The 127,067-nt window shown below is 40.1% G+C and overlaps 7 protein-coding genes and 2 pseudogenes across 8 annotated transcripts; 2 read left to right on the forward strand and 7 right to left on the reverse strand.

The window, feature by feature from the left end:
* Positions 1-2,667: 2,667 nt before the first annotated feature.
* LOC139471761 (plasminogen-like) lies at positions 2,668-6,905 on the reverse strand. The gene is made up of 2 exons (XM_071254247.1): positions 6,759-6,905; positions 2,668-3,020 (listed from the first exon to the last, which is right to left on the reverse strand). The coding sequence occupies exons 1-2, from the start codon at positions 6,817-6,819 to the stop codon at positions 2,740-2,742; spliced, it is 342 nt and encodes a 113-aa protein (XP_071110348.1). The 5' UTR covers positions 6,820-6,905; the 3' UTR covers positions 2,668-2,739.
* Positions 6,906-11,181: 4,276 nt separating this feature from the next.
* LOC139471821 (plasminogen-like) lies at positions 11,182-14,926 on the reverse strand. Its single transcript, XM_071254322.1, has 2 exons — positions 14,800-14,926; positions 11,182-11,543 (listed from the first exon to the last, which is right to left on the reverse strand). Exons 1-2 carry the CDS (start codon positions 14,858-14,860, stop codon positions 11,251-11,253), a joined length of 354 nt encoding a protein of 117 aa, XP_071110423.1. The 5' UTR covers positions 14,861-14,926; the 3' UTR covers positions 11,182-11,250.
* An 18,091-nt stretch (positions 14,927-33,017) lies between these two features.
* On the reverse strand, positions 33,018-67,711 carry LOC139471534 (OTU domain-containing protein 3-like). 2 transcript variants are annotated; one of them, XM_071253910.1, is made up of 9 exons: positions 67,679-67,711; positions 67,118-67,469; positions 47,223-47,371; positions 46,513-46,625; positions 45,234-45,356; positions 43,173-43,310; positions 41,634-41,733; positions 40,700-40,950; positions 33,018-39,447 (listed from the first exon to the last, which is right to left on the reverse strand). In XM_071253910.1, the coding sequence occupies exons 2-9, from the start codon at positions 67,351-67,353 to the stop codon at positions 39,268-39,270; spliced, it is 1,290 nt and encodes a 429-aa protein (XP_071110011.1). In that variant the 5' UTR covers positions 67,354-67,469; positions 67,679-67,711; the 3' UTR covers positions 33,018-39,267. The 2 variants fall into 2 exon arrangements, with proteins under 2 accessions (XP_071110011.1, XP_071110010.1); XM_071253909.1 differs by having other exon boundaries at positions 67,651-67,689.
* Positions 67,712-67,764: 53 nt separating this feature from the next.
* Positions 67,765-87,308, forward strand: LOC139471614 (transmembrane and coiled-coil domain-containing protein 4-like). Its single transcript, XM_071253992.1, has 14 exons — positions 67,765-67,864; positions 68,845-68,959; positions 70,028-70,085; positions 71,208-71,352; positions 72,887-73,019; positions 73,573-73,670; positions 74,330-74,473; positions 76,881-77,027; positions 78,072-78,233; positions 80,071-80,207; positions 81,007-81,091; positions 82,500-82,617; positions 83,515-83,632; positions 84,119-87,308. Exons 1-14 carry the CDS (start codon positions 67,765-67,767, stop codon positions 84,944-84,946), a joined length of 2,388 nt encoding a protein of 795 aa, XP_071110093.1. The 3' UTR covers positions 84,947-87,308.
* A 6,815-nt stretch (positions 87,309-94,123) lies between these two features.
* Positions 94,124-97,700, reverse strand: LOC139471755 (uncharacterized). Its single transcript, XM_071254236.1, has 2 exons — positions 97,650-97,700; positions 94,124-96,032 (listed from the first exon to the last, which is right to left on the reverse strand). The coding sequence occupies exon 2, from the start codon at positions 96,010-96,012 to the stop codon at positions 94,954-94,956; it is 1,059 nt and encodes a 352-aa protein (XP_071110337.1). The 5' UTR covers positions 96,013-96,032; positions 97,650-97,700; the 3' UTR covers positions 94,124-94,953.
* Positions 97,701-102,776: 5,076 nt separating this feature from the next.
* On the reverse strand, positions 102,777-105,778 carry LOC139471905 (uncharacterized; annotated as a pseudogene).
* Positions 105,779-108,134: 2,356 nt separating this feature from the next.
* Positions 108,135-111,862, reverse strand: LOC139471596 (uncharacterized). The gene is made up of 3 exons (XM_071253975.1): positions 111,840-111,862; positions 110,876-110,973; positions 108,135-108,889 (listed from the first exon to the last, which is right to left on the reverse strand). Exons 1-3 carry the CDS (start codon positions 111,860-111,862, stop codon positions 108,135-108,137), a joined length of 876 nt encoding a protein of 291 aa, XP_071110076.1.
* Positions 111,863-116,376: 4,514 nt separating this feature from the next.
* LOC139471906 (uncharacterized) lies at positions 116,377-118,784 on the reverse strand (annotated as a pseudogene).
* Positions 118,785-120,451: 1,667 nt separating this feature from the next.
* Positions 120,452-123,969, forward strand: LOC139471715 (uncharacterized). Its single transcript, XM_071254192.1, has 2 exons — positions 120,452-120,573; positions 122,462-123,969. Exon 2 carries the CDS (start codon positions 122,471-122,473, stop codon positions 123,467-123,469), a length of 999 nt encoding a protein of 332 aa, XP_071110293.1. The 5' UTR covers positions 120,452-120,573; positions 122,462-122,470; the 3' UTR covers positions 123,470-123,969.
* Positions 123,970-127,067: the final 3,098 nt, after the last annotated feature.

Consider the following 127,067-nt stretch of genomic DNA (forward strand, 5'->3'; position numbering starts at 1 on the left):
AAAAAGTATATTTCTTCGGTCATTTCATAAGTTTCTTCAACTCAACATTAGCAAATCATCCACAGCATCAAACAACATCCTTCAGTTTCCTGGTTGTTCCGATATGAGTGGATATCTGGTATCATAGTCAATCAGTTTGCGATAGTTGATCGTATCAATCCCTACTCCACTGTCTGACTGATGGGACATCTTACTTAGAGAGTCAACCAAAATAGGTACTAGTTTTCAGCTCAGGACAATCTTCATGTACATCACTGAACGCTTTCTATCCTGTCGATGTAAATATCTGATAAATACAGAGACAGCAGGAGCACGACTGCTTATATTGTGATGGTAGCCCATTTGAAGGACGTCCGAAGCGAGCCGGTCGCTTTGTTGTCGTTTTGCAATCAGTATCCATCCAAAGACCTACATGAAAGGTTCGTAGTTGTTCCCACTGATAAGGCCTCAAATGACATAACCATTATATGAAATCATCACTGTATTAATTGTTTAATCAAAGAACTTAATATAAGTATAAGTGTCACATCAAATAAAACTATATATAAGGCCAGTATGCTAACTGAGGAAGAGAGGGGGCGATCGGGTAGCCTAGTGGTTAAAGCGTTCGCTCGTCACGCCGAAGACCTGGGTTCGATTCCGACATGGGTACAATGTGTGAAGCCCATTTCTGGTGTCCCCCGCCGTGATATTGCTGGAATATTGCTAAAAGCGGCGTAAAACCATACTCACTCACTTACTGGGGAAGAAATCTGTCTAAACCATGCATCAGTACTAACGACTTTTGGCTTCACTCTAAAACTTGAAGACATGTCCATTCCTCGTTTGTACCTGATCCTAAAGCTCCATGAGAATTCGGTAAATTTAAATAGTTATATGGCTGGGTTCAACGAATGAACCACTAAATCAAATATTAACCAGTAATCCTTAACACAATCAAGGAAGGAATATCCTCATATCCAAAGAAAGTATTTGAGATTAGTGGAATTAACCCCATATGGATTTGCTTTACCTTTTACAATCTCAGAAAAGAACCAAGTTCAATTCTGTCAAAATATTTGAGTTTTTGTACACAACTATCCAACGTGACACACGTCAAGTAAAAACTTCATTCCTTGACCTTTGGGGCTTTTTTGGAACACGTAGTGACCATTGACACAGTTACATATCTATCTTCAGAGGTTTAGGACAATTTGTCAAAAATGAAAGCAAATGCCATCTGAAGTTTACTGAGAAAACAATATTTCAAATGCCGTACTTTTTCATTGATAACATCCATGTACAAATTGGGGCAAGACATTTCGTCAAGACGTAGGCATCCCAATGGGCATTACTTATGTTCCCCTTCTTGCTTATAGTTTACTTCATTCATATGAATCGGAATTTCTACTCGGATTTTTTCAGATGCACAATGGACTTGCCTATGCATGTGTTTGTGACGGGTGCCACCGGCGGGGCAGGATACGCTCAATTTTTCGCGAACACCTGGTATCATCACTATTTGTTAGTTATTCATGAGCACATTCTCATGATATAGTCGGAATCGTATTATGAGTTTGGAAAGAGTGTTATACCATTTTATTTTCTCTTTGGCCTGTACAAATAAGTATCGGGAGTGAGGCAGTGAGCTGGGTTTAACGCTGTTTTGAACATTATTGAAGTTATATCACGGAGTGTCGGCTCGATGTAAGAAGAAGGCTCGAAGCGCATTTAACACGAGCACGGGTATGGTGCTGACAAACCTAGATTGTCAGGGATTCGAACCTATGACCATTGGTTTGTGGCACACCAAATGGGAAGCTTGTGTATTTTCACTGGAATATCGACTACTACGACCATTATCAACCCGGTTAAAGAAGTAACTCTCTTTATAAGTTACATTTTGTGAGTGAGTTGGGTTTAAAGCCGCCAGTTACATCATGGCGTGAATGTGGAAAGAATGACCAGCTTGACGCACGTCGTTGGCCTCGAAATGTTACTGAACATAAAGGGAAAATTGACTTTTGGAAAGTTTCATTTTGCATAGACCTAAATATGAAACAGACGAAGCGGGCTCAATGTTTTTTGTTTTTGTTTTGAATCAAACTGATGTGCATTTCGAACCAAGAGGTTGTCTGTTAAATTCTTGGCATCAAAACCCAAATCACCAACTCACTTCTAGACAGGAGCGTTCCCGCATAGCTGATACGGATGTGACCCTGCTTGTTTTAAAAGAACGCCCTCCTCCATCACGGCATGACAGCTTGGTGCTGGAGAAAATAGCGTTATGTGAATCTCTACCAAAATGTCTGGTCTTTCTGGGCAACACGTTCCCTAATCACTCCTTCATTTACACATTGCTTTGCTCATAGTGATGTGAGCTCGTCGGTACTCTGACACAGAGTGTTTGTTCGAAAGGAATCCGCCCTACCTTTTCGCCGTGCCAGATTGATGCTGGAGAAACTCCAACAATAACGTAGACTAGCAAAAATAATTTGGCTCAGGCTCAAATCGAAAACATTTCGTATGTCCTAAAAATGTTACTGTTCGGCTCTACCCCGCCCCGAATATAGCAACAAATAAACAAAACAAAAAGAAAACAAAAAGAAACACAAATTAACACCAAATATGATACAGTCCATAATTAAGAAGATGGAAAACAATACCATTTTTTTCAATCAGAATTTATTATTGAAACAAGATTCACGATTCAAATCTTGTGTTGATATTCAAGATCCACTTATGTACACTTATGGACACTTATGGGCACTTATGGGCCGTGCATGTGTCCCACCCTTCACCATCGGCAGTGTAGCACCACAACGATCCCATTGGAGGGTTGGAGTCTGAAGATGGGTCACGGCAGTAGTTTTCAGGATAGCCGAGGTTTGGTGCACCGTTGGTGATGTCGAAGTTCTGGCTGAGAAAACCGTGATTGTTCGGGGTCTTGGCGGACCAGGACTGACATGTTTTTCCGCTACTGGTTTCAGATTTTGTACCACTGTAGACTGCTGTTCCATCGTGCTTGGTGTAACAGTCAGCTGTGAAGAAAATGTCAGTATCAACAATAAACACACATACATAAATTATCCTCACGCTATTTGGACACGGTTGTCTCATCGAACGAAATAGGGTGATTGAATTCGTTTTAACGGCTGAACAACTTAGCTAAATCACAGTGTGTCGGCTAATGTGGGGTGAGATGCAAAATTTATGCGGGTCTCAGACATTTGCAACTTTGGTAAAACGAGGATCATAATTAGGTTGAATATTGAATTCGTACCACGGTCATAGGATCCTGGCACGCCTAGCGGGCGGCAACTCTACGCTTCGAAGTGGTGCGCCTTCGACAACTTGTGGCACCCGTTAAATTAAATCATGATATAAACATGGCATTCGGCATGTACACTGGACTAGTTCACTTCTTAATGCACTGTCTTGATTGCAATATAATTAAGAACAAAATTTAATTTCGAGGAGCTTTCTTTAAATCCTTCCAAAATAACGATTTCACGCTTTTCGTTGTTGTTCGGCGTCAGGCACCAAGGAAACATTTACTTTTTAATGCAAATTGTATGAGTGTCGGGCGCTTCCTGTGGGGCAAGGCATCCTTCCCTTTAAGCAAACACCTGTGTTATCACTTTAAGCGAACACCTGTGTTATCACTGGTTTTCGTGAACCATTCGTATATATTTCACCCTTATTTTGCCTTTTCCGCGTAATGGAATCTGTTTCGGCGGATAACCGAGACTAGTTAGACCCAGCATTCGTCACCCACAATGAGAGAGATTTGAGTTACGTCGTTTCCATGCGGTTTTCCAGCTGTATCACGGCGGGGGATACCAGAAATGTCACCAAGGATTTATGTCACTGAAAGATGATGTTTTCTCGCTGCAACGGTTTTAAAACTACGTCTGTGATAATCTAGTTATTTTACTGTCCTTCGTCGACAGGTTTTATTTTCAGTTTTGTGTATTATTAATATATAACTTGATTCAGTCACGATATGGCTGAAATATTGCCGATGTGATTATAAACTCACTCACTCACTTACTCTCACTGCAACGTATGTAATAAGATAGAAAATATAGACAGTTTTATATTTACAATATTGTTGCCATGACCACATGTTATGCTGCCTTCTTCCAATGTTTCAGGTCTCTGGGCTCTCTGTTTTTAGAAATTTAGATTTGTACAATTTCAAATTTTCATTAAAATACCTCAAATTAACTGAACCAGATAATTTTGAGATTGAAAGAAGGGAAATGAAACTAGGAGTGATGGAATTACCGCTTCATCTATCAAAATTTAACATAAAAATAGAAGCACATGACAAGACAGATAGTCCAAGTCCTCATTTACGTGTGTGAATGCAAACATGAGTGAGTGAGTTGGGTTTAAACACCGCTTTTAACAGTATTCCAGTTATATCTGCCCCAACAGTAAACAGGCTTCCGCTTTACAAGATCTTTTGCGCGTTAACTGTTCATCTGCGTGAACGTCAGTTTCATGCGTGTTATGTAGTTTTAATGTATGATTGTCCTATCTATACTCGGCAACAAAAGTTCCGGTTGCATACAAAAATAAACTTTCTGGTGTTCAAATCGGATACGAAACTATGAAAACGTGTAGCACAAACGCAACCTCAGCAGAAAAGCATGATCTGATGGCAAAAAGTGTCTTCCATGCAGCAACCATGCACTTGATGATGTAAACCAGGGTATGAAAGCGCGCGTGTTGTGGGGATTCGGTGTCTGCTTGTCATGACAACTGCAACACGGAAAAACATCACATTTCAATCATTATTTGAAGTTTGGAGATGCCACGCCTATCTGAAAATGACCGCTTGCGAGCAATTGGTATGCTCCATTCAAGAACGTCGCAGCGTGAAGTTGGTCGGCGATTGAACGTGCACAGAAACACCATTTGACGTTATGGCAGCAAACAAACAGTCAGGGACCGACCAAGGAGCGGCAGGTCCCCCGTCATTCAAGATCGTTGGATTCGAATCACCCATCTGCGAAATCGGTTTCAGCCTGCAACAATCACTGCGAGAACCATCCCTGGTCTTTGTCGAATATCGCCGTCTATCCCCCGTTCACATGCGCCTCTATACATATGTGTCAATATGGGCACACGTGTGTCGAAACACATATGTCAGTATACTTTTCATGTGAACGCATTTACTCATGTGTGTATATTTACACCAGGAGCAAATTTGCATCATGCCTGGAGCAAGTGCAAATGTGAACGTAAATATGCACTGTGTGTATATGTTGCAATGTGAATTATGTTAACATGAGAGCATGATCTTATTTATAGCTGTTCTTTTGCCAACACCAAACAAATTGTCAACAGTTGTCAACTTTTATGGGTATATAGTTGGGCGGACAGTGTTTTCTTTTGGTTTCAAGGATTCAAAACTTTGTGTACAAATTAAATCAAACACATGTTTCTTCACGCGAAAATTTTCGGTGAAGTAACTCTCTTCTCATTCAACTTAGGTTGGAAAACAAGTTAAACAACCTGTTTTGTGTTGAAAGTTATTTGGTTGAATATGTGTGCCTCACACAAGTTGAAATTCACGTGAACGCATAGTAAATTTACATGTACACACGTATGTATAGTTACACATGTGGAAAATTCTGGTTTGCAAGTGACCAATGGCAATTTGAACGGACAGCGTTAGAGTGACGAGGTCATCCAGCCTATCGTTGTGACGTTTTTGAATCAACATGGACCTGGCATGATGTTTCAGCATGAAAACGCCCGAGCCTATGTAGCTTGGATTGTTCAACAAGCACGTGGACAGAACAACTTGAATGTGATTCCATGGCCTAATCGCTCTCCAATTCTTTTTTACCAATTGAACACATGTGGGATGAAATGGACCGACGTCGCCGACGTTTACCACGTGCTCCGACAACATTATAGGAACTGAGAGACAGGCTGGGGAGATATGGGATGCCATATACAAAACTGTAAGACGTTTGATCCGTTTAATGCGCAGGAGATTGCATGCATCCAAGTGAGAAGGGTGGACACACACGCAACTGTGTCAATGGACAATTCTGTTCTTGCATCTCTTATCATAACGTCATTTCCGTGCTCGACATGTGTCATTAATTGTGTAAACTTGTTTTATTGGTCCATTGTCTGTTTGAAAATATGAATTCGTTCTGATGTGTGCGTCTACTTTGATCCGGTTTCAGATGTGTGCGTTTACTTTGATCCGGTTCTTGTTTTATATCGTGTCACAGTGTTTTTTTCTTGCTGAGTATAGTTACTTATATAGAAGTTTTATCCTAACTGTACTGATTTTCAGGCGTGGGGATCCGGAGGCGGCGAGATTTGGGTTCAGCATTTTTTTGGTAATGTTTAGGAGCGGGTTGGTTTTTTTTCAACCAAAACAGGTGCCCGTTTATTATTTGTTTACCTGTTGGATGCAACAGAGACAGGGATAAACTTCAGTGCTAATTTGAAATTCGAAGAGCTTTTCGTAAATACATTCACGGGAATAAGATACCATTTAAAACATTTTGCAATGATACAGGTGAATCAAGTCAAAGGCTTTAGCGTCAAAGAAGCCACCTTTAAGATTTTAAAGAAACGTTTACCAAACATGTTTAACCAACAAGCACTGTTATTGTACGTGAAATGAATTTATTTATGTAGCTGCTGTCACCCACACGACGGAGCATGATTTGACAAATTCCTCAAACGTCAGTTAGAACTGAACTTGTAAACTTGTAGTCCATAGAATTGAGAGCATTACTTACTATTGCACGATGCCAGTGTGGACAGAATTGCCAAGGTCGCGAGGAGCAGGAGACGAGCCATGTTGCTGTGCGGCGGAGACCGACTGGTTGTTGCTACGGAGAAGGTACTACACACGTCGTGGTAGACAGTCAAATGTTGACGTGGATGGCGCGATTGCAATTTTAAATGAAATCCATATTGACCTTTCTGCCATGCGTGACAGATGTGAGGCCAACGTAATTGTCAAATTCTCCTGAAAGAGTCTTTGTTAGAGTAAATAGGGATTAGACGTAATCCATTTAGAATATTCTCCATGCATCTTTAGACAATGGGGCAGCTGTGACGAGGTGTTTGAGTGATTGGAATAAAATTACGTATGAACTGCAGAGCTACAGATAAGCAGCGTATTGGCCCCCCTCCCCCCAAATAAAAATAATAATAATCAAAACCCAATTACTCTCAATTAACTTGCGTGCAGAAACGCATGCATTAAATGAAAAACTCAAATGTATAAAAACAGCACGACGTCGCGTAAATACTCATTGAAGTTTTTTTCAGCACGTGTACAACGGAGCTAATTTCCGAATCACAATTACGAGCTAATTTACTTTCCGTGTCAAGCCTATATATTTAGAACAGTTATATACATGTAAAGGCGGGATATTTTGCCCAAGTTCCTTACAACAGTTACCAAAATATCCGGCCAATTTACTAATTTTAGAATAGGGTTTGGGGTTCACGGCACTGGTCTCAGGGGTCCCATAGCAACAGCTCTTAGCCAATAGCCTGGGACTATGGGGTCACATGACAGGGGCCAGTGCCCCCGTGTGACCTCAAAACTTTTTAACCGCCTCTTTCTGCCTGCACTGCCTGGACACCAACATCGCCAGCTAGCCCTGTTCATTTTGTTTTAGGTAAGAGCACCAGTTTCTCTGTACGGCATCTATAGGTCTATTGTAGGCAATTATTGTATGGTCCGGTGCATAGTTATAACATTTACAGGATTAGGAATCATGTGCTGCATTTATTTTCATAAAGTCAAGCAAAATTCAAAACAAGTGTTTGGCCATTGTCCAAGTAATTCTTGCTGTGCCAAACTGGCAAACATCGCTCATCTGTGACTGTCCAAAGGTGCACCCAATGGCAATAATGAATGACATTTATTTGTTGCACTATTTTCTCGTTTGAAAATAGCTGTAGTAAAATACCTTTTGTGTTTGGAAGTAATTTTGCTAATTGGATCGGCCAGTCAAAATTGAAACTAGCTCTTTGCTAAATTCAAAGTTCCATTTATTCCAAATTCTTTCGTCTGATAAATGCACTTGTTGCTGACAACAACAGAACTCTGTTGCAAGTTTATTTTAAAGTAACAAGTGGCTGACCCCTCACTGACAGCTCTTGACCTGTGCGCTGGGAGCACACATTATCTTCGGCTATCCTCGGCATTCTCCGGCTCTCTTCCGGTGGCATCACAAAATGGCCGCACCGGATGTAAACAAGGCATGGCTCCGTCGTCTGCTTCATGTTTACCTTAACACAGTTTGGCCTACCATACATTAATGTCATCCTATCCTAATGTCTGCGAAGTAATGGTAACACATACCAGTTCACATATATGGCATAATATTCAGGCAATTTAAGATTAGTGTACATTCCTGCAGATGATAATTTTCTTGTCCTCTTGGCGTCTGGCGTTACGCAATCCCATATGATGACAGCTGGCTTAGCAGTAACCAACTTCTAAATATGGAAATACCCTGTTTATTAAATACCAATCCTGTCCTATTAAATATGTAATATTTCTACATTGTCGGATTGGTGTTATAAAGTATATTTCACGGCGTTTTCCCACTTGATGTGATAGTGAAGTCACCTTGTATTCAATAATAATATAATGTATTATATTATATGGCCAACAATTTGCCTGCAATCTGAGAAATATGTATTATGTAATATCCATTTACTACATTCATTTTTAATACATTTGCTTTAATTCGGCATTCATTCTGGGTAGCCTCACGTGGCTTACCTACTGGGTGTATTGTCATACTGTTGGAGCTAGCCCCATATGGATTGGTATGATCATCCAACAGGCAGTCATACCCCACTCCTCTTAGCCACAATTCTAGTACAGGCCAGGTGTCCTTTCGTGGTTATTAGGCTTACGTGTTTAAACCGGTTATTTATACATGCATATCATATTCCAAATGCGCTGGGATAAATATTCCCTCACTTTGGGTTTAAATCCTATATCCTATATGGTAGAAAGGATGTGATGATTATATTGGGGGATTATTGGTTAATGTCATTTCCGTAAACAATCATTGTCGTTGTGTATTTATTTATGCACATATGCCTTTTTGTATCAATAATGCGTTTGCATAGTCCTTAACATTGTCATTTTCTCTTATAAGTATTATCATCACATCCTGAATATCGGTTGGATTATTGTTGATTCTTTTAAATATATTATATAAGCTCTTTCTGCCTGCACTGCCTGGACACCAACATCGCCAGCTGGATCAGCTCATTTTGTTTTAGGTGTCTTCCAGTCTGTGCAGTCAGGATTTGCACCCTGTAACTTTCTTACTTTATAATACACAATTATTACTGTCTTTTTGTGTTGTGTTATCTTTGACTGGAGTATTTCGCGCAGTAAGCACACTTGCCCATCCCTTTTCCGTGAGACGAAATCGTTACACAACTGTGGTGATTTCACAGGTCTTACATACATCTAAAAACATTATTTCATTTTTTTAGTCTTAAAATGTTCACCAACTTTGGGAAAAACCCAATAGAGTGATGAATAGATGAGTGAAAATAATATTGGTTTACCAATGAAAAATATAATAACCCAATTAAAATAGAAACCTTAGAGTAAAAACTCAATTGCTCTAAAAGTTATCTGGAGCTCTGATGAACGCAATAGATAACCAGAGAATGATTGGCATTGTTGTCAACACATTATATATTAACATTCCCCGTTTGAAATATATTTTGTGGATAGTAATATTTTGTTATTGAACACAACAGTCAGCACGATAGTGTCTACTGCTGATATTATTCCTATTCCGTCTTGAAGAAGGACAAAGTTAATTTGGGTTGAATTGGTTCATTTAGTAAACGTTTTATGAGACAAACTAGTATTGGTTGCATTGATACATACAGATCTGTGGCACTTTATAATCCAACGGACTCACAAACTCTACTCCTTGTCCTTTTTCTAGATACCAGGGGGCGCTGGAGGTCCAGCAGTCGTATCGTGTCGGGTTCATGTCAGTTTGTACACATTTGAGACTCGTTCCACACGTGATTTAATTTGGGAAAAATAATATATACAATATCAATTAATATTCCCGTAATATTAATTAGACTAAAATTATGCGTGGAACACATAGTCTAGAGTCTATACACAGTTTTATGAAATAATGAATTTCAGATTAGAAGGTAGACATAATTTTATGGATAACAACTTCTTTTGTACTGTAAAAAGCGAGGTTTCGGTGTAAATCCTTATACAGTTGTCAAGTATACTGTTTGACAGTCTTGCTTAACAACGGCATAAGGATCTATACCGAAACGTCGCTGTTTACAGTACAAAAGAAGTTGTTATCCATAAAATTGTGTCTACCTTGTCATCCGTCAACTTCAAAGTAATGCTTATCAAACAAAATTTCAGATTACTTTTGAAACAATGTCAGATTGCAACATGTTTTCAAATATCGAAAGGCCAATGTTGAAGCATTGTCGATACAATGTATTTTAACGAATCAACCCCAGATCAACCAAATGCCAACACTGAAACACATTGTTCTTTCTTCACGTATGTTCTTTTGTAAATAATGACATTTATTTGTAACATTCATTCTTTAATCGTAGACCCGTGAAGATTCCGGGGTTGAATAGGTCTTCAGCAACCCATGCTTGCCGTAAAAGGCGACTAACGGGATCGGGTGGTCAGGCTCGCTGACTTGGTTGAAGCATGTCATCGATCCCAATTGCCTGGATCGATGTACATGATGTCAATCACTGGATTGTCTGGTCCAGACTCGATTATTTACAGACCGCCGTCATATAGCTGGAGTATTGCTGAGTGCGGCGTTAAACAACAAACCAAACCAACTTTTATCGTGACATTTGACTATTTTTGAATTTTTGTCCTTTATTTCTACTCTGTTATTTTTTACCAAATGGCCATCCATATATCTGCCCGTAAGTATTGCATGAAAAGCCTCAATAATTCCGACGGTTACGTTCCTGATAACTCGTTAGAATTCGTTGATGCTGGGGTAACTTCCACAAGGGGCATGGACTGGTTTTTACCAAAAACACTCCACGAAATGAAACATTTGCTAAGAAATAAATTATCCGTTTTTTCCCAGTAAATGGTATGTCCCTTATAAAGATAGAAAAACAATATTTTCAATGTATATTTATTATTGAAACACGAATCACGATATTCTTTTGATGATCAAAATTCACGATCTAAATCTTGTTTTAATATTCAAGATTTTACACTTGTGGACACTTTCGAACACTGCAAAGCCCCCATCCTGGCGCATCGGCAGTGTAGCACCACAGATACCCGGATGGCTGGAGGGCGCCTCCAGAAGGGTCCCGACAGTAGTTGCCGGCGCCATGGGAGCCGAGGCCTGGTGTACCGTTGGTGATGTCGAAGCTCGCGCCGTCATAGCCATGATTGTTCGGGGACGTGCTTGACCAGGACTGACATGTTTGTCCGCTACTGGTTTCAGATTTTGTACCACTGTAGACTGCTGTTCCATCTTGCTTGGTGTAACAGTCAGCTGTGAAGAAAATGTCAGTAACAATATTAAACACATAAATAATATGCATACTAGTTTGGTTCAATGTTTGACTATTTTCATTTGTGTGTGTTTGTTTGTTGTTTAACGCCGCACTCAGCAATCTTATAGCTATATGACGGCGGTCTGTAAATAATCGAGTCCAGACCAGACAATCAAGTGATTGACATCATGAGCATCGATCCACGCAATTTCATAGGGCGAAAAGGCAAAATAGTGATGACATATATATGAATGAATCACTTAAGATCAGTGATGACACCAAGTGTTCACAAAAGTCAAAGCATGTCAGTGTCAATAGTGAGAGTTTGTTTGTTGTCTGACACCGCACTCATCAATACTCCCGCAATACGACGGCGGTCTGTAAACAATCGATCCTGACCAGACAATCCAGTGATCAGTATCATGAGCCATGGTCCAAGCCTGTTCCCCCGACCCACTACAGTAGTGTCAGTGAGTAATGAGGTGTGAAGACCCGTTAAGGTCATAATATTGGATAGCATCGGGCACCATATTGACATGCGACGTGTCATATTTGACAAATTCCTCTGCTTGTCTTCTATATAATGTTTGGTATGATTTCCGACATTTGATGGTGAATAAAGGCCATAAAAACACGAGCATGGCATCATAAGCATCGTTCCACGCAATTGAGATACGATGACATGCCAAGTCAACCAAGTCAACCAAGTCAGCGAGGCTGACCACCCGATGATACCGCACGACCCCGTTAGTCGCCTCTCACGACAAGCACAGTCGACTCTTACGACAAGCACAGTCACCTCTCACGGCAAGCACAGTCGCCTCTCTCGACAAGCACAGTCACCTCTCACGACAAGCACAGTCGACTCTTACGACAAGCACAGTCGCCTCTAACGACAAGCACAGTCGCCTCCTACGACAAGCACAGTCGCCTCCTACGACAAGCACAGTCACCTCTCAAGACAAGCACAGTCGCCTCTCACGACAAGCACAGTCGCCTCTCAAGACAAGCACAGTCGCCTCTCACGACAAGCATTCGCGGATCTTCACGGGTCTTCGTTTGTGTCAGGTTAAGGGAACAACAAATTGATTTTCGACAGGGGATTGGGTGTGGTGGTTGTGGTTGGTTTGAGATCAGCATTTTCTTCTTAATGCTTGGGAGGTCAATTATTTTTATCCAAGAAATAGGTGCTCAATTAATATTTAAATAAATAATAACAGCGAGTTGTATTCTGTGGACAGTTGAATATACACTTTTATACAGGATCGTCTGTGACCGGGGGTAAAACCCTCCCACATTTCGGCCTCCATGTGCAGCGCCATCTTTTTTAAGTTGGTTGGTCAAATACATTATCTGTCTGTCGAAGTTGTGACAGACAGACAGATAATGTATTTGAGTCTCACCTCGTTATTATATAATACATGGTGAATACACTCCTTAAAAATTTATTAGTATAAAAGCATATAGAGTAACGAGCCACTCCCGAGAGACTATTTAACATGGGTTTGTTTGTTTGTTGTTTAACGCCGCACTCAGCGATATTCCAGCTATATGAAGGCGGTCTGTAAAATAATCGAGTCTAGGCCAGACAATCCAGTGATTGACATCATGAGCATCGATCCACGCAACTGGGATCGATGACATGTATCAACCACGTCAGCGAGCCTAACCACCCGATCCCTTTAGTCGCCTCTTACGACAAGCATAGTCGCCTTTTACGGCAAGTTTGGGTTGCTGAAGACCTATCCTACCCCGGAATCTTCACGGGTCCTTTAACATTGGTAAAAACATGTATACATTTTCACACATGTTACACCTGATAGTATTGATTGTACCAGGCTATTCACAAAAGACAATAATCTATAGTACTACGTGGTGTAGAGCATCCGATCTGGTTGTTAAAATATTATTGCAGGTCTTGACAGTTGTAAAAATCAATTCTGGGCGGGACAGTATAAAACCTACTTTCTGTAAATCACTAAAACTATCAAAATCAGAACAAATTTAACGACATTTGGATATAAGACAAAATCTAAGATCTTCATAGTGTGGACAATATAATGTAACATGCCTTTTATCTTCTATTTCATCCGTAAAAAACGGGCAGATTCTCTCTGCAAGAGGTGTATTGGGGTAGCGTCCTGTCTCAACTCTCAGCGGTGCTGCACCACTTCTAAACCTTGACAGGGCGCTACGTAGTTCTAGGGAGGCTTTTGTGTACACATTCTTCAATACCGTAATTATCCTTCCATGAATCGACCCCTGAAGATCTGATGGTTACATTCAGCAACCCATGCTTGCTGTAAAAGGCGACTATGCTTGTACTCAGCAATATTCCAGCTATATGAAGGCGGTCTGTAAATAATCGAATCTGGACCAGACAATCCAGTGATTAATATCATGAGCATCGATCCACGCAATTGGGATCGATGACATGCATCAACCAAGTCAGCGAGTTAGTCGCCTAAGTTAGTACGGCAAGCATGGGTTGTTGAAGACCGATTCTACCCCGGATCTTCACGTCTCACCAATGCGGGGCATATGTAGATAAACATCAGCAAAACATAGGCTTGATTGTTTATAAAGAAGAAATCCAGGATAACCCACCCCACCGCCATCACCCTCCATTTGAAAATCAATCAAACGGCTGATACCTGAAGTGGGAGAAGGGTCCAAAATGAACTTCAAACGACAGCGCATGATTGGACGACTTTTGTTCTCAGGTTTCAGACCGACTCCGTGGGCTAGAGGTAGAGCGGAAGGTCCGGGGTTCATGATCAATCCCCGGCCGCGTCATACCAAAAGACGTTAAAAGATGGTACTTTTTTTGTTACCCGGCCTGGTGATCGGCATTAAGGGGCTAAAATAAGGACTGGTCGGCTCGAAGTCAGTGTCTGAGTGGGGTATTCATGTTAAACTGCGGCATGGTATCTCAGTGAGCTAGCACTTTTAATCGGCATCAGTCCGGACTTGTACAAGCGCACACACACACACACACACACACACACACACACACATACACACACGTACGTGCAGGCACGTCGCTATAAAAGTGCAATAATCTTGAACGCGACGTCAAACCCCATTTCACCTCACCTCACCTCTCAGGTTTCAAAAAACGAATTAAAACGAATGGTTCACTGGACATGTTGGTTGTTCTGAAAATTAATGTGATGTCTCACAAACTGTTTCCCTCATGCTTCAAGCGAAAAGGATTTGTAAGTCCATGCAATTATTAAACAGAACATTACTTACTACCGCAAGCTGCCAGTGTAAAGAGAACTGCCAAGGTCGTGAGGAGCAGGAGACGTGCCATGTTGGATGCTGTGCAGCGGAGATCGACTGGTTGTTGCTACGGAGTAGGTACTACACACGTCGTGGTAGACAGTCAAATGTTGACGTGGATGGCGCGATTCCCATTTTAAATGATGTACCAACCAATTAACCTCGCTGACATGTGCGACAGATGTGCGGCCAACGTATTGTCAAATGCTCATAATGTTTTTGTCCTAGTTAATCTGTTCAGTTGCATGCTATCACATGTATACATCTCCACACATGGATAAAAATTGCATCCAGATATTAGATAATGGGGACTGGCTGTCGGTTGTGTTGGGAATGGAATTTCAAATGAACCCCAGAGAGTGATTGGCAATGCGCTCGATGGCTAACTTTTGGAATCAGATAGAACAGAACCGGGTGGTATTTTATGAACCGATTGGTACCCATCACAGACATGAGTGTGTAATCATATCCTGGAAGTACGGTAAGGTAGCATAGTGGTTAAAGCGATCGCTCGTCACAATGAATATTCCGGTTCGATTCCCAATATGACATAGCTTGAATAATGTAAATCCCAGCTCAATAATCCCCCAGGTGACCGCCTATGTGGTCTAGTGGATAGAGCGTCTGCGTGGTTCGATTCCCGGCCGCGTCATACCAAAAGACGTTAAAAGATTGTACTTGTTGTTACACTGCCTGGCGCTCGGAATGCTTGCCGTAAAAGGCGACTGTGCTTGTCGTAAAAGGCGACTAACGGGATCGGGTGTTCAGGCTCGCTGACTTGGTTGATGCATGTCATCAATCCCAATTGCTTGGATGATATCAATCACTGGATTGTCTGGTACACAATCGATTATTGACCTACCGCCATCATATAGCTGGAATAAACAACAAAACAATCAAACAACCTGGCGCTCGGCATTATTGGGATTGAACAAGGAATGGTCAGTTCGGAGTATATTGTGTCTCAGTGGGGTATGCGTGTTAAACACCGGTATTAGTCCGGACTAGTACAATGCTCCCCCCCCCCCCCCCCCCCCCCTCTCTCTCTCTCTCTGGGGCGGTCGGGTAGCCTTGTGGTTAAAGCGTTCGCTCGTCACGCCGAAGACCATTTCTGGTGTCCTCCGCCGTGATATTGCTGGAATATTGCTTAAAGCGGAGTAAAACAATACTCACTCACTCACTCATTCACACATACACACATACAGGCACTCACGCACGCACACACACGCAAACGCTGACCTTGATAGCGACGTTAACCCAATTCGCCTCGCCTCACTCATACACAAGGCAGTGTCAGCAGGTCGTGATTACGCAAATCCATGGATTCAAATACATAGGGGTTGGTGAGTTGATGAGTTGGTGGGAATGACTAGCCTGACAGTAACGGGACATGACAGCTGCTGAACAGTATCAACTAACAATCGTCATGGATCTATTAATAAGCAGCTGTACCGGTCATTGGAAGGTTTATCGCCAGCTAACGTCCATCATACCAACATGGAATCTGACAATGCATTGTTCAAATTGTCGTTATGTAGATACTATAGATTCAACATATGTATAATTGGCTCGTGGTAAGTCTTTGATTGGTTTCATGGAAATTGTGTGGATTTGGTACTGACAAGTTGTCACATTGGCACACCTGGCCCTGAAAAGTGGTTTCTGTCTGCAGGCTTTCTACACATATACACAGAGTTTGAGAGAAAGAAGTGAAAGTTTGGGACCTGACGACGGGCTTGTTTTGTTTCGTCTTAGGCGCTGCGATTCGCTGTGCAGAGTTGCGTCCCTTGGGCACACCAGAAACCTATGATTGTGGGTTTGAATCCCGGTTCGTCCCGATTATGTTTCTAGAATTGTCAGCACCATACCCATGCTCGTGGGTTTCACCGAAGTGGTAAACGTCTGAGACCTGCATCACTTCGGGCTTTCCTCACACATTTCGCTGACATGCCGTGATATAACTGGAATACTGTTTAGGTCGCCGTTAAACCTCAAATGAGAGAGGTGAGGAAAATAAAATGTACAAGAAATTGTGAAACAAATTATATCATCAACTACATGTCATAATATGATAATGGTTTAATGTGAAGTTTCAACGATATACATGTTTTTCATTGGACGAGACGTTGGTCACATGACCGCCACAGGTTCAACAACTTATCGTGTCGGCCATTTTGACGTCTTGTATTTGACGTAAAAAATGTATTAAAATGCGCTGTCAAAGTGACTGACTCACGGAGGTAGTTCTTTGAGACCTCTTTTTATCTAATGATATTTAAATCTATTTGCTGTAACCAGACTACAAAAGATGTTCCTGTTGAGCAAGTTGAGCATACGCTCAGTTTGTTGTTTTATGGTTGCCACACGCTCAAAATGAAATTGTGTTATACATCCCTCGAGGTATGAAATAGTTATATCAAAACAAACATTGCTACAGATCCGACGTTCATACAGTTTGGTTTCAAACTCCAATGAACTCACACAAAGTGAATGTCAATTCTTAACGCTCAAAATAACAGAGATGGAAATGAGAGACATCCATTTTTATATTTCTGATATGACACACACACACACACACACACACACACACACACACACACACACACGTGCATGCACGTCGCTATATAAGTGCAATAATCTTGGACGTGGCGTTAAATTATGTACAGTTATTGTTTATACCAAAATGGTTAAAAAAACAACCTTCCACTGCAGACAACATAATTCATTTTACAATCATTAGTAGAGAAACACATAACCCGTCAAAAAGGCACATTTTACTGCGCTTTCGTAGACTTTAAGAAAGCATATGATATGGTGAATAGAAATAAATTGTTGTTACAGTAGCTTATCCCGGAGAACGGGGCTCCGCGTGGGTCGTATCTCAAGCTACCAACATTTGCATGGTTTGTCAGATCTAAAATCGATTACTAAATGTACATATTTACAGTACTGTACGTAATATTGATTGGGCGTACCTAATCCCACACGGTCACTCACATGTACGCATGCGTGATGTGTCACGCCCAACTAATCGATTTGCTTATTGGAAAATATAGCATTGTCTTGGATCCACCCCCTGCCTTGTATACACTAATGGCTTTCCAATGAATTAAATGTTATCGTGTAATGTTCAGTATGGTTATAAACATAGATTTTATAAACAAAACCTTATAAATTTCCTGACAATTGATTCAGTCAGTTGTACGGTATGTAATTAAATTTGGAGCTGACAGTCAATTGGCAGTATGAAATTGTTGATATATATTGTCTCCAGTATCATAAATAACGAAGCTGGACCGTATAATCGATTTTGAAGTCACAGGTGGCTGTGTAAAGACATTTGGGCTGCGTTTTATCAGTGACTAACAGTCATGGACCAACGGCAGAAATTTGCTGCAGTAAACAGTCGGAAACAGATGCTTCGATGATCGTCAGAAACACGATGTTACGTTTGTGTGGTTAATCCAGTACGAAGTACGAAGTAATAGGCAGTTTTAATGCAAGCTGGAAAAACAATCATTCGTTTTTGATAATCTTCCCTCGAAAATCTGACGTATAATAGACTTGCGCAACACATCATTTGACATCTGTCCAAATATTGCGACGCACGAGGGTACGGTTGATAATTACACGGAAGTAGTAATTATTATCCTCAGATCAATATTCTCACAATTGGTGAAATCGTCACCACGTGATCAGCAGAAATATCGCTATATGAAAACCAATTAACGGTTTCCAATTTCAACACAAAACGCATACGGCGACAATATTAACAAACAAGTTCAGCATTTCTTATACAACTTTTATCAGCACACATTTGGTTTACCTGTAAATAGAAAAAGAAACACAACTAAAACATTTGAATGGGATATTGTCATAATGATATTTTAGATAACACCTCATCTGCATGGCTGCCAAAGCAATCGCACTGTATCCAATGGTGAGTGAGTTTGGTTTTACGCCGCTTTTAGCAATATTCCAGCAATATCACGGCGGGGGGCACCAGAAATGGGCTTCACACATTGTACCCATGTCGGGAATCGAACCCGGGTCTTCGGCGTGACGAGCGAACGCTTTAACCACTAGGCTACCCGCCCGCCCCACTGTGTCCAATAGAGAAGTACTTAATATGAGGAACATGTTGCTATGGTGAGGGACACGTTGACCCATTGTACCACTGTGTAAATCCAACATAAAAATATTTATTGTTTGACGCCGCACTCAGCAATATTCCAGCTGTATGACGGCGGCCTGTAAATAATCAAATCTGGACCAGACAATCCAGTGACTGACATCGTGAGCATCAATCTTGGCAAATTGGGATATGATGGCATGCATCAACCAAGTCAGCGAGCCTGACCACCCGATGCCGTCATCGCCTCTTACGACAAGCATAGTCGTCTTTCACGCCAAGCATGGGTTGTTGAAGACCTATTCTATCCCGGGTCTTCCCGGGTCCATGAAATGTATATACATGATGCAGTTGGTGTACAGCGTATCGACAAGTTTGCCAATATCGGTGCCTCTAATCTTTTCCTACGCTACACCTTCAACTCCATATATGGCGAATAACACTCACTCTCTTTGAGATCTGACCAACCATACCAACAGAAAGGTCACTGGGGGTCACCTCTCTAAAACGACCAGCTTCAATTCTTCTCAACACCAGATAATAATTAGTCTCGATTCCATGCCGAAACAGATTCCAGATGGCGTAAACGGCAAAATAGTGATATCAATTATATGAATGAATCACTGAAAATAAGTTTAGACACCAGGTGTTCGCGAAAAGGGTTCGTCTGTCCTGTTCTACCGGTAGCCCTCGACACTCACACAGTTATCTTCAAAACATAAGTTTGTTGCCTAATACTCCTGCCATACGACCGCTGGCTGTAACAATCGCGTCTGGGCCAGACAATCTGGAGATCAGAATCACACGACGTCGTCATGATCCACGTTGTCGGGATACGATGCCACGCCGTCAACCAAGTCTGATCCTCCGACCCATTACAGTGACACACACACACAGACCACACCACATACCACACCACAAACACACACAGACCACACCACACCACATACACACACATACACACCACACATACACACACACACAGACCACACCACATACACACACACATACACACACACAGCCCACATCGCACACACACACATACCACACCACATACACACACATACCACACCACATACACACACAAACCACACCACACATACACACAGACCACACCACATACACACACACATACACACACAGCCCACATCACACACATACCACACCACACACACACACAGACCACACCACACCACATACACACACACAGACCACACACACGCAGACCACACCACACACACACACATACACACCAAATACACACACACACACACACACACACACACACAGCACAGAGGGATTACAACACGAGTGTCTGTCAGATACTATTTATGTAACAACAAAACGTCTCTAACGAGCAAAAGCTCGTAGTTAGTGCTACAACACTCTTCCCATGAATATACACTAAGCATGTGAGCCAATATATGTACCAATTAGTCGATAAATCTTTTAAAATAGGATAGAATGCTACCCAGTGGAAAATCTGAATTTTGCTTTGATTATATTTCAAACAAGAAGTTTTCCGAGCACAGCGTTCGTTTCCACAACTAATTTGATTCGCTTGATTTCATCTTGATAATTTGTATTGGTGACAAAGACCATTTGTCATTTGATTTTAAAATGTATGAGGAATTCGGAGATGTATGTATCGCAGCTGAGTTTGAAATATGTGCGATGTGATGGACGTTTCATAACCGACATACGTGAAATATGATTTTGTAAACGCTATTTCCAATATGGCGGAAAGTACATATCGGAGTTCGTGTTTGCGTATTTTCTAAAACGTTCTAAATGATTCTAGGCGATTATAATTGGTGGTTTGATGAAAAATAGAGAGAAGTCTACCCTTGATCACTAATCTGCTATTTTTGAAATTCAATTCTTCGATTAGATCTAAATATCCAATATTTAGATTTGTAAACAAACAACAAATAATTAACGCCGTGCATAATTTAGTAATGTTTCAAAATATATGATGTATCTTATAATCTTTCAGTAGTTTTGCTTTGCCTAAAATGACAGTGGATGATATGACAGAAAAGGGAATTTCCTACAGAATTCAAAACTGTGAAGTGTATAAGTGCGCGTGATGTATTTTGATTTTTGTTCGACTTCGGAGTGAGGGTTGATGAGGAGGGACTTCTATGTCACTGTGGCATCGAGGGGTGTAACACTCTAAAACCATAACGTTCAACACAGACGTAGGTGAACATTCGACAGAAGCACGAGTAACTTAATAAGCAATGACTTACGATTAGGAAAGTAGTCCGTCATAATCTGACCTCAGGTCATCACCATGGAGTAGCCAATCACGGGCGTGGGTGAGTGAGAATGGTTTTTACGCCGCTTTTAGCAATATTCAAGCAATGTCACGGCGGGGGGACCCCAGAAATGGGCTTCGCCCATTGTATCCTTGTCGGGAATCGAACCCGCGGATCTTCGGCGTGACGAGTGAACACTTTAACCACTAGGCTACACGGGCCTGGAATTCGATCCCCCACGTATGTTTGATAAAAGCTATCTCACATGGATTTCCCACCCACAGGTGTGTAAGAAAAGACACCCTGAGAAACGACAGGATGTCCATACCGCAACAACACAACAGCGCGGCGTCTCTTATTTCCATTCGGAACTGCCCATTTACGTCTCTTTAAAAGAGACAGTTATCTGAATAGTTCGCTCACACGAACCGAGTATTAAGAAGGATCGCCGCTGATTATCTGTTTCAAAACGTAAAATGACGCTACGCGAGGGTTTGTCAAATCTTCACGCAGTCAGGTGTCGATCGTATCGGAGTAATAGATATGAATTTAATGAGAGGGAAGAATACTACACGTCAAAGATGGTGTGTCATTCGATTACATATTAGCCGGAGATCATCTGTTTTATACAATATGCCATATTTAATATATCTGTAAAAGGTTAAAAAACACAAGTTTTAAAATTCGTATCTTGATGATATTTTCTGACGAAACATATATGTTTCGCAAAGTGACATATTGATACACAAAAAGATAAATAAAATAATCTTCAAACTGTTCCAATAGTTATTTGACTCCCGTTTAAGCTTTCTCTTTCAACGGACATTACAAAGAGTATCACACGACTCATGCTAAAAAAACACGCTTGATCAAGTTTACAACATTCAAGGCCTCAGCAAGGCTTTCAACAAGCGTTATGGTAGACATGTGGAGGACCTTTCCACAGTAAAAAGTTGGCAACTGTGCTGACAGCCATTTACCGCAAACGTATAAAACATAACGGTATATGTCTGCATTCGGAACCTGGGGTAATATCGAGGAGCCTCCGGACCCACATAAATTCTGCACTTTTAGCACGTGCACGTAAGGTCACATGATAGGAAGCACATGGCGCTTCAGGCTTCGTTCAAAAAGAAAGTCAGAACGTCCAGACAGGAACGTAGACGAGTATTTGTTTTATCTGCGATTTTGGAATCTGCTTACAGATCAAGAAAATGACGAAAGGTTGGAAATTTCTTGGGTTTTTTTGTATACCAAATATTGGGTTTTCTTATTTCTATCATTTTAAAGCTCGCCTTATAAACCTGTCATCGATTGAGTCTACAATTAATAGGTTTCTTTCCATGACAATGTATTCAAGTGTTCCTTGTATTCTGTATTGGTCTTTACTCCACACAATCTGTGGTTCATAAACCGCCAGGGGCGGGCGGGTAGCCTGGTGGTTAAAGCGTTCGCTCGTCACGCCGAAGACCCGGGTTCGATTCCCGACATGGGTACAATGTGTGAAGCCCATTTCTGGTGTCCCCCGCCGTGATATTGCTGGAATATTGCTAAAAGCGGCGTAAAACCATACTCACTCACTCACAAACCGCCGAGCTCGGTGAAGCTGGGCATGCTTCAAACTGTCGTGAGGGGGCACGGGCGGCCCAGTCGTCTAAGGCGGGCGATTCGCTGTCCAGAGTTGCGTCCCTTGGGCACGCCAGAAACCTGTGATTGTGGGTTCGAATCCCGGTTCGCCCCGATTATGTTTCTAGGTTTGTCAGCACCATACCTGTGCTCCTCGGTTTCACCGAAGTGGTAAACGTCTGAGACCTGCATCACTTCGGGCTTTCCTCCCACATTAAGCTGACATGTTGCGATATAACTGGAATACTGTTAAAAGTGGCGTTAAACCAAACTCACTCACTCACTCAAAATGTCGTCCCTTCAAAGAAAATGTTCAAAATGCTGGCCGCTTCTGGGATCTGTGCAATTCTGCATCCGGGAACTCTGCCTCATTTTCGTTTTGATCGTTTTCACTGTCTGAGTAATAAATTTGTATACGATCCATTGTAGTTGTTTGTGTTAAATCATCGTAAATATCATCGAGTCGTCATCTTTCTCAGAAAAGAAATCCTTGAAGACAATGTTGATGTTGTTAAACCGGTCCCACTCAGTACCCACCCGACCCCGACCCCGACCCCGACCCCGAGTTACCCGTCCCAGGCCTATTGGGACCTGTCCATTGTTAGCACTGCGTGGTACATTTCTGTTCACTGCTGGTACACGGCGCAAGTCCTCTAAGCTGGTTCCCGGCTCCCAATGCGCGTCGTCAACTTGCGCCGGTACAGGCTTTATTGATATCACAATATGGGAGCCGGTACAGGCCAATGAGACGATGGCTGTGAACGCCTTCTAATCACTCTCCTACACAGAGTTCCATACGACCAACATAGTACCTCGTGTTATGCTGAGTCATAATGAATTAGGTTTACAAAATTCCTAAAAATGTTATGAAGTAGATAATCCCTGGATAAACTTCAAACTGCACCACGCAGACAGATGCACTTAACAGTTTGGAATAGTGTGGGAAATTCCCTATTTGGTCATTTCATCCACTAGCATTTTAAGCCAAGTAATATTCCTGAAAATGACCTCTGAAAATTAGGTACATAGTAAATGTCGCCATTTTTTACACATTACTAAATCACCACTCACGGCGTTATTTACAGCATGTTTTGAAATATAAATTTCGGATATTTACTCGGTGAAATGAATTTCACAAATAGCATATCACGGGTATCTGTATTTTATCAAATCACCAATGATCATTCCAAAACGTCGCCGATAACACCAGAATCGTTCAGAATGTTTTGGAAAATACCAAACAAGAACGCCGAAGTGAACACTCCGCCATAATGGATAGTGCATGTTTTCACCAAAATCACGTTTCACGTATACGGGTTATGAGATGCCTGTAACATCACGTACATCAAACTTAGCTGCGATACATCCTTGAATTCCTCGTACAAAGAAGAAGCAAATGACATATATATGGTCTTTGTCACTAATACAAAGTGTCTGGATGAAATCAAGCGAAGTAAATTAGGTATGAAAACGAACGCTGTGCTCTAGAAAATGCAATTGTTTGAAATGTAAACAAAGCAAAATTCAGATTTTACACAGTGTAGCATTTTCTCCTATTTTGAACTATCCATTTGTCTATTCGTTGAATACATTGGCTCACCAATTTCAGAATAAGCACGGGCAGAGAATCGTATGAAGAATTAGGAAACTTAAAAATACATTGCAATGGTTGATATTTCAACAGAAATTTCCGTCATGTGTGACGCCATGGCTGACGCAAAATCACGCACAGCGGCAACGGAATTTATCGGATTTTTTAACTATTTACGTTAATGGTTTCAATGAAAAATATCACAGCAAATAACAGTACACAGATTGTCAGAATCAACGAAAGTAACCTCGTAAAATCCCGCGTACTGTTTTCAGTGAACACGAAATTGTGTACACGTCGGTCACCGGTAGTGTTGTCATACGCCAACATAGTTGTACATATTTGGTAATTTCTTTGAGGTATAGGTCTTTGAATGAAAGCATACCTATCCTGCTGTTTAATTACAGTTTCAATTATGATGCAGAATTTCCATATCTTTTTTGCATTTTTTCCCACGTTTAATTTCACTTCGGATGTTCAATTAGGAGATAAACATATTGTGTTTTCAATGTAGAGCTAGGTTACCTGTAGATTTAACCCCGCTAAATTTAACATTTGAAACCTCACGCTGCGCGTTCGGTTCCAAATTCAATTTAGCGGGGTTAAATCTACAGGTAACCTAGCTCTACATTGAAAACACAATATGTTTATCTCCATTCTACCATGACTAAATAAAACGCGAACTCTTTGGTGTTAGCAAATATACTGAGTGAAGCGGCATGGGTTGAGTTCAGTGTTTTGAGTAAGTTATCGATCTGAATTACGGAAACACCGAACAAAATATGGTGATGTATATACTCAAGCAGTTTGTTTACACCGTAATATTTCACTCGAACATATGACAGGCATTGAAAGCATATAATCACGGCAACTTGATAAGCTAACATGAGACGGGCATCCCTAAAGAAAACAAAGCAAGCTTTGCAAGGCTTTCGCTCTACATCACGCGTCACCATTATGACGTCATATCGCTCATTGTGACGCAAAAGATATGACGTCACAGTCGTATATAGAAAAGCGTCAAAATGTCAAGGGTTGCGTTGCAAAGCGCCAATCGCTTGCAAGCGATGTACAGCGATTCGCCTAACAACAGTGCGCTAACTTGACGCCGCTTGCAAGCGAAACAATCGCTGGCTGAGGTCGCTTCGCACTCTCCTACCCAGAGTTCCATGCGGCCGGCAGCCAGCTAGCATAGTACTAAGCTGGTTCCCGGCTCCCTGTGCGCGTCGTCAACTTGCGCCAAGCTAGGAGCCGGTACAGGCCAAAATAAAAAACACTCAGCGTGTTTATTTGACGTCACATCCGGTGATTTTCAAAAATGGCTACGCGAATGCCATATACAGGGGAGGGACACACCTGTGAGAAGCGTGTCATCTTGCGTTTGCTGTAGTTAACCAAAATCTGATGGCGGGCAATTTTATAGGGTGGAAACTGGACAAACAAAATCAACTGACAGTATCGCTAATCTTTTGGAGCGCTACGGCGGACAAAAATTGGTTCATGGGTTGAATTTAAAGTGAAGACAGAAAATATATAAAAAAATGCATTTCTGATATTCGATAATTTTGTTTGCGTTTCTATATTCCCATAAACGTAAAACAATTAGATCATGCCCTCTAAATGGTTAAAAGAGCTGCAAAGTTATTATTGTTGACATATTTATTTACAAGAATTCACGTCTATATTTTTTGCGGATTTACACAAAGTGTGCACTCCCCAACTTTTTCGTTTGCAAATACCTCTATAAACTAAATTATCGAAGTCAACTCTGAAATAATCTATGTTCCATTGACATAATATATAAAGCTACCACGTTTCATGATAGTTGCCAAACAATTGGTACCCATATGTTTAATGTTGTATTTGCTTGAAAATGTAAAGGGCCTAAGAACAGTTAACGTAAATATTATATAAATAGTATACTGCAATCGTTTGATTCATTATTGATGGTTGATCTTTGAAGATTTTATAGATTTTCGGCAACGAGGTCCATTTACACCTTGTCCATAAAGAAGGCTTACACAATTCCTAAAAATGTTATGAAGTAGAGAACCTGCCAGACAGTCATATATGTCCCTCCTCTTCAACCCTCACTTTGAAGTCGAATACAATATTCAAACTGCACCACGCACATAGATACACTTCACAGTTTTGAATACTGTGGGAAATTCCCTGTTTGGTCATATCATCCACTGGCATTTTGGGCCAAGCAAAACTACGGAAGATGACCTCTGAAAATTAGGTCTTATAAATAGCCCTAGAATCGTTTAGAATGTCTTTGAAAATACACGAACGACGAAGTGAACTTTCCGAACAATATTGGATAGTGTTTACAAAATCACGTTTCACATATACCGGTTATGAGATGCCTGTAACATCACGTTAATTTCAAACTCAGCTGCCATTCATACATCCTTGAATTCCTCATACAGAGTAGAATCAAATGACACATGGTCTTTGTCACCAATACAAAGTGTTTAGATGAAATCAAACAAAATAAATCAGGTGTCAACACGTGCTCGAAAAACTCCAGTTGTTTAAAATGTAAACAAAGCAAAATTCAGATTTTACGCAGTGTAGCATTTTCTCCTTTTTTGAACTAACCATTCGTCTATTCATTGAATAATTGGCTCAATAATTTCAGAATATGCAAGGGAAGAGAATCGTATGAAGAATTAGGGAACTAAAAATAGATACCTGGCAATGGTTGGTATTTTCAACAGATATTGTCAAAGTTTCCGTCCTGTACGTGTGACGCCATGACTGACGCAAAATCACGCACAACGACAACGGTATTTATCGGAATCTCTGACTATTTCTGTTGGTTTAAATGAAAAATATCACAACAAATAACAGCAGACTGATTGTCAGAATGTTTCTGATTACTTACATGTCACATTTATGTATATACGATCCCTGAGTCCCATCTTAAAATCCCGCGTACTGTTGACAGTGAACACGCCATTTTGTAAAAGTCGGTCACAGGTAGTGATGTCATACGCCAACATTGTTGTACATATTTGGTAATTTCCTTGAGGTGAAGGTCCTTGAACATGTTGAATGAGAGTGAACACGATCATTGTATCATGCTGTTTACAGTTGTAATTATTATGTAGATTTTGCATATCTTTTATACATCTTTTCACACCTTTATTTCATGGTTTTTGCTATTCTATTCCAATTTCAATGTTTTCAACAGAAGTTTCATCATTTTAACGTAATCATCCAATAAATATATTGCAACCCAACACGAGTCGTACAACACATTTCTATTTTGTCGGAAGAGTCACATCATATATATGTTGCGAGTTATTCCTTATTCCTTAAATTGAACAACAACCCACGTAAACATTAACATTTTTGACGTCATGGAATGGAAAGGCAAAGTTAGGAATATTTTCAATGCGACATTTATAGTGTATGCGTGGCTCTACATATTATGTCGACATATATATATTTATACATATATATATTTCCAACATGCGTATCTCGTTTTCTGACAAGTGTATTAAAAATATTTTTCTCGCATAGCACAATTTCGGGGTGTATTCGAAAACCTGCGAAATGTTCATGCAATGAATACGCTAGACAATATTCACTATTATTTCTCTTACATATTGATATCATGTACGCAAAATAGATGAAGAAAATAATTTTGGAAATTTAATTTCCTACAATTAATTACAATTTAAAGTTTGAACGTCTTTCCCGCACCAGATGGTGGCACATCTAACAAAGTAGTTTGTGACGTTTGTCAGTGGAGGCTTTTGTAGAAGGGTAGCGCTTCGTCTAAAAATAGCGACCAATGAAAAATTACATAACATAGTGTATGTTTAATATTTCGAAGGCGCTCACAGCCATTGTCTCATTGGCCTGTACCGGCTCCTATATTGTGATATTGGAGACGGGGCCCAGCTTAGCATAGTACCTCTGCCACAGGCCAGCGCCATGTGACAATTCGTCACATCTTTCACAGTCCATTCAAGATATTGCATATGCTTTTCATCCGTTTCATGTTTGACAAGTCTACACATTTTCATAAACAAATGTCAAAGAATGGTTTACTTTCATTGAGAAAGTATGCAAATACGTAAAAATCTACTTGTTTTTGCGTAGTTATCCTATGTTTACATTGGTTGTACGGCTCCACGTGCTGTCATCGAAGCCCAACGGAGAGCTAGCGACACGGTCACTTTGATGCATAAATATATATTGTCATGCAACTCACTGTCGCATATCTATATAATTATGCAAAACAATATGTAAAGCGCCCCCAAATACTTGCATTAATCCGTTCTATACAGATTTCTGAAAAAGCGCGTTTGTTTACAAACAAGAGAAAAGTCCGGTCACGTGATATGCAAATTAGCCTTTGGCAGTGGTGTTATTCTGAGTCACCCCTGCGATGGAGTGTGGTCGCTTCGTTGTCAAACCAAAATGGCGGCTGACTTTGACAGCGGAAGAAGGAATTCTTTACTGGAGCAACGAGGAAATGAGCAAAGGCAGCTGACACCCCATCATCCTCAGTCTGCTCCACATTTTCAAAGTAGTCATAAACTTGATCAGCTCGTCATCGAGCCTCTTCTCTTACGTTCTTCATTACGTCAAGGCAACCAAGCGGTGGTTGCGCCGCCATTTTGGAAGAGTGCGCAAGCGCTTCGAACTGTTGCAGACCCCGGGGTGAGCGAGTAAGTTGCTTTCTCTAAGCGATTGGTGGCTTGCAACGCGCCCAAGCTCTCTGTTGTCTCCAAAACGTAAATACATTCCCTTTGTTGATTTCTGACGTGTTTTTCTGCACGAAATGTATTGCCACACATCCTTTGTATATTGTAGTAACCGCATCTGTGCATTTTGTAACCTGTAATTGTATATATAGTTATTTAAATATGCCTACCGACAATAACTGAAATTATAGCTAAAATGGATAGAATTATCATAAAAACGCCCGCATGTTATCAGAAATGAGCGGGCCACTGTAACTTGATAATGCCCTCATATTACTTGACGACGGGCCATTATCACGCCCGTTATTAGGTGACGTCATATGATATGGATAGGTGACGTAACGTTCAATGGAGACGTCATCTGGTTTGTTCTATGACGTTTCCCTATTTGTAAAAGTGGGTCAGTGACATTCGTGTTGATTGCAGTAAATGTTTCAAAATCGACATTGTTGTTTCTTTTTATTTGATAACAAATTCCATCCATTTTAGCTATAATAACGGTAACGCTATTTTTCAGGGCATTATCGTTTGCAGAAGCCCTCGGTCTTTTCATCTGCCCTCCTTCGTCGGGCAGTTAATGGAAGACCTCGGGCTTCTGCAAATGATAATGCCCTGAAAATAGCGTTACCCTTATAATAGTACAATTCTATGAATATTAGCTTCCGCGGTGGTGCGGCCGTCAAACCAACTGTTTCAATCAGAGGGTGTTTATTGTGATTTAATAGCCTCTGATTGACCAATCGGAATCGAGTAAATTCCAAATTCATGGTAGAATTAGGAGAATGTTAAATTTAGCGCGGTAAATCTACAGGTAACCTAGCTCTACATACAGTATGTTTATCTCCATTCTACCATGACTAAATAAAACGCGAACTCTTTGGTGTTAGCAAATATACTGAGTGAAGTGGCATGGGTTGAGTTCAGTGTTTTGAGTGCGTTAACGTCTTAGCGGTACAACTATTGTAAGCCTATGTTAAAGTATGGGAGTTACGATCATCTTAGCGCTAAGATCGCTTTGTGGAAGTGGGCCCTGAATGACGGAATCACCGAACAAAATATGGTGATGTATATACTCAAGCAGTTGGTTTACACCGTAATACTTCACTCGAACATATGACAGACATTGAAAGCATATATAACCACAGCAACTTGGTAAGAAAAAAAGCAAGCTTTGAAAGGCTTTCGCTCCACATCGCACGTCACAATAATGACGTCATATCGCTCATTGTAACGCAAAGATATGACATCACAGTCGTACATAGAAAAGCGCCAAAATTCCAAGCCCTCTGTTGTCTCCGAAATGTAAATACATTCCCTTTGTTGATTTCTGTCGTGTTTTTTTGCACGAAATGTACTGCCACACATCCTTTGAATATTGTAGTAATCGCATCTGTGCATTTTGTAACCTGTAATTGTATATATTATTGTGATTTAATAACCTCTGATTGACCAATTAGAATCGAGTAAATTCCAAATTCATGGTAGAATGAACGGTACCATGTGCAGAATTGTCTTTTTTAATGCTATTGATCGAGATATGCAGCAAGACAACAATATCCGAACGTAATCATCCAATAAACATATTGCAACCACATGCGAGTCGTAAAACACAGGGCAGATTCACATCATATGTCTTACGAGTTATTCCTTGTTTTGTGCCAATGTTGCTGCACCAATCAACTTCTTTAACATAAACATGTTTGACGTCATGGAATGAAAAGACAAAGTTTGGAATATTTTCAATGCGACTTTTATATTGTATGCGTGGCTCGGTACATGCCTCGATCGACATTTTCAAACTTCCTACATGCGTATCTCGTTCAAATACCTGAGAATATATCATTCGCTCAGAGATTTCTGGCAAGTGTATAATAAATATTTTTCTCCCATTGCACAATTGTGGGGTGTCTTCGAAAACCTGCGAAATGTTTATGCAAAGAATATGCTAGACTATGTTTACTATTGTTTCTCTTATATATTGATAGCATGGACGTAATGGTGGCACATCTAACAAAGTGACTTCAAGCATTTTGTGACGTTTCTTAGAAGAGGCTTTTGTGGAAGGGAAGTGCTTCGTTTAAAAATAGCGACCAATGAAAAATGACATAACATAGTGTATGTATAATATTTCGAAGGCGTTCACAGCCATCGTCTCATTTGCCTGTTCCGGCTCCTCTATTGTGATATTAGAGACGGGGCCCAGCTTAACAAGTCTTCTTGTTCGGTTAATGGTCAAAGGGGGACAATTCAAAAGTTTCATGCATTCATCTGTGTTTTGTTGTTGGTGTGATATATGATGAGTGGAAACGGGTGTGTTTTCATGGGCCTCGCACTGACGATTGAGTTTCATTCGGGCCCACCCGGCCTTTTCCGTTACATACCTACGACTCATTGCGGAGCCGTTCCGTTGACGGTCAAATGGACAAGGGACACAACTCTTTATTTGTTGTACGCTATTCGCTCCCTTTGATTGAGAGCATACACGTTCCTTCCCAGCGCGTGACACCTTCGTTACACTCTCGGTAACATCGCGATAGAGAGCTCCGCGAACGAGCTATCGCTGTGAGGAGCTTGGAGAGCATACGCCCAAGCTCCTTCCCTGCGCGTGACACCTTCTGCGAACAGGCTATCGCTGTGAGGAACTTGAACAAACGCCGTACGTAGTTAAGCTAGAAACAATTAAAGCTCCTCACAGTGATAGCACGTTCGCGGAGCTTTCTAGCTCCTCACAGCGATATCGAGAGCGTAACGAAGGTGTCACGCGCTGGGAAGGAGCTTGCGAGAATCTAATCGAAGGGAGTTAACTCTTGTAGAAACATAATTACTTCCCAATGATCATAAACAAAACCAAAACAGGTTCAACGTGGTCATTTGCGATTTTTTTCTATGCCAAATCCATTTTTAGAAAACACCAGAACACCTCAACACCAGATAAAACACCCCTCAACACCAGATAAAGTTGTGAAGATCCGGGGTAGAATAGGTCTTCAGCAACCCATGCTTGTCGTAAAAGGCGAATATGCTTGTCGTAAAAGGCGACTAACGGGATCGGGTGGTCACGTTCACTGACTTGGTTGAAACATGTCATCGTATTCCAAATGCGTGGATGGATGCTCATGATGTCAATCGCTAGATTGTCTGGTCCAGGCTCGATTATTTACAGACTGCTGTCATATAACTTGAATATTGCTGAGTGCGGCATTAAACAACAAACAAACGAACAAAAGCATTGAGTAAAGAGGTGGACACACTTGGTACTATTTGGGAGATGTTTGATATCAGAATTTTGAAAATGTTGTAAAGGATACATTGGACTACTTTCGCTTGTTTTGATGTTCAGCATATTGAAGTGTGTTAATATATACTTCAGCCTTGTGAACTATTAACCCGTGAAGATCTGGGGTTAGAATTCCTCTTCAGCAACCCATGCTACTCAGTGGTCAGGCTCGCTGACTTGGTTGATGCATGTCATGGATCGATGCTCACGTCAATCACTGGACTGTCTGGTCAAGACTCGATTATTTACAAACCGCCGTCATTTAGCTGGAATATTGCTGAGTGCGGCGTTTAACAACAACAACAACAAAAATGTTATCTTTTATTGCCTGCTAGAGGCACTAAGTTTAGAATCTTATATAAATCCCTGCACATAAGCGGATAGATATCCATAAGCTCACAATGAGTCTTTTTTATGATGATAATGTCATGGTGAGTAAACACAGGTATCAGTCAAGCTCATGCCCTGGCACCTCCCTGGTACCTTGATAAAATACCCTGTGTGTAGAGGTTGGAAAATATCCAGCCTCACCAAAAAACAAGTCTTGAGAAAGATGGGTAATCTTTTAATTTTTAATTTATTCATATTTGGTAATGATACATAAATATTCTTACTGTGTTAACATGTTCTATACCTGCATAACAGCAATTTAGGATAACATATCTAAAGCCAATGTCAATACAAAACATTTTTTCAAAGTAGGCAAGAAAATATCACAATCAGTTACTTCTTGAAAAGTAAGCTTCTTATTTACATTAAAAAAATATATATCTCACCAAACATTTTGTTTCATTCAACATATTTTCCTTTTACTCTGAAACCATATTCAACTTGGGTGAAGATATTTTCTAACCCTAAAGCAAATTTCATTTCACAGAATACCCTATTGATATTATGTATCATGTTATATCGGAATACATTGACACATTTACTGTTAGTGTTGTCTTGTGCATTTTAATATGTTTAAAAATAGTTTTAAAAGATGTGTTCCAGTTGAGGATCAAAGACCCCAATTTATACAATTTAAATAAAGGAATGGACTAACTAAATATACTTCTGAATTAATAACACTTAATTTCTAATCAAAAATATATATTTTTAAAGACTGTATGCTTCAAATTTACTCCTTATGGCAAACAATTAAAAAATACACCTAACATGGGGACTATTGGTGCACATACACAACTTCTCAAAGAAGATAGGATGAAATCAAGGGGCCAAAAAATAATAAAATAGAAAAAATGAAACAACTAATAATCATAAATTAGTCACTATTTTTGGGAAGTCGGAAATGCTAACAGTCCTTCAGCCAATCAGATCTAGCGATACCGTACATGGACATGTCTCAAATATTGCAGCCAAACAAAACTGGTGATATCAGAATGTGCATGCACTCTCAAGAGACATCTCAGCCAATCACAGGGAGTGTTACATCAGCAGCAAGTGAGTTCTTAAAGCAATGTCAGCAATATTTAGTGCTACATCAACAGTGGGCACATCTCCTTTAATATCAGCAGCAGGTAAGGAAGTCTGGGTAAGCCCCAAACTTCTAATATTCCAGGCTATTTCACAATGTGGGATGTTAATCTTGTCATATAGACCAAACATTGGAACTTTCAACAGATGTAACAACCTGCTAATTCCAAATTTAGATGTACTTAGTGAAACCCTTTTAATCTGGCCAGAATTCCAGTTTAATTGCAAACACACAGAGTAGTGTCCCTTTGCAGGTGTATGAATCAAGCTCCTCACAGCGATATCCTGTTCGCGGAGCTCTTTATACTATCACTGCCACCAGTAAAAACTCCCCACAGTGATGATCACAACCATGCTCGCAGCCAATTGACCATTATGTTTACAAACAAGTGACGACTGTCCTGACGCCAAATACAATAACCCCTGCTAAATAACTTTCCTATTCGTCAATTTGAATTTCTATTTCATTAAAACTATCATGTTATTGATATAGTAAGAATGTAAGGGAGAAGTTGGTTGATTTTCCGTTAGTCTGCACTCTCGAACCAATCTGATTATACAAACAACAAAGTAAATTCATCTGGAAAACATGGTCAGTCGTAAACCTTTTCAAAATGAATTATGATGGCATTCCCAAACACATGAACAAAAGTATGAATGTTACTACATTTGGGGTTAGAGGGCAGATTTCAAGATTCTTGTAGCAGCGACGTTACAGAGTGTAACGAAGGTGTCACGCGCTGGGAAGGAGCTTGCCTCCAACGGGCTATCGCTGTGAGGAGCTTGGTGTATGAATGTTCTCAAAGGAAATGACCACCAAGATGGCGTTTTGGGATTAAGGTAGTCCTGACTATCAGAGTTTCACTGAATAAACACACAGCCTGTTAAACACCACAATAATCATACACAATTCATAATAATGATATATGTGTTTAACAATGTATTTGTAAGTACTATGTGTCCGGTTATAGGTGATGATTGCTTTTTCAATATGATCAAACATGGCAAAATAATACTACCTTAACTGCAGACCTTGGATTTCAAAAACATTTCTTTGGCTTGAACTAATAACTCATGTTTATATAAATAAATCAACACATTGCCTGAAACAAAAAACTTGAAACAATTCATATATCAACAGCAAAACCTGAATCACACTGTCTGAAACATTTGATCGGAGGGATCATGAATTGCAATTCCATTCAAATCAGATATTTTACTCCATTTTAATGCCCCTTCTCATCAATGTCTGAAAAAATTTGAGTCTTGCTTGACAACAGTATAAGGATCTATACTGAAACGTTGCTTTTTACAGTATTAAAGAAGTTGTTATCCATAAAATTGTCTACCTTGTGAAAAAATTCCATCAGAGATTGTGTCAGGTGAAGCACATCTGACTTATGTATCTCATAAATGAATATAAACAGGCAGTTCCGCATGTTGAATAATAATGTCTGTGCTTTGTCATGGATATTTTACACCTTGTCCTTACAGTTAGGTTGACTCACAATAACAAAATTATGACATTTAGTTGCTGTTTTTTCATTTTCTTCCAAAAACAAAATATTATCAAAACTGCCTGTAAAGTGCTTTCCATGGCTGCCAGTTTGACAATGAAGGCAAATTGTCTTAGAAAGCTGACATCTCAAAACCAATGCTTCTTCATTTCCATTCCAAGGTCTCTGAAAATTCACCTGAAGCAACCGTTGAGGGTTTGTCACATCTTGACATCAGGATAACAAATGGAGTAAAAGACCAAACAGTAACACTGACACAAACTACCCCAAGAAAACCCCAGCAGATTTGCCATTCAAGTTTAACAAATATACACACTTCAAATAGGTCTTGGCATGATTTGCCAATATGCAGGAAAGAGTATCCATTTGGCCAAAGGAAAAAATAAACATTGAAATGGTTTTAGCATACTTTTGCGAAACAAATTAAAAGTATGCATAAAATTGTATAACAGCATAAAAAGAGGTACGATAAAGCTTGGCCCACTAGCTTCAAATTAGTTTTACACTCGGTACCCTGTCATAGAAGCAGATTTGCAGAACACATTACAAACAAGTTCATGGTTCTGGTTCAACTTTTGGAAATGTAACAGGCTTATACCGGAGACAATCAGAAAATTATTTTACAATATTCAAATGAGATCTTTATCTGTTGACACCTCATCATAAAATAATAATATATATTCATATCGTGTTCATATGCTCTTCAAGTTAAGGCCAGGCAAATTTATATTCTTGTTTTTCAGGTTTCATTTTAAAGTGAAAAGAATATTTTTTCTAAAACATTTATTTCACAATATATTTGTAGGAAATTAATCTCAAATTACCCTGAAATCCATTTCTTGGTTTCTGTTTTTGCTCCAAACTCTTTGAAATACTGACCAAGAAAATCTGTGAAACAAATATTTGTCTCACCTAAATGACTAAATTCAGAGCAGTATGTTGTGAATATATTCAGTCTCCATGGAAACATTTTTACATTAAGTGTTAGTGGATCCTTGTAAAATAATCCATGAAAACATGTAGGCCATACAATAAAAAATATTAAAAGTTGAAATGAAAATGAGCAGTGTGAAATGTGAGTTAATGAGATTCTAGACATATTATACACGGACATGGAACAGAGCTTGAGCTTGTTAAATTAACACAAAATAAGAAAAAGAAGAACATGTCATGTCATTGTATCCAGTAAGTAATGTTTCACACACACACATGGGAAATGACATCAAATCTGGGATGAGGTAGGACAAGAACCAATTTTAGCCAACTGGAAACATTTGAAATATGTAGGCCCAAAAGTTATCAGACATGTTCTTCGTAGCCTTTTTAGCATTCTTACACTGTCAAGGTCAGGACTTCTCACATGATATAAAGTTCATATTGATAGTGTTTGTAGTTACATTTTGAGTGATTATTTGTTGAGTGAGACTAATTTGTTGGTTTGTTAAATGGATGAAGTGAAAAATCCCTAAAGCCTTTTCAAAGAAAATAAGCTTAATTTTTGTTAAAGGAAATGTTTTACAGGAAACTAACCTGATATCAACACTGACAAAAAATATTATTATTTTGCCTCCTTCCCGTTGACATATTTCATAAGACAATTGTGAAATAAGAAATAAACAATGAAACTAGTTCTGACCTCATTTATACAAAAGTATTCGATGTTGGCCCAAGAAAAGTAAATGTGTAAAGTTGAAATGGTGTGATGAATATGGCTGATAGGTCGTTGTCAGCACAGGTACGATAGATATCTACCCCAAATACGTTTCTGTATACAGCAATGTTCCCTAGCTAAATTAAGAATACGGAAAGGTATCCTAGGTCCATTCTGCTGAATGTATATGTTCCTTGGCCGCTTACGTATACGGTATATCCTGGACGCCAAACCACTGTAAAATTTAACATGGCAGTACACGTATATTTTTCTCTTGGTATTTCCTTGCCCTAAATGTATCGGAACTGTGAAACTGTTGTATGAAGTGCATAACAGTCTGCTACATAACAAACGAGCAAACACAGTGACATACGTATAATACTCTGATATTCCAGGATGCACAGCCTTCTAGCATGCATTCGTCTTCAGCATGAATCTGTTTCGATTTTGGGTTGAGGACTTGTCCCCTGTTTTGGGTACCGGATATCTTTCTGTATTCTAATTTTGGCTAGAGTACATTTCTGAAATTAGAAACGTACCTGGGGATCGTATCTGTAGCACCTGACAACCCGTTCAGCATTTATATGTTCATATGTCTCATAGTCTACTCATGAGTGAGGAGAGTAGTTGAAAAGAATCTTAACATCAATCAATGAATATTTAACATTTTCAGTCAGTTCTACAACACAACAGATTTAAGATATTCCTCAATACTGAGAAGAGCTAGAATGTCAGTGGTATACATACACTCTTAAGAGGACGAGGAGTATGGTGTGAGTTGTGTCCCCTTGACTGCAATATTGAGTAAAAACTGAACTGGGTATAAATTTGGAAAGTGATTCATGTTACACAATAGACAGGATGGTGAAGGAGATAGATATGACATAGTTACACATTTTAAGGTTCCTAAGAACTAAACTGGCCTTCATTCTAAAAAAACATACCAGTTCTTGCTTATTGTGAAATAAGCTTCATCACATTCAGTTGTATAAGTTTCATATTTGTCATCCAAATACAGCAAAATAAATAACAAATGTCTAATTTTGGAGCAATAAATGTAATAATTTCTGCATTTGACATCCTTTAGAAGAGACAGACAGTCAGCATATTATGAAGTCTATTTCACGGTATGGCTGTACAACATCAATATCACACGTAGGACATATTATGTACAATAAATATATTCCGTCATCGGGGTCATGGTATATTATGATATAATAAAGAGTAGTATATACTGAACAAGATATGTCAGGGATTATGAGTATTTTTGTGGACACTCTTTTGTGTGGTGAAGACTGAGCTCACAATTTCCAAATAACCTCCCGGAAAATATTCTTGATCCCTAACCCTTGATCCTTGAGACCATATGATAGATTATAATATCATATGGTCTCTGCCCTAACGTATCTAGTTACCCTTTTCGAAGCAACATTGTACATAATATATTACACAATTCAAAATATATTGGATATATGATGATTCCATATGTAAGAAAATATGTTAAATATGTATACTAATCAGAGCATGGCCTCAATATGTCATACTGAATAAGTCACTGCATATGTATATGCTGCAACCTGATTGGTTGGAAAGTAGTAGAATTAAATGGGCCTTGATGTCCAGATATCAAAGATCAGAATTCCAATATTTTTCAAGTTACATATTTTTTTCTTTTCTAAGTGGCAATATGTGTTTGTTGTATTTGTTGTATGCCAACAAGTATTGATTTTTGAAAACATTTTCTCAGCTTGTCACATGGAAGCGGATGAAGTTTTTATTTCCTATTACAAAAATATTAAAAAAGCAACAGTAAGATTTCTTGATTCAAATTTTACAGATATGCCAGTCCAATTATAACTGAAATAATAACAGCAATGTTTCTTCACTTAGTCTGACTAATTTAGGTAATGAAAAATGTATGTTCAAAGTTGGCCATTGGAAACGTAGACGTAGTAATTATAACAAAAGGCCTGAGGATTCAACAATATCTGGAAGTGTGCCCCACTGTGACCATAACAGTACTGTTAGCATTGGTTAGTTTATCTAATTTATAGGTTAGTTTACATTTACAAATATACACAACACAAAATATATATATTTTTTCCATATAAGTAACATTTGCATGTAGAAGTTCCCATCGTGTTGTGCGTGCTTCGGTCTTGCTATCAACATGACCTTGACCTCTATATCCTGGTGATGGAGGCTGTATGGGACACAACTGTGAAAGCGTTGGGGTCGGCCGGTACAATCTGCGGCTGCAATGTCCTCGTTCCTAAAACACGCTGACGATGTCTGTCTTCCGCTCTCATCTTCTTTTCCAACTTTTTCGCTTCTTTTAGTTTCCGTGACGACAACCGAACGGGCTGCAACAGACAATAGTGATGAATTTGATCAATTCATGTCAGGAATATATATACTCAAGGCATTAGTTACTCAAATAACAGGAATAGACACTCATATATTCTGTGGGGGGCAGGTGGTGTTCATATGTTGTTTAATGCCGCATTCATCAATATTCCAACAACATGCCAACACAAGCAAAGGGGTTGAAACATCGCTATTATTTCCAGCCTCACCCACCCTACCCTCGGTCCTGATGCTGACCGCCTGAGTGGTCTTGAGGTAGAGCATCAGCCCAGAGAGTGTCATACCAAAGTATGTAAAAAGACGGTACTTGTTGTTGCCCTGTCTGGTGCTCGGCATTAAGGGGCTAAAACAAGGACTGGTCGGCTCAGAGTCAGCATACTGTGTCTGAGTGGGGTATTAATGTTAAACTGTGGCATGGTATCTCAGTGGGCTAGCAATATAAATCGGCATCATTCCAGACTAGTACAAGCATGCGATAATCTTGGATGCGACATTAAACCCAATTTCACCTCACCCCACCTTATCATGCTAATCCATACAGAAAGAGTGTTGAATGTGGTCGTAGCTGATACAGGTAAATGAAACAATCTAGAGTGGACGACAAGGGTATCCGGTACCCTAATTTACAAGACAAGCTTGCCGTGATCAATTACTGCAGTGTATGTCAGACAGACAATTCTTATATCATTAAACAACACACCCACCCACCCCTCTCCCATATGATGTTTCAGATATGCAAACTGTAACCAACCCACACACTTATTTTTAGAACTGCAGAAGGAAATTTACATTCAAACAGCTTTGTAAAATCTTTACAAAGTCTATGGGGACATTCAGCCCAAATTAAACCCATTTTACTTTGATTTGCCCATTAAAACAGGTTGCTGACTTTTTAATAATTTGATAAGCAATAAGGAATAAGAAATCTTTACTTCTGTCTTTACGCATCATGGGAAATTTGATTGTGATCAAATGTTGTGTTCAGATGCAACGCCACTGTATTGTAAATGTACACCTCAGTGACAGCTGCATTCGAATCATCCCTTACTGATGTAGGAAGAATTTTCAGTTCTGTGTTTTAGTACTATGCTGGTGTCTGAACCTCAGTTGGACACTGGTCAATATCACCAAACAGAGCTGCGTTGGGCTTCCAACCAACAACAATCTGTCACATTCTATAACTGATATATATATATATATATTGTTCAAAGAGATGTTTTATCCAATTCACTCATTTCTGAATCCTACCTGTGTTGGTATGGCAATCAGCTTTGGCCGAGCACCGCCACGATCGCTGTTGAGGGATCCGTATCCAGAGCTGCCGCCAAGACTGTCGTCCCGAAAGTGGACACGTTGACCCTTCCTGCTGGATGTGGAGTTGGAGATGCTGGTGGCGCCGAACACTCGCAATCCGGTGCCACTGTCTGACCAGATCCCACTGTCTGTTGATGTGCGCTGAGATGACATGGAATCGGTGTCTTCTGCCGATGAGGTTGAATCTGTGTCGAAGTATTTGTCATACAATGGATGGTGTTATCAAGATCTAGCAGAACTACTTTAAATATGCTTCATACGTGAAGCAATGACTACTTGCTCAAACACGAGTCATCAGAAGATGACAAGAGCAAAAGGGACCACTACCGCCCCTGGAAAATACATGTACCAAGTTCAGATGAAAAATCGTTCACGGTTTTCAAGTCATGCTCAGGAAACGAAAACGGACAGACCAGATGACAATATCCCCCCGCATCTTTTGTCAGGAGGAAGAAAATGAGTTTCCAACATTAAATATTCCCCAAAATGTGAGTGTTTATGATTACAAACAGGGCAGTACTCATTTGTCACTATTTTGAGAATTTGGGAATTTCACTTGGACTTTATAAATGTGGTTTCTCAAGTTACCGGTACTTTATTGAATGAAAATATGACTTTATGTCAATTACGTGATGGAGAAATCACACAAATCTGTTATTCTGGGAGTTGCTTCTAGTGAGTTGCTTCTCTCTGACTTAAACCATATCATGGTCAAAAAATACTTTTCTGTAATTTTGCATAATGACCTACAGTTGAGTCAGTTTTACTTGTTTATAATGCATGTTCAGAACGGCCAGTGAATTCTTGGCTCGGAATCACTGCAAGAACAATAGCATGACGTCATCATAATGGGTTACTATTCACTTACGGTCTTTGTCTGTGAGCTCCATCACCTGCATAAGGTGAGCTATGGCTGCGTCTGCATCGTAGCTGCAGTCTACCAGCGTCTCGCGAATCATGGTCAGGTCCTGAAGCCAACATCAGTAAGTCATGAACAGTTTTTGTTTGATTGTTTGTTTGTTGTTTAACGCCACACTCAGCAATATTCCAGCTATATAACGGGGATCTGGACCAGACAATCCAGTGATTGACATCATGAGCATCAATCCCCTCAATTGGGATCGATAACATGCATCAACCAAGACAGCGAGCCTGACCATCCGATCCCGTTAGTCGCCTTTTACGACAAGCATAGTCGCCTTTTACAGCAAGCATGGGTTGCTATTCTACCCCGGAGCTTCACAGGTCTCATGAACAGTAACACACTGCATGTGAAAGTCCATAGGCTATAGGTGTGTTACCTGTGAAGATCCGGGTTAGAATTGGTCTTCAGCAACCCATGCCTGTCATAAAATGCGACTAACAGCATTGGGTGGTGAGGCTCGCTGACTTTGTTGATGCATGTCATTGATCCCAATTGTGTGTAATGATCGATGCTCATGATATCAATTACTGGATTGTCAGGTCCAGACATTATTTCCAGACTGCCGTCATACAGCTGGAATATTGCTGAGAGTGGCGTTAAGCAACAAACAAATGTTTGTCACAATACAGATCTTGATGACTGATCATATCATCTTGTCTGGGCGCGGCTATTTAGTTTGAAGCAAATGCAAGTGATATGAGATGTGGAATCTGATTGGTCAATAGGATGGACATGGTAATAGCCACTGGTGGCGCTACGATCAAGCCCATATATTCCATCCCAGTTCAGGAAAGGGTGGAAACTAGACATTTATAATCAGATAATCCCTGGCCTTGAGAAGATGTGCAATCTCGTAAAAATGAAATCCTCTACTTTTCTGCGTTAGTACACATAATGACATCATGGTGGAAAATTGGTGACGGGTATTTATCATTTTAGATTGGAGACATGCTAGGCTGAATAAAGGTTAGGCCAGTCCAAATTCAAGATTGAGAATATGGTTACTACTGGCACAGACATTGATAGACCTGAGGGGTAAATATCAGCTTCTGACAATACATTGTACCAAGATGTGTGTGAGGGGTAAATATCAGCTTCTGACAATACATTGTACCTAGATGTGTGTGAGGGGTAAATATCAGCTTCTGACAATACATTGTACCAAGATGTGTGTGAGGGGTAATTATCAGCTTCTGACAATACATTGTACCAAGATGTGTGTGAGGGGTAATTATCAGCTTCTGACAATACATTGTACCAAGATGTGTGTGAGGGGTAATTATCAGCTTCTGACAATACATTGTACGTAGATGTGTGTGAGGGGTAAATATCAGCTTCTGACAATACATTGTACCTAGATGTGTGTGAGGGGTAAATATCAGCTTCTGACAATACATTGTACCAAGATGTGTGTGAGGGGTAAATATCAGCTTCTGACAATACATTGTACCTAGATGTGTGTGTAGAATGTCCTCTACGTACCTGACACTTTGTGGCTGCTACAACCTCATCTTCGATGGCCTGACACCCACGGATGGCTCGCACGTATCCTTCACTATCTTTGTGGGTCTCTGTGTAGCCGTTCATCCAGCTGGGAGGGCTCACCTTGTCGGACTCGTCCTGGACACAAACCAATAGTTACTCATCAGAAGTCAGTTACCATGGTTACTGTATCTTATTGGATTGTTTATTTATTGTTTAATGATACACTCAGAAACAAGGCAAAAAGTAAGCAGGACTCACTAATACCCCGACGTCGGCTGAAGAACAATTTTGATATTTGAGATACAGACAAACCTCGTTATCTCAAACTCTGTTATCTCAAATGTACCGACATCTCAAACCTACTGTTAGGTCCTCACCGCCTCACTATATTAATACTGCAGATATAAATTTCCCTGCTTATCTCGAATTCAAGATGAAAATACCTAACCCTATCTCGAACTTTGGACTCGGTCGCATCTTTGAAGTTGGCAGTTTTGAAAAGCGCAAGTGTATCTGAAACCTTTCCTCACAGAGTACATCGCAGTAAAAGAACAGTCCAATTTAAACCAATTACTCAACCAACAATGTACTTATCTTTTAATTCAATATAATGGTAATCGTTATTAAAAAACAAAACATCGAAAGTAGACATGAATAAAAACATGGCACCTGGTTACAGAAAAAAGTGCTCATCAAAGTCAGATTAAAGGAATCGAAGCCGTGTCGCACTTCTCACTCTAGGAGATAGGAGAATTGAGGTTGAGCTTGAGGCGAGAGTGGCACTTTTTTGTTTTTTTAATCAAGTGGACAGACTAAAAAGAGACTGCTGCTATGCCTAAGGTACATGCACAATGTACATAATTTGTCACAGTCACTTTGCCTGCGAAAAACATTTTATTTTGTCACCGCATGCATTTGATGTGTCCTTAATTTCTTGTGTATGCAAAGTATTCCTATGAATCTATAATACTGTTCTTACTTGATCTGTCTGTCTGTCTGGATATTTATGACTTGTTATTTTGAATCTCTGAATATCTCAAAGCTAAAAGACTGCCCCTATTCTAACATAGGTCCGGGGTGCAGGCAGGCAATAGAGTGATGGCGACTTTGCTAACCCAGGTCCCAATGGGGGCAGGCAATAGAGTGATGGGGACCTATTCTAACCCAGGTCCCAATGGGGGCAGGCAATAGAGTGATGGGGACTATTCTAACCCAGGTTCCAATGGGGGCAGGCAATAGAGTGATGGGGACCTATTCTAACCCAGGTTCCAATGGGGGCAGGCAATAGAGTGATGGGGACCTATTCTAACCCAGGTCCCAATGGGGGCAGGCAATAGAGTGATGGGGACTATTCTAACCCAGGTCCCAATGGGGGCAGGCAATAGAGTGATGGGGACCTATTCTAACCCAGGTTCCAATGGGGGCAGGCAATAGAGTGATGGGGACCTATTCTAACCCAGGTCCCAACAGGGTTCACCGTACTGCAAGAGGGACATCATACCTGTGTGACAGCTGAGAGGATTTTCTGCATCAAGATTTAATGACCAAAAAAATGACTTCATTTTATTCTTTCAACATGCTCAAATTTACAAGAAATTCCATCAGTGGCCTTTGTGTTGCTATTCTGGAATATCAAGATACATTTCAAATCGTGACCAGTGTGTTAAGATTGGGATGGTATTGTGTCGCAATGTCTATCATATCTTGTCAAGTGTGTTGAGATGTATCGTATCGTGACAAGTCTGTAAGATATGGATTGTATCATGAGCAGTGTGTCGAGAAATAGATCGTATCATGAGCAGTGTGTCGAGAAATAGATCATATCATGAGCAGTGTGTCGAGAAATAGATCGTATCATGAGCAGTGTGGCGAGAAGCGAGAAATAGATCGTATCATGGCCAGTGAGTCGAGAAATAGATTGTATCGTGGCTAGTGTATCAAGGTATGTATCATCCAGTTTCGCTTCCAATGTGCAGTGGATGCTGTCATGGTTGGGGGAGCAGCACAGGAAGATATGGCGTCTTGGACAGCAAGGATTGGACTGTTGAGGAGGAGTACCTGTATTCTGATGTTGGCAGGTGACTCCGTATTGTCGTGGAGCTTCCTGACACTGGAGTAGTGGTCGCCGTTGTGGTAAGAGATGTGGAGCTGCCTGGCATTGCTGTTGGCAGAGCCGGTGATCTGTAGGACAAGCATATAGTGCCATTCACTCAACATGCACAGTAGCTAGGATTTGACGTAAATGAGCATCCTCTGTATCTCCAGGACTCGCATTCCCCTAAACGTACACTCACCCCTGGACCCATTCTGGATCGCATATGAACAGTATGACCTAATTAACATCAATTCATTTTCGGATGCAACACCATGAATAGTGCTACAAAACATGATACATGTCTGAAATAGTTTCTGCTAAAGTATTCCTAACCCGAAGTCATAAATAAAACTCATACACATACATAGATTATTTTGACACAGAAGCATACTATAATCTGAACTAGGTATTTTATTCTTCGATGAGGAGAAGAATAGGTCTTATTTTGACACAGAAGCATACTATAATCTGAACTAGGTATTTTATTCTTCGATGAGGAGAAGAATACGTCTTCAGCAACCCATGCTTGTCGTAAAAGGCGACTACGCTTGTCCTAAGAGGCGACGAACAGGATGGGGTGGTCAGGCTTGCGGACTTGGTTGAAGCATCTCATCAATCCCAATTGCGTGGATCGATGCTCATGTTATCAATTACTGGACTGTCTGGTCCAAACTCGATTATTTATAGACCGCCGCTGTATAGCTGGAATATTGCTGAGTGCGGCATTAAACAACAAACCAACCTTAAATTGTCCACAGTGTTCATCCAAATTATTATTACTTTTCCTACCATGCCTACACCACTGTACACAAGATATAATTTTCCAGAGGTGTTTTAAATATTTTGAACACTTGTGACCAACCTATTTGGCTGTAACTCACATTCTGTCCAACTTCTATTTCTATTCTCATACTCCTGTACCAAACTCATGTTCGACACCTCGTGTACGACACCTCACTTACATCTTGACATTGTTTTCTGTAGATTAGCATGTAGATTTAACAAGGGAAACTTATTAGTCTCAGGCTTTGAACCAAGTGGTTTAATTAGGAAAGTGGCTGACAAAGAAAGATTGGTTACAATGACTGATTTCACTGTGAAACACTGTTTAGCTTGTCTAAAGATTTTCTATTATTTAAATTTATTGATGAAATATTGCGGACGGTGGCACAAAACAACATTACTTGTTACTTTAACTAGTTAACTGTATATTCATGACATTATCTGACAACAAACACTCACCATGAGGTGCTTGGCATCCAGCTGGTGTATCACGATGTTCACTTGATGCAGTCTGGCAAAGGAGACAATTGCATCATTTCCGGCATAGACTCCAAGTTTCTTGAGGTTTTGTACTGAAAACACACAAGTCAAAATAGTCACTGCATGTTACAAAGAAAAGCTGAAACACATTATACTAGCTGGTGTCAAAACATCATGATGTGGGCAACATGGTCAAAGGGAGGTAACTCTGTCTGGCCAAGCTCACATATCAAATGACCAGTGCCCCTTTAAGCAAGATGAAACTGAAACCAATGTACCTCTGCAATCGAATAAGATATATAGATAATGTTTGATAACATGCGCTCTAACATGAAATCCATAAGAAAGTAAACATGTTAAAATGTGAAAACAATGAATTATGTCAGAATCAAGCGATATTGATACAAGCGATACAATAGGAATTGCAAATTACAGTTTTCTTCCTGGCTATGCATATCAGTCCAGTATTATTATCAATCTGCTAATGATGACATACCCAGACACACCGTACTTGCCACTGAAAAAACAGTTAAGTCTCGCCATTTATTGCAGAATTAAAGTGTGTTTCCAGACAAATGATGTTGGTTAATAAATAAAATTTCCACTGGCTGAATCTGGGATTCCAGTCAAAATCAGCAGATCCTTGCTTGGCCAAGGGACACAACTCAGCACAGCAACAGAAAACTTACTGTGAGTATCAAATGGAATGTCATCCTCCATGAAGGGTTCAAAGTCGTCTCGGTGTTCAGCCATGTAGCGGACGACATCCTGACGATGACGGAAGTGGTTGCGACAATGACCTTCCAACTGATCCCCAAGGGCACGAAACAAACAGTTTCTGAAAACAAATAGATATTTTTTATAAACATGCAGCTTGTTCCCTATGTGTTGTTATGCACAGCTATAAATAGAGCACCCATTTTACTGTGGAGGACATGAAAGAGTGAGTGAGGTTTTATGCCGTTTTAGCAATATTCCAGCAATATCACGGCGGGGTACACCAGAAATTGGCTTCACACATTGCACCAAAGTCGGGAATCAAACCCGGGTCTTCGGCGTGATGAGCGAACGCTTTAACCACTAGGCTACCCGACCACCCCGTGGAGGACATGAAGTGGGATGACCAATCATGCTGATTCTGCTTTATTTGTGTGTGTGGCTGCTTGCTCTAGTCTGCACTAATCCCGGTTTTGTAGTACTAGTCCACTGCTAGTCCACAGTTTGACAATGATGCACCACTCAGACACATTACACTAACTCTAAGCCAACCAGTCCTTGCAGTCCTTGCTTTCAGCCCTAATGCCCAGGCGAGGTTACATGTTACAAATACCATCTGATAAATATCCTTTGGTAGGACACATTTACCGCCCAGTCTAAATTAGAGGGAGGTTTCTTAATGTTTCCACTTCATTTCTTTACCACCTTGATTCGGAAATTTGTATCTTAAACATGAGAAACGATAACCGCCACAGAATACAAATAAACCCTTGTTAGTACATCCTTTGGAGTATAGATGCTGCAACGCTAAACGATCATGTGTAAAATATCCACAATAATATAACAGTATGGCTTAATGTTTTTGCATTTGGAACTACCCAACAATATTCGTATAAAGTGGATATCTGGCAACACAGGGCAAAGAATTGTGCACAGTACCCATTTTGTAGTTGTATTAAAAAGCTTAATAATTAATTGTGCAAAAGAGAAAATGTAAAAATATATTAACCATGTTAACTGTGGTAATAATCGTCATAGAAGTTGCCTTTCTAAGACATGTCCAAATATTGTTTTATTTGTGTTAGGATTATAGTAAACAATTAAACATATCAAGGTTGTCTTTTTAGGAAAATGACCCAAATTCACCCAATGACTTATCGGCATCCTGCTTCCTGGCATAAAGTGGAAACCATTGAGCAACATGAGAAATGTTAAATTGGTCTGGTCAAATATATGAATTGCAAAGTGGAATGTCACCATTATCACATGACACGTATCCTCAGTACCATGAGTACCTTCTCCTCCATCTCTTACCTTGTCACAGCCATTACTTCAACATGACACCCCTCAGTACCTTCCCCTCCATCCCTGACCTTGTCACAGCCATTACTTCAACATGACACCCCTCCATACCTTAACCTCCATCCCTGACTTTGTCACAGCCATTACTTCAACAAGACATCCCTCAGTACCCTCCATCCCTGACCTTGTCACAGCCATTACTTCAACATGACACCCCTCCATACCCTCCCCTCCATCCCTGACCTTGTCACAGCCATTACTTCAACATGACACCCCTCAGTACCTTCCCCTCCATGCCTGACCTTGTCACAGCCATTACATCAACATGACACCCCTCAGTACCTTCCCCACCATCCCTGACCTTGTCACAGCCATTACTTCAACATGACACCCCTCAGTACCTTCCCCTCCATGCCTGACCTTGTCACAGCCATTACATCAACATGACACCCCTCAGTACCTTCCCCACCATCCCTGACCTTGTCACAGCCATTACATCAACATGACACCCCTCAGTACCTTCCCCTCCATCCCTGACCTTGTCACAGCCATTACTTCAACATGACACCCCTCAGTACCTTCCCCTCCATGCCTGATCTTGTCACAGCCATTACTTCAACAGCAGAAACTTTCCACAAGATGCTACCCACAAAGTAGTTGTCATGGTACATCACAATCACACAAAAGACTCCAGCCATCCCTCTGAACTTGTGTACACACGCCTCTTACCATGCTTACCCTATCTTGGCAACATTGTAAAGCCACTAGGTCAGCTATTGATGACATTCCCACCAAGACTTGTTCCTCTCATCTTTAGGCATATGGCTTCCTTACAAAGATATTAATGTATTTTTTCCTACCCAAACACTGCCGTGAAATAGGCCATACAAACATCTTTAAGTGAAGCCTTATGCCAGTTATGTTCCACGGTTGCAATTTCCAAACTGAAACGGCATCAGTCCGGACTAGTACAAGAAGCCACACACACACACATGCATGCACGTTGCTATATAAACGGACGCTATATTGGATGCGACATTAAAACCCATTTCACCTCACCTCCAAACTGAAACAGATGTCAACCCAGAAATCGGTGCACACAGAACTACATTGTGAAGTCAGTACATGACCACATATGATCAATGAATAATGAATAAATAATATTGAAATACAGTAAAAGGATGACAATCAAATACAATACAAAAGGTCAAATAAGTGGCAGCAGCCGTATTCAAGCTATCATGGTAACAGGCTTATCATTAATATCCCTCAAATGTCCAGAATTTTGTCCGTCTAATATCTTGAAACAGACCTGAATGAATCCAAACAGTGTTTGAAGTTGACAGGAAGTTGTGTTAAATTGAATTTTAAGGCTTTTTCACGGCAGATTCAAATCAACGTCCCATGCTATCGGGGTACAATGACCACTCAATCCCCATTTTAGTTGGCTCTGACAACAAACATGAAGTACTGGTGACCTATTGTGGAAACCTCACAAAGGCTCAAAACATTTAAATTTAAAAAGCTGTGTAGCAGCGTGTTCAGACAAACACTTAGTCCTAGGAATAAAGTTATCTTATTTAAAAATATATATCTTCAAAATAAACAATAATCATATTTCCATATAATCCTAATGGCGCCAAGAACAAGGTTTAATTTCTGGAGCTGAGGCAATCTAGACTTCCTTTCTTAATTTATCATCTCAGGTCTGGGAAACAGAATAAAGCATGCTTTCTTTTGGCATGATTGGTAAACTAAAACATTTTACTCTATATGAACGTAACAAGGACTTACATGTAAAGGATCAAAATTCAAATGAAGTTTGCGACCCTGAATCGACTTCAACTTCAAATTTCTTCATCAATGCAAAACCAAAAGAAAACTAAATCTAATTTTGCTGGGCTAACTGTAAACACTCTACACTGGTCTTTCTTGTCACATTGCTGTTGTCTCTCCAACCATTGAAGCATTCACCATATTATCAATGCATATGAATTACGTATATGCATGTATATATTACTGATCCATTGAACAGGGTTTAATCATGGTAACATGAAAGTAGCACTATGAAAATTTAAGGAGACCCAAAGGGGAAAACATTATTATGATTATTTTGTCCAAAATTGGGATTTATTTAAAGTACATATTTTCATAAATTGAGTTGTCTAATGAGATTGCAATAATATAAAACAAACATTAAGACCTGTTCCTATTTATTAATCTTGTTATAAGTGAACACAGGTTGCATCTTCAAAGCCATAAAATTAGTTTATATATATCATTCTATATCATGTATCTAAATTAATACATTGTAACATGGGAAATATTTAGTTCTCAATCGGGAACTTTTTATTGACATTTTCTGCAAACATGGGGCTGAATATCGGCCTCTGAGGAGATTTAGATAAATCCCTGGAAATGTAATATTAATAATATTAAGTGACAAGGGGCTGTTCAGTGAACCTGTTTATGAATTCCATGCCGTCTGTGGTATGCAAAACTACAAGGAGCACAACATCGCCATTCTAAAACACGGAAGCATACTGGACCGTGCTCTATGCTTGTACTAAGAACACATATATGATATTGTCCTGCACATTGCTGAATTGGGTGCTGGCAGTTTGACTTTCAATGTTGGCAGGGTAATATATACATGTCATACATGTATATATATTTGACATGATGCCAAATGTCAGCTCAATGACCTTCAACAAGGTCAAGGCCATCACAACACGCTGACAGTGTAAAAAAATCATTAATGTCATGTGTTTGGCCTATTTGTGAATAGTTAATCCAATGTCAGAATTCCAAAGTTAATAATAATAATTTCAACTTGAGATAATATTTTCATACTTTAATAAAATACCGTAGAATAGATTCCCAGAGCCATTTTCCAAACAATGATTAAAAATCACCAACATGTCCCTATGTAAGTGCAATAATCACAGACGTGACATTAAACCCCATTTTACCTCACCTCACTCCTTTATGAACAAGAAATCATTGCATATAATTTATAATGTTATAAACCCATGTACTGACCATGCTGACTGGAAAATCCAATGACTGAAAATATGAGCGAAGACCTGAGATTCATAATATCACTTTCCTTGATACAATCTGTACAACATGTACAATATGTACAATTTGGTGAAAATATATGCAATCTGTGCCAAATACTTTTGTATTGACCAGCCTAAACTTGTATTTTGTCTTTACTTTCAGTAGACTATTTAACTTTTTACTAGACACGGGGTCTAGACTAATGGCTAAAATCAGACAGAATTTGTGAATACAACTCGAACTTGTGAAAACAACTCAAACTTGAACAGAAAGAAAAGATTTCTCTTTATGATCCAACAACGTTCATATGCATGTTGACTTCAAAATATGTTTGAATACCTGACGACATTTTGCTACACAGATAATATACAAACATGAACACGTGATGTTTGAAACAAATCACATCAATACTTAATGCAGTTAAAACCTTTCTAAATTTAGGATAACATTCTGATCTACTCAACCATAATTCCCATGTGCAACCATGTTCAGATCTGACATCATGTCAACCAGTGTAAGATTTGTTTCCAAACTTTACTGGCCGAGGAGGGCTTGTTAACAAAAAATGTTGCAAACCCCCATCATATTTTAATAGCCCCAAAACTCCATATAAACTACGACCCATGAAGATCTGAGGTAGAATAGGTCTTCAGCAACCCTCGTAAGAGATAAATTATAAACGGGATCGGGTGGTCAGACTCGTTGAAGCATGTCATCTATCTCAATTGCATGGATTGATGCTCATGATATCAATCACTGGATTGCCTGGTCCAGACTCGATTATTTACAGACCGCTGTCATATGGCTGGAATATTGCTGAGTGCAGCGTAAAACTACAAACCAACGGAATAAACTACAAAATGAAAATAGAATTAAATGACACCTTAACTGACTTGATGATTAGTACAAATAAATATGTATTGACTCTAGTTTTCAACTAGACTGTTGGGCAGCTTTAGGGAAATGTTACAAGCTCAAGTTAAGGCAGGCAGTTAACAGTGACGTCAACAATGGTTAAGATATTATTTTCTTGTTGTTCAGCTCTGTATGGAAGATAGTTACATAATTTAGCTGAAATATTGAATGTATTTAAAACCTAAAGTTTGCTCAAGCAAAACATGAACTTTATCACAGGATAAAGCACATTTGGCGTCTTTGTTCATCTCGCGAAGCATCTTTGTTCATCTAGCGAAGCATCTTTGTTCATCTAGTGAAGCATCTTTGTTCATCAAGCGAAGCATCTTTGTTCATCTAGCGAAGCACCTTAGAATGAAAAGACGGCAAGTAACTGCGTCAAGTTAGAGCCTGACATTGAAAACACCTGCCTTCCACGTTCCAATTCCATGGAGCTCAACCAACTGTTTCAAAATTACAAAGCCGTGAATATCTAATCGGTAGTCATCAGTCTTCCCTATAGATGGGATGATGCTCTCAGTCAACCTGAACGACATACACAGACAGCATGGCTCACAGCTCCAACAACGATGTTATGTGATAAATGGGGGCTGAGCAAACCCGTCTTCAATGACCTATGTGTCTGAATGGCAAAGTGGTCACAATTTCTGTCACCTTTCCCTAAACAAATGCTCAAAGGTTAACATCATGTTGGTCTAGGCCTTTAACCCTGGACATGCTCAGAAGCTGAGGCAAATCTTGCATGTCTAGAAAATTTTGAATTTAAAAGTTCAGCATCGTGACTATCAAATTTAGATTAAATTAAGCTACTTTGGACATGATGGACATTGTTGTGTGACTGAGAATAAACATGATAAAGAGCATACTGAGCAAAAAGATTTCAGTGGTTGATGCATGTTATCATATCCCAATTGCGTGGATCGATGCTCATGATGTCAATCACTGGATTGATACTGGTCCAGACTTGTTTATTTACACACCGCCGTCACATAGCTGTAATATTGCTGAGTGTGGCGTTAAACAACAAACAAACAAACAAACAAACAAACAACATATAAAATGTTGTCTTGAATCAGTAACCAAAAAACCATTCTGCAACTAATGAAAATAACAGCACCAAGCTCCTCCCCCTCCATTATTCAAGGTTGGTACTCATGGTACTTGGGCTAGGAGGACCGGTGACCCAGGTCCTTGGGTCGGGGGGATCCTCAGTAGGACCCGGATACCCACTGGACTACTTGCACCCGTGATAAATTGTTTAATGACTGTAACTTAAAACTCAATGGTTGCCCAACAAGTCGCAAATTTTCTCATTTCTTTTTGACTATGCAAACATTCCTTCTGACATTTATATGTTGAGTAAATGTACAGATGTACAGCTTCGCCAACTTCAGTTACAATTGAGCTTCACACAATGTGGGCCTGTAGGGGTTGGACCAGTTCTTTAAAGAAGCATGCGAGAAAATGCCTTAATCACCAGCTTTCCATACCATCCAGATGTTTTGAATGAAATATTTTCTTAAATATCACAGTAACCATGGTAACAAATCTGATGTCTTTGTCTACTTCTACAATTTCTCCCAGTAGGTTATTTGTAACAGTCCTGTGACTACGACATGGTTGTTATCTGTGTTTGGATACATGTGTCAGTCCCCTGATCATAAACGCTGTAGTGCTCGTCTCCGTCAGGACAGACTTATAATGTGGACGCTCCTCTCCTATATATAAACTTCCATTGTGCTACAGCACACAGCTAATTCTTTACCTTCACACTCTTCAGTTGCTAATGGCATACAAGGGTTTGTCCGTGTGTACATTTCTATTGACCATGTTGACAATTATAGACTTGCATGTTTCCACCTGAGGATTTACAATGACAAGCTATCATCTTGTGTCATGTTTATTCTGTCTAGTCAATACTCATCATGCTAAAACAGACAGGCTCTTTTTTGTGGATGAGTGTACTACCCTGAGCTTGGCTCTTTGCATTATTTTCAGTGTGCTTTACTGTTACTGTGGCATGCTTATTGGACTGTTACCCTGCTGCAAATTCTGGGGGAAAACATGAATTAGAGGATGAAAGGGTTTCTTTCTGTCATAGTAAAGAGTGAGTTATGTGTAAGCTACAACACTGTTTAAGTTACCGACCATTTCATAGTCTGGGATTTTTTATTGAGACCAGATATTTTTTTCAGCTTCAGCAGCAAAACCAGATATTTTATTAATTAAGCACTGAGTTAAAATATTTCTTTCTAAAGAACACATTGCAACAATATGTACTTTTTATGGCAGTTTCTTTTTTTCCAACAAAATAAAACATAATTATTTTTTCAACCCTGAGCTTTGGGTGGAAGTAATTTTCCATATTTACTGGAATATCAAAACAAAAGCCATGTTGCAACTTTAATATTCTAACTCCATACTTCCTTATCAATGATTAAGTGTATAGTAGTCCAAAGAAGTTAAACAACACTCAATTCTTTCATATGACTACAGTTAATCTGTCATGCATGACATATTAATTTCAGTAATGTGAAAGAATCAAAAGCTCTTTAACTTCTTTGGAGTATGAATACACAATAAGTTCTTCTTTTGAGAAGTTCAGACTCCAACCTAAGCCACTTGTCTGAAGCCAGAGTCTCCTAAAATTCTTTTTGGTCTAGTAAGCTCAGCTAATAATATCCATATAATAAATAACAGTAATATGTGCAAAACAAGATGCTAAGAGCCAAGTTCAGTCAAGTGAGACTCAAAAAGTCTTGGTCCACTGACCAGTTACAGCATCAATTCAGAGTGTATCGCAGTTACCTTTGTTCCCCAAAACACAGAACCAATGTCTCAACATCACTCATGACAGTCACAAAAGCATCTTCATGATCAAGAAATTTGGCTGAATAGTCTCTCTCATACCATTCCTGACTTAATTACTGACAGTAAACTACGTTTATAACGAACACGCTTATAATGAACTTACCGATATAACGAACTTATTTTTTAGTCCCGGCCATTTGTTGCATATATGCCAGATATATGCATATAACGAACTCGGTTATTACGAACTAAAATTAGTGATACCTTAGAGCATGTTGAGTTCTTTATAACCATAGTTTACTGTATTCATGGTATTAGTAACAGTTTCACTTCAACAGATGAAGTAGAGGCATCATGCACTGCCCCCTGAAACCTTGTTATAAGTTAACAAAAACACAAAGATAAGAAGATATGAAAAACACTTTGTGATTTTGAGTGAGTGAGTATTTTACACTGCTTTTAGCAATATTCCAGCAATTTCAAGGCGGGACATCTAATAGTAATACCGGTACTCTCTGATTCCAATGTTACAAACCTGTTTTAACATATCAGCAGGCTTACACAATTGTCTTGGGAGGATACTCAATTAAACATGTTAAATACTAATCATGCTAATAGACACTGTTATCATTGTCTCAGAAACACGCAATGTTCCTGAAAGAAATCAATAATTGAGTCTCATTGTACTACATATAGATTGATATACCACTACAAGTACATGTGACAGGCAATCTTAGGAAACAAAACAAAAGTAATATTTTGTTAACATCTTGTTTTATTTCAAGATGTTTTTTAGCGTGTTGACTTCACGTCTAAAACAAAGTTTTTTTATGGAAAATCCCTGTGCCATGACCAAAGATTTCATAAAGTTTTTTATTTACGTTTACATGCCCAAACTGGAAAAGGTCACCAGACCATGAAGATGAGGTGAAATGGGACATAACATAGCATTCAAGATTACTGCACTTATTTAGTGACATGGATGCACACTGCTAAATGCTGCAGTTTAACCTGGATACTCTCATCTAACTCACAGTAAACTGACTCCAAGCCAACCAGTCCTTGTTTTACCCCCTTAACCCCAAGCGCCAGGCAGGGTAACAACAATTACCATCTTTAAGCGTGTTTGTTTTGTTTCACGCAGCTGGGTATCAAACCCTCTGCTACAGGCAGACTCTATGCACAAAGACCATGGAGGCAGTCCCTAGACCACTGAGCTTTATAAAAGCAGAAGCAGGCTTTTTAAAAGGGTGCATTTTGTGATCCCACTTGCTAAACAAAGCTAAAGGCCCCAATTCATTCTCCCTCTGCATCTGTGATTCCACAGATCCTCTTTCAGAAATGTGGAACTGGGAATTATTCAAAGACCAAAAACAGGACATAATGATCATCAGGACGATAGACAATAGAGTAGCCTGTTGCATGAACCATTCGCTTGTCCCAACAAAGCCCTTGGTTTGATTCCCCACATGTGAAAAATGCCCACATCTTGTGTCCATCACTGTATTACTGCCGGAATATTGCTAAAAGCGTTAAAACCATACTCACACACTCTTTAAAAGAGTCAACACGGTCCAAATTCAAACGCACACTACTGGCCGTATTCAGCAAACTTAAAAATGAACGCTGTGGGACATATTCACCATGCAAGTGATACAGTTGTCCTCATGTACATGGCAACTACTGACTTGATGCTGACATTAATGAGGCAGTTAATCTCATGAACATGTTCAATGTGTGCCTGTGACATGTGTAACCACAAAGTCCCTCGCAGCGAGCTCAAAAAGTAACCACAAGGCCCATCCTTTATGCCAGGCTTGACATTTGGCTAGAGTTGTTAAAAACAGGGACATGTGTCTCTTACAATTCTCAAACCATCAAAAGGCACAAGTTCACGATTAGTTTCCTGAAGAAATACTGTACGGTTTTCAAGATCTGTTCTGGAAATGGCCAGATAGGGCACAAGTCAAAGTTATTCCATGGAAACTAGATTATATATCTAAGTCCAAAGCTATCTAAGGCACAATTTCATCACTAGACCTATCTACATGATCTATGTGCAAAGTTTGATGAAGAAATATTGGACAGTTTTCAACATCTTGGACGGACGGACGTTGTCCATTTTAGTAACCTCCGTGTTGAGGGGAATATCTATGATAAGACTACCATTCAAAATATATGCATTTCCAGAAAATGGGGAAGGAGTATTTTCAGGCTTTTGACCTGAACACAAATCTCTGTGACAAGCAAACGCTTCAACCACTGGGCTACCAGACTCTCCCGTGACTGTACAGGGATGCCATTTTCCATGGTACAAATCTGACAGAAAATACCAGGACTGAGATTTCTCCTGTGAAAAGTACAACTGTATTTATAGCATGTAACAAAGAAATGTGCCCAGGGACATTCAAAAAACTTATTTTACTTTCGCAACCTTCAGTTCAAAACATTGAAGTTCACAGAGTCTACACACACAGTAAACATGGTAAACAGGTACATAAACACCTCTGAAATAACCAAAATTGTTTTCATACAAATAAGATAAACATGGAACAAATTCATAAGTTTCTTCCAGCAAAGCACTTTCCAGTTCTTCTGCCTCGTCAAAACAACACATTGAACCATAAAACCATAAAAATATGATGAGTAAGAATGGGAGTGACCAAAACGATAGAACCCAGATCAATTCAATACAACACTTTATAAGAAACAGTGATATATTTCTATAAATGTTTTCCCAACACAAAGCCTCCAACTATCCCTAAGATGAAGCCACCCTCCTTAGAGGGTGTGTCTGGTCTGTTTGCTAATGTTCAGCTTGAGTAAATATAAAGATCTGCTCACAATAACCAGGCAGCCCTGCCTTACAATCTGAAATTTCTATAGCCCCGCGCACCTCCTCAACCTTCAGGTATTTAGGCTGCTGCTGTACAATTGTGTTATTTGCAGTCAGGTGAGGAGAAATGGAATTTAACGTTGTGATCAAGATTATTTCACCTACGTTGCGATGTCCACGCGTGGTCCATTAGCTTGTACTTGTAGATTTCACAGTTCCCGGCAAACAGACATATATTAATGAATGAGTGTTGGTGTTGAGTTCAATTCATCATACACAATACACCCATGTATCGATTCTATTTTAATTCTGTATGGATTTTCAAAACGTAATATTTACTATGTTTTCCAACAAGCTGCCAGATAACTACTCAGGGATATCATTCCTTTCCACCTGTCATCGAAACAAACTGCTGATCTGATTGCACACTTCTTTCAAAATAAACCTAAATTTACCAGTCACTGAAGGTGCACAAAAACCCATGATCATGTTGATAAAGAATTTCACACAAAAAGAGCGCACATTACGAACATGAAGTATGACCATGATGATATGTATTGTGTCTCGGTTATCGCGATATGGCTAAAAAGGTGAGGTAGGCATTCCAGACAACCCTAGTATTAGTAATAAGTTGGTACAGGGTGTATGTTATACCATATGCTTTGCTTTACTAAATGAGTGAGTGAATGTTGTTTAATGCTGCAGTCAGTCATATTCCAGCAATATCACAACATCCTGTAAATAACTGAGGCAAACCAGTGGTGAAAAGCATGATGAATGAGTCATGCTTCCCGGGTCACGATGACATACAGTTTGTAGCTATGCCCCATTGAAACTGAAAAGTTATCATAAAAGAACAGTGTTTTCCATATTGCTTGTAGAATATATTAGAAAATTGATGACACAATTAGTGGTTAGAACATGTGTTTCATCTCGAACGTGTTTTCAGGCTAAAATCTGTGTCACTACATCACCATCATTTACTTAAATTGTAATTTTGCATTTTGCCATGTTTTGCAAGAAGTCAAATAACTTTTTCCACCTGCACCTCCACAGTATAACAAAACATTTGCCTCATAACTACATGCGGACACGGGTGGCCCAGTTGTCTAAGGCGCCACGAATCGCTGTGCAGAGTTGCGACCCCTGGGCACACCAGAAACCTATGAATGTGGGTTCGAAACCTGGTTCGCCCGAATAAGTTTCTAGGTTTGACAGCACCATACCTGTGCTCATGGGTTTCACCGAAGTAGTAAACGTCTGAGACCTGCATCATTTCCGGCTTTCCTCCCACATTAAGCTGATATGCCATGATATAACTGGAATACTGTTAAAATTGCTGTAAAACCCAACTCACTCATAACTACATATGGATATTGGAATCAATCCAAACATTACCATGATTACAGTACAACAATGTAGACGTCGTTAACATGTGCAATAACAGCAACATGTTCAATAGAAATACACAGAAAACCTGAAACACATCTCTATCATGTCAGGCAAAAGTAATTACGATGGCATTGATTATGTCAGTCCATTACTGGTAATCCCTGGCACATGGCACATGGCACATGGCACATCTCATACTAAAGTATGGATCAGATATCCAGTGACATGTGTGTTGGGGTAGTCTCGTGGTTCCAAAAAATAAAGTGTTTGCTTGTCGTGCCAAAGACCCAGCTTCTATTCCCCACATGGGTGCAATGCGTGAAGCCCCTTTCTGGTGTCCCTTACCATGTTATTGCTGGAATAGTTCAAAGCCACGAAAAACACTCACTCACTTAAATTCACTATAAATTCAGAAGGAATGAGCGCTTTGTCAGAAATAAAAGTGAACATTAGCAATTTGTAACCATGGAATTTTATTATTATTGTCATTAAACAATATATCACATGACTTACAAGTCATGTGGGTAACCGGGTCCTACTCAGGACCCACCCGACCCAAGTTCCCAAGCTACCCGTCCCAGCCCTACCAGCCACCCCAGCAGGCTAACATCATCCCCATCAGTTTCTCTGTACAAAACCTGTGCTGTATGTTATACCCACATTGACTGGTGGAGAGCTCTTGAAAGATGACACCAATGCCTGACAATAAGAAATATTGGCCTTGACATTGTAAGAGCCATTATTGCCATGATTATACTATGTGGTATTTTTAACAAGCATTATGGCAATCTGTCACCCGATATGACAAGCTTTTCACCAAGCTCTGACAAGGCAGAATCATGGTTGGCCATAATGGCACTGCTTTCCAGAGATTTTGCTTTTAAGTACCTGACACTGCCGCTGGCTATATGTTAACAACATATCTCAAGCATGACATCCGACACGATAAGGCAGTGGTATAGAGATGATGTAAAGCTCTGACCCACTCTAATGTACTTGATGAAGACCCACTTTCATGGATGCTATGAAGACCCACTCTCATGAACGCTATGAAGACCCACTTTCATGGACACTATGAAGACCCACTTTCATGGACGCTATGAAGACCCACTCTCATGGACGCTATGAAGACTCACTTTCATGGACGCTATGAAGACCCACTTTCACGGACGCTATGAAGACCCACTTTCATGGACGCTATGAAGACCCACTTTCATGGACGCTATGAAGACCCACTTTCATGGATGCTATGAAGACCCACTCTCAGGCACACAATGAAGACCCACTCTCAGGCACACTATGAAGACCCACTCTCATGCACACTATGAAGACCCACTCTCATGCACACTATGAAGACCCACTCTCAGGGACGCTATGAAGACCCACTCTCATGCACACTATGAAGACTCACTCTCAGGCACACTGTGAACATGATGAAGACCTGGCATGTCTTCTCTCCTGACCCGTGTCCCATATCAATTCAAGCATTACATGTGATGGACTTTATATACACTGATCTCAGCTAGATGGGCAGGAAGACATTTAGTACGCCTGAATGGTTATAAGATTGTATATACAGAATTAAACACAGGGCATGTGGCAAGGGACAATGCTTTAAAGTGGTGTGGCTTAGTGTTTATTCAACTCAGGCTCAGCAGGGATCTTCTCACTCAAAATTGTTCTGGCCAAGTTCTTTTACCCTAAGTACCTTATTCCCAAATCTCAGTATTGTCTTTAAAAAAAGTAGTATTTATAAAAATCATAACAAATATAAGCGTTTGTACTATAATTTAACGAAACATTACTATCAGACCCTTACCTAGCCTGTCTCACTGTCCCTGAACCATTATTATTTTCCCTTCCGTCCAGCCCCAACTGTATGATATAGCCTTAAATGAAGCAAGTCTAGATTTTTTACACTTTTAGTTGGGATCCTTTTCCTAAAACAAAGCTGCTTGTTCCTAGCAAATTAAATATTTTCAGAGACTAAGTGTCAGTCTAACACATAGACTTACACAATCAATAAGTGTCTATTTATAACATGCATAAATCTCCATGCATCATGTATCATGCACTTTAATATGCTTAGTGGTGCACACTGGGAAATTTCTAGAGATTGGCTTTGTGAACACTGAGAGATGAGTCTTAAATGCTCTGAGCATAGAACAGACAGGACAGAGTTCAAATGGTAGCTGGTTCCATGCAACAGAGCTCCAGATAAGCTGTGTATCTGCGTAAAATATGCATCAAAAATGCAGAAATATGCAGTAAAACAAAATCAAAGCGTATAAAATATGCAACGAACATTACAGATTCGCTACAAAAATAATCATCAAAATATTGTGAATATCGATTAGCAAATCAGCAACTTATTTTGAAATTATAAACGGACATTCCGTCGACCTTGCCAAAATCCACGATGACAGTTACATCATGATCATTTGCCATCAGATGGTATTTTTGAGTCCTATAAAGCTCTCTCGAACCCACATGACACCAGTTTGCAGGGACTAGCTGAATAGTGTTTTTAAATATTTAACTTAAATACCCACATGTGTAAAAACTAGTGGATAGAATTACTGATACCCAATGATTTTAAAATGCATGGGTAAAATACCCACAACACCAAAAGCTTATCTGGAGCTCTCATGCAATCGCAGCTGCAAATGAGAAGGACTTTTCTCCATAGCATTATCATGATCATGTCATGTTTAAACTATCATGGTACAACCAGTGTGAGACTGAGTGATTGTTTTATGCTACACTCGGATTAATTGTAAATGTACCACTGGTCAGGTAAACCAATGACTGAAAGCATGACAACACACCACGCTTTGAAAAACATCCAATCCTCAAGCAGCCCACAATGGCAAATATGTCTTTCAAAAAACTCTCATATAAACAGATTAACATACATCATGTACATAGGGCTGAAGCCCACATCCCTGACGTGATCTGCAGACAATGTGATTACAATGATCCACCAACCATGACCAGATTGATGGCCGATTACATTCTCAGGTATCTAGTTCCTCACAATGCATACACTGTAATACCCTCGTAAAAGTCTTACTTTACATCGGGAGAAAAAATCTTCATGAGCATCAATCTACGCAACTGGGATACGATGACATACATCAACCAAGTCAACGAGTCTGACCACCCGATTCCTGTTAGTTGCCTCTTGCGACAAACATAGTCGCCTTTTACGACAAGCATGGGTTGCTGAAGATCTATTCTGACCAGGATCTTCACGGGTACTGATATATGATACCAAGGTGTTGTGGGCTAAAGGGAGGGGAGTTTTCTGGTCTGGGGGAGAGGTGATGCTCGTGCACAACAGATAGTCTGTCTCAGTCCCTGAACCATATTATTTTCCCTTCCGTCCAGCCCTTTCTGTAATGCAAAAGCACGAAATGAAGCGAGTCTAGATTTTCCTTAGGTTCTGAATCTCTCATCTCACTGGCACTCCATTTCAATTTTGATGGAGCTATTTAATTCTGTCAAGATTCTATATTTTCAGAGACCCAGATGCATGTCAAAGCATTCATTGGGTTTTTTCGGAATTTCTTTTTGCCATTGGGTTTTGTCTGCAGCTGGCCTAGCATCTGTATTAACTTCCCATTGAAACATGTTGAAACTGTATCATTGCGACACAATTAGAAATTCATTCTGAAGTTGCTTTAGTTACTTTTGTAAAATACTGTTAATCACTGCTTAATGCGTCACCAAATTAATGCAAGTGTTGACCTATGGCCTAAAATATGTCTTGAAACTAATGTGAGTTACCATGGTTACCCTAAAATCTAATCAGTAAGCGATCATCACCAAACTGCTGCTTTAGAATACCACGATGTAGTATAGGGTGGTGGCAGTACAACTGAACAACATTTGCAATCTTCACTGAATAAACTTAACTTCAACTGCTTGACAAGTGATCTAACGTCAATGAAATCTAAGCAGGAGATTCTAAATAAGACATAATGAAATGAGATCAGGTCAGGTCACTGAAGAAGACTGTACAGGTTTCAAGTGTTGTAACACGAGTTGGCACAATCCTTTGAATGTAGATGAGCAGTGTTTTGTATTCACCACAACTACTCTTACTGTTCTGGCCATGCTCACTACGTGTGTGAGAAGTGTTTTGCTTGTAATTATGAGATTATTTGACAAGGTTACTTTCACAACAGGGATGCTGTCATTTACGGCTGACACCTCGAACTTGAATAAACAAACTGACTACACTTGACACTGAACTTGGTGAGAAGCACTAAATCTAGCACTCAGTTACATTGTTTTCTGTGAGCTTTGCTATGTATGTCATTGTTCCGCCCATACAGAATGAACCTGACATGGCAGGCAATAAACACCAATATGTCCATCTGTCACTATATTAACATGATTAATGAGAGGAAGATTCACACTCACATATTTCACATTCATTTCATGATTTACAGAATGTACATGAATGAATGAACATTTGTAGTTTAATAAATGTAAGTTTGAAATCAAGTGAAGGAATGAGTGAGTTGGTGAACAGTATTCCAGTTATATCACTGTAGGGAAGCTTTAATGTGGGGGAACGCACACAGTGATTTAGGCCTCAGATGTTTGCCACTTAGGCGAAACTCACGAGGATAAGTGGGGAAAACCATAATCATAGGTTTCTGGCATGCCCAAGGGGTGCAACTCTCTCTGTTCAGCCAATTGCAGCGCCTGAGACAACTGGGCCACCCCCACCACTTTAAATTAGGAATGTGTGTTTAAAATGTGATGTAAATATGCTAGATTCTTAATGGAATAGAACTTGTTTTATCACAATCAGATTATTGATAAGTTTGAGTGAATTAGGGGGAATTGTTTAACATAAAGACAATGCTGATGTTTTGTGTGAAGTGTTGAACAATATTTGAAATTGAAATTATGTTTCTGCCTTATCATAATTTTTCTTTATCATACATATCAGGTATTATCTGTCAATGGTTTAGAGGCTCTGAAGTTGACCTCAACTAAACATCATGGGTTATGCACAGTGTCAAGTAATTACCACATGCTATTAACACCTAATCAGTACCTTGATTGACAGCTGTCAGTTAATCCTGCACATTTGACTAAGGGCATCAACACCTTGATGATCACCACACACCTTACTGCTACTTGTGAAATAGGTGACGACGTGATTGTGAAATGACTGCTATCACAATCTCAGGTGTAAATACAGTGGTCAGAGGTCATTCACAATTAAACGATAAAAAAGAATGTCATTCTGACCCCCTGTTAACCTGGTTTAGCTAAACAGATAATTGTTGTATAAATATTTCAGTGACAGATCACTAACTCTCTGGCCCGCGAATGATCAGCTTGTCAACACACACACACGTCACAGCCACAGACTGCTAATTGCTTCCGCACACATCACAGTATCGACACATCAATGAATAAATTACTGTGTTTATTATTGTTTATCAGCATGTAAAACTATTAAACATTATTACTTTGCATACAGTACTTATTTCACATTGATCAAGAGTAGGCATCAAGGGAACATCCAGCATTTGTAAAGGGAAGGGTCCAAAATATCAAAATCCTCTCAGATAATTTTACTGCCTTACAACACACTATACCATATTTGGATTTCAAAAGAGGGTAGGGTAGGGGGGTTCGGGATCCGCCTATGTGCATCTAAATGCAATCACACAACATGTTGGCAATGAAAATATTTGAGTCACAAGATGGACCATTCAAATTCTGGATAACGAGATACTTTTGAGTTGACCCCTCTGAACGAGACTTGAATACTGTGCCCAAAACCTTTGAATTAACCACGTCTACCCAACCTTACATGTAAGTGTTCAAATGGTTTTTGTATGGACTTTCAAAAGCAAAGATTATTTGCCCCAATGAAAATGTACAAGACTCAGGCTTCAGATTTGTGGCGATAATCATTTATCTTAATTCCAGTCGTCTAACATTCAAAGTTCATACTGAGACAACCAATTTCAAAAAGGGTGATAGTTCTATGGATATACGACTTCCATATAGTTGTTTATCCATAGAACTTCCAAGTAGATGAATATCCATAGAATTATCTCCCTTGTTCATCATCCCAACTTCTAAATGCAACTTAAAAAAGTTTAATTTGTAAATAATCTGTCAGAAGCTTAGAGCATGTAGAATGATTGCTATTTTAGTTATTTTACAGAGCTTTTAACATGTTTGGTAATATTTCAGCAACATCACAAGAAATCTGCTTCACACATTGTATCCATGTTGGGAATCGAACCCAGGCCTTCAGCATGACGAGCCAATGCTTTAGCATGAAGCAACCCAACAGACAGATGATCAAACATTGGATGACAAGTCGGAGCAACCCAAGCATTATGGTGTCACTCTGAGCAGTTAAACCCATCATTGTGCTGTATCGTGGGCATGAGACCTTAACTAATGAAGATGCTTTCCACTTGTGAACACTTTTTTCAGAAATATATGGTGACTAACCCAAATCCTTCTCTGTATACATGTGAACATGCCATGAGGATTAATCACTGCCTTTCATTCCCCAGGTCTCCGACTTCAAACAGTGATCATAAAGGAATGATAATCTCACCTATGGCTGCCATGTTGTCAACAGATGACTGAGTATGTAGGTTAGAATTAATTTGATCTAACACCATGAACCTTTGATACATTTGTCTACACTTTTGAAATAATTTAATATAATTTAATGCATGTTTAACAGAGATATGCATGACATGAGACTGTTCACCTGTAACATTCTACAATGTGGCACTCTGAATGTTTATATATTCAAATTCAATCCTTGAAATAAAATAAAAAATACATGACACATGATCATGATGAAACCTAAGTTGACACCATAAAAGAGAATGATTAAAGACCAAAACAAAAACATATTTAAGAAACCTCAGCATGTTTACTGAATTCAAAAACCTTGACAACTCTTAAACATGTTTAATTTAACTAATCCTCATGTTGCTAACCATGAAAACATATACACTTTTGTGTCTTCTGTTTATTTTAATACCATGTGCATATTATCATATATCGTATATTAATTCAAAATCAAGAAACAAGGGGTGCAAGAAGCACATGCTCTAAGGTGTAATGGAAAAATAATAGACTTAAGGGTTCCTAAAATTATATAGTAGCACATTATATCAACATGTTCATGGACCTCATAATTTCTAACACTGTACATGTATTTTGTGATGGTACACAGATATCATCACAGGTGCAAAGATATTTCCATGCTCATTATTCAAAGTATTGGGTTACATAAATACCTCACAGACTTGTTACACTGCTATTACACAGAGCCAGTATCTATCACATGATCTTAAAAATGTGTAGAGTGACCAGGTGACAGCATGTCATTTAGTATCAAAAATCATCTTTTGGATTCTTAACCCCGTCAGCCACTATGCAAAAGTGAGACAAACTGTTTTCATATGAAAACCCTTAACGCAAAAACCTCTTGCTGTTTATGCATGGTGATATTAACAAAGTTATTAAAAGTGCTTTACTTACCCATCACCTGGAATGTCGCGAAGTTGTAATCCCATTTTAGCCAACTCTGTGGCAAAACTTGGAAAATTTTCATCATCAGCAAGATATGATTCTATTTTTCTCTCCTTCTTATACGCTTCTCGCACAGCCCTCTCTTCCCTCTTTTTGGCTGTGATAACATCGTGTTCCGTGGTTTGTTTTTGTTTTTTCGTCATGCTGTAGTTGTACGTGTGTCCTCCTCTAATACGACCGGGCATGTTAGGGCAACCTGTATGATGGTGGATGGCCCTAGATCTGAATCACTCTTAAGTTGACACTCTATTCATATACAAATGATATGTCAGCGACTTCCATAAATACTCCATCGCCAAACCTGGAAAAACAAGTTATAGCGAAAATGAGGACAAATGACAGCGGACGCCGGTCATCTAAATAAGAAAACTTGAATTGACGACCTGTTAAGTGTGTACTGCATGTCAAACTAAGCATAAATCATTTCGAAAGATGTCACCGCGTGCTTCGGAGAAGCTTGTCAATAAACAAACAGAACACACCTGAGTGATTGCATTTTGTTGATCTTACCTGGGAGATTGACGGAAGTAAGAGTGACGCAGGTCGGAAGCGGAAGCTGTGGTGACTGACATGCGCTGTCGTCATTAGCAGACGACATGGCGGATGGGGATGATGTTGATGACATATTGTCATCAAGACAAAAAGTTCTGACAGATGGGAGTGATGTCCAAAGAAAGCATGAACCACCATGTGCCAGTTTGTATATCCACATTGCGGTTTTACTATTCCACAGAAAAGCATGATTCGTTAAAACCCATTTCATGCGTGTTTCAGATCGAATGGAGTTTTTTTTGGGGGGAAGACCCTCCAACCAAGTCACTTGTTGCTTGAGTTAGAACTTCACTAAGTTAGTGAAGTTGACTGATGCTTTAGGACTGGTTTAGGTTAGACTTAAGCAGCAGAAACCATGTACAGAAGTAACTTTTAGCATGTGTTAGGGCTCGATGGTAGTATTTAGCCTTCTTCAGCTGATATTTCCTCTATTGTATGGGCCCCTACTGCACTGCCAGGGTTGTTTTTAATCCAACGTCAGAGTTCACCACATTGACAATGACAGACCCATCGTTTTTTATACACTTGTACTGTACTGTAATGTGTGTTTTTGAGGTAACTAGACTGTTATGCTTTCTTACTATTATATATAGTTTTATGCTCATCAATACAGATCCAACATATCTGATTAGGGTATATAACAGGACTACCTGGACTTGTGGTTTGTGATGTGATATATTGTTTAATAATAATTGCAATAAAACTCCCTGGTTACACTACAACATTCTGACTATGCTCGCATTCCTTCTGACTTTTTTTTACGTTTGACTAGATATTAAGCTTCAGTTGACTTCAGCATATGCATGATCAGATCGTTTTGTACGTGTATCTAAGTAGTTTTTGCTGAGGCTCCAATGAAAGAATTCCCAGTTGGACATTTTGTAACCAACTTGAGACCTACAGTGGGTTCCTGGGTAGGGTCAGGAAAGAGGGGATCAGGTACCTGGGTAGTTCATTTGGAATCTTACCAGCCCTATAGTCAGTCTATCATTCACTAAATTAAAGTACTTTGACATCCAAGTCAGCAGAAAAGACAGTAATGTTGTTTTGTGAAATTGCTTTCACCAACATCAATGAGACAATGAGGATCTTTTTGTAAGTAATAAATTAAGCTTGTTTTTCAGATTCCTTCACACCAAGCAAACCTATCCATAAACTCCTATCTGATGTTGGACAGTACTCTTATGCAGCATTGTGCGCTGTTTCACTTCGTCTTTTGTTTGGTGACAGTTGGCACAGGTAATATATCACTTCCTGTACATTCAATACAATTGCTGTGTCATATTTTAACTCTTCACATTTGCATTACAATCAGTGTTCCTGCTGGCTTTTTAAACCGCCAGTTCCAGTGGACTGACAACTAAAACAATTATCAGTCCCACCCAATTGTGTCAGTCCCAACTTTGTACAAATAAACATTGTATGAAAATTCAATGCAGTTTACTTTCATAGCTGACAAATTCAGTCATATCTGAAGTAAATCATTTTGATCTACAAGTCATTCCAGCGTTAGAAACTAACAGTTTTAGTCCACTAGTCCTCATAATGATAACATATAGAAAAAACATTAAAAATGGCAATTTTCTACTAGTCCTTATGATACCTTTACACCATTGGGCAGTTTGGCAAGGACTATAGGACAAGTGCCAATTTCTAACCCTGCATACACAGAAGGTTCAATCACAATTTCTCTTTTTCCCCCTGAATATTTCACTTTGATTCAAGACTAAGTCACCTCAAATAGATGTTTAGGATATTTCCTCGCACTAAAAATAGACAACAGGAAACCCTGATGATAAAAGACAAGCTGACTTCTTTCGGAAGTATACTTTTTTGACAATGTTTTGTTCAACAACAAAGATTTACAAGATACCTTATTTGCCGGTCCACAGGGACTGACAGTCACAAGAATTACTGGTCCAAGCCTAATTTTTACGGTAAAAAACTGGTACCGGTAATTACCGGTAAACGAGAACACTGACAACATTCATTACATTTACCATTCTACCTTGACATGTTAGAATTCTGCATTCAGATTAATCCACCAGCAGTAATGATTTACATAAGGCCAATAATTTGTAGACAAAGGCAAGACTGGAAGAAAATATTTACTTGAAAGCACTTTTCTCTCAAACTCCAATGGTGGTTACATTCAAATGTTGAATTTTACTTAATAAATAATCAGTCACTTCCACTATCATCAATTAGTTTGCATATATTTTGCCTTGGTAGATTTGAGGTAGTCCTACAATGTTAAGTTGTTCAAAAACAAGATTGTATGATCTGTTTGCATGTTGTATTTTTCAGGAATTTCAAAGAAGACACTTTAAATGCTATTCTCAAACACTTGGAACAACCAAGTCAGGTAAATAAATTGCATTCTTTGAGGCACCATGGGTTAATTAATGTGTCCTTACTAGCCCATACTCTTTTCCACTTGCAAACAAGGAATAACACTGAAAATAATGAAATCTGATACAAGTAAATCAGGGGATATCGGAAATCTATGACAAACCTCGAAGCATATGAGAGAGAGAGGGAGGGAGAGAGAGTATTGAAGGCCTCATGGCCAAGAGTACAATTTCTTTCATATAACATGAGTACAATAGTGGCATGGCATGTGGATGTATTACATAATTTATAATTATGAAAGTATATATCTATAAATAAAACTATATCTTTAATACAGATTAACGCTTCTGCTTAACGGTAAACTGGCAAATTTCTCTTTAGATAAAGAGTAAAACCTCTTCTAACATTAACATTTTGGGGGGACATCAGGGAGGCAAATTTCTGTACTCTGGAGAGCGGAAGTTCAAGGTTCGATCTCCGACCTAATCATTCTAAAAGACGTTAAAAGATGGTACTTGTTGTGACCCTTCTTGGCGCTCAGATTTAAGGGGATAGAACAAGGATTGACAGGCTTGGATTCAGTATACTGTGTCTGAATGGGGTATCCATGTAACACTGTGGCATGGTTTCTCAGAGGCATAATAGTAGTACAAGCAACCACATATACCCACACACACGCATGCACATTGCTATGGAAATGCTATAATGTTTAACTCAACATAAAACCCTATTTCACCTTGACCGCCTCTGTGGTCTTGTGTAAGAGCATCCGCCCAGAGAGCGGAAGGTCAAGGGTTTGATCCCCGGCCGCGTCATACCAAAAGACGTTAAAAGATGGTACTTGTTGTTACCCTGCCTGGCACTTGCACTAAGGGGCTTAAACAAGGACTGGTCGGCTCGGAGTCAGTATACTGTGTCTGAGTGGGCTATTCATGTTAAAATGTGGCATGACATGTCAGTGAGCTATCACTATAAATCAGCATTAGTCCGGACTAGTACAAGCAGCCACACTCACACGTGCATGCACGTCACTTTATAAGTGCAATAATCTTGGACACGACGTTAAACCCAATTTCATCTCACCTCACCTATTTCACCTCACCTTTTGAAGAAATGCTGAACTCCTCTTCTACAGGTATGTGAATCCATCCAGGCCCTTCTCGCCGGCCAGGGAGTCGAGGAGACCAACCCATACGTGGACCTGCTTTTTGAAGAAGAAGTGCTCAACAATAACGGGGATCCTATTGTCACTGACCTCGTCACTATGGCAATCACCAAAGGTATTTGCAGTACCATTTATCACTACTTCTTAAAGAATTTTATCTTTCTGGTCCACACTAGTCGGTTAGCTGGTTCGGTACGGATGTCATGACGACTTAATTTTTCATCCGATGCCACTTGGTTGTCATGCCATGATTGATCCTTCACATACTTTGAATTACCATACTGAATGTTTAATCGAGGACACAAGATAGAACTATTGTCACAGAATTTTTTTCGACAAACTTAAATCTTTGTCATTTATGTCTCGTAATGATTGCATTTGTCACTTGCAGGGTTAAACAGATTCTACAAATAGAAGGTTCATGTTCATAGTGTGGTCTCATGGTGTACAAGCCCATTCTGCTCATGAAATCCTGTACACATGTAACTCATTATCTTTGTTCCAAAATAATTACATAATTGTGTTGCAGGTTACATAAACCAAATCTTTCAAAGCCAGATTGATTTTTTTCCACCTATACAGGGGCACCGCTGGCCCAGTTGTCTAAGGCGCCACAATACACTGTGCACAGTTGCGTTCTTTGGGCACGCCAGAAACCTATGAATCCCGGTTCGCCTCGATTATGTTTCTAGGTTTGTCAGCACCATACCCGTGCTCGTGGGTTTCACCGAAGTGGTAAACGTCTTAGTCCTGCATCACACGGGCCTTCCTCCCACATTAACCTGACACGCCGTGATATGACTGGAATAATGTTAAAAGCGGCGTTAAACACAACTCACTTACTCACCCACTCACTCACTCTCCCCCTATACAATATTTTGAGGTGAAACTAAATATTGGACGCCTGATCTCAGTGTTCAGCATTTTGTGCTCAATCTGTATTCATTCAATGTAATGTTCAAAATTGAGGATTTGAATTTTAGAGTTTGTCTTGAAAAGGCGTTAAATCAAATTGGCATTGTCCTTGAAAAGGCCTCGAAATAAATACCACGACTTAAGGAGACCATAAATTATATCCTAAATACAGATCAATTTTCTTTTGACTATTTATATATGAAACACAACTATGCTTCTGAATGTCCGCAAACGTATGCATGCATAATGCATCATAATAACAAGTAATTTAAACTTCTTAGCTGATTTTGCATACCTCATTTGCATGATCATTTCATGAATTATCAGTGTTCTACCAAATGAATACGATTGCGATCTGGGATATTTGCCTTGAATTTGACCATATGTGCCTTGAAAAGTCCTTGATTTGTTAAGGACTGATCTGTATCAACCCTGTTGAAGTTTGTTCCAATAATTTTGGCATCTAGGGACCCCTTGAACTTTAGCATGAGCGTTGTGACACGGACCCATCATGCTTCACTTCAAAGAGTGAGTGAGTGAGTGAGTATGGTTTTACGCTGCTTTTAGCAATATTCCAGCAATATCACTGCGGGGGACACCAGAAATGGGCTTCACACATTGTACCCATGTCGGGAATCAAACCCGAGTCTTCGGCGTGACGAGCAAATGCTTTAACCACTAGGCTACTGGACCGCCACTTGATTCAAAGACCTGTAAACTGGTGTGTGTTTCAGGGTGCTATGATTCCCGTATGCGTGTGTTTGTGAAGCACGCTGCCTGGCAGCTCCGCGTCAGCTGGGACATCCTGGAGGACATCGAGTGCCAGCTGGCGGAGACGCTCGGAAGCAACCAATACGTCAGGACAGAGTGTGTAACTGCCATTTGTTACATGATAGACATATAATTACTTGCCTCCTACAAAGTAGTGTATAGCTTGAGTATACTGCAAAGCAGGACAGAGAGCATAGAGAGTTCTTGTACACCTGACGGACGGCAAATTACTTGCCTCTAGTCCAACAAAGTAGTCTATAGCTTGTGTATTGGTGAACAGTAAAGCGAGAATTGACAGAATGCATAGCTCAGCAGTAGAAACTAACCCTTTTAGTCCACTAGTCCTTATAATGATAACATATAGCAAGACCCTGAAAAAAGGCAAGGATGACGGGACTAGTGCAAATTTCTAAAGCTGTAGCTGAGCTCTTGTATACCCCCATCCCTCCGGATTCACCACTGTGGACCACTTGACTCTTTAGTATTCCAGTCAAATTGAAATTAGATTTGAAGTAAGCACCTTTCAAAAAAGAAACTTGAGTAAGTTTTTAGAATGGAATTGTTTGCAAGTTATGTAAGAAAAGAAGCTGTGTAATTTGTATGGTTTCTTTTTCCTAAGCTTGATACATGGTTTCATGTGGTTTTACAGTGAAGAGATCAAAGAAAAGAAGAGAGAAGCTACAAAAAGTAAAGTGAAAAGGATAGCCCTCATCAGTCTCGCCACAATAGGAGGCGGAACACTCATAGGTATGTACAGATCATTAGTGAACTTGGTTTTCAGGAATGTCATAAAAATATATGTTGAATCCCTAAGATTGTACAATTAAACACCATCTGCGGGGGAATGGATGACAAATCATGGTGCCTGCCTGGTCCAGGTGCTTCCAACCCACATGAAACTCGCACTCAGAACATATAGAGAAGTATCGATGTTAAGAAGAGATGTTTCCAATGTGTACCACTTAATGACAAAACTAACAACCGGTCATGTGTTACCACAGAGTGTCTTTATTCTTTTCACAATTTCCAAACTCTTCATTCTAATCCTGCACCAGACGAACGGTGCATCTCGAGTCATGGATCTATGACGTCACATGTGATGTGTTCATGAGCGTTGGTTCACACAACATAATAGAATGCTCGTTTGTGCATCAAACCAATCTAATATCTTGAATATGAGTAAGATATTCTTCATTTATTAACCAACATGTATGTTATTCGTTTTTCTTTTGGTGGTGAGTATATCATGTATAGATAAATCTGGCTGCTAATAAAACCAGTTGGCTCCAAAGGTTTTTCACTTTAAAAGGAGCCAAATGGCTCCCAGAGGAAAAGGGCTGGATATGTAAGGTATGATGACTGTGTCGTCCAGCCAAATGAGTACACATGATATGTGGTATTCCCAGGTCTGACTGGAGGCCTGGCAGCTCCCCTGGTGGCCGCCGGCGCTGGAGCCCTGATTGGTGGAGCCGGGGCAGCGGCTCTGGGGACTACAGCGGGTGTGGCCATCATCGGGTCCCTGTTTGGTGTAGCAGGGGCTGGACTTACAGGTAATCAGAGGCTTGTGTGCTGTATTGTACATTTGTTATAGGATCATCATGTCTGTGACACTGCAACTGGTGGTGTGCACATTCAGGGGTGTTGATTTAGTGAGTATTATCTCACATTTTACTTATCCTGCATTACTCCTTAATGCATATTACTGCGTGATAGGGTTGGCCTCTCAGCTAGTTGGAACAAGCAAAGACCTTCACACAGCTCTTTTCTCTGTCAAGAACAAGCAGTAATATGCATTAAGGAGTAATGCAGGATAAGTATACAAATATAAAAGATATCTAGGATTTTACTAGAATTCTACTGTATGGTTATTAAACTTATCATCCCATCCTGGCTTTCACTGGAGATGTCACAGATTTATTTAAAAATACATTAAAGATAAGAATCGATACTTTTTGCTTCGTGTGCGATTGTGATCAATACTTGTTTCGAGAAGTAAAAAATCGCAATCCACCGATGCATTGTTGTATCATCCCACAGCTAGTATTTCATGAATTTTTGTTTCCTGGATTTGAAAAGATTTGCAGCCAGCTCTAAAAGAATTCAGTTTTCCACTTTTATCAACTATAACTGCTGTGGTGGGAAATATTACCTGCCCTGGGTGCATCCTGGCAATAACAGTTACCTGCACAAGCAATGTTTCACCTGCACTGGTGCAGCTTGGCTATAACGAAATCGATCCCTGATCACGAATATCTCTGCCACTGCAGATGGTTAGTTCAGGAGCTGTACTTTTTACACTCAAGACACTGGTTATAACTGTTTACAGAAAACGTTGGAAGTATGATTTTGGATGATAAATAGAATGTCACGCCTGTGTCGTTTGAGAGCATATGCATCAACGCTTTTTGAAAAAAGTTTTATGTCGACTCATGGGAATAGATTTGATGTCAGCGGACTCTTGGGTGAGATTCTCTATTTATTGAACAAAGCCCATATGTAAAATATTTCTCTCATCGAAATATGTAAGAAATATAGACCATTGAAAAACTGCAAATATCACCTTGAATCTTCAATGAGCAAACAGGTTTAACTCTAGGGACCATCGGAGGCACTGGTAACCCAGTCGTCTTAGGCAATGACAGAAACGTATGATTGTGGGTTCAAATCCCACTTTCGCCCAAATTGTGTTTTTAGGTTTGTCAAATCCATACTCGTGCTTGTTGGTTTCACAAAAGTTGTAAACATCTGACACCTGCATCTCTTGAAACTTTTCTCCCACATTAAGCTGACGTGCTGGAATATTGTTAAAAACGGCATTTGCCCTAGTGTAATCACTCATTCACTCAGGACCATATCTTCTTGAGGCAAGGGAGGTAACTGACTATAAAAGCCGAACTAGGCTGGTATTATGGAATTACATTTTGGCTGGACTAACGAGTCTATGCATAATCCAATCAAAATTGTGCATCACAATCTGGTTCGTAAACTGTTGTGCAGATTTCGGTCGATTGCTGGATTTGCAAAGCATGTGCACCGCCAACTCGCAGCAAATATTTTCCAGATCTTTTCATGTTTTTAATCAAGGTGCTCGCGTGATTTGATGCATTTCGCGATGTAAGACCCGTTCTATCACAATATAGATCTTGATTATCGATCAGATCATCTTCACTGGGCGCCGCCATTTTGTTTGAACCAAATGCAATTGATATGAGAGGTGGAATCCGATTGGTCCATGGGAGAGGCTTAGAAGGAACACAACTCGTAATATCCACTTGTGGCGCTACGATCAAGCCCAGGAATTCCAGCCAAGTTTGGCAAGGGTGGAAACTGAACTATTAAAGTTAGTTAACTCTCTTGCCTCGGGAAGATGTCAGGACCATTGCTGCAGTTGTTAAAAAATTTTGGCACTTTTTTACATAATTATTACTTAGGTATTTAGCATATTGAGTATGACAAATGTACTCTTGCACAAGTCAAATGCAAATTGGGAACACTTATTTTTAAGCCCAGGTGATCCTACTAGCTATTGGGAAATGTTTCAGTGCCAGTCAATTTATTTAGTTTAACCTGCACAGAATGAATGGACAGAAATAGTTGGAAATATGTTTGTTTAAGAGGTGTTATACATTGAAATTCTTTATTATTTCTTATCCTGACTGGCATGTTGCAATTTCCATTTTCTCTTTGATCATGTAACACAGAACCCAAAAGAAGCCTCTTCTGAAGAGATACTAGTATGTTGTGTCAGGATAAGAATAATAATATCATGAATTTCCAAATTAGTGTAAAACTGATCTTGCATATTTTCTATCTTTATTCTTGTGGGACTGATATTTATAACTGGTGCTGGTTCTCTTGTCTACTGTTGTCTGACATTGAAAATTGTGAAACTTTGTTTTAAAGTTCCAACAAAAATGGTGTGATAGAGCTGATTTTGTATTGATTATTTTAATTCAGGCTACAAGATGAAGAGAAGAGTTGGTGCAATTGAAGAGTTTGAGTTTGAACCGTTGATCCCTGGTGGGCAGCTTCACATGGAATCGGTCACTAAGCAGCTGCACATCACAGTGGCGGTGACCGGCTGGCTCTCCAGCACCATGCAAGGTGTAAACTCTTCCTCTATGTAGACAACAGTGTTCTTGTAACTTGTACCACTGACATAGACTCAGTGACTGTGTTATGAGCCATATCCTGAATTATTATGGTGTATCATACCACACTTACATTTTGTGAAATACAGTGATCCCTCGCTACAACGCTACCGTCGGGCTCCAAATAATTGATGAGCGTTATAGATGATCAGCGGTTTAACGAAGGTCGAGTCGTAGGTGGTAGATGACCAACAAAACAGTATACATGCTTTGCCTACCTAACACGATCTATGTTGCACATTTCAGAGTTTCGAAAAAAGATTAGAATAGAAGTTATTTATGATTCATAGTGTAAAAAAAAGATTTATCGAGTATTAATATGCGCTTTCAAAAAATAACTCATCGTATCCCTTCAGGTGAATAAACAGGTATAACAAACTTGGTCTAATAATATAAAAGTATGAAATTTGATATACCTTTTGATAACTCTCTGCCACAGCTTCTCTTGATAAGTATCAACAGTCCTTTATCTAGATCTTCTCAGAGCCTGACATTCCTGATATGTGAGGCTGCTGATTCAATTCATGTCATGGAAGTTTCATGTGACAAAATCAACATGAGTTGCATGTGAAAAGGATGTTTATTAGTCTTTGATGATGAAACTCTCTTCAGTAAGTTAGAAAGTCAAGGGCATTCTCTCGAAATAGATGCTAGCAACTGACTTTTGCAATGAAGAACAATAGGATGACATGACAATAGGTTTATAAATCTTCAGGTAACCTAGCCCTACATTTGAAACTCAGTACGTCTATTGCCTAATTAACTCACTGTGCAAGATAAATGGACACACTAACCAATAGCCTTCCTCCAAACTAATAAAACACTTTTTGTGCACATATTGAAACACATTGAATCATCTTCTGATATTCTCTAGGAATTACTCAAATTCATCCAAATCCCTGGAAGGGTTTTCTTAACTGAATAATCCCCAAACATTTAGTTTCAAGAATCCAGGACCTCCCTTGATTTCTAACACTGTGTGTTGATATGTTTTCAGATTTTCGTCAGCCATGGAAATCTTTAGCAGAATCACGAGAGCAGTATTGTTTGAGATGGGAGTCTAGGTATCTCATTGAGCTGGGAAAGGCTTTTGATTATATCTTAAGTGGTGCTGTAACCATGGCAACTCAGGAAGCACTGAAATATACAATACTCTCAGGTACTGTCACACATCAATGATTTTTTAAATCCACTGATTAGCTTGCTCGAACCCCCTGCTTGGCATAACAGCTGACTTAATGTGGATCGGTTTGTTACAGTTTGTGATCTGACTGTTTTTGTAACAGTATGCCTTGTCAAGATTTCAGTCATTTAGAGTGAGTGTCAGCTCTCTCGTCAGTATTATCATTATTCCAGCAATATCACAACTTTAGACACCAGAAATGGGCTTCACACATTGTACCCATATGGGGAATCAAACCTGAGCCTTCAGTAGGCTCCCCCACCACCACCCATAAATTAGTTTGAGGTCTCTATGATGTATCTGACTCTTTGCTGACACACCCTCTTTTGCTTAAGAACAAGAACTCAAGACTCTGATAGAGAATTTGAGATCAGGGTTTACACCTTGCAAATGGGAAACGTGTTTCAAATCAATCCCCATCCCAAGTAAATGAGCTCAAACTTTCTTTTTATAATTTGAAAAAAACCCAGTTGAAACCTGTTAAAAAGTCATTTTGTATGTGATCTACATGTATTATGCTCAGTAACCAAAGACATTTCTCATGGCATCCAAATGCCCAGTTGGAAACTAATTAAACAGAAAATAGAGATTTGATTTCTATGGCTTTGAAGTTTTGAGAGGGACATTGAAAAAGAAATGTTATATTCTGACATTTATTTTGAACCACTGATCTTTTGTCCAACAAATGCAAATATGACAAACCTTTAAAACTACATGCAGATCCCCTTATTATCATCATGATTATTTGAAAGTAAAATACAGTCAATAAGAAACAACAGAATTATTAGAAATCACTATTGTTACCTTGGTCTCCAGCCAGTATAAAACTTCAACAAATACTGATGGATGTTTATGAGCAGATCCATGAAAGATAACCTGCCAAACTTGTCGGTATAAAATGGTTCAAAGGTCAGATAATCCAGCAAAAATGAGATTGGTTCCATAGCTTATAAGAATATGTTTTCTTATGACATCCTGCCCCCAAACATGCCAAACTACCTCAGCCCTGTTTCACATGACCTGCCTGCACATAAAATACCTCAGCCCTTAAAGGGCAAGGAAAGTCAACTTGGCAACTTTGAGCATTTTATTACTTCAGAGCATACATAATACATAATCATTAATGCTTGGCCCAAATTTAAATTGAAAATTGGAATTTGCGTAAAACAGTCAATCATAAATGCCAGGCAAAATCGTCCCCTGAACATAAAAAGATGCCACTGAGGGGATTCCTCTTGCTGTGGTTCAAATGGATTCCTGGTGTTTAGGGCTGCGCAATTGCAACGATTGTGACGAACGGACTGAGGACCACTCTATCTTCTTTCGCCTCAGATTTTTTAGACATTATGTCCTTTTTCTGCTCATCCATTTGATTACCGCGTCCACAACTTATGTCACCTACTGCCTTATTAGTAATAACACGGAAGATGCCTTCAGTTATTTACTCAGGGGACTAATCCCCAACAGTCATTCATTGTGTGGAATAGGACTGAGAGCAGCAGTAGTTTTGAGTTTCCATAGCAACAACTTTGACTTAGACTGAAAATGGGGTAGTGCTTGTTGCCAGAGCAGTTCCAGAAAAATGCACAGTATTTCTTCACTAAACTTGGCATATATATAGGTCAAGTGGTGAACTGGTGCCTTTGATTCTTTGTTGGGATTTTTTATAAAAAAAGAAATTCGGGTTGCATGGCAAAATAACTGGTTGACATATTCATGACAAATATTTACCATTGCAAGGGATATTGATATATATATTATTTTTTAACTGGCATGTAAAGGTATTAATGCTTTTAACTGTTTTCCTGTGTAGGTCTGCTGGCTGCTATAGCCTGGCCGAGTGCCTTGTTGTCTGCAGCCAGCATGATTGACAACCCCTGGAGCGTGGCTGTGCAGAGAGCCAACTCATCTGGAAAACAGCTGGCTGAAGTGCTGCTGGCCAGAGAGCAAGTAATGGGCACCGTTAATCACGGAATAATGTGTCACTAATTTACCACATGTCTCAGTGCCAGTTGCCCAACCTTTGAAATTGCAATGAGCAGTGTATTCACCATGTCTGCTGTTACTGTTACAATTTTACTGTGGTTTGCTTGAAAATATAAGATTATTTGACAAGGCCAAGCACAATGTCACTGTCACACACAGTTGGTGATGGTTATTATCTCCCCCCCCCCCCCCCCCTCCCCTAAAAAACAAAAAAGTAAAGGGAGGGAGACACATTGTTTTTATTGTTTTTCCTGTTTTTCCTGTTCGTGTTGGCATTGCTGTCAGCGTCAGTGTCACTGTTGGCGTTTTTATCCTTTTCCTGAACAATAACTTGAAAACCATTCGACGACACTTGTCATTTGCATTGCTCATCAGCATAACTGATGCCTTTTACTGTTTTAATTTTTTTCTTAATATTATTTCCTTATGTTTCCATGGAAACACTTTGGAAATTCTTAAGTCTTTCTACTAAGCATAAATCTACTGATAAATCACAATATGACCTACCGGGGGTAGTATCCAAACTGCTGTTACAAGTTCAATAGTCTTAGCTGCCATAAAGAGTCAGAATGGCATCAACTGTAATGTTTCTTCATTAATTCATTAATGAGTACTAGTATTTTTTGGCTATTACTGTTTTATCGGATTTGCAAACAGTTTTATAGTAACAACTTGAACTAATGTATCAAAAAAGGAGGGGGCAGACAGGTTTTATGAGTGAAAACACATTCTAGTTTCATATCATTTCACATTCTCTTTCCAGGGGAAGAGGCCAGTGACACTAATTGGTTTCAGTTTGGGAGCCAGGGTTATCTTTACTTGCCTGGAAGAACTTTGCAAGAGAAAAGGTGAGTTTGTTTTCAAGTGAAATCAAGAAATATTCCAGCTATTGTTGTTCAGTGGTTCTATCACAGCATACCTATAGACTTGAGAGATGGTACTTGTTGTTACCATGCCTGGCATTAAGGGAATAAAACAAGGAATGTGCAACAAAATATGTCAGTGGGCCAGCACTATAAAACCGGCATTAGTCTGAACAAATAGAAGCAGTCACACACACACACACACACACACACACACACACACACACACACACACACACACACATGTGCATGCACGTGACTACATCAGTGCAATAACCTAAAACACAACATTAAACCATTTTACCTCTCCTCACCAGTGATTGATAATATTTAGTGATTTATAGTTTACCCTGTGGCAATGCAAATGATGACAAGACTTTGCATCCTTGATTGCCAAGTGTAATTTCCACTCGTATACTGATCAATACCCAAGACCCATTCACCACCACGGTTACGTTTTGGAAATGACACCACCATCTCCGATTCTCCTATCATTGGCTAAAAATACAGAATTTCTCTCGCTCATCAGCTTGAAATCAACAACCAATCAGAATACCTCTTCTGACTGCGAGTTCATCATCGTCCTCGGGGCGGTCGGGTTGCCTAGTGGTTAAAGCGTTTGCTCGTCACGCCGAAGACCCGGGTTCGATTCCCGACATGGGTACAATGTGTGAAGCCCATTTCTGGTGTCCCCCGCCGTGATATTGCTGGAATATTGCTAAAAGCGGCGTAAAACCATACTCACTCACTCATCATCGTCCTCAACCTTGTGAGCCCTGTATGTATGTTATGACAGTATTTGTAGCTGGGAAGAAATGTTTTCCTGAGTACTAGGACAGTGGTGAGAAGTCCTTACAAAACAAGACATGCCGAATGTATTTGCGATGGCATGCATATGTTTACTTGTGATGTGGCTGCGTGTTTAAATCATGAAGAATAGTGTAATATGATGGGACATCTTCAAATAGTGTCATGTAATTCAAACCGGCCTGAAAAGGAAGCTATGGTTGTGAATATGTCTGGGGTATATGGAGAATGGCGATGTTATGAACTGGATAATTAAGAATGGGGAAAATATTTTTAATTATATATCAAGTCTTTTTTCAAAATATTCAAGCATTTCCTTGACCTTTAAACAATTACACATAAACACAAAAAATTGTATATTAAATATAAATATTCAACCCTTCATGTGTATTCATTTATGGAATAAAATGAAGAAAACATTTGAATCACGGTTAAAAAAATGTTCTTTTACATCCAATTTCTGGAAAATGTGGGGTAAATTAACCCATTGACTGATTGATACATGCTCTGTGGGAAGTGATCCAATCTGATTCCCAACACCAGTTAATGTTTTCACTATGTGTTGTCACTGTTGTGTGGCTTGCAGGGTGTGAAGGTATTGTGGAGGATGTGATCCTCCTGGGAGCTCCTGTATCTGGAGACTCCAAATACTGGAAGCCGTTGGAGCGTGTCATAGCGGGCAAGATCATCAACGGATATTGCCGGTAGGACATTCTGTCATTGTCTCTCTGCCCTCAAGACTTGAATATTTGGACCAGACAGTCATTTCTTAAATAGAGGCACAGGTGGCCTTTTTGAATTGTTTGATAGGCAATTCTTAGAAGTTGACGGATGACAAAGTAGATTTTATGGGTAACCACTTCTTAATTATACTGTCCCTTTCATTTTAATCTTATGCTTACACCGATGATCATGGGTTCGAATCCCGTATTCACCCTGATTATGTTTGTAAGTTTGTCAGCATCGTACCAGCGGTAAAGTCTAAGACCTCCATCACTTCAGGCTTTCCTCCCACATTGATCAAGTTAACACATTGTGATTAAACCAAACTCACTCATGGACACACTTCTTATACTGTAAAACATTTGTGTAAGATTGTCACCAACACAAGCTGTTCCATTAAACCAGTCCCAGTGTTATATGGGGAGGCAAACCTTCTAAAACTCTATTACTTCTACATGCCGTATGCAGTCTTTAACTATGGTTCTGCAAGACAGATTCAAGTTGGTGGTTTCATGGGGATTTTGAGTCCAAATAGGCCCCACGTACCCCATACCTTTAATTAGAGATGACTAAAATAGGGATTGGATGTCACATTCTGGGACCCAATAATAGAGGAACTGACAGCAAGACACATGAGATGTCTGAAAATGGGGGAGTACATATTCCTTCCCCCTGTATCTACAGCTTGCACAAAGTTTCTAAACACTTGACTACAGGATATAATGTGAATAGGAAACTGTATAATGACACCTAAGTTTTTCATTTTGAGTTGTAGAATTAAAACCAGTTTTTAGAGTGTTATGATAATAGATAGATGGGTGAGTTATGTATTTTGAAAACAGTGTTGCTTACCGGTATTTGCTGCTTGTTGCCAACAGAGGAGACTGGTTGTTGAAGTTCCTGTACCGCACAGCCTCAGTTCAGATGAAGATAGCAGGACTCGGACCCATCAAGTGGAACAATCGCAGGATGCACAACATTGATCTCAGTGATGTGGTATGTTTCAGTCATCACCTTGTGTAACCTCATTCAGAGTACATGCAGTGGCTGATTTTGCTAGAGGCAAATGGCAGTAGGGCTTTTTCATTATCTTGTGACTTTTGATAGGACATTCTTCTTTATTGTTACCAAATTTGAAAAAATCTCAAGAGTCTCTAAGAAATGGGAACCAAACGTCCATTGCCAGCATCATTTGTGGCTTTTCTCACACATGAAGCTGACACGCTGTGGCGTAAGTGAAATACTGTTCTGTGTTAAATCTAACCACTTAAACACCTCCGTTTACATGAATATTATGTGCAAAGATATGTTGAATCCTAAACGACTTCAGTTTTGCATGAATAGAACAAAATAGTAGTTTTTACCTTTCTAGTGTTAGAAGTGGGTTGATGGACAATATAATGCTAAATGTCTGATTGTGTTATATGGAATGGACTGTACATTTATTTGACTATGTACCTGCGTGTTTCTGTGTCCCTGTAGGTCAATGGGCACAGTGACTACATGAAGCAGCTGGATGTCATTATGAAAGTGGTGGGTGTCCGCACCAAGGATGAACTGAAGAAATCAAGTACTAAGAGCAGCTTCAATGGCAGCCTGTCTCCTGGTGACACACCAATGTCAGATCAAACATCTCAGTCAACATCATTATCAACATCTCCATCACTTACAGCATCACCATCTTGTGCAGGGTCAGTCGAGATGCAAGAGATTTCTAGTCCTCATGCTGAAGGAGAGATGTCTGATCAGACAGCGGATGACAACACCTCAGACAGTCCGAGTCAGCTGGACACACTGGGAAACTCAGGGAACCCTTCCCAGCAGTCACATGACATTGATAAGGAGGAGACACTACACAATAACGGGGCCAAGCCTTCCTACAATCAGAATCAGCTTGACACACTTGGAAATGCAGGAATGCCTTCACAATCATGTCGCAGTGATTGGCAAGAGATGCTACAAGATTGTAGGCACAGCCCTTCCTTTGAAACTACGTCAAGCAGTTTTCTAGAAAGCAAAGAAAGTATCACAGAAAATGAAGAGCCTGGAACAGCCTCCTCCGATGCTAAACCAGGAAGTAGGGAGGACATGAATGGTGTACAGGAAGGTGGTGATGATCAAAGGGAGACTGATGAGGAGGGGAGCTTGAGGAGTGTGACGGACAGATACGAAACAGGAAGGAGTCAGTTCCTGGTAGATTGTTCGGAATCACAAGTCATGAAAAGTAGCCTTGAGACTGATGGCGTAGAGAGGGTGACGGCAGGTTTGGGAGATGTGCATGTCGCTCCCCACACAGCCAATGATGTGTAGCATGGAGGGATGGAAGGTGTTATCATGACCAAATTGTTCTGCCATATTCACTTGATGCCTGTAGTAGGAAGATCAACAAAATGGGTATTTTCTTGGACGTTCCCTTGACAGACATCCATTTTGAATATTACTGTCTATTCATGCTAGTCATGCTATAATGTTGGAAGTTTATAACAACAATTTTGGAGTTTTAAGTACTTATGATAAGGACTTATTGCAAAGTATTGACCACTGGGGAATCCGGTATATGTCTCTGTACAACCCTCTTGGAAGTCAGAAGGAGAAAATGAAGAGGCTACACGTATGATAAAGCTGATGATCTGTTGGTTGGTTGAGGAAGTATCACTTTGTTGTACATATCACACTGTTGACAGTCATTCAACATTGTCAAGGGGTGCAAAATTCACCCACTTTGGGTTCAGCCATTGCTCATTATGGTCAAAAGCCACAAAAGTTGGACCTAATGGAACGTGCAGTCATTACTCAAATTGGTCAAGAGGCACAAGTTTAACCTCTTGGGGTTTGCAATCATTGCTCAGCATGGTCAAAAGCAATAAAGTTTTCAGTCATTATTCAATATGGTCAAGAGGCACAAGTTGAACCTTCTGAGGTTTCGCAATCATTGCTCAGCATGGTCAAAAGCCACAAAACTTGATCTGTCTAGAGCTTGCAGTCATTATTCAATTTGGTCAAGAGACACCAAAGTTTAACTGCCTTGGGCGTGTTTGGCGCTGACCTTATGTATTGGAGCATTCCTTGCAAAATGCACAGGAGTAAATGTCAGGGGTACATTTTGTTGGGAGTCTCACAGTGCTACAGCAGGAAATACTCTCCCTTGTCACAAGTTACAAGACATACATGCATAAAAAAAAATGATGATGCTCAGATGCTTTTTATTGTTTTAGTCTTTCCAGAACCATGGGGTTGATCGTCAAAATGAAAAAAATTGAACAAACTATGACATAATTTTATTCATTTTTAAAGATGGAAAGGATGAAATTAAATAAAAACATCAGGAAAGATTACAGATATTCAAAGGGAAAGCAAAAAACAACTTCTCAAAAGTGAAATTTGGGACTGGAGATCCACAAATGTTTCAATTAAAAATAAAATGCCTTACATTAAGGTGCAGTGCTAATGATGTTCATTGTTTGTTAAGGCAATGTTTTCAGCCAGTTCTGAAATTATTATTTCCTTTCAAGTCCCAGTGTTTCACTGGAAATACCAATACTGTACATAAGCATGGGAAGTTAGTCACATGACAACCATTGTTCCTGTAAAGCTCTCACTATCGGATATAATTGGATCATTCTGTTATGGTATCCTCTGAATGAGGATTTTTTCACTAATACAGTCTGATGTCACTGGTTTAATTCCACATAAAGATGCCTAGAGCTATGTCACTGTTATGCCTTTTGCTGTTCAAAGTGCCTGAATTGCAGCTTTGAATTGAACACTTGTGTTTAATCATTGATGTCATGTTGAGTTTGATATATGATTTTTGTGCTTTTACATTTAACATATTTTGGGACCAGTATAAGTATTTTGATGTTATTGTAACCTGTTATCTCAGACTTGTTGTCTTGTTTCCTTACTGATGATGATACCAAGATTGCTAATGCAGCTCCACTTATATGAAATATGTTTGCTGTTTAATGCTGCACTTAGCACTATTCCAGCTACATCACGGTGGTCTGTAAAATAGTGAAGTCTGGACCAGACAATCCAGTGCTTGACATCATGTGCATCCATCTATGCAATTAGGATATAGCGACAGGCATGTGCACATTCTCAGATCCAGAGGGGGATGTGGGGAGATGGGTGGGTGCGCTTTCCCCTTTTGGAATCATGCTTAACATGTAAACCTATAAAATTAAGTCATTGGTTGTATGTTTTCAACAAAATAACAAACACAATTTGTTTTGTGAAATATTTGCTCTCACCCAGCTAGTTGTATACTACTCAAAAACATGAAGGATCACCCGATTCTTTCGTATGTACAGTCATGTGCTACATGTACAGTCAATTTGTCATGGAGTTCCTGAACTTGTTTTAGTTGTACAAATAAAGTGCACACCCATTTCCAGAAGTCTGTATCCATGCCTGGTGCATCAACAGAGTTAACCCTATGAGAGTTCTGTAGCAGAGTAGGTCACAAGTACACCATGGTTGAAGAACTGACTTCTGGAGATGAGGGATTACAGTATGTGACCTGATTGTTTGGCAACATATTCTGATTGTACAGACAGTTGCCTATACCTATGATGACTTTATGGAAATATTTTCACATTAAACATGTTAAATGATTGAAAAACATTTTGATTGCCAGAATGCTTATTTCCCACCTGAATTAAATGCATGCATTTATCACTGATATCCAATAAACTCAGGTCTCGCACATCACATAGAGATGGGTAGTTTGTAGAGGATTTGTTGATTTGAGTGTTGTTATTTGTATATTATCTTTAATATAATCCCATCTGTTTAGTTAATGTTGGCAGTAATGCTTTTAGTCAGCTTGTGCAGTAATTTGTGTTTGCAACTTTTTGTGACTTGTCATTTGTAGTACCTTGATGTGGTATCTTGTATAGTCAGCTGGAGGAGATGAGGATGGTCATGTGGCTCCTGTGCCTTCCACTAGGACAGGAAGACCCATCTGACCTGATCCCCGCTACACAGGTCACTTGAAGCTTCATATGGACCAAATCACCTGCAAGGTTGTGGACAGGTGCAGTTATCCATAAATGACATCCGTAGCGTGTACGCTTGGTGACTGGTGACTTTAGACATGACATCTGACATCAAATCAGATTTACGTGGCTCAAATTGAAATTGGGGAACTGGGATTTTTTTAAAAATACATAAATTTATTCCTGAAAATGATGGAAATATAATGTTGCCTCAGGTGTTGCAATAAAAATAACTGGAAGGTTAAACTGTTTTTGTTTTGCTCTGTGAGAGAAACTTTTCTTTCTCCAACAAAAATCCCAATCCCCAAAATTGTTAATGGTCATCACATAGTTTGTCATCACATAGTTTGTCATCACATAGTTTGTCATCACATTTTTGTCATAGCATTTGCTTTTTAACTTGATCCTCCTCGTGATACCATTTCAGTTTGAGGGAGTTACCTGCAGAAGCCACAGTATTGTGAAGCATTTATATTGATTCTTGCTCAAGTTATCACAGCAATGCAGAATGAGCATGGTAGTTTTGTCATTCCATCATATGTGTTCTTTTTTAAACACATTGTACATGGATGTGTACAATGTTTTATGTAAGTAATGGTAGTATGCATAATACAGTGCAAGAAAATATGCAGTGACTTGAGTCGATAGAATTAAAATCAGACCATTATTTTTGCTTCCACCAAACAAAGATTTGAGGACATCACATTGCAGGTCATGTCAGAACAACCATTCGCAAACTTTGACTGACCAATGAAAAAACTAGCAAGAAGTGGACATTAGCCAAACAGAAAGCAGCTTTCTCAAGCTCTAACGTTCTAGTTTCAAACAGGCAACTTGCATTCAAGACTACGCTTTTAAAAATATTGATTAAAAATTTGAAAACGAAATGAGAGGAAACTCTAGAATGTGTAGTAGATGGCCGAGATGTTGTGGCAGTTCTTCCCACGAGCTATGCAAAGTCTCTTCAGTTATTCCCATTGAAGCGAGGTATAGACAATGATATTGATGTGATCAGTGGTGCAGCCTGTAACTGCCATTCGGAATACCCAGTGTTTACCTTTTAGAAGTTGCATTGTTAGAAAACACATTCCAACTGTCACTTTCCTGATCTGGTAAGCACAGTTCTGATTGGTTGAATGAATGGTCGTTCTGATGTGACCCATAATGGAATGTCCTTAGATCTTTGTTCAGCACTAGCGAGAACTACGGTTCTGATTTTATTGAGATTGTGTATGGAGTTTTGTGTGTTCAGTGTTGAAATGAACACAATGGAGGTAATAGTGCTCACGAGCATTAATTGTGAATATTGTATTGGCCATATCCTTCCTATCTATGACTGACCTTGCAGACTTAGTTCTTCTTTCCTGGAACATGTGATGATAGTTGATAATAACTAGGAAGTGTAAGCAGTGTGAGACTGGCTGGCTTAATCATGAACTATGTTTGAAGGGTGATCCATTTTTGTTTCAAATGTTAGATATGGTTGTTTTGCCATCTGATTCCTGATTATGCAATGTAGATCATCAGATATCCCCTGTTTTGTAGAGAATTGAAACCTGAGTGTTGATCATGTGGGATGTAAAGCCACTTTTAACAGTATTTCAGTTATGTCATGAGGTTGTTCTACTTCCTTGAGGAAAGCATATGAATGAGACATCGTAACTTTACCACACGCGAAACAAAGAATACTTATCAGGGTGAATCTTGGATTCAGACACTCAACCCTATGTCCCTTAGACATGCCAGGATCAGATAATCCAACATTTGCTCTGATTATAATCCTTGATTTGTACTGTGCTTATGGATTTCACCAAAGTGGTAAAAAACCTGCATCAATTTGGGCTATCTTCCCACATCAAACTGACATGCTGTGTCATAACGGAAATACTGTTCAAATTGACCTTACACTAATCTCATTTCGTTAATTGGGCCACATGTTCTCATGGATCAAAGACATTTATTGAATTTTGATGAGTGCAAGTCTGTCTCTTTTTAAAAAAATGTCCTCTTACGTGTAGATCCCGAACACTGCAAAGCGCTTCATAACTCCCCGAAATTTATAGTGTTGTGCTGGAAATGCCATGAATGTTGTGTTTGTGATTTGTTCGTCTGAATCATAGAAATGTTTAGTGGATGGAAAAGATATTCCATTAGTCTTAGAATTAGATAGTAGGTGTTATGAAAATTACCAATGAAGATCTAACCAATGATTTTGTATTTTGTGTCATGAAAGTCATTGATGTTTTCAAATTGATATGTAAATATGTTTACTGGAGGTATGCAGAATGATGTCTCATGGGGTTTTCAAATGGTGTTATAAATCTTTTCCAGATAATGAATGTTGAAATTTTGACAGATGTATAGATAGTTCATCAACCCTGAGGGTGTTTTAGAATGTTGACCTCAGGCCATGAATCTTAAAATTTAACATCATCAGATTGGTGTACCATATTTACCATATTAAGAGCCCTAATCCAAAAAGTGCCTTCTGACCAATATGTCAGAAATCCTAAAATGCACCCCCAGCTAATTTACGTGACAGTCCATGTTTCCTTATGTGTATTACAATTATTTTAAGAAAACAGCAGCGCGTAAAGGCATATGATTGCCAAATAACGATTTATGAATTTTATTTTAGTTTGATTGATATTTGAACAAAGTTTGTTCATTACTGTTTGATCTCTAAAACAAATTTACTTGTGTATGGTATAAATAAGCACCTTCCCTTTGTCATTCTTTTAAGCGCCTGGGTAACTTATTATGACAAATATGGTACATGTAATTATTTAGCTAAAGAAATTAATAGGTAATATAAAATATTGTATTGGCTTTGCTCTATAAAGAACTAATATGCGTAAATGTGATTCTTCCCAAAGAAACTTTCAATTGTTGCTATTTTTATACAGTGTGCCTTACAATTCAAAAGCATTTGCAAACTGTTTGATAGAAAAATATTTTCGGATATCTTAGAATGTTTTAGTTTTGTTTAATCAGATATATTTTGCCTGACAATTGTCAATCATGATATTTGTTTAGAGAGATGATGTTTTTTAAAATATTGACGTGTTCTGAATATAATCTATCTTGATATTGCTGAGTTGACATTATTGTAAAAGTTTGTACATAGATATGTCACAGGGGACATGGAAACTCAGTCATCTTAGTAGCTGTAATTCACTCTGCAAAGTTGTGTTCTTAACTTGTGGTACAGGCACATGCTTGTCGTACAAGGCGACTAACGGGATCGGGTGGTCAGGCTTTCTGACTTGGTTGATACATGTCATCGATCCCAATTGCGTGGATCGATGCTCATGATGTCAATCACTGGATTGTCTGGTCCAGACTCGATTATTTACAGACCGCTGTCATATAGCTTGAATATTGCTGAGTGCGGCGTTAAACAACAAACCAACCAACCAACATGTTTTTCCAAATTTATCTGAAATATTGTTCAAAGTGGTATAAAACTGAACTCTTTCAGGTAATGGTTTCCAAGATATAAGGATACTCAAAAGGACAAAGTGAGTTGGGTTTCATGCCTCTTTGAATAGTATTGCAGTTTATTACCTGCTATGTGGGAGGAAAGCCAACATGATGTTGGTCTCAGATGTTTACCGCTTCAATGAAACCCATGGGCACGGACAGTGAGAGGGGTTGGGGAACTCCAGGAGTAAATCTTGTCATTCATGTCTTGCTGGTGGATAGTTTTGAGGTAAACAATCCATTTTAATTCAATGGATCGGTGCTTAGCTGTGGTCTGATCTGACTCAGGGTCTGATTCAGCTGCTGTATTATCTGGTATTGCTGGTCTCTCTGACATGGGGGAAAGCCTTACGTGATGCAGGTCGCAAACGTTTAACGCTTTGAAACCCACGGGCATGTGTATGGTACTTACAAACCAAGAAAGATAAATCCCTTGTTGCCTTGCAGCAGTTTATACAAACAAGCTGTGTGATAATCATTAATGAGCTGGGTTTAACGCTGCTTTGAACAATGTACCAGTTATATCAATATCATATGGGAGAAAAGTCTGATGTGATGCAAGTCTCAGACGTCCACCACTGCGGTATGGTGCTGACAAACCTAGAAACATAATGGTGTGAACCAGGATTCAAACCCACAATCATAATTTTCTGCCGTGCCCAAGGGATACAACTCTGCACAGTAAATAGCAGCACCTCAGACGACGGGGCCACCCATGTTCCACAAAATGAAATTCTTTGGCTTTTGTAAAGGTTCTATCTCTTTTGTCTCGCAGACCTGAGGGTTTCTGTTCTATTACTGCATACAGTAGATAAAAAGCCTGACACAATGCACTGATGCACAATAACATCAGATCTAACGATACTATAGCCTTTACCCCATTGTCAACACAATGCAGGCTTGTATAATGTCATGTAAATTCCTCCATCACCCTTGGAATGCTCGGTGCACCTTTGCAGTGTAGAGGTTTCTTTCAATATGAGTTGTGTCCAGTAGGGCTGGAACGAGTCCAAATTTACTACCCAGGTACCCCCCCCCCCACCCCCCCTATTACCGGACCCTACCTAGGTAACTGCTATAGGTCTCAAGAGATGTCCGATTAGGAATTTGTTTTACCATAGCCCTGGCAAAATGTATTTAGATACATGTATAAAACGATCTGGTCATGCATACACTGAAGTTGACTGTTTTGTCTTTATTCCAACATATAAAAGTCAGAAGGAATACATGCAAAGACATGCGAAAATTAGTGACTTGTCGTGTAACTGTAGAGTTTTCGATAATTGTTGTCACTAAACAATATATCACGTGACTAACCACGGGTCCGGGTATTCCTGTTGGTAACCGGGTTCTGCTCAGTACCCACCTGACCCGAGTAGCCGAGTTACCCGTCCCGAGCACCCGAGTTACCGTCCCAGCCCAAGTGTCGAGCGATATGTGTACTGATTGGGTCTCCTCATTTTGCCACAAGGCCCACAACGTATTGTTTGCTGCTGTGACCAATGAACATTTGAATTACATCTATCAAGACACAGATTATGACCCCCTTAGTAAATGGACCAGCAGAAAAGTTTCTTTACAAAATCTGACAGAAATTTGACCTGATGACCTGAAGTAGAGTTTTTGAATGTCATTTTGAAGTTGGGTGCACATGAAGACATGACAAATTTTATTGGTAACAACTTTTATTGTTTGCCATGACATTCCAGAGCTGCTTCTAATGAGGGATCAATAACTAGTCCTGAAACACCATAAAATGTTTCATGTCTTCGAAATGAAATTACTATCTGAAAAGAAAGATAAATCCCTTGTTGCCTTGCAGAAGTTTAAACAAACAAGTAGTACGATAATCATTCAGCTGGATACTTTTGGTTTCAGGGAATGGTTGTTTCCTGAAATGTTCATGCATGGAGAAAGGATGGTTCGGCTTCCATGAGTTGCACACATCCTCATTTTATAAGCTGAAACAGAATAGACACAGGTCACCTCTACACTGCTTGTGGGTCAGATGTATTCACAGGGGATGAAGGGATATAGTGTAGACAGGCCCTTGAAGTAGTGATGCCTTTTTTCTGATGCAGTGCTTATCATGTCACAAATCATCTTGATGTGCTGCTCATTAAATGATCTCCAAACTGGTTCTGATCACATTTGGGCTTTGATCATTAAGAAGTCTGTACTTGGATTTTTGTCATTGGCAATAACCAGTACAATTGATATCAAAAAGTAATGTCGGGAAAACCCTCAGCTATTTTTGGGTGGTTTTGTATAAGTTTGGGAATACAATCCAGCATTTTCCCCCCCTAAGATGACATTGTGACTTGAGAGCATGGCCTCAGCCTCAGTAGATGTATTGTTGTTGTATATCTCATCATCAGCATCTTGTTCAAGTTGTTCTCAATCATTAAATTCTATATTTGCTTTGTTTGTTTGTTTGTTTTGTTTGTTGCTTTACACCATGGTCAGCATTACACCAGCAATATAAGGTAAGTAATTAAGTCCGGACCAAACAAACCAGTGGTCAGTTTGTCCCAAGCCTTTGGTGTATGATATGATTGCCAATGATCCATGTCTGACAACCCAATCAAATTATGTTGCAAATAACAACAAAATCTCAAGAGTCTGAGAAAATCACCTTTATCATGAATATTCACAATTTTCTGGAATAAATATATATTATTAATTCATGTGTGTGTGTGGGCGTGCGTGCGTGTGTGTGACACCAGCTATATCAAGATGGTAAGTGATCGACTCCAACCAACCAGTGGTTGATATGATATTTACCACGTCCCATGCCTTTGGAATATGTCATGATAACCAAGTGACTACCCAATCCAATTTAGTGATTGTTTAAAATGAAAACAAAATCTTGCAAGTCTGAGAAAATAAACTTTAATCATGAATACTCACAATCTACAAATATAAATTCATGTATATATATGTGTGTGTGTGTGTGTGAATGAATAATGTATATATATATATATATATATATATATATATATATATATATATATATATATATATGTAATATTTATAGGGGGCTAGTCTCCAACCAATAACTAGACTCAGCAAATTAGATTCTAGTAATTCAAAACTGTTAAGATCAGATCTAGCAGTTATTGATCACAAGCAGCACTTGAGATAATGCCCCAGTTTCAGAATGACAACATATGTAGCCTAAATATCAGTTCATGGAGCATAGTCCCCTAAAGATATTCCCCCAAACAATGTCGCAAACAATAAGTATGTGATGATTTACAGCTGTGTTGAAAGAGTTTGGTGACAACCGTGGCTCATAAAGTGTAATCCAGGCCCCATCACAAGCAGGCTATGACTTCACCACACAACATGGTTTAATGTCTTAGGTTCTCTTTTCATACAACGAGGTTATGGCTTATGCAAATGATATGAGATTAGATGTTCTGAATGAACACCCAACTGAATCTGTTTGGTCCAGTATTGTCAGGAATTGCAATTCAGGACGAAGCTTCTCAGTCTTATCTAAAATATGTCATTGGCTGCAAGAGCTGATTTCTCTCCCCAATAACATCATGCCTTCTAAATTTGAACTCGCAGTACGGGGGAAAATAGGCAGTAATTCGCCAAACGTTTTTTTAGTTTGTTTCAATTGGCAAAGACCATGATGGTATGTGGTCTGAAATATCTTAAAAAATGTAACCAGTTGATGGACCTTCATTTAAGGAAGTGGAATTGTATGTGCAAGTGATGGTTACATGGTCATGTGGCTGAAACAATGCTGATGCGACCTTGATAATAATTATATTAATAATAATACTGTTTCAGATTTCATTGAAGTGAACAGTGTCAGACAGTTTATCCCATGAAACTTTTCTTCACCAAAAGAGCAGTGACAATGGATATCGCTGCAACTCCTAATACCACCCACAGCGGGGTAGACCCTTTTGTCATCTCACGTCCCTCCCTGCTGCCCTCTGCCCATTCAGGCCTCCATGACGGTCCCTTCTTCTGACCAAGATAGGGCAGAACCCCTGCCAAACGTTTAGCATCATCTGTGCAGGCTATGTCTGGAAGTTTCTCTGTGGCCATGATTCCACCTACCTCCATATCCGAGAACAATGCAAGACCATTACAGGGCCAATGGGATGTCATCCTCAGACCTTGGTACGCCTGCTTCTTCTGTCTGAGATATTCCTTACTGGCCCATACGGCCGGGCCCATGGAAACAAACACAGCGTATCTCCATCTCCCAGGGTGGCGCCTGTTTTCCATCGGTCGAACATTAGCATGGATGAGTCTTGAATCCCATATGATCATCCCTCCTTTAGGGGCGGGGACCCTTCGTCGCGTAACTCCATCATGGGAACTGTACCACTCCACGTCTCCGTCTGTAAGGCCGTAGAACTTGTTGGTGATGCTTCTAATCTTTGCCCGTGGAAAAGTTTCAAAGAATTCTTTGTGCAACAAATGCGAACCTTCCAGAACCTCAAACGTCCAGTCATCCTCATCAGCAGCCTCTAAATACACGGCTCCTTGGTAGGCGTGGAGTCCAACTCGCTCGACGCCCTGGTCACAATGGAGCCAATGCTTCCCCGGGACGGCAAATGTCTCCTCGCCATGTTCAGGTGGCCGCCCAATTGCAACTGCGTCAAAGCTTGTCAGGAGTTGGTCAGTACCCCATATTTGCTCGAAGACCTTCTTGGACTTTTGGCGGGTTCCCCAGGATGGCTCCATGTGACCAATCCGGTATCGTTGGATCAGAGAGTTGCTTGAGATTGGCCACGAATCCTTGAACTGTGCAAGCCAGTTGCGGTAGATATTGATGTACTTGTCACAGTCCTCTGGTGACATTACGTCTTTCACCACAGTGTAGCCTTTGCTCTTCAGCTCGGACATGTCTACAGTGACTGACATTTTGCACTTGCTGGTAATGCCTGGAACAGAATGGTGGACTTATATTTCTACCATCCTTCCATTTCTATCATTTCTGTATAAAATGACCTTGCTTGTCATAAGAGCCAACTAAAATGAGGATATGTTTTTAGTGTTCATTGTGTGTCATCATGCGTGTAAATCATGTCATATCATGTCCTGCTTCCTCTGTCTGACCCAGGTTCGATTATATGCACAATGTCGTGATACAGCTTGGGGTGGGGGTGGGGGTGGGGGTGTGGGGGTGGGGTGTGTGTTTGGGGGCAGTTGTGAAAGTGAATAAGAAGTGAATAATCTTATTTGCTCCTTTAAACGTAATATGTTAAGCCTTTTCACACAAATAACGTGCTTATGAATACATCTGTAGCCTCCATATCGGTTCTTAAAAACTCGCTCGGTTCGAGATTAAAGGGGGCACGGGTGGCCCAGTCGTCTAAAGCGCCGCGATTCGCCGTGCAGAGTTGCGTCCCTTGGGGACACCAGATACACGAATCCCGGTTCGCCCCGATTATGTTTCTAGGTTTGTCAGCACCATACCCGTGCTCGTGGGTTTCACCGAACTGGTAAACGTCTAAGATCTGCATCACTTCGGGTTTTCCTCCCACTGGAATACTGTTAAAAGCGGTCTTAAACCCAACTCACTCACTCACTCGAAATTAAAATAGCTAGGTATCTACTCTACAGTGGGACTACATCAAATTTTAAAACACAGGTTTTTCTCCTAAATCTAGACCAGTTTTATAAATAGGCGCGTTAAATATGGCACCCCTTCAAACTAACTAACATTAAAGTTTACTACTGTCAATCCACCTGCGAGCAGAAACATTCGTCTTTATCTTTTTCATAACAATACGAATTATAATTATGTGTTTCTCCATCTGAATATCTCACTTATCGACAAAATTAAACCATCACATATGAACTGGTCCATCTGTGTAGTACAGAGCTTCTCACGAATAAAGCTTTTTGCCATGATCCGTTTGTTCACACCTGTAACGGTGTCACAATTCACCCCAATAATATAACGCTATCGGTTTGCCGTGGACTGGGTAGTTTTTGTACACGACATATTATATATTTTTTTTATGTATCATATTTTATGCAGCGATAGACATTTTTTATCCACTACAAATATATTCAGAACATCCATCATGTCCAGTGAACGACTGATTTTAGTTGTAAAGAATTGTAATTGTTATTTATTCAGCAAAGGAGGCTACGATCACGTTTTAAAAGAGTTTACAGGTATCCAGTCGGAGTAAAAGGTCTATTTCAATAGGTGGAAATTATTCACTCCTCACTGGCAAACTTGTCATTGTCATGGTATCACACATGTATAACAGCAGATACGGGTCCCCTCAATATTTCAGCCAAACACATAACATTTACCATGGATAGTAACCTCAGACGGCAAATTACAAATTACTATTTTATACAAACGTCTTAGTGGGTGTTAATATACATTTATGGACCCCCATGATGATTTTTGGTAAATCACCAAATCAACATACCCTTTGACAGTGAGGTAGGTTAATGATTTCAATTTAAGCCGACCAATTATCAGCGTTATAATGAACATTAAAACTGCAACATTATTCATTATTCATATCTCAGCTTACCTTGTAGCAGGAAATTATATCACAACACTGTCAAACCAGCGACCAAACGAATGCTAAGCGATAACGTTCATGCACAAGTACTGTGAAGTTATATATAAATAGTTAACGCTCATGTGATGGTCACGTGACTTCCACATAGCTTCATACAACCTGTCAACAATGACGATTGACTCAGCTCCGCACAGTGTCGGATATAGGTAGCGATCAATAGGCTTTGCTGAGAGTAATGCTCCAACAATTTCCAACAATGATCATGATGATTGCTATGCGACGTGACACAGTTACAAATCTTACATGGCAGTGTACAATGGCGTGACACCAACATCGATGTGTTGATTCCGCTACCCTTTTCAAACAGTACGAAAAGCAAGACTGTAGGCTAATTAAAAGGTGTGTTGTGACTGATATAACTGCATGACACATGTCATGAAAATGCCAACATAGCAGTTATTTCACACTCAAAACTGAAATCTCGCCAAATTGTCACACATAACTTAAACAATGACCGCGGCCTGGGCGCGGCCTGGGCGTCATGGTGTATCATCATACTCAAAGTATGTCCAGGCTGCCCCGTTGTAGCACCATACCCCAACCAAGGTCCTGGTGTATGATAAAACGCGTTAAGGTGTTTTCCAACTGAAAACGTTTCCAAACGTTTAAATATCGGTGTTATGTCCTTGGTTGGTCATCATCATATTCGTGCTAGTGGGTTTCTACAACGTGAAAACCGGCATCACTTCAGGCTTTCAGCGTCCACCCCCCCCCCCCCCCCCCCCCCCCCCCCCCCCACCCACCCCCACCCCACCCAACACACACACATTAAGCTGACATGTCATTTCATACCCGACTTGTGGAAAGCTCCTTTAATCCCAATTCAACCACGCGTAAAAGTAAACATAACAAAGAAATGTAAGTAAAAGAAACACTCCAGTTCAGCTTTTACGGGCGCATTTTATTCACATTCCACTCATACATGGTGCCCTCCTCTTTGATGAAGATACATCTGAAGCGTGAGGCGGCTACCTCTCTTCACCTGTGGACAGAGGGAACATGAAAGGTATATTTGTTTGTTGTTTAACGCCGCACTCAGCAATATCGCAGCTATATGACGGCGGTCTGTAAATAACCGAGTCTGGACCAGACAATCCAGTGATTGACATCATGAGCATCGATCCACGCAATTGGGATACGATGACATACATCAACCAAGTCAACCAGCCTGACCACCCGATCCCGTTAGTCGTCTCTTAAGGGATTCATAACTTCTTCAGCTAGAAAACTCCATTTGTTCAGACCAACCACAATGTGAATATGATTATTGCAAAAACTAAAGTTAAACTGCTTTTTCTGACATACTTCAACAAAACTAAATGAGAACAATACTCACGCTTGATTCAGTAAGTTCTCCGTCCCTGATGCTTCCAGGGTAGAAACGGCCAACCTGTGCTTGTCGTGTGCATCGACTAAATTCATCGGTGACTTGTACCCCGGCACAATGAGACGTTCATGATATCAATATTGACAACTGGGACATAAGTGTATTCTATTCTATCACTCCACTTTCTTTGCAATTTATCTGGTTTGTTGACAATGTGGAAACGAGGTGGTTTTCTTGGATGTGACTAGTTGTTGATAGAAGTCAGGCCCTGGATTTGAATGTCATGCAACCTATGGCTTGATATGTCAATATCTTACTCTGATCTTCCAGGCAGTGCCTCAGTATTTCAAATTTATTTTGTTTTCTTTATCATCTAAGTAACAACTGAAATGTTTACCTTGACAGTTATATTGGAAATCATCAGCCTGCCACGATAACAAAATGCACAATAGACATACAATCGTATGTACCACCTTGATATTGTGTAACTTAATATTATATCCATTAGAACACATTATACTCTTAATCAATCAAGTATTATTATTCCATAAAATTACCTGAGGAAATTAAGAAACTTATCACCATATTCGTTATTCTGTCTGCATCGAAGACAGGTTATGTTTATAAAAACTTTAGTCCTTTATTTGTATTCTTTCGTATATATCATGGTTTGTTATAATAGAATTAGGGGTGTCTAACAACGGTGCCTTGACATTGTATAATTTTGTATCACATAGCAGAATCGACATACGTTTGAGAGAGTAAAGATAGCCCAGTCGTCTAAGTGAGTGAGTGAGTTCACTCGTCATGCCGAAGACTCGGGTTCGATTCCCGACACGGGTGCAATGTGTGAAGCCCATTTCTGGCCCCCGCCGTGATATTGTCCGTAATATTGCTAAAAGCGGCGTAAAAACCACACTCACCCACTCACTACTGCAAACAACACAAATATCCGGAAAGGTAAAAACAATGTCAAAGAAAAAAACTATTTTGTATTTAAAACGTATTCGAAAGATTCATAATATCACACACGTCCAAGACATCTTGACACTGAAAACACTCCTCAAGAATCCAGACACACATGATGGGAAGACTCGTACTGGGGCCTGGGTCGGGGGTGTCGTCATCGAGGTTGATATCGACGAATTGAGGGGGCATCACGGAGGACGGAGGAAGAGAGAGGGGCAGGGATAGAGGTGGGTGGGACAGGCAGCTCTGACAGGGGTTAATGAATGGTCATGTATCTCCCCGTAGGACGCATCTTCCCGAGGCAAGAGCGTTAAGTGACTTTAAAAGTCCAGTTTCCACCCTTGCCAAACTAGGCTGGAATTCCTGGGCTCGATCGTAGCGCCACCAGTGGTTCTTACGACTTATGTCCCTTCTAAGCCTCTCCTATGGACCAATCAGATTCCACCTCTCGTATCACTTGCATTAGGTTCAAACAAAATTGGTGCGCCCGGTGAAGATGATCTGATCGAAAATCAAGATCTATATTGCGATAAAACGGGTCTTACATCGCGAAGTGTATCAAATCACGCAAGCACCTTGATTAAAAAACATGAAAAGATCTGGAATATATCTGTTGACAACGAGTTGGCGGTGCACAATCTTTGTAAATCTTGCAATCGACCGAAATCTGCACGACAGTTTACGAACCTGATTTGATTTCGTTGCACGATTTTGATTGGACTATGCTGAGACACGTCAGTCTAGCCAGAATGTAACTACATAATACGAGCCAAGTTCGGCAAGAGTGGAAACTGGACTTTAAAGTCAGTTAACTCTCTGGCCTCGGGAACATGCGTAGGACGCTGACAGGGAGAGAGAGAGAGAGAGAGAGAGAGAGAGAGAGAGAGAGAGAGAGAGAGAGAGTGAGTTGGGTTTAACGCCGCTTTTAACAGTATTCCAGTTATATCACGGCGTATCAGCTTAATGTGGGAGGAAAGCCCGAAGTGATGCAGGTCTCAGACGTTTACCACTTCGGTGAAACCCACGAGCACGGGTATGGTGCTGACAAACCTAGAAACATAATCGGGGCGAATCGGGATTCGAACCCACAATCATAGGTTTCTGGTGTGCCCAAGGGACGCAACTCTGCACAGCGAATCGCGGCGCCTTAGACGACTGGGCCACCCGTGCCCCCTGAGAGAGAGAGAGAGAGAGAGAGAGAGAGAGAGAGAGAGAGAGAGAGAGAGAGAGAGAGAGAGAGGGGAGAGAGAGAGAGAGAGAGAGAGAGAGAGAGAGAGAGAGATTATGTACGTTAGAGATGTGCATAATGTGCCCTTGTATCTTATCCAAGGGAACCTGATCACGGGGTTAGCTGTCAGGAAAAAGAGAATGGAAATCTTAAATAAGGCTAAATGAGACAGGATCAGCTGGACAGTACATAAACAAGTTTACAGTGGAAGATACAATAATAATTGGCATCATGAGGTAATTGTTGGAGAACTTATATTAGCTGTGAAATTATGAAGATATGCGATAACATAGCAATACATTATCCTATATGAAGAAATTACTAACTTTAAAGCGGAAAATTAAAGTATATAACATTTTGGTGTGCAATGGACATGCAGTACAAGCTTGTTGACACACCAGTGTCAGAAGGCTCTAGTTGTCTCTAGTTGAGGAAACAACTGTATATTGTGTGATGTGCCATGTTTACAGGAATTGGGAACACTTCTCTGATGAAGTGAAGTAACTATCAAATATTACATTTTGTGTTGGAACCAAAAGTAGAAAGAACAGTTGAAGTAACCAGAAGGTTTCAGCACTGATAAGCTGTTCACATACGTACAATATGCAAAAACAAATCACCATTGCCAAATTAACGTTGAGCTTCTGCTACAAATAAGCATGAAAAATGTGAAAACCTCAAGAATTTATTAACATTCTGTGTGCCCAATGAAACCTTGTCCGCAGGTGCAGCAAGTACACCAAACATAACCAGGGCAGAAATCCAAGCAATCACACATAATTTGCAAAATGAAGTGACGCCTTACTATTTCCTTAGTTCAAAATATATAACTTATTTAAAAAAATAAAAATTCTATCAATTGATCGGGACTATTCAAAGTAAATTGACACACCCATTGAGAATGATTACATGTGAGTAAATACTCAAATTAAATACTAATTCATTTGGAGCACTGTGTTTTATACGGTTAATATATATTTTTGATGATATTGTCTTAATCTGATCCTATGTTAATTCACTTATTAAACGCCAACATTAAAGTGGTGAGTGGCAGATATATGTTTCTCTCAGGTTATAAACGTATACAACGTTGTCATGGTGTTATACATTTCTTGGAGTTGGAGTGAGACACAGTTACTAGAGTGATCTCCCTTTACTAAAAACTACCCAAGCTCATTCGCTTCACTCTCGGTAACATCGCTGCTACCAGTGTGGGGGCGCGGCCATTTAAAGAATCTTGAATTGTGCTCTCTGAATTTTTGTACTTTTGTATATGTCTTTGTGAATGCCATCATAGTGAATGTTGAAAAGGTTTACAACTGACCATATTTTCCGGATGAAAATACCTATTTGTTTGTTTGATCAGATCGGTTAGAGATTGCAGACAAACGGAAAATATTCCCACCTTAATATTGTTCTGTTAACCTTATATGAAACCGTATGCGGCAACTATAGACACCATAACTAACAGTATTCCCCCTCGTAATAAGCCAAGAACTTATTTGATTTCCCTTAACTATGCACAGTATTGGCGTCCACACCCAATTGTTTATCACAGAGAACTTCTGATACTTTTGATGTTGTAAAACTCAAGTAAACACTGATAAACACTTTCACCATTTCTCAACATATCTACACAAAAGGTACCCGGTTTTGTCTGGTGTTCCCAAAACTCAAGTTCAAGGTCATCACCATAGTAACATTGTTTCCTGTACCATGCGAAAGCAGATTTGAGTTGAACTGATTGTAGGGGAAATCGTGTACGATCATTTCTTAGATACCCGCTGATAAAACCATCATAGCAAAAATCTCAAATAGTTTGAAAAGTTCAGATGGCGGTTAGCGTTGGTATCGCTATAAGACACACGCCCAGCCGAAACCTTGCTTACACATGATTGGTCAGTTGGCCTCTCGAGAGTACGGAATCTCATTGGCTCGCCTGTTTGGCACAAGTGTCCGTATGTACTCTTCCATTGCTGGGGAATCTCGACGGGATTTCCATGGGTTCTATCCATTATTATTGAGCTACTTTGATACTTGGCCAGTGGAATTTGACCCGATGTCATCACTGTGTCCATGACGACGGCGCTCCTTCCGACGTTGCTGACGCTGGTGTCCATACACAGAGGGGCCTTTACGACACCTTCATCATAGAGCCTGTCGTAAAAGAGCACCTTTTTCACAACCACAAATATGGTGTTTTTACCAAAGAGAGGGTGAAGACCCAGAATTGAGTCTCCGTCCTCTGGCGCGTTTGTGGCGTCAATCTGGGAGGAATGTATGATACTGACGACGCTCCATGGTTGAGGAGAAGCTGAAAATAAGTGATGGATCGGTGATGGTGTGCATGGATTACCACAGCGTACATGTGAGCTTGTTGTGGGAGTAAAGACCGAAGTGATGTTGTTGTTAGATGTTTCTGACCAAAGAACACGAGTATAGTACTGTCAAACCATGTAGTGCTGGTACGCTTACAAAGCCGACCCGTGAAGATCCGGGGTCGGTCTTCAGCAACCCATTCTTGCCGTAAAAGGTGACTATGCTTGTCGTAAGAGGCGACTAACGGGATCTAGTGGTCAGGCTCGCTGACTTGGTTGAAACATGTCATCGATTCCAATTGCGTGGATACATGCTCATGATATCAAACACAGGACTGTCTGGTCCAGACTCGATTATTTACAGACCGCCGTTATATAGCTGGAATATTGCTCTGGGTGCGGCGTTAAACAACAAACCAAACCAAATTAAGCTTATAAAAAACTTTGATACAAAACCCGATCGTATTGCTCATCACATTTTGATGTAATTTAGGCAATCGGAATGCAAGAAACATTTACGTTTTCGAGAAGAAAGCTTGACGTTTCCCTGGTCATCCAATGCCATCATCCATTGATAGTTGACATAGGCACTGGAATCCTGTCTATTCAGCTCTTGGAGAACAGAATTATAGGCACTAAGCTGGTGCCTCTGCTGCAGCCAATCAACGGACCATATATTCCTTTGCCAACGCCACCTTCTCCACATGACAAAACAACATAACACATAACAACAACAAAACATTTTTCGTGTGTAGTTTCCATCTTGGCAAGATAATTCCTGCCATTTGATGAGTGTAAACAGCTCAACATTGACCAAGACAGCTTTTGATTGTATAAAGGGCTTTGAGGACACCAGAGTATTTTTCAGTCGCAATTATTTTAGTTGGCTGATGAGTTCACACAACCGAAGCTGGTGCTTTCGCCCAGGTATACTAAACGTGTGTAATCATTTACATTCCTTGAGCTCATGAAAAATCTTTGTGGATTATTAATCTGCAAAATTACAGGTTCAGTTCTATGCTTGTTACAATTCTAGGAGGAATCTAAAAAAAAGTTATTCCTGTTCAAAATGCCCACTCACCATGGCCATCAAAGGAGGTATAGGTCAGCCCAGGATCGGTAACTCTTGCACAGTTAGGCGCCGGGAATTGTTTTTCGTACCCAAGCTGTTGAATAATTCTGAAAAACGGAAATTTTGACAATTCGCTTTCAAGAAATATTCAATTATCAAGTGATCTTGGTTAATATAAAAACGTTCTCATAATTTGCACCAAGCTATAAATATGCTAATAAATTGATTGCTTCTGATAATGTGGACCTTTTGTGTTTTAGAACGATACTGGCCAGAAAAAAAAAACAACATTGACCATTTGGATATTGGTCAAAACTACTTTGGATGATTCTGCGTACCACGCGTGTAGGTCATTTTGCAGATTTAGCAAAACTGAGATGACGCACACTTTTTCTTCAAGAACTGAGTCCCGTGAAGATTCCAGGTTATAACAGATCATCCGCAACCCATACTTGTCGTAAGAGTCAGGCTCGCTGACTTGGTTGATGCATGTCATCGTATCCCAATTGCGTGGATTGATGCTTATGATGGCAATCACTGGATTGTCTGGTCCAAACTCCTTTACAGACCGCCGTCATATAGCTGGAATATTGCTGAGTGCGGCGTTAAACAACTTACAAAGATTACCGACATAATTCAGAATGAATTTTATTTCTGTTAACTCATCCCTTTTCCGCAACTGTCATCTAAAATGTTTGCCAGAAAAAAGTATGTGGTGATTATCACCATGCGCGTTTGTTATGGTTGGAACGCGGACCAATCAGAGCGCTCGACGCCATTGAACGCGGAGAATTTGTTTACTTCAGTGACCGATAGCCGTGATTGAGCCAAGTTTGCGATAAAATGAACTGATATAGGAAATAAATTGCGAAAAATGAAGGTTTGTGGCATGCAGGGCGTATGTGGAGGGAGTTGGGGAGGTATTGTGAACATGACATGCGTAAATTTCCATATAATTTAAACAATACAGTAGATTTCGACTTCGGCGAAGATGGCGAGTGACGGACCTTGTTTTTTATATATGGGTCCGGTATTTCAGTGATATCATTAATCTGCTTCAGGAGCCTGTGCATTCTTGATATCACATGAACACTATAAACGCACTTACAGGAGGATCGTTTCAGCGAATTAATCTGTCAATTACCTTTTAAATTCGCAACTCATCTTTGAGCCGCGATCGTGATGTTTGGAGTCAAAAGGTCAGCCCAGAGTTTAAAGGTCAGGGGTTATGTCAAATGTTCGGACGTCATTTTTAAATGAAATAGTGTATAATAAATCGTTTTTAAACTTATTTCCACTCCAGAATGACATCTGCTTTGCTTTCACGGCTCACTCATTTGTCCTTGTGGGGCCACTCTAAATGTAAACAAAACCCGAGCACTTTGATAAGGATACGTACTGTATTGCTACAATCTGCTAAATCTCTTGTTAGATACGTATTTTGGCACATTATTGTCTGACATTGTAAGCGTGGTGAGAGATATTATGGTGTTGAAGTCATTATTTGCTGAAATGTAAAAGAAAAAATCGTTTTCATCAATTTTCCTGTATTTTTTACAATCTTTCTGAAGCGCTTCATTTAGAAGAAATCGTTGATGGTTATGTTTGGTACAGTGTAATCTGTGGTGTTTCCATCTTCAATAATGGCACAACATTAGAACAAAGCCGTTGATTTCAAGGTGCTGGAGACCTGGAGCGTATTCCTAATTCTTGGTTTAGTTTGTGGTCACTTTGGCGTAGCTTAAACACGTGTACAGTGCAGAGAATTGCACATAGTACATGTAACTATTCTAGAAACTGACATGGTTATAAGGAACATTGTTTCGTGATTAATGTATACATTGTATTTGATAAGGAGATGCCCTTTGACTTGATAAATTCTTTGTATGCAGTTTCATTATTATAAATTTTGTAGCCCACAGACCTGGTTGTCCTGCCTTAGCTGCCACATGTAAAATCACACATGCAGCAATAACTCAGCCACTATTTGCTAATGTTTGCCACTAATGAACTCCAATCACTGGATTGTCTGGTCCAGACTCGATTATGAACATCATACAACTGGAATATTGCTGAGTGTGGCGTTAAACAAGCAAACAAACCACCAACCCAAAAGTAATCAGAGTTAGCAGGGAACACGTAAATGAATTGAAGCGTCAACTTGGAAAGGATGTTTAGTCACTATACTAGTATACAGGCATATATATATAGCCACATATATATGGTTAAAGGGGCGTGATATCATGTCAGGGTCAAATATCAATATAAGTTAAATAGTACAATGTGTTTTGAAGCCAGCTACTCATGATATCAATCACTGGATTGTCTGGCTCAGACTTGATTATTTACAGACCGCCGTCTTATAGCTGAAATATTGCTGAGCGCGGCGTTAAATAACAAACACAAACAAACTATGACTTGCATCAATTAACCCTTTGTATTTATTGAGGCGATTTAGTATTTGACAAATACGCTGGCCCACTGTTCAACATTGTGTTCTTAAATGTACGGACCAGTTGTCATTAATCAGCATGTCAATCATGAGCATCGATCCATGTAATTGAGATACGATGACATGCATTAACCAAGTCAGACCAGCCGATCCCGTTAGTCGCCTCTTTCGACAAGCACAGTCGCCTTTCACGGCAATCATGGGTTGCTGAAAACCTATTCTACCCCGCCATGAAGCCTGGTTTCTCTGATTCTTTGGAAGTCTTGGAATGGCGCCAGTATCAACAAGAATGTTGGCTCCACGTATTGAGGTGCCGTTTATCAGGAAAGGCGCAAGGACACGCAAGTGAATGTTGGTTTTCATGGAAAGCTTTCGCAAGTTTGTACCATGATACCATGGTCGTTTGTTATGCTGCGTTTTGGCGACCCATTATATCCATATTTGTGTCACTGTATGTCCGTTAACATATTTCGAATACAGTCACATGTTAAAAACGAGATACCTCCAAAACATATATTGTTAATATTAAGTGGGAAACTTTCATAAATTATTTTCACGCAGTGACGTGTCTCAGGATATTAATGCTATTATTTTATCACCACGAACATACGACCTAAGCTTTCAAATGCTCTATAACATTAGGCCACTGACTCATACTCATACTGCCAACAATACACTTTTGCCTTCTAGGTGATGCTGTCTGTTTGGGTGTGGCGTTTAAAACATATATCCGTTCCAAAACCTTGCTTTATTGATAAATACAGTAACATTTTGTTAACTTAAGCCTTGTGTTTTCACAGGGTAAAGCCCAAGAATACATTGAAAAACCGCTTTCCTCATTTTTCAACACATCTACATACATGGTGTGACATGAGGCTATTCAGAAACCTTGCTCTATCCATACTGTAAGGCTTGTTTTTCACAGTGAACTGCTAACACGTGTTAATAATATTGAGTTTGAACATAACATTCTTTATACAGGAATAGTTACCCTGATTAAACATAATGTTTCAACACAGGTGTGATGTAAGCCTATTCTGAAACCTTTCATACTGTAAGGCTTGTTTTTCACAGTGAACTGCTAATACGTCCTGTACCGTACAGCTCAAGTACACACTGAAAAACGCTTTCCCCATTTTTCAACATATCTACACAAATGGCGCCTGGATTTGTTTCGTGTCCCCAAAAGTTAAGTTCAATGTCATCATCAAAGTTGCATTCTTTCCTGTACCACATGAATGCAGATTTTAGTTTTAACGGTTGCGGGGCTACTCCAGACTGGATTGTCTGCCGTTTGATTAAACCTTCACAGCAATATTTCAAATAATTTGAAAAATGAACATGACGGTTTGCATCTATATCACTGGAAGACACTCGCCCAGCAGACACTTTGCTTACACGCGATTGGTCTGATGGCCTCTCAAGAGCATGGAATCTTCTCACTGGTTCGCCTGTGCACAAGTGCCCGTATGTACTCTTCCATTGCTGAGGAATCTCGACAGGCTTTCCACTGGTTCTATCCAGTAATATTACATTACTTTGATACTTGGCCAGTGGTATTGGACCCGATGTCATCACTGTGTCCATGACGACGGTGCTTTTGCCGACGCTACTGACGCTAGTGTCCAGACACAGAGGGGTCTTCATGACATCTTCATCGTGGAATTGTTCGCACAAGTCCATTTTTGCAGTCACCATATACGTATCAGTGTCACCGAAAAGCTGGTAAAGGCCAAGAAGCGACTCTCCGCCATCCGTTGGATGTATAAGAAAAGTCTGTGTGGAGTCCATGATGTCCATCAAGCTCCATGGCTGCGGAGATGCTGTGAATATAAAAGGCATTGAACTTGCATTACCTATGAAGCAAAGAAGCTCGGGGACCTAAGGGAAGTAACTCAGGAACTGCAATTCGCTGTGTAGTGTAGCGTCCCTTAGCCAAAGTCCAAAGTCCACCCTAATGATGACTCTTGGTCTGTCTGCACCATACAAAGACCAAAATTGAAAACCTCTTCGATCTGCGTCACTGTGGGTTTTCATCTCACAATTATCAGACCCAACTACTTAACTCTTAGATGAAACCCAATGATTTGTATCGTGGTTTACTGGATCCACTTGTTTTAGTGACATGTCCCTCTCTAAATAAAGGCTAGGTTAGGCAAACTATTGGCAAACCGTCACGGTATGGAATGATGCCAGTTCTATCTGACAGTTTGGCCACATAGAAACAACAATGTTTCTCATCACCAACCATACCTAAATACTGGCTAGACCAGGAACACGTTTTCAGTTTCTTTTTCATTTCCGCATTAACAAGTTATTGTCTTTCCCCAAATTGTGCTTCTCGACAAAACCCGTTCTTACGAATACTGTTTGTGATTCTTTGTTTTCTTTTAGTAAAAATGTTAATTAAGCAATGAGTGGGTTGGGAAATTGAATTAAAATGTAAATAAATATTCGAACTGTCTGCCTAATTTGATTTTAAAAGCGACGAGAAACATGTGGTCTCATAAAGTTCAATTACATACACAAAAGAAGCCATTAAATCACGTCTTTCGTGAATTCAAATTTTCACCATATCTATATATACACTTAAAAAAAGAAACGCAAAGCCAGATTTGTATGAGTTAGGGAAATAATACATTTATAAGAGAAACCGTACAAGGTATTGAACCAAAATGTTGTGGAGAGAACACTTGGTGATTGTAGTCATCTCAGTTATCTGTATATAGGAAAAAATCCAAGGTGAAGGTCAGCTACCATCAATAACGCGTATGTCCCCCGTTGAAATCGATAGCAGCCTGGTATCTCCTGCCCATGGAAGAGACGAGTATGCGAATCACATCCTGGGGAATGGTAGCCCACTCGGCCTGAAACGCAAAGGCCAACTGCTGCAACGTCTAGGGTTGTGGTTGACAACGTCTATCCTGTTCATCCAAGATGTGCTCAATCGGGTTCTAATCCAAACCTATCCACTTCCTGTACGCAGTTTCCGGCGTTACGTTCTCCCCGACGTCTGTAGACCCGTGTTCTTCCATTCCCTCGACGGAGGAGAAGTCTTAATTCGTCGCTGAACCAGACTTCTATCCATCGCAGTTGAGGCCATACCCTGTGTTGACGACACTAATGCAGTCGTTGTTGACGATGTTGTCGAACGGGACGTTTTGCTCGCAGACTAGCTGCTCTTAAACGGTTTCGTACGGTCTGGTCGGAGATTCTGCGCAGTCCGGGTATTTTGGATGCAGTTGAGGCGGCTGTGGTCGTCTTTTCAAGTATGTGTCACAATCGGATGTACCGATTTTGGGCGGGAGTGGTTACTCTTGGTCGTCCCGAACTTGGCCGATCACGTGTTTACCCATGCTATTGAAACCGATACCATAGGCTTGTGATGGTGCTGTGCGCCACATTGAAAACCCTGGCTACAGCTGATCGGGATTTCCCTGCCTGCAAGCGGCCTATGAAGTTGTTTCTTTGCACTTCTGTTAATCTTGTCATGTTGTTGAACTGCCACTGTTTTATTGACGCAGTTGCCAGGCAATCTAAAACCCTGTACTTTAATACCGTACACTGCATATGCAGTGCGTGCAGCTCCATGGCCCTTTTGTTGATGCACTGGGTGCGTTTTTAGGAATCGCACCTCTTTCCCGACTAATGCTTCGCTTATGGCCAAAAATTTCCGTTTTGCGTTTCTTTTTTTGTAGGGTATAGTTGTGATATTGTTGACTGTAGCGTTACACAACACATACATACAGAGTATAGACAGGCGCGCACTTGCACACACGCGCACACAAATATAATGCGGAATGACTCACCGTGAGCATCAAAGTCTGGGTAGGAAAAGCCAGGGATTTTGACTCTGCCATAGTTAGGCGCACGGATTATTCTCTCATACCCAAGCTGTTTAATAATTCTAAAAAGTAGAGGAAATTTCAAATAACACATTTAACTGAGGCGAAAACATGAAAAAGAAGACCTTTTTCTCAACGGCACAGTCACGAGAAATGGCAATGAACTGTGTGAGGACACGAGATCAAGAACACGATTTTTTTACAAAAAAAAAGAAGTTTTATTTATTGTGTTATATTTCTGATCTCGGTTGAACGTCACAATTGCACAGTAAGAAACTTTGCCTTTTCTTCAAAATTAATCATAATATGGCTTCGTCCTATCCTACAGGTATTCTACAAAGTCTGTTGTTGCGAAAAAGTCATACCGTCTCATAAACTCTGAAAACATCAGGGTTCCTCTCATAAAACTTAGATATTCGAGTGTGTCCTTTTACCCATCGACCATCCGATTGTAGAAATCTATTACGTTATCAGATCACAAATTCAACGATTTCTTGTTCTCACGTCACCTTCGTACTTCGCATATGAAAAGAGGAAAAATATTTTATGATTTATATATAGAATTGGTATACAAGAACACCCGAACTACATATGAAAATGCATGGAATGTACATTGTTTATTTACCAACGTGAAATTATGTTTTACACCCTTTAAAATATTGTTCATAGCATACCTGTTGATGTAAACGTAATGATATACGGCAATGCAAATCACGTTGTTACAGATAATGAAGTCCAACATTATACAGGTTTCTGTACCACTAAACGATAAAACTGAAAAGACATGTCCAACCAAATAATGCGTTTCCAGTGTTGTATGTACTTGCATTTTGATATGTGTTACTACCAGAAAGAAGGCAATCTGACCGTGTCCCCCAATATTGTTCACTTCTTGTGAATGAACATGTTAAAATTTAATGGCACTCACCTTGAAAATTGGCCGGTAGTCATTTTAAAAAAAAAGTAAAACTGATTGATGATCGATGACTCGTGATCGGGTCCTACTGGGGTCAAAGGTTTGCTGTAAATGGAGCAACTGCTGCCACCGCTGGACATATAAAATCAGCTATCTGTATCAGATGCGATACGTTTTATCACTGTGCATAATGTAGTTTGAAGGCAAAGGGAACTATTCTGAGCTAATGAATGTTTATGTTAATTGATTTCATGCAATGGGTCAACAAAAGTTCGCGGGTGTTGACAGTCAGTCGGCAATTGTCCGTGCGTCGTGCACCAGCGAACCAGAGAGATCCGTGTGAGCATCTGTGTGATCTTGCCGGGTCACAGACCGTGCATCCATATGACCTTGCCGGGTCACAGAGCGAGCATCCGTGTGACCTTGCCGGGTCACAGACCGAGCACCCGTATGACCTTGCCGGGTCACAGACCGAGCACCCGTATGACCTTGTTGGGTCACAGACAGAGCACCCGTATGACCTTGCCGGATCACAGACCGAGCACCCGTATGACCTTGCCGGGTCACAGACCGAGCACCCGTATGACCTTGCCGGGTCACAGACCGAGCACCCGTATGACCTTGCCGGGTCACAGACCGAGCACCCGTATGACCTTGCCGGGTCACAGACCGAGCACCCGTATGACCTTGCTGGGTCACAGACCGAGCATCCGTATGACCTTGCCGGGTCGCCAAGCTTGTGCATGCCCAATAGGGGCAATTGAAAATGATCATTTGCCTACTTTCTCCTTATCTCACTTGTGTTTGAGGCACCATTCTGGGAGGAAAGCATGATGTTGATGGCGCTTCGTGGTTGAGGAGAAGATGAAAAACGTGAGTGAGTGAGTGAGTGAGTGAGTGAGTGAGTGAGTGAGTGAGTGAAACAGGTTAAACGGGATATTGAACAGTATTCCAGCAATATCACGGAGTGTCAACTTTATGTGGGGGGAAAGACCGAAGTGATGCACATCTTAGACGTTTACCATTATTTTCACACCGACGAGTACGAGTATAGTGCGTACAAACCTAGACGTCCAACCAGAATTCGAATCCACAATCATGGGGTTCTAGTACACCAAAGGGACGCAACTCTTCACAACAAAATGCGGCGCTTTATACGACAAGGCCGCTCGGACCTTGAGTGAGAGGACCTTGAGTGAGAGGGGGGGGGGGGGGGGGGGGTCAGTATATTGTTCAGTCACAATTATTCTTGTCTCTGTTTGCCAGTGGGACCACATAGCCGCACTTACTACTTACACCCAGTCAAACTTAAGGTAAAGAAAGAAAGATCTTTGGGTGTTCTTAATCTGCAAAAGATCTTACTTGACAATGTTAGGAGGATAAATATTATTACCCTGTTTGAATGATATTTCACTGTGGACATCAGGGGCGGCTTTTTGGCAGTACAAAACAGTAACTCTGGTGAAGTTAAGGATTTCTTCTGTACCCAAGTTGTTGAATAATTCTGAAATCGGGATATATTCATTATATGCTTGCAAACGAAAATTCCATTATCAAGCGATCTTGTTAAAAGAAAGTACCTCATGACTGTCGCTCACCTGGATATGCAGTCTGAAACGTCAACAAATTTTCCATGAGCCTGAGAAAATATGACGACCAAAGAGGGTGACCAATATTGATTAAAGTTGCTGGCAGTATTGTTTCTTGAATACTGAGGGCAAAGGTATTGACAAATGTGAAACAAGTATTTAAATTTCCACAATGTTTCTAAATCTGCAAGAATTAATGTAAAGTTTCAACTCTGAGAATCATGTTTCTAATGCCATACAAACATACATACCAAAGTTCATGTTCCCTAGCCTGGCAATTTCTGAGATGTTTACAGAGAGAAAAACTGCATTACAATACATTTTGAGCAGACATGGCCCACCGAGGCCATAAATAGTCGTTTTCAATACGATACAAAACCTTTGTACAAATTCAGATGACATGAGCGGTGGGAACAAGTAGGTTTCAACTTAATCGGTCCAGTGGTTTCTGAGGAGAAGAGAACGGACCGGTAGCCCAGTGGTTAAAGCTTTCTCTCGTCACGTCGAAGACCCTGGTTCGATTCTCGACATAGGTACAACGCGAGAAGGCCATTTCTGGTGTCCTCTGTCGTGATATTACTGGAATATTGCTAAAAGCGGCGTAAAACCATACTCACTCACTCCCTTACTCCGAGGGGAAGATATTGACAGTCTGAAGAACACATGAGCCCAACTACTATTAGTAATTACACATGTACGGAAAAGAATTACACTTTGAAAGAAAATGTCTGAAAAATGACCATGAGAAGTTTCAGCTTTCAGTATAGTCGATGTGAATAGGTCAACTCATTGTCCAAATTCAAGATATCAAATGCGTTGAGTCCCACAACTGACACCACATTTATCCAATTTCATTACATTTGTCGTTAGAGGCGACTAACGGGATCGGGTAGTGTGACTCGCTGACTTGGTTGATGCATGTCATCGTATCCCAATTGCGTGGACCGATGCTCATGATGTCAATCACTGGACTGTCTGGTCCATATTCTATTATTTACAGACCGCCGTCAGAGAGCTGGAATACAGCTGAATGCGGCGTTAAACAACAACTCGCAACAACTTGCCATTCAGACCGAATGTTATTAGCAATTGCCATTTTGTCATAATTAATGTCCATTTCCACAATAAGCATATTGCCATTAACATGGCATCTTTTGTTTTCGACTTTACAGTCAAAATTAAGTGCCGGGGTATCATACATTTTTGTTTAATATCAGCGAAAGCTGTTTTGTCTACCGTTTGTGATTAAACGCGCACCTGGTGCATCCTTAGACATAAATGTTCTGTCAATCAAACGATCAAAAACAATAGTGAAAAAAAGCTTGTGCATAAATATTCAGTAAAATGTGTCCAATTCTCTCCCGGGAAAATAGAATGGCTTTTCGTCAACTTGTTTGCATTAATTCATATTCAGAGATTCTCCAAAGGAAATAAGATACGGTATATGTCGTTTCATTCATTTAATTTCATATGAAATTATATTCAACAGCAACAGATGATAATAGCAGTGACATTTATTGGGATACAAAGATAATTGAGGTATATTCAAATAACACACCAAGACAAACTGAAAAAAACTACAGCATGTAATGTTGTGAACGTAATCACCTCACAGAAAATACCAAATATGTTCTGTACAAGAATTTTCGCTTTCACATTAGCACCATTCACAAAATGGCGTGCTCGTGGACTGAAGTATGCGGGATGCTCGGGTTTTTTCGGGGATGCAGGGATCATACATACATAAATAAGTAATGTAAGTAAATAAATGAGCAATGTAAGTAATCATAATCAGTTTGGAAATCAACGAAACCGGAACACACTGTATATACACAGAGTCACCAGAAATATCAGGGATAGGTGAGGTGGTGAGGTGAAATGGGGTTTGACGTCGCGTCCAAGATTATTGCACTTATATAGCGACGTGCATGTACGTGTGTGTGTTTGTGTGGCTGCTTGTACTAGTCCGGACTGATGCCGATTTATAGTGCTAGCTCACTGAGATACCATGCCGCAGTTTAACATGAATACCCCACTCAGACACAGTATACTGACTCCGAGCCGACCAGTCCTTGTTTTAGCCCCTTAATGCCGAGCGCCAGACAGGGTAGCAACAAGTACCATCTTTTAACGTCTTTAGGTATGACGCGGTCGGGGATCGAACCCCGGACCTTCCGCTCTCCGGGCGGACGCTCTACCACTAGACCACGGAGGCGGTCGAATATCAGGGATAGAATTGGACTAAAGCAACCTATGCTTGTCGTCAGAGGCTACTAACGGGATCGGGTGGTCAGGCTCGCTGACTTGCTTGATCCATGTCATGGCATCTCAACTGCATCGACGCTCGTGATGTCAATCACTGGATTGTCTGACTCGGACTCGTGTATTAACAGACTGGCGTCACATAGCTGAGTATTGATGTGTACGGCGTTAAACAACAAACAAAAGAATATCAAGACTCTGTCTAACAAGTGTGTCTGTCTTTTATTTAGTAAATCATAAACGTAGATGCTCCTAAAACCTACAGCATATACTAGTCATAATTCCATCTTTCCGAGGCAATATTGTTCATTATCCCATATCAATGTCTAGCTTTCTCGAGACGTTAATACAGTCTAGTGGACACTCTTGCCTTGCGTCGATGCATATCGCTGGCTACTGTATCTGTACTACTCAGAATAAGAGCGGGCGCTTGTTCGTAAGAATACAGTCAATAAGTCATGGCTTGTGGGTATTGTAACACACAGCCTTCCAATTGTGGGTGTTTTCACCTTGTTTTGAGTAGAATACATTCCCGCGACGTTTCATTGACGTGAGGTTTGCAGGTTTGTTGTGTTTTTGAACATTACATTGTTCATATAGGAATAGTTACACTGATTAAACATATTGTATCAATACAGGTGTGATGTAAGCCTATTCTGAAATCTTGCTCTATCAATTCATACTGTAAGGCTTGTTTTTCACAGTGAACTGCTAATACGTCCTGTACCGTACAGCTCAAGTACACACTGAAAAACGCTTTCCCCATTTTTCAACATATCTACATAAATGGCGCCTGGCTTTGTTTCGTGTCCCCAAAAGTTCAATGTCATCATCAAAGTTGCATTCTTTCCTGTACCACATGAAAGCAGATTTTAGTTTTAACGGTTGCGGGGCTAACCCAGACTGGATTGTCTGCCGTTTGATTAAACCTTCACAGCAATATTTCAAATAATTTGAAAAATGAACATGACGGTTTGCATCTATATCACTGGAAGACACTCGCCCAGCAGACACTTTGCTTACACGCGATTGGTCTGATGGCCTCTCAAGAGCATGGAATCTTCTCACTGGTTCGCCTGTGCACAAGTGCCCGTATGTACTCTTCCATTGCTGAGGAATCTCGACAGGCTTTCCACTGGTTCTATCCAGTATTATTGCATTACTTTGATACTTGGCCAGTGGTATTGTACCCGATGTCATCACTGTGTCCATGACGACGGTGCTTCTGCCGACGCTGCTGACGCTGGAGTCCAGACACAGAGGGGTCTTCACGATAGCTTCATCGTGGAGTTGTTCGCACAAGTCTATTTTCGCAGTCACCATATATACGTATCAGTGTCACCGAAAAGCTGGTAAAGGCCAAGAAGCGACTCTCCGCCATCCGTTGGATGTATAAGAAAAGTCTGTGTGGAGTCCATGATGTCCATCAAGCTCCATGGCTGCGGAGATGCTGTGAATATAAAAGGCATTGAACTTGCATTACCTATGAAGCAAAGAAGCTCGGAGATCTAAGGGAAGTAACTTAGGAACTGCATCCGATCCCGTTAGTCGCCTCTTACGACAAGCATGGTCGCCTTTTACGGCAAGCATGGGTTGCTGAAGACCTATTCTACTAATCGTAGAATCGACACTGCTTTTGGCAGAGATTTCTTATGAGTGAGTGAGTATGGTTTTACGCCGCTTTTAGCAATATTTCAGCAATATCACGGCGGGGGACACCAGAAATGGGCTTCACACATTGTACCCATGTCGGGAATCGAACCCGGGTCTTCGGCGTGACGAGCGAACGCTTTAACCACTAGGCTACCCGACCGCCCCAATGATTCTTATGAATATGGAAAGGGTTTTGTCGCATGAAATAACATGAACGACCAAAAGCACATCAGACACATTCTTCCTGAAAGTTCAGGAGTCTGGTCCAGACTCGATTTTATCCACCGCCGACATATAATATTGTAATATAGTTGAGTGTAGCGTTAAACACACCGAACACACACACACACACAGGGGGACACGCAAACACATACGCTCGCTAGCGTGCGTGCCGCGTCCGCGCACACACGGGCATGCAAGCGCACGCACGCACACACACAAGTACAAAGCGAAATCACTCACCGTGAGCATCAAAGTCGGTGAAGGAGAGGCCAGGGGTGATAACCCTGCCACAGTTAGGCGCTTTGATTATTCTTTTATACCCAAGCTGATTAATGATTCTGAAAAAAAGAGAGGATAATTCAAATAACACGTTTAACTTCTCGGCTGACCTGGCAAAGTAGATAATTACTCATTTCCTAACAATGGTTATCAATTTCGTAGGATAAACATTTGCTGCCGGCGATAACATGTACTGCCAAATCCAATGCAGAAGAAATGCAAGTATTGCCGGCAAAAGTCCATACCCCCAATTTAAAACCATTGTGGTTAATCTGGAGGGGCGGTCGGGTAGCCTAGTGGTTAAAGAGTTCGCTCGTCACGCCGAAGACCCAGGTTCGATTCCCGACATGGGTACAATGTGTGAAGCCCATATCTGGTGTCCCCGGCGTGATATTACTGGAATATTGCAAAAAGCGGCGTTAAAGAATGCTCACCCACTAATCTGTCATGACAGATTAACTTTAATAATATGAAAAAATCAGGTGTTCTCTTACTTCTTTTGTGTAGTGTATACATGTATTAAGCCCTTCAGTCACTCCATAGTTACAGAGACGGACTCATGCATCTGCCTGATAGCGAGAGCCATTACACAGTAATGACTGGGCCCGTTCACGATCGGCACTGTTGCCTCCGCTTGGGGTGCGAGCGTCGGTCTTACACAGCTTAGTCGAATGACATTAATTTTACATCTACAAAGATGATCTTACTGCATGATTATCACCTTGAAAACTGCCCTGTGGTCATCTTTGAGGAGTGAAACCGTTTGGTGATAGGAGGCTCGTGCCTGGATCCAAGGTTTGCTGTGAGTCAAGTGACAGCTACTGTCGGTGAGCATACAACATCAGTTCTCCCTATCTGATGCGCTCCGCATTTCACATTGCGCAGTGAAGCTTGAATGCATGGGAAACTAGTCTGAACAAACATACCCTTGTGTCTTCAACACTGCAGGCATCTCTAGCTAAATTCTAAACGTGATTTACCATGTATAATAAATTTGTATGTTTGATGTTACACAGATTTGTCTGATTAAATGAAGCAACAATCGTTCGCTGGTTTCCACAGTTACTCGGCACACCAACATTCTGACACGGAAACATTCGTTGCGCGTGCACCAGCGAACACCAGTGTCGGTCATCCGTGTCACCTGGCCTGGTCGTCAAGCTTCAATAGGGGCCCTAGCGAGGTGTAATTTAACATTCTCTTTTTCACACATGTGTGGAGCCAGTGTCACACAACGATGGCTATGACTATACATTTGTGTGGCATCGGTACGTGAGGTTGACTGCCAACCCGTCGGCCATTGCCAGTTTTTTAACGCCACAATCAGCCATATTCCAGCAAACTATATTACCAGTCAAAATGTCGGAAACGTTTTTCACAAAATAAAGATATCAATCTGAGGAATATGACAAAGTGTAATCGCTGAAGTGGTGAGTTTTACTATGTTGGGGGTGGGGGGATTGGACATCTTCTGGTGACATTTGTTACATATTTCTTTCTGAAAACGGGGGCACGGGTGGCCCACTCGTCGAAGGCGCCGCGATTTGCTGTGCAGAGTTGCGTCCCTTGGGCACGCCAGAAACCTATGATTGTAGGTTTGAATCCCGGTTCGCCCCGATTATGTTTCTCGGTTTGTCAGCACCATACCCGTGCTCGTGGGTTTCACCAAAGTTGTAAACGCTCAGACCTGCATCACTTCGGGATTTCCTCCCACATTAAGCTGACACGCCGCGATATAACTGGAATACTGTTAACATTGGCGTTAAACCAAACTCACTCACTCACTCTTTCTCAAAACACAAAGATATGGAAAAAGATTGCGTTGTGAGATTCGTTAACATTTCTTTTAATTGGCCAGATGCACAAACACAGAGAACCATGACAAAACGACTTATAAGACACACACAAAGAGACTTAAATAGACAGACAGACGAGTAAAAAGATTTGTCATTGAGCGACATTATCGATCGTATTGGCATTTTGACACTTCTAAATTTATGTTTCTAAAAAAACGTTATAAATAAGATTGAAATGTGAGATTTATTGAGAGTATATTAATCTGTCATATGCAAACGGGCAGGAAGACATACATTTAACCAGAATTGACTTAGGAGACAAATACAAACAATCCGAAATAGACAGAGATAGTGAAATGGGTAATAATATAAATAAGAACTTTAACGTTTAAAGGTGTTAAATTATGAAAAATATTAATATTAATATCGATAATAAAATACTATTAGAATGAGCCCACAGTCAGTTTGTTTTTGTTAGCGTTTATTGTATGTTAACTACTTCATTGTCAACATTTTTTTTACGTGTACGGCTTTTATTGTTTGCATTGTTTATATTGTGTGTGGTTTTTTATTCGCTGTCACTCTATGCTCCGTCAGATATCTTTAGTGAGAAGATATTTGTAGTTTAACCAGGATATTTATCATATGGAGGGTTCACAATAAACCAATCACAAAATGCACCAATTGTAACCAATTACTCTTTACACGAGGACACCACAAGATGGCAATTTTACCACAAAACGTTTTGACACAGCCCCTATGTCTGGTATCTGTAAGCGTGCGCGAGATACCCGCTGTCACGCATGTGGTGCAATCGCTCGGATCAACTCGGTTTCTTCCGCTATCACTTGAAATCTACGTCGTCGAGTGGTGCAATAACAAGTTACCCATAAAAGATGCCGTGACGCTTGTGTCTGTCCAGTATCGACCGTGTAAACAACACAGGTAAGTCTCATTCCACACGAATATCAATGTGTCAATATGTATACAGTTATTATCAACGTTTGACAACCAGCAGCGCGATGAGGAAGTAGGATTATTAACTTTTATCAACAGAACGTTTGCCGTGACAAGTGAGTATGGCTGTTCAAGCAATATCACGGATGGGGTTACAAGAAAAGGACTTAACACATTGAAAATACTTAATACTAAACTCGCTTCCGTGTAATACAAGTTTTATGAAACGAGTGAATAGTTCTGGAATATGAATCGCTTTCGGGGATGCTGGTGGAATGGACCCGTGTATCACGAACACCGTATGTAAGACATTGTTAAATGTATTTGAAGCACGCATTTTGGTATTAAACAATGTGTAATACAGCTGTATGTTTATAAAAACGGGTGATCTCTTACCGGATTAGTAGTAAAAACGTTTATCAAGTAGCTATCAGTGATATGAGGTATTTTGCATGTGCTATGAAGGGGTTGTACTAGTCAATGTCAATTGACGTCCACTTTGTGTGAGTTCATTGGAGTATGAACCTTCATAGAGTGAGGGCCAAACTGTATGAACGGCGGAGCTGAATGTTAGTCAGCCAGGGTAATACGAGTTACGTCCTTTGGTGCGTCGTCTGCGCGTCTTGCTTTTCGTGACAATGTGGTCCAAACAAGGTGAAAATGTCTTGCATTCACTTGCAGATATATACATTTTACAATTTTACGTTATGGTATATGATAAAGAGGCTACTATACGGCAGTTTTCGTTTCATACCCGATACCAACACAAAGACGACATATCAGCCCGAGGGACGAATGGTTGAGGGCAGATATGTATGGGATAACATGGGGTATGATATGAAAACTGCCGTATTATAACAGTATGTAGTAAGGAGACTATATATATTTTCAGGAACAGCTACAAAAACATATTTTTTGTAAGTAAAATTATGAGCCTAAACATATTTTTTAAATACTTCGTAGCCTGATAAGTTGTAGCAGTTTCACGAGGGGGACATGTTGTTATATGCGCCCCGCGTTAGATTTTATTCCAGGAGTCGGAGGTAAAAAAGTATATGTTCGGTCCGATGGTAAGTAAGTGTTGGCTTAGCGCCTCCCATTTCTGGTAAACCAGCCACCATATTGCTGGAATATTGCTGACGTTGGTATAACACCAAAATCACTTGAACGCCGCCTTGGGCAGACTGATCATTAGTACCTCAGCACTATGATGTCGTGCAAACTCAGCATTGAAATATAACCCGAAGTGATGTAGGTGTTAGGCGTTTACCCCTTTAGTCGGTATCACGAGCAATTTACAGGCAATGGTCCTAACAAAACTGAGTGTGAATCTAGGATTCCAGCCCACGATCATAGGATTTTGAAACGCCCTATAAGGGGCGCAACGAATATTGAGGGCTTAATGACAGGGCCATCCATTGAGTGTTTGTTTCTATTACTCAAGAATCTAACGAATTCGGTAATAGACAATATAATCGCGGTGAAAATATCTTAAGAGTAAAATGAAACCATTTCAAGTTCTCACATTAGCTATATCCGACCCCGCCGGGATGAAATAATAAGGTACAGAGGGGTTAGTTCACCCTAAACTATTCAGGAAATTTGATTCCGTCAAAGGGTTTATATTAGACAATAGAAGCTGTACTCTATGGTTTGGATATATATTCCTAAACTCTATATTCATTGCCTGTGCTAGAATATGTTCTGATCTTTCGTGGCAACATTTTGCGGACATTTTTGGTGTAAATATAAATCCAAACTGGTTGTTCCACTGGTGTCTTGTTAAGAAACGGAATTCCACTGTGACATATATACGTATTGTCAGATGTATCGTTTGACGGCCTTCTTTAAATTGTCATATTCTGTGATTTTCCAGACCTTCACCATGTTTTCCGAGAGCAACAGAGAAGATCTTAAAACCAAGGGCTACACTGTCATTCAGAATGTACTGACTGAGGAGGAGGCAGACAAATACAGGGGCGCATATGATGATTGGCTGAATCAGTTTGAAGGGGCGTGGCCTCCTACCACTAAATCCCTCATTCAAAAATTCAAAGTCGGTCATATGGAGCCAACATGGGCAGTGCGCATGAAGGCAAAACCAGTCTTTGCCCAAATATGGGGAACTGAGAAACTTTTGACAAGTTTTGATGGAATCGCTATTGGGCGCCCCCCAGAAGAAGGAGAGGAGGATTTCTATGTTCCTGGGCAGGACTGGCTTCACGTCGACCAGAACTCCTCGAGGGTGGGGCTTCATGGATACCAAGGGGGAGTTTACCTTGAGCACTGTGCAGAAGATGACTGGACATTTGAGGTCATAGAAGGGTCTCATCATTTCTTTCAGAAATACTATGAAGAATGTGAATATGCCGTGGAACAACTGAAGAAAAATCCAACATGGCGTGTTCGAAACTTCCGGGATGAAGACGTCCAATGGTTTAAAGAACATTGTAACTGTGATCGTAAACGGGTTCCGGTTCCGAAGGGGGGAATGGTCGTGTGGGAATCCAGACTTGTCCATGCAAATATCCGGCCCTTGATTCGTCGCAAGAATCCCGGTAGGTGGCGCTTTGTGGTGTTTGTCTGTATGGCGCCAGCAGTATGGGCAGACGAGGAGTCGCTTCGGAAGAAACAGAAGGCTTACAAGGAAATGTTGCTCACAAAACACTGGCCTTGCAACGGCATAAGCTTTTTCAGAGAAAGAGCCCCGAGACTGAGAGAGATGAGTATTAAAGTTGTGTCCGAGCTGCCCCCATCGGCAACCACAGTAGCAGCTCAGCAAGCGGCTGGAGTTCTGCCCTATGAGCCCTCTCCCGAGGACGAACATTTCCTAAACAGAAAGCCAAAATGGCGGCCTTTGCCGGGCGCGGAAGCATCCGAGTGACAGTGAAATTCAACCTTTTCATCAATATTGTGGCCATAGTATGGCGGGGGACACCAAGGATAGACTTCGCACATTGTTTCCATGTGGGGAATAGAAATCCGGCTCTTCAGCTTTCTGGTACTACTATGCTAGATAGATACGGTGATTATCTCTCTGGCAATAGTAATGTATCTGTATTTGCAGTGAGATGTTCCCTGTAGCAAAACGGATACTTATTTAAAGGTCCAGATCTGTGGAATTAGAATAAACCAGAGCAAATTGGCCTTGTCACCCTGAAGACCAAGTACCATTCCCACGTGGATACATTATGTATTGGGGCTGTTAAACATCGCCCCTACAAGAACACTAAAGAGTGATTTACCATGATTCCATTTTCAATGTGACATGCGAATGTGAACACACCCGAGGCTTTGACGTTTATTTAAGCTGCGCCTTCCAGATCTCCTTACTGAGAAGGTCACGTCATACTTGCACGGGATGTTTGTACGATTCTTAAGTTTGTTTTTATAAAACTTCATTTACAAAATGTAATTTAATATTTTAATACTATTATATATATATATATATATATATATATATATATATATATATATATATATATATATATATATATATATATATATATATATATATATATATATATATATATATATATTCATATTATTATATCTTATGAAAATTAAACACTACTTTGTAACTGGGGTCGGTTGACTTTCCGGATGTTGCGATTTCTCTCCAGATGAGTTGCTTTGCTTTATCGCCGCTTTGAACATTTTGTCAGTATAAAAGTATATAGTATATAGTATAAAAGCCGGAAGTAAAGTGAAGTAAATATTTAGCCTTTGGTGCTTCCATCGAATACGGGCATTGTGCTGAAAAACTAGGGATAATAAACGATACGAGCGTGTGAGGGAATTTCAGGGTGGAGTGGAGTAAGGTGTGCTGATGAAAGGTAGTGGAGTCGAGAAGGTGGGTAGGTAGGGGTGGATGAGGGAAGGGTAGGGTGGAGTGGAGTGAGGTTTGCCGATGAAAGGTAGAGTAGGGTAGTGGAGTGGAGTGGGTAGGGTGAGTTGGGGTAGGGTTGAACTGGGGTGAGGTGTGGTGGAGTAGAGCAGAGAAGAGCGGGGAAAGGTGGGGTGAGATGGAATTGGTTAGGGAAGGGTAAGGTTGGCGGAGTATTGGTGTCACGTGTTGTACAATGTGAAAGGACAAGGCTTAGTGTGAAGGTGTGTGGAGTGTAACGCTACAACCTACAACATACGATGGGTTAGAGTCGTTACAAGTGTGTATGACATAGGAGGCACTCGATACATTAGCAAAGCTGTAAAGCACTTCAAGTGCTTAATGTACAGTTGAAATAATAATGTAAGAAATAAACTACTGATGACTTGATACTGTTTATAGTTAAATGTCATTTGCAATTGTCCAACGCTGTCATACTTCTCATATCGATATCATCCTAGTGATATCCAATCTCTTGGTCAAAGTTAAACGTGTCGACTATTGTCACCAAACTGGGGCTGATCCGGTGTATACAATGACGACACACTACATATATCATGACTGAGGAGACACACACAATGCATTGATAGACGGACAGACAAACACATTGAGACAGCGAGATGGTGATATACATAAATACTGGTTTGGGTTTGGGTTTGTTGTTGAACGCCACACTCAGCAATATTCCAGCTATATGACGGTGGTCTGTAAATAATCGAGTCTGGATCAGACAATCCAGTGATTAATATCATGATCATCGATCCACGCAATTGGGATCGATGACATGCATCAACCACGTCAGCGAGCCTGACCACCCGATCCTGTTAGTCGCCTTTTACGACAAGCATGGTTACTGAAGACCTATTCTACCCCGGATCTTCACGGGTCACATAAATACCGAGTAACCTAAAAGAAGGTGCGACATTACAGACACTATAATCGATGGTGAGATACTGTTACAACGAGTCTACAGTGTGGGTGTTGTTGGTCACTGCATGTGACTTCCTTCATAATTCAACATTTTGTCTACTTGTGTGTCTACTTGTGCATTGTTTTTTGTTGATGTATTTTATTTTTTATATATAAAAAATACCTATTTTATATGCCCCGTCAAATATCTTTCTTTAGAAGATGTTTCTTGTTTAACATGTCCCAGGATACCCATGAGATGAGGGGCTAACAATATACGCACACCCATTGTCACTCATCAATGTTGACACTGAAAGATCTCGAATGTCCAGTCGATATCTATACGCATAGCAAATGACTGACCCAGTTTAGCAATATCCTCTCTGGCCAGGGACCGTATCAAAAGGAATACAGAAACAGCTAATATAATGCGTGTGCTCATCATCACTGGTGTCGATTAAACGGAACACATGTGAAATGTAGGTAGATGTAAACACCCCCAGAAGCACAGTTGTTATTATTTGAATGGAGGTATTATATCATATATCATGTTATTTTATTTATGAAATCAGCTGTTCTTTTTATTAGTTTTGCGGTTATTTTGCGACTAATTACACTTTACACGAAATTAACATCTGGGAAATATATATATATATTTATAAATGATTGATTTATATAACGCATCTTATCCAGACACTCAAGAGCGCTCAGTCATATGCTCTTTTGAAAAAAGATAGTCTTGAGTACTACTAATATCAACAGATCTAATGACATCCACTGGAAGCTCATTTCATAGGGGGGCACGGGTGGCCTGGTCGTCTAAAGCCCCGCGTTTCGCTGTGCAGAGTTGCGTCCCTTGGGCACGCCAGAAACCTATGATTGTGGGTTCGAATCCGCGTTCGCCCCGATCATGTTTCTAGGATTGTCAGCACCATACCCTCGCTCGTGGGTTTCACTGAAGTGGTAAACGTCTGAGACCTGCATCACTTCGGGCTTTCCTCCACATTAAGCTAACACGCCGTGATATCACTGGAATACTGTTAAAAGCGGCGTTAAAACCAACTCACTCATGGTTGTTTGCAGTATTTCACTCATATCCTGGGTGTCAACTTGATGTTGGAGGGATGTCCGAATTCGAAGTGATGCAGGTCTCCAACGTTTATTTAAGTGAACCCACGAGCACCTGGACACTTATTCAGCACCAATTTCGGATTCGAACCCACTCTCATGGGGTTTCTACACGCCTTAGAGACACATCACTGCACAGCGAATTGAGGCGCCTTAGACGCCTGGGCCATCCGTTCTGCGACCCTTAAATAAGGACCATAAGAGGTCACTGTGGAAATATGATGACACGGGGGTAATATTACTGATTTGAATGACGACAAAATGACGTTTTCAAACTTTATTTTTGTCGTTCAAGACCCCTGATGTCCCCAAAGGATGCAATGTTTCAATACAATCATGACAATACGTCCTTATGTTAGCATGGGTGTATCGGTTTACCGTGACAGTTTCACAAATTTCAATTTACGACCTTGTAACTTTATACGAACTTTATACTCTCGTCACCAGAGAGGTCAAGGATTTCAACGTGAGAGTCAAAACAAAGGGAATTTCTCTCCGAACACCGCCTATTGGACAGGTATATCGTGGAACTTGCATAACTTTCCATAGGAAGTGATCT

This window comes from Haliotis cracherodii, unplaced genomic scaffold, assembly GCF_022045235.1.
Source record: "Haliotis cracherodii isolate W230 unplaced genomic scaffold, xgHalCrac1.p SCAF_23, whole genome shotgun sequence".
In the NCBI taxonomy this organism is placed as follows: domain Eukaryota; kingdom Metazoa; phylum Mollusca; class Gastropoda; order Lepetellida; family Haliotidae; genus Haliotis; species Haliotis cracherodii.

What these genes read in the sequence shown, in the direction of transcription:
- LOC139471755 (XM_071254236.1), bottom strand. Translation starts at nt 96,012, where the DNA reads ATGTCAGTCACTGTAGACATGTCCGAGCTGAAGAGCAAAGGCTACACT.
- LOC139471534 (XM_071253910.1), bottom strand. Translation starts at nt 67,353, where the DNA reads ATGCCCGGTCGTATTAGAGGAGGACACACGTACAACTACAGCATGACG. An exon ending in CTGCCAACATCAGAATACAG is followed by an intron (nt 43,311 to 45,233) that starts GTACTCCTCCTC and finishes GTTTGTGTCCAG; the next exon opens with GACGAGTCCGACAAGGTGAG. An exon ending in TAGCAGCCACAAAGTGTCAG is followed by an intron (nt 41,734 to 43,172) that starts GTACGTAGAGGA and finishes TGTTGGCTTCAG; the next exon opens with GACCTGACCATGATTCGCGA.
- LOC139471761 (XM_071254247.1), bottom strand. Translation starts at nt 6,819, where the DNA reads ATGGCTCGTCTCCTGCTCCTCGCGACCTTGGCAATTCTGTCCACACTG. An exon ending in CACACTGGCATCGTGCAATA is followed by an intron (nt 3,021 to 6,758) that starts GTAAGTAATGCT and finishes TTTTCTTCACAG; the next exon opens with CTGACTGTTACACCAAGCAC.
- LOC139471821 (XM_071254322.1), bottom strand. Translation starts at nt 14,860, where the DNA reads ATGGCACGTCTCCTGCTCCTCACGACCTTGGCAGTTCTCTTTACACTG. An exon ending in TACACTGGCAGCTTGCGGTA is followed by an intron (nt 11,544 to 14,799) that starts GTAAGTAATGTT and finishes TTTTCTTCACAG; the next exon opens with CTGACTGTTACACCAAGCAA.
- LOC139471614 (XM_071253992.1), top strand. Translation starts at nt 67,765, where the DNA reads ATGGCGGATGGGGATGATGTTGATGACATATTGTCATCAAGACAAAAA. An exon ending in AGCAGGGGCTGGACTTACAG is followed by an intron (nt 74,474 to 76,880) that starts GTAATCAGAGGC and finishes ATTTTAATTCAG; the next exon opens with GCTACAAGATGAAGAGAAGA. An exon ending in TGCTGCTGGCCAGAGAGCAA is followed by an intron (nt 80,208 to 81,006) that starts GTAATGGGCACC and finishes TTCTCTTTCCAG; the next exon opens with GGGAAGAGGCCAGTGACACT.
- LOC139471715 (XM_071254192.1), top strand. Translation starts at nt 122,471, where the DNA reads ATGTTTTCCGAGAGCAACAGAGAAGATCTTAAAACCAAGGGCTACACT.
- LOC139471596 (XM_071253975.1), bottom strand. Translation starts at nt 111,862, where the DNA reads ATGACTACCGGCCAATTTTCAAG. An exon ending in ACTACCGGCCAATTTTCAAG is followed by an intron (nt 110,974 to 111,839) that starts GTGAGTGCCATT and finishes TCTACTTTTTAG; the next exon opens with AATTATTAAACAGCTTGGGT. An exon ending in CCCAGACTTTGATGCTCACG is followed by an intron (nt 108,890 to 110,875) that starts GTGAGTCATTCC and finishes TTATATTCACAG; the next exon opens with CATCTCCGCAGCCATGGAGC.